The sequence below is a fragment of the Phoca vitulina genome, unplaced genomic scaffold (assembly GCF_004348235.1).
Source record: "Phoca vitulina isolate PV1807 unplaced genomic scaffold, GSC_HSeal_1.0 scaffold58, whole genome shotgun sequence".
NCBI lineage: Eukaryota > Metazoa > Chordata > Mammalia > Carnivora > Phocidae > Phoca > Phoca vitulina.
The window spans coordinates 5,380,655-5,521,741 of record NW_022589761.1 but is presented as its reverse complement, the minus strand read 5'-3'; the positions used below and the strand labels follow the sequence as shown (position 1 = coordinate 5,521,741).

At 48.7% G+C, this 141,087-nt stretch overlaps 5 protein-coding genes and 1 long non-coding RNA gene across 13 annotated transcripts in view; 1 reads left to right on the top strand and 5 right to left on the bottom strand.

The window, feature by feature from the left end:
- Window positions 1-16,960, bottom strand: part of HPN (hepsin) — a 17,065-nt gene extending 105 nt beyond the window's left edge. The window contains exons 1-13 of one of the 2 annotated variants that reach the window (XM_032390324.1): window positions 16,751-16,960; window positions 16,105-16,174; window positions 10,925-11,026; window positions 10,797-10,838; window positions 5,589-5,718; window positions 5,381-5,503; window positions 5,229-5,269; window positions 4,598-4,763; window positions 4,304-4,494; window positions 1,150-1,290; window positions 808-950; window positions 461-625; window positions 1-242 (exon numbers count right to left, since the gene is read on the bottom strand). The exon at window positions 1-242 is cut by the window's left edge and continues 105 nt beyond it. In XM_032390324.1, coding sequence (XP_032246215.1) covers window positions 204-242; window positions 461-625; window positions 808-950; window positions 1,150-1,290; window positions 4,304-4,494; window positions 4,598-4,763; window positions 5,229-5,269; window positions 5,381-5,503; window positions 5,589-5,718; window positions 10,797-10,838; window positions 10,925-11,026; window positions 16,105-16,120 — 1,299 coding nt within the window. In that variant the 5' untranslated portion in view covers window positions 16,121-16,174; window positions 16,751-16,960 and the 3' untranslated portion in view covers window positions 1-203. The remainder of the gene's footprint in view (window positions 243-460; window positions 626-807; window positions 951-1,149; window positions 1,291-4,303; window positions 4,495-4,597; window positions 4,764-5,228; window positions 5,270-5,380; window positions 5,504-5,588; window positions 5,719-10,796; window positions 10,839-10,924; window positions 11,027-16,104; window positions 16,175-16,750) is intronic. The other variant, XM_032390325.1, reaches the window with a different exon arrangement.
- A 1,351-nt stretch (window positions 16,961-18,311) lies between these two features.
- On the bottom strand, window positions 18,312-26,848 carry SCN1B (sodium voltage-gated channel beta subunit 1). Of its 2 annotated transcripts, none has more exons than XM_032390386.1 (6): window positions 26,636-26,848; window positions 24,784-24,950; window positions 23,766-24,006; window positions 19,433-19,574; window positions 19,039-19,115; window positions 18,312-18,955 (listed from the first exon to the last, which is right to left on the bottom strand). In XM_032390386.1, exons 1-5 carry the CDS (start codon window positions 26,673-26,675, stop codon window positions 19,049-19,051), a joined length of 657 nt encoding a protein of 218 aa, XP_032246277.1. In that variant the 5' UTR covers window positions 26,676-26,848; the 3' UTR covers window positions 18,312-18,955; window positions 19,039-19,048. The 2 variants fall into 2 exon arrangements, with proteins under 2 accessions (XP_032246277.1, XP_032246276.1); XM_032390385.1 differs by having other exon boundaries at window positions 19,044-19,115.
- Window positions 26,849-29,333: 2,485 nt separating this feature from the next.
- On the bottom strand, window positions 29,334-53,488 carry GRAMD1A (GRAM domain containing 1A). Of its 3 annotated transcripts, XM_032390193.1 has the most exons (20): window positions 49,573-49,720; window positions 43,414-43,624; window positions 43,308-43,328; window positions 42,804-42,888; window positions 42,562-42,665; window positions 42,385-42,480; window positions 41,510-41,590; window positions 38,374-38,486; window positions 38,055-38,205; window positions 37,267-37,465; window positions 36,181-36,324; window positions 34,433-34,548; window positions 34,205-34,347; window positions 33,672-33,775; window positions 33,415-33,588; window positions 33,224-33,311; window positions 32,403-32,414; window positions 31,984-32,091; window positions 31,783-31,903; window positions 29,336-30,188 (listed from the first exon to the last, which is right to left on the bottom strand). In XM_032390193.1, exons 1-20 carry the CDS (start codon window positions 49,578-49,580, stop codon window positions 30,096-30,098), a joined length of 2,172 nt encoding a protein of 723 aa, XP_032246084.1. In that variant the 5' UTR covers window positions 49,581-49,720; the 3' UTR covers window positions 29,336-30,095. The 3 variants fall into 3 exon arrangements, with proteins under 3 accessions (XP_032246086.1, XP_032246084.1, XP_032246085.1); XM_032390195.1 differs by lacking the exons at window positions 32,403-32,414; window positions 49,573-49,720 and adding an exon at window positions 53,127-53,488 and having other exon boundaries at window positions 29,334-30,188; XM_032390194.1 differs by lacking the exon at window positions 32,403-32,414.
- Window positions 53,489-72,478: 18,990 nt separating this feature from the next.
- Window positions 72,479-88,974, bottom strand: LOC116623333. Its single transcript, XR_004297705.1, has 3 exons — window positions 88,797-88,974; window positions 73,998-74,153; window positions 72,479-72,549 (listed from the first exon to the last, which is right to left on the bottom strand). It is a non-coding gene; the product is annotated as an uncharacterized LOC116623333 (long non-coding RNA).
- Window positions 88,975-89,899: 925 nt separating this feature from the next.
- ZNF792 (zinc finger protein 792) lies at window positions 89,900-97,569 on the top strand. 4 transcript variants are annotated; one of them, XM_032390256.1, is made up of 4 exons: window positions 89,900-90,143; window positions 92,637-92,721; window positions 93,189-93,311; window positions 93,951-97,569. In XM_032390256.1, the coding sequence occupies exons 1-4, from the start codon at window positions 90,108-90,110 to the stop codon at window positions 95,522-95,524; spliced, it is 1,818 nt and encodes a 605-aa protein (XP_032246147.1). In that variant the 5' UTR covers window positions 89,900-90,107; the 3' UTR covers window positions 95,525-97,569. The 4 variants fall into 4 exon arrangements, with proteins under 4 accessions (XP_032246147.1, XP_032246146.1, XP_032246149.1 ...); XM_032390255.1 differs by having other exon boundaries at window positions 92,595-92,721; XM_032390258.1 differs by lacking the exon at window positions 92,637-92,721 and having other exon boundaries at window positions 89,901-90,143.
- A 12,903-nt stretch (window positions 97,570-110,472) lies between these two features.
- On the bottom strand, window positions 110,473-132,377 carry ZNF30 (zinc finger protein 30). The gene is given in 7 exon segments (XM_032390259.1): window positions 110,473-111,568; window positions 111,571-112,611; window positions 123,791-123,889; window positions 124,881-124,948; window positions 124,950-125,029; window positions 126,221-126,309; window positions 132,226-132,377. Coding segments are annotated over 6 exon segments (1,788 nt in total). The 5' UTR covers window positions 126,230-126,309; window positions 132,226-132,377; the 3' UTR covers window positions 110,473-111,077.
- Between the last annotated feature and the right edge of the window lie 8,710 nt (window positions 132,378-141,087).

The window sequence follows — 141,087 nt, the reverse complement described above, 5'->3', positions numbered from 1 at the left end:
GAGGCTCGGGTGGTCCCAGGGCTGAGTGGGCCCGCCACTGTGGAAGAGAGGAGCCTGGAGGGAGGGTATCCTTGGACCTGTGGGCTCAGCCCAAGAAGAGAAACGTCCCATTCCGGGCCCAGGGTGAACCCCACCAGGTGGGGCTGGAGCCACCTAGGTGAACTTGGGCCCCGGAGGCGTGTGCGTCAAGGAGAAGCCACAGGTCAGAGCTGGGTCACCATGCCGCTGGCTTCGGAGTGAGTCTGGAGAAAGACAACTGGGGGCTTCTGAGGTCTGAGAGGCTTCCCCAGTCCCACAGCGAACCTCCCCTCCCCACAAGCCCTTGGAAATCCATCTGTCCCCTAGGGCACCGTCTTCTGGCCTGAGCACAGGTTTCCAGAAAACCCCTGCCTCCTCCCCTTTCCCCATTAGAGTCCCAAACACTCCCGCCCTCTGGCTCCCATCTGGGCCTGACGTTCACCTTTATGGCCTGGAAGATCCACTCCCGGAAGTCACTGACTTTGGTGTAGACACCCGGCTTCTGGGCCAGAGCACAGCCGGTGCCCCAGCTCACGATGCCACAGAGCCGCCAACGTGGCGTCCGAGAGATGCTGTCCTCACACACGAAGGGGCCACCGCTGTCACCCTGGTGTGGGGAGGGGAGGCCGGGCTGGAGGCCAAGAGGGCATCCGGGAGGCCCTCTTGGATGGCCAGGGGCTGTGGTCACAGAGCCCTCTGGCCCTGAGAGAGGGAGCCCGGCCACCCGCTGCCCTGTGTCTCCATCCCTGGAGTGGCAGGGGCTCGGGGCTGCCCCCCACAGTGCCTCACCTGGCAGGCGTCAATGCCACCCTCAGGGTAGCCGGCACAGAACATCTTGGGCTTGATCTGGTTCGCGTAGAAGTCGGGGCCGTTGCAGACCTCACTGCTGATTATGGGGACTCGGGCCTCCTGGAGTACCCCAGCCTGTTGGCCTGGGGGTGTGCGGGCAAGGCTGGCCGAGGCTGGGGAACAGGCGCGGCCCCCTTCCCTCCTGCTGCCCCCCCCCCCCCAGGCTCTTCAGCGTCCCTGGGCCCCAGGGCCAAGAAGCATTGCCTTTCCAGCCAGACTGCCTTTCCCCAGCCCAGTTCCGTCTCCCTCACGGCGGCTCTGCCGGCAGAAGACGGGACTCACCGTAGTACTGCGTGTTGCCCCAGCCGGTTACGGTGCAGATCTTGCCGTCCACCAGGGCCTGGCCGGCAGCCGGGAGGCACACAGGCTGGATGTATTCTGGGAGAGAGACCAGGCGGTCCAGCCCCTGCCGGCCTGCCCCGCCTGGAACAAAGCCTCTGTCCAGCAGCCTCAAGGGCCCCGGCGCACCCTCTCCTCTGTTCTTCTAAAATAACCACAGCAGGGGGCGCCTGGGTGGCTCAGTCGTTAGGTGTCTGCCTTCGGCTCGGGTCGTGATCCCAGGGTCCTGGGATCGAGCCCCGCATCGGGCTCCCTGCTCGGCGGGAAGCCTGCTTCTCCCTCTCCCACTCCCCCTGCCTGTGTTCCCTCTCTCGCTGCTCCCTCTCTCTCAAATAAAAATGTTTTAAAAAAATAAAAATAAAATAACCACAGCAGGAGCTGGATGTCTTCCTGCCTCAGTTCCTCCAAACTCCTGTCAGTCCAGAGAGCGAGGGGCTACTATTAGCTCATTTAGAGGAGGGAGATGAAGCTGAGTCACTTATCTGAGGTCTCATAACGAGGCAATGACAGAGCTAGAATTTGGACCCAGGTTGGCCAGATTCCCAAGCCTGCGTTCGTAACCGTGGCCCACAGGCCGCCCCCCGCCTAGAAGGTGCCTTTGTGAGAAACAGAAAGGCATCCCTATCTTGAGATACTTGACGTCCATCTGCCAGAAGATCATTGTACTAGGTACACAGGTCTACACCAACAACAGTGAGAAGGGTGCCCCTAAGATGTGATGTCCTTGTGCAGTGCACAACCTACACAAGAGGTCCTGGCAGTTCTGTCTACGGCCTGCCTGCTGGCGACTTCACAGGCCTGAGCATCAGAGCTCTCAGGTATAAAATGGACAGAATAATCATTTCCCTCAGAGGTTGTGGTGAGAAACTGGTGAAGCCCTGAGCAGCACACTTGGCAAACAGGAAGTGCTCCCATAACTAGTAATAGTAATAAACAACAACAGCAATGACTGCTCGCATTAACTGAGTGCTCATCTGTATGCTGGCATTGCTCTAAGCTCTTTACTCATATTACCCTTCTTTTTAAAAGATTTTATTTATTTACTCGAGAGAGAGCATGAGCCGGGCGAGGGGGGCGGGGAGGGGAGGGGCAAAGGGAGAAGCAGGCTCCCCCGTGGGACTTGATCCCAGGACCCTGGGTTCATGACCTGAGCTGAAGGCAGCTGCTTAACCAACTGAGCCACCCAGGCACCCCTCATATTACCCTTTTAATCATCTTGATAACTCTAGGAAGTCATTTAATGGATCAGGGAAACTGAGGCACAGAGAGGTGAAGCCAAGATCACATAGCTGGCAAGTACCCGAATCTGATCCCAAGCTCTATGCTTTTACCCCCTCGGCCGTGTGTCTCCCACCCCAACCCTCTGTGCTTCCATGGACACTTCTCTACGTCACTATTTGGAACCCCTCCCTAAAGACAAGGGTTTGTTTCATTTTAAATGTGTATCATCCCCTTCGATGGAAAACCGGGAACACGGATCATTCAAAAGAAAATAACCATAAAGAGAAGTAGAATGCAAGCCACAGAGCGGTCCCAGCAGCAAAGCCTGGGGGTTACACGCACAGACTCCCACACCAGGCGGCCTCGACCCAAATCTTTGCCATTTTCCAGCCGCGGGACTTCGGAGCAACATTTACCTTCTCTGCGTGGGGGTCTCCCCCTCTGTGTGGGAACACAGGACCCTAAGAGGATCCACCCTCCCAGGGCTGCTGTGGGGACTGAATGCGTGCAGGCTGGGGACATGCAGAGAATAGGGCCTGGCACACAGGAGGTGAGGAGCGAGTGTTGGTGCTAGGACATCATCGCTGGGATAGTATCGTGTCGTACTATTTCATTATCGTTATACCGATGCCCGCTGAAGGCTCATCATCATCCGCTACTATGACTTCATCAGCATCGTTTTTATTAATACTGTTGTCACACTGCAGCCTGCTGAGAGCCGGCTCTCAATCCAGGGCATGCGGCGTGCAGTGGAGAAGCGCTAAATCCTAGGCCCCAAGGGAGTCTTTCTCCCTGAGAGCGAGGACATGCTCCGGAAAACTGCGAAGGGAATATCTTCTGATTCCCTCTCGGGTTCATTCATAGATTTTAAAAGTTTTCTTCAGGGGCGCCTGGGTGGCTCAGTCGTTAAGCGTCTGCCTTCAGCTCAGGTCATGATCCCGGGGTCCTGGGATCGAGCCCTGCTTTGTGCTCCCTGTTCAGCGGGAAGCCTGCTTCTCCCTCTCCCACTCCCCCTGCTTGTGTTCCCTCTCTGGCTGTGTCTCTCTCTGTCAAATAAATAAATAAAATCTTTAAAAAAAATAAAAATAAATAAAATAAATAAAAGTTTTCTTCATTTCACTTGTGTTTTTTGGTAACAGCTTTTCCGAGACACAATTCACACACCACACAGTTCAGCCCCTTCAGCGGGCAAGTCGGTGATCTTTAGGGGGTTCACAGAGAGAGTTTAGCTGCATGCCTGGCAATAGGAAGGTGCCACTGTGGCCACCATCGTTTGAGAACGTCTTGATCACCCCCAAAAAGAAATCCTGTATTCTCTACTCGTCACCTCCCAATCTCCCTGTCCCCATCCGCACCCCCGCCCCCGCCCACCTCACACCAGCCCAACTCCCTGGCAGCCACTAGTCTACTTTCTCTCTCTCCAGCTCTGCCTATTCTGGACATTTCAGATAAATGGAATCACATACTGGCCTCTTGTGTCTGATCTTTGGTTTAGCACAATGTTTTCAAGGTTTATCGGCTGTGTATCACGTGTCAGTGCTCCACGATTCTGTCTTATGGCCAAATATTACCCTATTGTATGGATCTACCACATTTTGTCTATGCATTCGTCAAACAAACATCTGGGCTGCTTCCATCTTTTGACTGTCAAAGTGAATAGAGCTGCCGTGAACACCCATGTCTAAGATCTTGTGTGCACCCGTATTTTCATTTCCTCTGGGCACGGAGCCCCGGGTGGATCTGCTGCGGCAAATGCGAACTCTGTGTTTAACTCCCCTAGAGGTCGTTTTCCTTATCACCATGGAATCCTATGGCTCGGTCCTCTGTCCTCCCAGCCTCTGGAGTCCCCAGGCCAAGGCTCATCCCCCAGACTCACCCGTGAGGGGCAGGGGGCTGGACAGGTGGACCAGGGCGATATCATTGCTGTTTTCCTCACTGTTAGGGTCTCGAAAGGGGAGATAGCCCCCGTGGTAGACTACTGCCTGCACCCCCAGCTGCAGGCCATGGGGTGAGGCCTGGGCCACGGCGCCGGCAAACACTCGCCATCGAGACAGGACCCGGTTCCGCCTACCAGGGAATAGGAGAGGAGGGTGGCAGCTTCCCCGGGTGCAGGCTCTCCCAGCTCGCCTCTCCCCTGCCTCTCCCACTCAGGGCTGTGGGGGACACTCACTCAGGGAAGCAGTGGGCGGCTGTCAGCACCCAGTCTCCGGAGAGCAGGGACCCTCCACACAGGTGTGCTCCATCGTAACGGAGACTGACTTGCCACGGCCACCTGCCCAGGCTGGTGTCTTGGCCTCCCACGATGCGATCCACAGGCAGCTTCCTACGGCCACAGTCTGTGGGAGAGGCAGATCAGGGGTAGCGGGAGGGCCTGGAACCTTCAGGACACAGCCCCATCCCTGGGGACCTATAGGAACATGGCCCTGCTTTGGGGGCCTGAGGGGACACGGACCTGCTACCCTGGAGGAGTCAGAGGACACAGCTCCACCCTCATAGGATCTAAGAAAATATGGCCAGTGGGGGGGGTAGGGGGTGTCTGATGGGACGAGACCCTGACCTGAGGGTTCTGCGGAACATGGGCCCACCTTAAGAGAGTAAGGAGACATAGTCCCATCCCTGGGACCCTATGGGGACAAGGCCATGCCTCCCTAGGGGAGTCCGAGAGGACCCAGCTCCATCCTTGTAGGGTAAGGGGCTATGGCTGGTGTGTGTTGGGTGGGCGTGGGGGGGGGGTGTCCGATGGGACATGGCCCTGCCCTGGGGGGGTCTCAGGGAGAGGGTACCAAGTAGCAGGGACTCACCTTGGCAGACAGTAGCCAGGAAACGGCCCCTGGGACAGTCACTGTGACAGAAAGGGGCAGAGGCGGAAACAAAAGGGGAGGCCAGTTCAGGCGGGAGAAAGGGCCCCCGAGGGCGGGCAGGATGGGCGCCCGGGCCCCGCGGTCCTCCTCACCACACAGAGATGACCTCGAGCAGCCTCCGGGCCAGCGGCAGCCTCCCCTCGTCCACGCAGAAGAAGCCCGACGTGCCGTTGGCACCCGCCGTCCGCACGTCCAGCTCCGAGTGGCCCAGGGCCCTGGGCAGGCAGGGGTCAGGCCTGCTCCTCCCGCCCCGCCCCTCCCCGCGCCACCCCCCGCCCCCCCGCCCGGGCCACCCGGTACCTGAGGAAGCCCATCTCCTCGCAGCCCAGGCCCGCCACCCTGGCGTTGGAGCGCGAGGAACACAGCAGCCGCCACGTGCCCTCCGTGTCGTCAAACACCATGAGCCGGGCGTCGGCCGGGCTGACCTGCACTGCAGGGCGACAGGACGGCCGCCTGGGTCACCTCCCCGCCGCGCCCCGCCCCCCAGCCCGGCCCGCGGAGCTCCAGGCCTGAGTCTCCGCGGGGGGCCGATAGGAGCTGGGGCGCGCCCGCGGGCGGGGAACCCGGGGACCTTCCTGTCGCCTCCCTGCTCCCTAAGCTGGCCGCGCATGCGCCGCACGTCTGGCCCTTTGCTCGGACATCAGCTAGGACATTGGACATCGGGGAAGAGGGAAGCGGTTTCAACCACGCTCCCAGGAGAATGGAGTGTGAGGCTGGAGCTGCTGGGGGCCGTCTTTGCCCCCATGTGGGGGAAAAATAAGCCAACGTGGAGGAAAGCCAAGAGATGTCTGCCCCTTGATGGAGCCAGACGGGAAAGACCCCCAGAATGGTTGGATAAGTAAGTGAATTGTTCCCCTGTTGTTTAACCAGTTTTTCTCCTTTTGTCTTATGCAGCCCGAAGACCCTTGACTAACACCTCAGAGGGCCAAAATATTTAGATACCCTATAGTCTTCAAAAAAGACAGAAAAAAAGAAAGAAAAAAAAGAAAGAAAAGCTATCTTTTCTGCAGGACTTGTCCGAGCCTTGAATATATTAAAGTGCAATTCTCCAAGCTGACCATGTAGTATTCATTCATTCATTGGCTCACTCATTCATTCATTCACCCAATAATAAGCGTTAACTGGACGTATACTCCATACTCAGCCCTGTTGGGGGGTGATGCTGGAGGCATAAAGATGACCAAGACAGCCCTGGGCTGTGCCCTCACCAAACCAAAGTCTAGGATTGGGGGAGACAGACAGCAATAAAAAAGTCACTCAACCAAGCATGTCATCACAAACTGTGAGAAGAGATGGGATGAAGATACAGGAAGGCTGGAGAGAGCGCATGAGGGATTCCTCGTGTCTCGGGCTGGTTGTGTTGAGAACCGCCCATCCTCTTAGCTCCTCCCAGGCTGCTCCCCACGCATGGCCAGAGGACCGTCTTCCACACCTAAGCCAGGTCACAGCCCTCAGGCCTGTTTATTTACATTTACCACTCAGGACGTGCTAGGCTCTATTTGGGGCAATGAACAAATTGCCACGGCAATAAACAAATCAGACAAAACCCCTGTTCTGTGGAACTTCAGGACCAGTAGGTGAAATGGGCAACGAAAGGGACAAGTAAGCAAAATAGACAGTGTGTCACAAAATAAGGAGCCAAGGAGACAAATCCAGCTTGACTGAGGCAGGGGCATACTGGCATGTGGGGAGAACTTGCCATTTCCCGCAGGAGGGCAGGGAAAGCTTTTCTGAGAAGGTGGGGTGTGAACATAGATCTGAAGGAGGGGAGAGAGTCGAGAGAGTCATGAAGGTAGGTGAGGGAACAGAGAACTAGGCCACAGGAACAGCAAGGGCAGAGATCCCAAGGCTGGTGGAGGTGGGGGCGGGGGTGGGGGAGGAACCGCAAGGAGGCTGGAGCAGAGTGAGCGAGGGGCAGATGAGCTGGGAGGAAGGCCAGGTCCACGCGAGGACTTGGCTTCTCCCAGGAGAGAGGTGCAGCCAGGGGAGGCTCTGAGCCAGCAGCGCCCTGACCCGATTGGGGGGTTCACAGTCTCCCTCTGGCTGCGGGCCAGGGACAGACTGTAGGGGGCGCCACAGGAGCAGGGAGCCCAGGGAGGGGCTGCTGCGGAGTCCAGGCTGGGGAGGATGGAGACCGGGACCAGGACGGGGGCAGAGGGGGAGAAGAGTTTAGATTCTGGAGAGATTTTGTGGGTCAAGCTGACAGACTGCATGTGGCTGTGAAGGAAAGAGAGGGGTCATGGACAACTCTGGGGTGTCTGGCCTGAGCCGTAGAAGGATGCAGCTGCCGTTGACCAGGATCGGGCAGGGCGCAGGGGGAGCAGGTTTGGGGACAGGCCAGCTGTGACCCCCTTGGTCCTCCTGCATTGCTGGCGCCCCAGAGCACATTCTAGGAAACCAGATCTGGGGCAAACTCAATTTGGCCTCCCCCGAGCTGAGGGGTCTTCCCCTAGCCACCTGATCCAGACAAGGGACGCGGGAGTTCTAGACCCAGTTCTAGAGGACCCTGTCTTCTGAGAACCTGCCGTGTGCCCAGCACTATGCCTCATGTTCTCCCTGCCCACCAACAGCACGGCCTCGCCACACCACCCCAAGGCCACAAAGATCATCCCCATTCTGATCAGAGGAGGAGGCTGAAGCTTGGAGAGGTGGGGTGCCTTGCCCAACATCACCAAGTGAGTGAGAAGCAGAGACGACTTGCATTCAGGCCTGCGTGACTCCAGACCCCAAGCTCTGCATGTGGGCCCGGACAGCCTGTCCAGTGACTTCCTTACCCACAGTGATGGCTTCCTGACTGCCTTGGCCCCTGCTCTGGGGTGGGGGCAGCGATGCCTGGCACCCCTGAGGATGGCGCCCGCCACCCCGAGTTCCAAGACCAAGACTTGGGGTTTGAAACACCAGCTGGGGGTAAAAAGCTTCCAAGTATCCCAGATACGGTAAGGTTTTAGGGGGAAAAAAAGGATCACTTTATGGATATGTGTTGGGGGAGGGAGAGGGAGGGAATATCAAATGCCCCCTCCGATTATTTTTAAAGCCACATTCTGTGCCACTGTTTCTCACTTTTCGACTCTTCATTCTTGTTGGTATTATTTGCAAAAAAAAAAAAGAAAAGAAAAGAAAATGTGTTTTGGGTCATCTGGTTTTGCTTACTGAATTGTCTGATATATTTAGAGGTGTGAAAATCCCAGGAAAATGAGGTGGAGATGTAGTTTGGGGGTTGTTTTCATTTGTTTTATAATTTCCCATCATTTTTGGAAAACCCAAGTATAAGTGAAGGGCAGGAGTGCTGGCGTTGGCCAGAGCGAGGTCTGAATCACGGCCTAGGTACTTTCCGGCTGGAGGTCAAGGGCAAGTCAGTTCATCTCGGCGACTTGTCTTGTGCATTAAACAAAGACCTCCTGAGTACCCACCATGTGCAGGACACCATCTGGGACAGCAAACCCAGGGTCCCTGCCCTCCTGAAATTCCCCAGAAGTCAAGTGTGAGGAGAATTTTATCCTGGGCAATAGGCATGGCCGTGGGGTTGGGGGAGCATGGGGCCTGGGGGTGCAGGAAGGAAGGCCTTGCTCAGTAAAGTTAAAGCCTGAAGGTGAGACCCCAAAGCCACATTTACCAAGTGGACTGCATCATCTCTCCTTCTTCCCCGTGGCCCCCTAGCTTACGACTAAGGAGGTTGGGACCCAGGGCAGGACGGGTCTGAGGCCCCAGAACTCAGCAGAACCTCGAAACTGCTTCTAGGTGTGAGCGGGCAAGAGGTGGTAAGCCAAGACAGTGGGGCCAGGAGGGCCCTTCAAGGGCATGAGAATGGCCCATAGGCTGGACGCTGGAGAGCACCAGAAGCAAGCGTGAGGTGAGGGCGGAAGAGGGGTCTGCCCCCTAGGAGCCCTGGAGCCTGCAGGGGGTTGAGACTTTAGCCCAGTGGCAGTGGGGAGCTATGAAGCCACGGAGCTATGGAGCGGCTTCTGGGACATGATCCCTCTGGCCTGCCGCTTCTTCCGTGTGTGGTCTTGGGCAAGTCAGTTCACTTCACTGGGCCTCAGTGTCCCCCATCTGCAAAAGGGGGGCAATGGTAATAGGTCCAGGGTTACAGCGCGGGTGCGGCAGATGGTAGCCATCACTACTGCGAGTCGCTTGGCTGTTTCTCGAGAAACAGCAAAGGATAGTAATTCTGCATTGAGCAGATCTAGACTGCCTGGGTTCGAATCCCAGAGCTGCCACTTCCTAGCTCTGAGACCTGCGGCCAAGTCGCTGGACCTTTCTGCGCCTCAGTCTCCCCATATTAAAATGGGCTTTTGTGAGGGTTTAATGAATTGAACCCATAAAGCCCCGAGGCCTACACCTGGCACCTGTAAATGCTCACTAAGTGCTGGCATGGTGACCAACGCGGATGTAGGCTTTCCTTGTCCGGATTTTCATTTCTTCTCTTAGCATGAGCTCAGTCCTTTATGGAATTAGATGAGGCTCCTGGGAGTGAAAAATACATCCCATCACCCAACTTCCCCTTTCTTCCTGCTGTGCTGGGCCAGGGAACGGCAGCTGGGGGCTGGCACCCGGGAGAATTCATCCATTCATTCCACATTTAGTTTCCACATCTATTATTAGTGTAGCCGTTCATTCTCAGCTGCCTGCAGACCCAGCTCTGCCGGGCCGGCCTGAGAGCTATTCCTGGCCTCATCATCTCCCAGCTGTGTGTCCTCTCTGGTCTCACTTTCCACATCTGTAAATGGGGATCATAGCAGCAGTACCCCCCTCCACCCCCCCCAGAGAATGAGAAGGGGTCGCCAAATTCATATAGCACCTCACAAACGGGCTCTGACCATGCCTCGTAGTAAAGAGACACATTTTTACATTTTATGATGTAGCCCTGAACTTGTGCTTTCTGGAGCAAATCACTGCATTGCTCTGAGCCCCAGTTTCCCCATCTGTAAAGATGGAGAGAATAACAGCACGGCTCTCATGGAACCAGAACGAAAGATTAACAAAACTTTCCCGTGCTGAGAGAGATGCGCTGTGGTCTTTTCTAATCTAATCTCTTTCATGCTTTTTATTTTTTAAAAGATTTTATTTATTTATTTGAGAGAGAGAATGAGAGAAAGCACGAGCAGGGGGAGTAGCAGAAGGAAAGGGAGAAGCAGGCTCCCCGCTGAGCGGGGAGCCCCGATGCGGGGCTCGATCCCAGGACCCCGAGATCGTGACCTGAGCCCAAGGCAGACGCTTAACCGACTGAGCCACCCAGGCGCCCCTCTCTTTCGTGCTTTTTAAAATGTGGTTTCCGACTCCCTAATTTTATTTCATGAGGCACTAACAGGTAACACATTTAGAGTCTGGAAACCACAAGGCAAGGTGGAGTGCTTAGAACGGCACTCTGTCCCGAGCAGGTGCTCAATCGGAGCGCTAGCAGCATCTCTGCGCATGCTCACACAGTCACTCGGAAATTTTTCCTTGAGCTCCCACCAGGGACAGGTTTCGTCCGGGGCTCCCCAGAGGGTCCCGGCCTGCTTTACTCACCCGGATACAGCGGCTCCTGATCACTCTTGAGTAGAAAGGTCACTGCAGAGAAGGCAGAGGTGAGGGCAGGCAGGCAAGAGGCTGCGGGGCAGGGCAGGGGAGGGGAGAGGCGCAGGGACCGCTCTCACCAATGGCCCAGGACGCTGCCCCGATGCCTGTCAGGAACAGCAGGGTCCCCGCGGTGAGAGCTGCCACCTTGGGTCCGGAACAGCATGGCACAGTCCGGCCACCTGCAACAGACACCATGCTGGGGCCACTGCCAGGCCGGTCCTCCTCGCGGCAGGGTCTGGGCAGGGGGCCAGCTCTGCCCTGCCTGCGCCCCCCCCCCGGCTGCCATGCCCTGGGCCCGCGCCCTCCCCTACAGGTGTCCTGCTCCCCCCCCCCGCCAGCCTTCCAGCTGGGAAGGGGTGTGGCTGGGACCGCTGCCACCATCCCCGCCCTCCTGGCACTTGCGGGCTCTCTCCTCCCCAGTGACACTGCACTTTGCTATCTCCTTCTCTTGAACCTCTCACTTCTGCTCCCTCTCTCAGAGCTTCTTGGAGCCTCTTGGGCTCTGCGACCCCTGACCTCCGCCCTCTTGGCAGCTCACTTCCCTGCTCTTTGGCATGTCCTCACCGCTCCATCCCTCTCTGCCCTCCCAGCCCCTCTGTCCCTGGGCATCTCCCCAAACCAGACCTCTCCCGCAGGACCTTCTGGAGGTTCAGAACCTAAGTTTGAAAAGTTGCCAGCCTCACTTAATAATATTGGCCTTACCCCTCCCGGCCCTGGGACCTTGGGTAGGTGGCCTCACCTCTTTGAACCTCAGCTTTCTTGTCTATTTAATGGTCACCCACCCAGCACTCACCTCTAAAAACAATATTTTAAAGTTCTCTTACATCATAGTAGCTGAACTCTTATCACAGGCTTATTCTCCCAAGCACTGTCCTTGTTTGGGGGAGGATTCCCATTTTTCGGACAGGGAACACTAAGGCTCAGAGAAGTGGAGTGACATGTGCATGGGGACTCAACCAGCGGGAGGCAGTGCCGAGTCCTGGACCCCGGGGCACATGGGGTGCTGGGGCCCAAGCGTCTAAGTACGAAGCCGCTCCCTCTCCCCGCGCCATAATGCCTGGCAGAGAGCAAGTTCTCAATAAATGCTTTTACATCATTAGAGCTGTGTGTTCCTGGGCAATACCCTTCCCCTCTCTGGGCCTGTTTTCTCCTTGGTAAAAAGAGCTTTGTTCATTCATTGTCCTGCTGAGCATCCACTGTACTTGGCACCATTCTAGGCTCAGGAGACACATCCCAAGACAGATGAGATGCTGGCTCTCATGGGGCTCACAATCTCATATGTGTAAGGTTGAGGGGAAAACATAAACAATAAACAAACTTGATCATTCCCAGATAGTGGCAAAGTCTATGAAGAAAATAATGCAGGTCGGGGGGGCAGGTGGCTTCTGGAGTGGGGTGCTGAGGGAAGGCCACCCCAAGAAGTGACCTTTGAGCTGAGACCTGAAGGCTGAAACCATCCACGCAAAGATCTTAAGGAAGAGCCCTCTGGGCAGAGGGGACAGCACAGGCAAAGGCCTTGAGGCAAGAATAAGCGTGATCTGTTCGAGAGAGAGACCACAGATATGGCCAGGATGGCATGAGTTTGGGGAAGGCAGGGACCTAGGCTGAGAGCAGCTAGGGAGGCCGCGTGGCCTGAGGGGAAAGGGGTTTTTATTCCCAGTGCAACAGGGGCCCTGGGGATTAAAAGCCAACCCCTTCGCTAGGGATTGTGGGATGGCCTCTGCAGGACATCTCCAGGGTGGCAGGAGTCCCAGCTCCCCAACCTGTATCGCAGTCTACAGCTGGCGGGCGCAGGGCCAGACCAGCACCCAGAATGGAGCAGGGCATCGTCCGGGATCTTCCTGGGACGGCCATTGTCTGGGTGTCTTAAGAATTTGAGAGCCCAGCAGTTCCCGTCAAGGCAAGGGCAAACAAATACACCCTCCCTCCAAAGAGGCCGCAGGGGGCCAGGCCAGCCCTGGCCTCCCGCCCACCCGCCAGCTCTGTTCCCAGCCATCTTCCTGGTGCCGGTGGGAGGTCTTGGCTCCTGCAGCCATGAGGCCGAGAGGCCGGTCCTGGTCCCTTTGTTCTCAGGGGCGCCTATCAGGGCTTGGGGCCACTCCGAGCCCAGCCCAGGGGCTTTGGTGCGTCTGCTGGGGTGGCAAGCATTGAAGGACCTCCTCCCGCGCCTTCCTTCCATGCCTCAAGCAGGTGCCCTTGGTAGGAGAGGAAGTGTCCTTACTCTGGGTCCTCCCAGTGTGAGGGGCACCCTCACTGCACGTCTTTCCTGAGGCAGGAAGCGTCCTCACTCTGGGTGTGAGGCAGCAGCCTTGCTGGGATTCCTGGCTTCTCCCTGGGGCGCTGCTCTTTGCTCCTCAAGGGCGCCAAGGGCCGCCCTCACCTTGGGTCTTCGGCCCCCACCCTCTGGCAGCTAAACTCTCACAGGGGACATCTGTGGTTCCTTGTCTCTGAAACTCGGCTCAGTCAGCAGCTTGTGTCTCAGCCCTCGGCGTCCCCAACTCCAACTTCCTGAATGAAAGGCTCTCCTTTGGCCTCTGGGACACCGCATGCGTCCGATTTTCCTTCCACTTCTCCAACAGGGGCTTTCTCTATCTGCTGACCTCGTCCTGCTCCCTGAAACCTGGAGTTCACAGGGTGCGACGTGGCCTCCTCCCCCTCATGCCCCCTGCTCCCAAGTCTATCTCACACACCTCCACAGCCTCAGTTTCCCTTTTCTGTCCTACAGCCTTGTAGATGCCTCCCCCTGGGACCTCTGGGTCCTTCACACCCCCCAGGTCCCATACTGGCCTCAACGTCCCCCCCAATCCCCAGGTCCCGTCTCAGAGGCCCTCATCCTCAGGACTGTTCCTCATCTCCAGGACACCTCCCTCCCCACACAGCTTGCAGGCCTCCTGAGCACCTCCTACCCACCCTCCCCTTCCCTGCACCCAGCCCCACCCAAGCCTGGGCTCAACCTGCCCTCTGGCGCAGCCTCCACACGGAAGCTTGAGGATCATCCTAAGCACCAAATCCACCCTGTCCCTTCTTTACCTAGAATCCTTCATGACTCCCCAGTGTCCCCAAGACAGAGTCTAAGACCCTCAGCCCTGTGGTGCCAGGCTTTCTAGGATATAAGCATGGCCATTAGAGATTTGTATGTTTCCCCAAATTCCCAGACAGCCTTATGGGTCATTACCAGACCCCTGACAGAGCTTCCGGCAAGCAACCAAACCCACAGAACTTGTAAAAACACAAGTCAGAATAAGAGAAACAAAGAATGACCACCAGCGCCATCTCGTGGAGAGACCCAGCACTGCCGGGGCATCCGCCGGCCCATCACCAAAACAGTCCTGGGACGAGGCTCCGGCTCGCTCACCTCATCCCTCTCCTGACTCCACTTCCGACACGGCCTCCAGAAATACCCGAGCTCTCCATGTGCCACTGCAGGCCTGGCAGCTCGTCAGCCCCTGCCTCTGTCCTGCTCTCCCTCTGCCGGGCACCCCCTACCTATTCCGACTCACCCTGCGCGTCAGCCCAGCCCGTACGTATCACCTCCTCCAATTCTGAGTCCCCAGGGAGCACCAGGAACCTTGCCTTGGGCACACTTGGAAGGTAACACAACCGGCTCAGACTCGCGCGCCTAGCCCTGGCCTGCACTTTCCTTACAGCCTAGCCCCCGGTGTTAGTAAGGAAGGTATCATTATCATCATCCCCGGTTTGCAGATGAGGAAAGAGGGCCCAGAGAGGCACAGCCAGCTCCCCGGGGTCACCCAGCAAGTAAGCACGGCACCAGAACCGTTCAGCATCTGGGTCCAGGTCTGACCACCGCCACAGGACCAGGTCGAGCTGCCTGGGGACGCACTGGAGCCCACTCTGCCTCAGTTCTCTCTGTCCCCAGACCATCTCTGGCCATCCTTCTGGGCACGATCTGCTTTTCTCCCGGGGTCATTCACGCATGGGCCCGGGCTCTGGAGACTCCTGTCAGTCAGCTCCAGGAGGAACATCGTCCCTCAGGGTCCGGGCTCTGCCAGCCACCTGCTTAGCAAGGGGACAGTGTCCCCCGTCCTGAGCCACCGGGAGCCTGGGTTTGCTCTGGGCCCTAGCTGCACGGTTTGGGATGTGATTTGCTAACTGCTGAGAGCCCAGGAGGCCAGTGATCCACGCGGCTCATTTCAGCCAACACAACCAGCACCCCCTAATTCTCATGCCCTTTAAATCCTCACGCCACCCTGTGAGGGGTGCATTCACCCCAGCTCCATTTTCCAGATGGACACTGAGGCCCAGATAGGGTAAGCCGCTTGCCCAGGGCTTCCCAGCTCGAAAGGGCTATCACCTGGAACTGAAGCCCTGCTAGCCTGCTTCCAGGAAGAAGAGAGGGAGCCAGCCCCCGCTGGAGAGGGCAGGGAGGAAAGGCTGCCCCCTGCTCGGGCCCCTCCAGCTGGCTCCCACGTGTGGCGGAGGTTGAGAGGGAGACAGGCTGTCTGGAGCCCCAGCCAGGGCCTGCCAAGGGCCCCTCAGGGCCAGCCACTCAGGCGGGCGCTCGCTCCCATCATTCCTGGAACGGTTCCTCTGCGTTCTCTCCCCTCTCCATCCATCCCGGCCGAGTCCAAAGTCCTCCCTCTGTTCTTTTGCCCACAGTGCAAAGAGGTGGGAGGAATGCCTGGAATTGGTGGGGTTCTTGGGTCCCTGGGACACCGGGCTGGCCGGCCTCAGTCATGTCTGGTTCACGGCCTGTGTCTCACACGCTAAGCCCCACACTGATGCCTCGTGTGGGTTCCATGCTCCCGACAACCCCTGTGTGTGGCTAGGCAGGTAGCCCGAGGATCTGTGCTTGACCCGGGGCTGGGGGGGCGGGGGGAATGGATCCCAGAGAAATGACGTCACTCGTACAAGAGCACACGGCTAAAAAGTGGCGGAAGCAGATTTGAATACAGCTCCAGAGTCTGAGTCCATAACCGTGAGAGCTGGTCTTCCCACCTTAGCCCCAAGTGGGGGGCAGGCCCAGGGTTAGCTGAGAAATCACTGGGGTGTGAGGGGAAACTGAGGCAAGAGCCAGGAAGGTCATATGGGGTAGCAGGAAGGCAGGTGGTAGCACTGGCCCACAGAAAATTTGGTTAATAGTTAATCAGGTGGAGGAGACTTCAGAAGGGGGTGGGGGTGGGCCCAGGAGGGGTGCCAGAGAGAGGGGGCTCTGAGGGGGCGGAGAGTTGGGAGCAGAGCACAGAGGGAGGGGCGCCAGGCAGAGCCAAAGTCGGGACTCAAAGAAAAGGGGACTCACCCTCCTTCTCCGCCATGTCACGGCCTCTTGTTAATGATTCCCCGGCTGACCTCCTGGGCCAGGGTGGGACCTGTGGGGAGATGAACAGAGAGGCAGGGCCTGGGGGAGCCGAACCCAGCCCCTGTGCCCCCAGTCCCAGGCGCCCATCCAGGGAGGCTGGACGGACTGGGCCCTGGCCAGAGCACGACGTGATCACGGACGCAGATCAGGCTGGGTTCAAGGATGCGGTCAGTGTCTGACCAGCAGCCAGGGGATGCCTGGATTTGCACGGCTGGGGGCCCCTTTCCTGGGCCTGGGGGAGGAGGGGACCGAGGGTCTGAACACCTGGCTCTGAGGGAGTAGAGAGACCTGAGAGCCTGAACTCCTGGGTCCTGGGGACGGAGGGATTTGGGGGCTCAGAACTCCTGGGTATGTGGGAGGAGGGGCATAGGGGCCCAGAGTCTTGGGTCTGAGGGAAGAGGAGACCCAGGGCCCAATCTCTGAATCTGAGCGAGAGGCGGCTGGAGCTCTGAGTTCCTTGGAGAGACGTCTGAGAGCCCACTCTTGGGGCCCCCGGGAAGCCCGCTATTGGGAGGTGGGCATTAGGTTGATGTGGGCACGAGGGCACCCATGCCCTGGGCCCAGAACTGAGGGCCCCGGTCCTTACCCTGGGGTCCGGCAGGTGGGGGCGGAGCTGAGAGATAGTGCCCTCTTCGGGTCAGTCTCCAGGCCTGGGCAGGAGCATGGTGGCCCCGCAGCAGCGGTGGCCCGGAGGCAGAGGCAGCGGCGTGGGGCCTGCTAGGCCTGGCTGCCTCACCTGAGGAGGAGGGGGCCGGGCCAGAGGCGGGGGAAGGGGCGTGGAGGGGCAGGGCAAACGGATTGGCAGCGCGGGAGGCCACCTGGCTGGTGGGGCAGGGTTTGCAAGGGCTGGACCTGGCCGGCCCAAGCAACCTGCGGAGCCTGCCTCCGGCCTGGAGGGGGCCCAGGTGTGCCAGTCTGAGGGGAGGCGGGAGCAGGGAGAGGTTTGGCCCGAAGGCAGGGGCTTTGAGCAGACAGAGCAGGCTGGGGGCGGGGGCGGGGGGGGGGCGGGCGGGGTGCTTACAAGGACTGAAGGGTGGGCCTTTGAATTGGAGGGAACCAGATAGAGGGCTCCAGCTGCCCCAAGCCCACCCTGCTCCTGCCACTTCTTCTGCCTCCCGCCCAGCCCCTGCCTTACCTCCACCTGGCCCCAGCTCAGGCCTAACTCCCTCCCTATCCACCCCTGTGCCTTCTAGCTCACCCCCCACCCCACCCCGGCCCCCTGCCTGAACCCAGGCCTACCACTGCCCCCCGTTATTTCCCGTCCCCAAGTCCAGCTCCTGAACAAGGCAGTCCTGGTCCCTGCCCCGGCCCTGGCCCTGGCCCCAGACCCCCCCCAACTCCTGCCCCAGCCTCTGCCCCAGCCCCCTCCCCCCAGCTGCCTTCCTACAAGTCACGGGGGCTGGTTTGCTTTGGCAGCCTCTCTGCTGACTGCAGCCGTGACCTCTGGAGCCTGGAAGTCCTGCACCGGGTGGGGGGATGGGGGGCTTGGCCCGGAAAAGGCAGCACCGAGTGCTGAGGTCCAGGCCAAGTGGCCGGAAGTGTCCACAGGTAGATACACACTGTCCCGCCAGCAGCCAAGAGTGATCCACGTCAGACCCCAGGGCCAGATAAACACCCAGACACACAAGGGTCACCAGCAGCCACGTGCTAGTGGACAGCCATGCTCCCAAACCTAGACCGCGGCCGCTCATCCCACACGCTCGGCCCCATGCAGAGCCACAGTCTCCCACAAGGGGGTCATGCCTGGGGGCGGGCACTGGTGCTGCCCGCCCCTAATCTCTCTCTGCCCCTCCCTTCATTTGCATCTTCCTCTCCCTCCCTCGCCCCTCCCCAGCTCCCACCACAGCAGAGAGCCACCCTGCTAGGAACACAGCAAACCACCAAAACGCCTGCCGCCTCTCTTCCCTCCATGGCACCTTCCCTTCCCTGCTGCCCCCGTGACTCCTCTCTGGCCCCCTCCCAGCCTCCCATCCCACTCATGGTCCCCGCTGAGCTAGTGACCCTCCCGGTCCCCACTAATTAAGTGGCTGCACCTTCCCCCTCCTTTTGCCTGAATGTGCACAGAGGGCGGGTCCCTGGGAAAACAGAGGCTTTTGGATTTGGGCGGGGGTGTAGAGGGTGACGGGGCTCACGAGAGAGACTATGAATCAAGTCCAAGAATCTTTATTTCATGAACAAAACTACTCGTGTGAAGAGAGAAGAGGCTGAATGGGCCTTTCTAAGTGGCCACAGTCCAAGGCTGGTGAGAAAGGGCAGGATTGGGCTGGGGCAAGAGTGCATCACAGGGAGAGGGGACCCCAGGTCCAGCCAGAGGAAGGAGGGGAAATGTCGCTGGGGGTCGGGTCGGAGTGGGTCCAGCACCCCCTGCCCCAACCTGTGCCGGCCCATCACGAACCCCCCCACTGGGCGGAGGAGGGGGGGCAGGGAGGGGCTGGGCCCCAGTAGTGTGCATCTGAAGCGGCCAATGTGTGCAAATCAGCAAGAAGGAGGGGTGCGGAGCCGCTGCCCCCACCTCACCGCCCCCCTCCTAAACAGGCAGCAGAAGCAGGGGTGGGGGCAGCGGCAGTATTGCTTTACCCATCATGCATGGCGTGGGTGGGCGATGGGGCAGGAGGAAGTGGGCTGGATTGGGGGTGTGAGCCAAGCCCCCTGCCCCCTCCCACCCTGGCAGCTCCGTTGGCAGGACTCTGAGGCTCGTGGAGGCCCAGGAATGGCCAACCCGCCCTGGGGGCAGGCTGTGCCCAGATGTTCCCCATTAGGGCTGGCTCTTCCTTGAGGTGGAGCCCAGGGCCTAAAGGTGAGGGAGAGACAGGTATCAGGGACCTAGTGGGCTGACACCCGCCCAGGCCCTCCAGCCCCTGCCCACCCACCTACCTTACCGGGGCTATTCGGCCACCTGGACACCCGTACAGTTCTCTTTGCTTTCTGAGGTGATGGCCAGGTATTCCGAGCTGGGGGGGCAAAGGCCAGGTGTAGAGTTACCCCCATCATCAGTTTGGCCCACCCCCGGGAAACCGAGGAGGGTTGGGGTCTCTGCCCCAGGTGCACAGTGTTCCGGAGTTAGAGAGAGGCGGGGACTGCAGGCTGGACATCTAGGGATCCGCAGGAAGTCCAGGCCGGGGCCTGGAGTCCTGAGTCTGAGGGAGGAGGGGACCTCGGGGGGTCAGACTCTGGGTCCTGACCCTACCCATCCGTGACAACAGATGTACCCCTCTGGGAAGCCCGCGTGTCTGGGTCGCCTGACCCCCTCCCCACCAGCGCCACTCACGCATTCTCTTGTGCAGCGGCCTCCGTGGCCGCGGCGACCTTCTTGTAGCAGTAAACCATCTCTGCCACGAGCCATATGGTCAACACCACGATGAGCACATACATCATGATCTCCGACACGATGGACGCCATGTCTCTGTTGGCTGCAAGGGCCAGGCAGGGTCAGGTGGCAGTCAAGGCCAGGCTCGGGAGGCATGAGGTGCTCCCAGCTGGCGCTGTGAGCTTGGCCAAGTGACCTGGGTTCCCTGGGCTCCCTGGGCCTGGTCTGCAAAGGGGACTATGCTGTTTCCCTAGAGTCATCGTTGTTACTGTGATTTTTGTTTGTTTCTTTTAAAGTAGGCTCCCCACGCAGCATGGAGCCCAGCGCGGGGCTTGAACTCACGACCCTGCGATCAAGACCTGAGCTGAGATCAAGAGTGGGACGCTTGACCGACTGAGCCAGCCAGGCGCCCCGTCACTGTGATTCTTAATAACCAGCATCCAGTGGGCTTTGGGATCCCCCTCAACCTGCCCCCCTGGGTGGCCGGAGGGGGCATCTGTGTCATTCAGGAGGCTGCAGGTGCCCGAGAGTTGCAGCTCTGCAACCAGAAGGCTCGGGTTCAGATCCCGACTCTGCCACTTGCCACCTGTGTAACCTTGGGCAAGTGGCTCACCCTCTCTGGGTTTGAGCTTCTCCATCTGTGAAAAGCTGATAATCACAATATCTCCTTCTTGGGAGTGTTGTACAAATTAAATAGGCTTCAAAAATCCTTAGGATGGGGCTTGACATATAGGTAGCCCTCAACACCTGTTTACTATTATTAATTCTACTATTACTGTTATTACTGGAGCAGTAGAGCATAGTAGTTGAGAGCAGGGGCTCTGGGAACCGGATTCAAATCCTGACTCTGCCTCTTATTAGCTGTGTGACTTTAGGCAAACGACTCCACCTCTCCGAGCCTCAACTCGTCCTCTGTAAACTGGCGGCGATAATCCTCATGCCTTCTCACAGGGTTGCTGGGAAGAGAAAGCAAGTTAATACCCGTAACAGGCGTGGACGGGCTCGCAGTGAGCACCGCCTCAGTATATTGGCTCTTGAGTGACATTTTCCGGAAACCTGCTGTCCTTTCCGCGGCACTGGCCCTTGCCATTGCCAGCTTCCTTTCACTGAGCCTAAATTTAAACTGTGAAGGGGATGTGCTCAGCCAGGGAACCAGAGGCGAAGGCCGCTGTGACGTCCTTGGCCGGATTTCACAGGTGTCCGCCCCGTACTCCCGGGCCTCTCCTTCCTGGTGGCCAGGATCTCATTTCCCCCGCTGTCCTCACATGGTCTTTCCTCCCGTCAGTGGGTACTCTCTGTGCTCCGCCCTGTGCAGATGGCACCGATGCTTTCTGGGCCAGAGTGAGGGAGGGCGGCAGGGCTGGATGTTTCTCCCCTGCTTCTGGGCCAGGAGGAGCTGGGGAGAGGGCTCCACGCGTCATTCGTTCATTCGAAAGATAGGAAGGCGTCTCATACGGTGAATGCCTGCTTTCAGCCAGGCTCTGTGCCAAGTTCTTTATGTGAGCGTCTCCCTGAGTCCCTGAAACACCCCAAGGATAGAGAGAGTGCTGGCTTCCCACGTCAGCTGACCTCAGGAAGCACACTGAGGTGGATATATGTTGGAAAAAGCGCACATCTTCAGAATTCTCCTCCCTGCTCCTGGAACTCAGTGCTCAGATGGATTGAGGTAATCTGGTATCTCCTGCTCTCCCAGTCAGATGAGGACGGTGATCGACCGGCACGGCTCTGTAGCCCATTTTCCAGATAAGGACACTGAGGCTCAGAAAGGGGACAGCACTGGACAAGGATGCACAGCCAGGATTGCACTCGGAGCCAGGATTCAACCCCAAGTGTAACTGATGGCAGGCTCTGAGCTCTTCCCTGCTCTGGAAACTACCGCAGCCGAAGAAACACTTGGTAAAGGGTGCTGTATGTCAAATGCAGTCTCCACTAAGCCACACAGACATCTCAGGAGGTAGGACTGTCATTCCCCTACTTCACAGATGAGGAACTGAGGCAGAGGGGTCATGCAGAGGGTAACAGGCCCCTTCTCTGGGGAGAACTTTGATTTCTTCAAAAGCCCCCAAATCTTCTAAAAGCTGGCAGCCCCCCAGATCTGAAGCTCCAGCCTGCCCCCCTGCAGACTGGATTTCTCACTAGCCTCAGATGCTGCTTCCCTTAAGACGTTCTCCACCCATACTGGCTATAGCCGAGATAGAAGTAGCCCTCTTGTCCTCATTTGCCGGCTCCACTCATGCTGGGGGACCCCCAGGTGCTTCTACCATCTTCCACAGCTCTGCTACCTCAGGAAAAGTTCTCACCACCAACACCCACTGGCCCTCCTTTGGAAATGACTCCATTCATTCCTTGGGGTATTACCAGGAGGCATTCTAGGCTGATGGGTAATGCTGAGAATGCAGTAAGATAGTGGATTATAAAAAAAAAAAAAAAAAAAGAATACAGTATGGCCGGCAATGCTAACAGTACAGTAATAACCACAGGTAATCAGAGAAATACTGTGGTGTGATGAGTTATGTTAAAAATACTACAGTATGCTGGCTGATGATGAATACAGTTGAACAAGTAAAACTTTAAAACACTACAATATGATTAATCTAAAATACTATAGCATGGTGGGTAATGTTACAAATACTCTAGTATGATGGACTACGATAAAAATACTGTTGTATGTTTGGTAATGTTAAATAGTATAGTATATAGTAATATAAAATACCGTACTATGGTGATTAAAAAAAAAACCCACTAGAGTATGTTGGATACTCCCGTAGACTCTGGGAAGACAAAATAAAGAGCTGTGCCTTTGGTAAATGTAAAGAACACAGGCTCTGGGAGGTAGTAGAATATGGTAGATCGTGCTCGCGCCCCAGCCTCCGTCCCGCAGATGAGGACAGCATTCCGAGCAAGGGCCAAACCACAAGAGCCACGGGACGGAGGGAACCTGGGAACCTCCCAGCTCTCCTGACCCCCTCGCCTCGGCACTGAGTCGGGAGACAGGATTGACACAGATTTTGTGAAACCTCGGTATTTGGGGGCGTTTCTTGTTACAGCCACACCCAGGGGGCGGGGCTCCGTCTTCTACATCCGTGGGTGGCCGCCCACCCAGCATCGTGACCTACGCCAAAGAGGAGCTCACACATGTCTCCTGCACTGAATCCTGCTGGTTCACTTTGATAACAAACGTAAAAGTGCTAATTATCAAACGAAACCCACAGGCTCTGGCTGACGGCAGAGTGTAGTGAATCACACCAAGAACAGAAACGGCAGTCACACGTGCTTGGCTGGGTTCAAATCTAGGTCCCAGCTCTGCGATCTCGGCCACGTGATCTTACCTCCCTGAGCCTGGGTTTCCCCATCTGTAAAGTGGGGCGCGTAGCGGCCCCTAGCCAGGAGGGTGGGTGGGGAGGTTCAATGAGGGTCTGCACCCCTCTTGGGGAAAGGAAGGACAATGCACGGTGCTTGATAATGCGCGTGCGCTGTGGGCCCCACGGGCCGTATTTGCCGTGGCTCTTCGGTGGCTCAGGTTCTGGGATGGTGTCCTGACTCTAAGCCAATGGGCCCTCGGGCCCTGGAAAATTCCAATTTACACCCATCGGAAGATGGTTCAGAGAACGGATCCAAGGCAGCTGGAGCCAAAATGATGACATGTCCCCAAACGCCTTAGATGCTTGCTGTTCCGTGTGGCCCCACACCGGCAGCACGGGCTTCCCTGAGACCTTTTAGAAACGCGGCCGGGGCCCCACCCCGGGTCTGCTGAGTCAGGGTCTGCACCTTAGCAAGACTCCCAGGACGCTCACGAGCACTGCTCGTGCAATTTGAGGAGCTCTGCTCTAGGGGACGCACTCTTGTCTCTGCCGCCGGGGTGACCAAGGGAGGAGGGGCTGAGGCCACCGGACAGTCGACACCTCCACTGTCATCCCCACTACGTGGGCAGCCTACACCCAGCCCGCCGCTGGGTCCTCACACAGCCCTGAGAGGTGGATACCATTATCATCCTGTTTCCCACGGGACAGCCCTTCCTCAGAGACAGGAAGGCCCCTGCAGGACGTCCCACAGCACACGTGGCAGAATTCCGCACCCAGAACTTTCAGGGGAGAGGTCTGCTGGGGCCTCGCCGCGGGTTGAAAGGAAAGGAAACCCAGAGCTGGGGCTGGGGAAGGAGGTGCGGCTCCCCCTGCTGCCGTGGGCGTTTGCCTGGCCCAGGCGAGGAGCCAGCCTGTCCCCTACCTGCCATCTGTCCCACCATCTGGCTGCCGGTGGGCAACAGGGGTGAGCGGGCAGGCAGGGCCAGACTCACCTTTGTCCACCACCTCAAGGTGGATCTTTTTGACGACGCTGGTGTTGTGCTCATAGTTCTCAAAGAAGAGCAGGCGGTAGACGTGGCACTCGTAGTCGCCGGAGTGGTTGTAGGTGACGTTGGTGATGAAGATGGACAGGTCCTGCAGGTCCTTGGTGCCCCGGCTGCCGTTCCACACCACGCGGCCCTCGAAACGCTCATCTTCCTCCAGCTGCAGCACCTCGTTCTCATAGCGCAGGATCTGGGGGGCAGCCGGGCAGGTCACCGCCTGTGCCTGTTCCCCCCCAACCCCCACCCTCGTCCAGACTGTTCTGTCCCTTGCCCTGACACTCAGAGAGACAGCAGACACACGTGGGCAGCATGACCTCAGGCAGGGAGGGCACAGGGGGGCGAGGATCGTGCCCTGGCCTGCCCCCAGCCCTGACTACGTCCCTGGCCCACGCACACACGCACGCTCACACACATATTCCTCAGGCACCCCTCCACCCTGCACCCCCAAGCCCCCATTCAGCCTTCCTGGTTTTCATTCTCAGCGGGCACGCTCCTCAGCCAGGGACAGAGGAGTCCAGTCTCAGCCACGGCAGACCCCAATGCTCCGGGAGGCCCTACGAGTTTATGGTGCCCCCTCATGTGTAGTTCAAAATACATATAACGTACAGGAGGGCAGGAAAGCGCTGCTTTTCTTCCATGATGACGACCTCAGACATCCTTGCTGCTACTAAATCTTTGTGCCAACCGCGTGCCAGGGGCAACTGCTGGATCACCGCTCACCCAAGCCTACGAGCTAGAGACTGCCGCCACCCCATCTTTAGAGAGGAGCAAACTGAGGCTCAGAGAGGCCCAGTGCCTTGCCCAAGGTCACCAGCTGGTCAGGGGTGGAACTGGAATCTGAATCCAGGTCATCACGAATAGCACATTATCGGAAACGAAGGGACAACCCCTCCCGCGGGCTGCCTGCCACGGCGTCCCACACAGGAGCCCGCTGCCCCGCACCTGTGCCGGGCGCCCCCCCCCCCACCTTGACAAACTCCTCCGTGCCCTTCTGGCGGAAGGTCCACTCTGTGAAGGTCTCGGCGGTGGTCTCGCTGCGGCGCTTGCAGGAGATGCACAGAATTTTGAAGGTCATCCCGTATACGGCTTCGGTCTCTGAGTCCACCTCCACGCAGCCCCCCCAGGCTGAGGACACTGCAGGGACAGCAGGCTCAGGTGGAGCAGGGGCGCCCAGCACCCCGGGCAATGCCAGGCTTCCTGGCCGTTGGCTCTCGGGCCTCTCAGAAACCATCTGTTTCCCCTCGACAATGGTTACGAACGGACAGAACCAGACAGACGTTCAGCCTGCCCCTGCCACTTGCTGTGTGACCTTGGCAAGTCCCTCCTCACCTCTGGCCTCAGTTTCCCTCTGTGAGGTGAGGGAAATGGTCATCTCTGCTTCGAGGGGTTGCTGGGCAGATTCCACAAGTGAGGTAAGGCCCCAGCAGGGGGCCTGCCACGCAGGAAGCCCCTCCCCCCCAAACAACATCGGGCTGTCACTGTGGCCAGTCACTCAGAGTCTTTGCTCTGTACCCAAGTAGATACCCATGTACCCCTTCTTAAGCAGTCCCCTTGCCCATGGTATTGCAGCATTTAGGTGCTGGGACTCGAATTCCAGATGTGTTAGAACTTCAATGTGGCGGAGTCATTTCCCCCTGCGACTGCTCTGCAAAACCAGCCAGCCCCAGAGAATGGGTTGGGAGAAGGCAAGACCTCAGAGGGGTGGGTGGGCGCTGGAACCAGGGCAGTCCCACACTCCAGCCCAGCTCTCTTGTCACCCACCCTCTACCCAGCTTCTCTGGCCCCTGTCCCCTCTGTCCCCAGGCTCCTCAGCTCCAGACCCATCTCCCAGCTCTTATCAGCTTCTTGAAACTCACTGAGCTCTTTGCAGCCTCAGGGACTTTGCACCCCCGCTGGATTCCAGTCCCCTTGAGCGCCTCCTCCATATTCTTACCTGCCACCCCCTTTCCCAAGGCCCAGCGCTCACCAGCTAATGCTGTGCCTCTCCGGCTCCAGCTCTGGGACTGTTTCCTTGTCCCTGAGTCTCTCCCTCTCTGAATCTTGGGAACTCCGTGTCCTCCGCTGCTCTCTCTTTCTAACTCCTTGAGCACCTCTGTGACTGTCTCCCCTACTTTATATCTTAGGGAGTCTCTCTGAAGGGTCCACCACTTTGTGTCCTCTTTCCAGGCTCAGATGGCCTCTCTCCCCCTTTCCCTGTCCCTTTTAAACTCCACCTCTCCCAGTGTCTACCATCTCTCCTGCCTCTCTCAAGTTTGTCTCTCCAGCGCTCCGATTTCCAACTCGCTTCTCGGCCTCTCTCTGGCATCCTCTACAACCCTCTCCGTCTCCTTCCTCCCGGTTACTCCCGATCCCCAGTCTCCGCGGAGCACTCCGGAGTACTCCGAGTCGCCGCGCCTCTCGCGCCTTCCCTTGCGTCCCCATCTCTCCCTGTCTCTCGGTCTCCCCTGTCCCAGTCTCCGGGCGCCGCCTTCCCTCCACCTCCCCCCCGCCCGCGGCTGTGGGTGTCACATTGCAGCCTGCGGGGCTCCGGGAGCAGCTGACTCCGCGTTTCCTCGCCCCCGGCTGGGCGCCCGCAGCCGCCGAGCTGTGCCAGCCCGGCCCCCGCCCGCGCTCGCCCACCCGCACCTCCCACCGCCCTCCCCCGCCCGGCTCCCCGCGCTCACAACTTCGGAAGCGGACTTAGCCGGGCCGGGCAGTGGGCCGGGGGCGGCCGTCGCCCCGCCGTCCCGGGTCCCGCGCGCGCGCACCCCGCCGCCGGGCCGCTGCCCGGGCCGTGCCCCCCCCCGCCGCGCCACCCCCCCCCGCCCCCGCGCACTCACCCAGTGCCGCGCCGACCACCAAGGCCAGCAGTGTCCCCATGGCTGCGCTGCGCGCGCTGCGCCCCCCTCCCGGGCCGCCGGTATTAATAGCGGGGCAAGAGGCAGCGGGCCCGGGCGGCGGTTAGAATGTCCCCGGGAGCGCGCGGGCGCAGCAGCTGCGGCTCTGGGACCGGCGAGGAGGGGGGGCGGAGGGGGGGCGCGGCCCCCCCGCTCCGGTTACCGCCGGGGGCCCAGCCCCGGGGCCCGGCGTCCGGGCATCCCCGCCGCGCGGGCGGCGGCCGCTGCTCGGGCTGTTGCGCTGGCGCGCGCAGCCGGGCACATTCGCCAGGTGCACCGACCCCGGCCCCGCTCCGGCTCGGGCGCGCTGGGGCGCGGGCCGCGGTCTCCTGCGCACTGCAGCGGCGGCGGCGGCAGCGGCGGCGGCGGCCCGGGGAGGGAGGAGGGAGCGGGAGGGGGCGGGATGAATCACCGCGGGGGGAGGGCGCGGCCGCCCAGCCTTTGCCGCAGCGGCCCGGGAGGCGCCCGCTGCACCGGCCTCTCCGGGTGGCGCAGGGACCGCGGCTTCTGGGCATGGGCGGATGGCCTGGGTGTTCCCGACCCCTCCCGACTCTGGGGACCCCCGGCACCGGAGTCCGGGAAAGGTTACCCCCAGAGTCACGGAAGGGCTTAGAGGGCGTTTGGGGGGCAGGGTTTCCGACTGCAATTTATGGAGGTCATCCTCATGGGATGGAGGGGGACTCGGCTGGAACCTCCAAGTGACCTCCCCTTCAGATCCCTGACATCGGGGCCTGGAGGTCACTGTGCTGGAACCCAAGTGGGCATGGGGGTGGGGTCAGGCTAGGGCCACCTAGAATACTTCGGACTCCACCCAAGCAGGTGGGGGGTGCGGGATCTAAACCAGAGACGCTGCTCCGGGGGTGGGGGGGTACCATGTTTCAGGAGGAGGGTCCTTGGTCTCTGATGTTACCACCCCCCCCCAACCACCACCACTGTTCAGGCCCCTGCTGCCGTTCCCAGGGCATCAAACTTATTCCTGCCTCAGGGCCTTTGCCTTCTTTGCTCTTCCCTCTGCCTGGACCACTCTTCCCCCTGGTGACCAAAAGGCTCACTTCTTCTTCTCCTGCAGCTCTTGGCTCCAATGTCACCTTCATCAGGTCGTCTGTCCATTCCCAGGAAACTGCCTCCCCTGTCCCTTACTTGACCGACTTTACTCGCTTCGTTTTTTTTCTACCGCATTTGTCAGTACTTGACATTATACTCTTCCTTTATAGAGATCTTCCACCGCCTGGCCCTCCAACCCTGGACTAGAAGATGCCCCCAGGTGGGGACAGTGTCCTGCGCACCACTGTGTTCCCAGCACCTGGAACTGGGCCTGGCACATTATAGGTGCTCGATAAAGTGAATAAATGCCAATGCTAGAGCCCTTCTGATGCGCTGGATCCATTTCTCCCCCCCCAATATTGGCAGCAAGTTCTATTATTATCCCCATTTTACAGAAGAAGAAACTGAGGCTGAGAGCTCCTCACTCCCTTGCCTAGGGTCATGTAGCTGGCCTCAGGTAGATCCGGAATCCTGCCCCGGCAATGCCGGGTGGAGAAGTTGGGGACCAGGGTGAGAGGGAGACTTCAGGCTGGCTGCTCAGGTCCTGGCCTCCAGTTCTGGGTGTGAAGTTCCAGAATCCCCCTGACCCAGTCCCACTGACCAAGAGGAACCAGGGTGTGGGGCAGGCTCGGGGCAGAGGAACAGGAAGCCAGGGACACTGGACACTTTGTGGTCTGAGCCCCTGTGCCAACACCTCCTGGGCTGTGAAATTGCCCTGCAGAAAATAACTCTCTTGCTGTACCGAGACCTCCCCCTAGCAGTGGGTGACAGGCGGAGGCAGTGAGGACAGGCCTTAGGCACCGGGCAAAGGCACGTACTCACAGCCCGACAAGCTGGTGTTCACCGAGCACCTACTGTGGGCTTGGTGCTGTTCTAAGCACTTTACTAACATTAACTGTAATTCTTCCTACAGGGTGGGCATTACCACTATTCCCAATTAACAGGTATGGCAAATGGAGGCCCAGAGTGGGTAACTTGCCATGATCACATAGCTAGAGGAGAGGATGGCTCTGTCCTTTGCCACTTGTGGTCCCTCCCACCTCCATCCAACCCCTCCCTCCAGTCCTCTGTCCCAAACCATCAATTTAGAAGTTTCTTACAGCCTGACGGTGACATGCCAAAGGTCTCTCCTTAGCTCTCACTCACTCTGGAACCAGAACAGGGTTGAGACAGACCTGGGTTCTAGCTGGACCAGAGACTTGGCCTCTAAGCCCATTTCCTCATTGGCAAGACAGGGGTCCAGATGGCCTCAACCTGGACAGGCCATGGTAGCGTCCTGCAGGGGACAGGACCTTGCATCTAAGTGTGGAGACACCAGGGACAGGCCTGCAGTCCTTGTCTTCGTGCAGAGTGGCCTCAGACACGTACCTATCTGCCCCCCCCCCCCCAATCTCATGGAGTCACCGTGAGACTTAAACGATCACCAGATCTTGGCACAGAGCCTGGCCCACACTTGGTACTTACTATAGGAGTTTACTTTTCTCTCCCCGCAATTTTTCCGTAAGAGTAACATCAGTTGAATACGTACTCTGTGCCAGGCCCTGTTATGAGTAGCCACATTTATTCATGCATCTCTTCTAATAGTGGCTTGCGAAGTGGGGTCCTGGGAGCTGGTTGGAAGTGCAGATTCTCAGCCCACCCCAGAGCTGCTGACTCAGAAACTCGGGAGGTGGAGAACTATTCACTTCTAAGAACCCCAGGAGAAAGGTGCCACTCTTATGCCCATTGTATGGGAAACAAGCTCAGAGGGCTTGACCCGGGTTACGTGACCGCTAAGGATCAGGGGTAGGATCCGAACCCAGGCCCCCAGGCACCTGAGTCTGCCCTCACAGCCCCGGCACTAGACCCTGATGACGCAAAGCTTGTGGAAGATGCTGGAGAATCCCAGATCGTGTTAGTGACTCGGGCCCCTGAAAATGGACAGATTCCCCCTTCCAGCACAACGGGAGCCCCCCCCACCACCACTCCCAGATACCCCACAGGCACAGCCACAGCCATTTCCAACCCTTTATTGGGGCTCTCTGTTGGCCCCAAATAAATATAATACATTAAACCCAGAGCTGAGGGAATCGTGCACCCCAGAGGCGCCCCCCACAGCCCCAGCTGGGCAAAATAAGTTAGCGGGGGGCCTGCCGAAGGCCAGGCCAGCTCCCTGGCTGGGCAGGCGATGGCAGCTGGACTCGCACACGCTGGTCTAAAGTGCATCTCGGTTCTGTGGTCCCCATTTCTGCGTGGCCCCTGGCTGGGCCACTGGGAGGGGGGGCGGGGGGCTCCCGGCGCTCACACCGTGCCAGCGGTGGCCGCCGAGGCTCTGTGTCCGTCTGTCCGTTAGGGGGGTCGGCCACGGGGCTGGGGGTCCTCAGGAGAAGCTGTCGTCGGGCCGTGGCTGGGAGTCGAAGGGAGGGTCTGAGACCGTGATGCCTTGGTGCAGCTTCTCCAGCGAGAACTTCATCTGGGAGGAGAAGTGGGCAGGGGGGGAGGTGAGTGCCGGTAGGGGTTCCTGCTGTCGAGGAACTGGGGAGGGTCCAGAGAGGCCACATCCCCTGCCAAGGTCACCCCGTGACAACAGAGGAGCCAGACCGTACCCAGTTTAACTTCTAAGATGCTGCAGATGGAAGGGGCGCCCATGGCCCGGGTTCTGGCCACAGCCCCGCTACGTACCGGGTGCTCCTGGGCAAGCCCCGTAACTGTCCCAGGCCCCCCCCCCCCGGTTGAAAGATCACAGGACGAGTTCAGGGTTCTGATGGCCAAACACCTAGCACCTGGCACAGTAGCTAGTCTTACTCCCTGCTGTGTGACCTTGGGCAAGTCTGAGCTTCTCAGACCTTAGCAGCCCTATCTGTTAGATGGGGCCCAAGAGCATCCCTCTCACAGGCTTGGCCTTGAGGAGCAAATCAGCTGGTCATTTCAGCACACAGAACAGCCCAGCTCCATCTGTGTCTGCGGTAAACGAATTTGTGGAGTCAACTCTGTGCCCTTGGCAATTTAAGAGAGGAAAAGAAATCAGGATTTAACTTAGGATGGGGAGGCCGTGCCATCCCTCTCCCTGAGTGATGTGACCCCAGCCTCGCTGCCCCCCACCCCGTCCTGAGCATCTCCCTGCCAGCATGGTTGCAGGGGGGCAACAAAGCCCCTGGAGGTGGGCTCCACATCCTGGTCTCTAGCGACCACACACAATTTCACCGTCACCCACCAACTCGGGCTCTGGTACCCTTGGGCACCCAGCCAATGTCGGCCGCTCCTCCACTTCCCACCCCTCCTCCCCCAGCTCAGCACCACCCCCACACCTGACCTTCGTGCCGACCCACCACCACAGTAACTGAGCACCTGTGTGCTGGCTCTGGGCTCACGCTGGTAAGCGCAAACACACGACAAGTGTTTACTACGAGCGCGGCACCACTCCAGCGTTCACTCATTTGATGTTCGCGACAGTCTTTGCGGTAGCAGCGTGCACAGAGGAGGAAGCCCAGGCTGGCTGTGGTGCAGGCACTTGCCCAAGGTCACACAGCAGAATCTGAACGTGGCCGTCTGAAGAGACGCTGCGACTGTACTACACAGAGTGGGGCAACCCCTTCTGGAGATGAGACCCTTGCATCCTCGGGAGGAACTCTTTCCCACCCTCACGTGACCCCTTAGTGGGGGTGGGGTTCAGGGACCAAGCCTCCCCACCCCCAGCCACGGTGACTGGCTCCGTGAGCCCAGCGGCCAGCAAGAACGAGCTCTTTCCTTTGCGCATCAGCCTGGAGCTGCAGCTGCCACCTTGGTCCAGCGTGGGAGGGGAGGATGCCCCCAAACAAAGCCAACCCCGGCGGTGGGCAGAGTCGGGAGATGGCACGCGCGTGGCTGGATTCAGCCATGCCTGCAGTCCGACACCGTGGACATTCATCCTCGGCTGAGAGCCAATTCTTTCTTCCGTCTTTCTGGCAACCCTGGGAGCTGGGGACTGTGAATGGCTTCCTCGTTGCACAGGGGGAGAAACTGAGGCCCAGGGGTATCTGCCCCACGCTGGGACCTAAACACAGGGCCCCGCAGCCCCAAAGGCGCACCTCGTCTAGGAGCTCCACGGACGCCCGCAGGATCTGCCTCCACTTGTGCACCTCCGCGCTGTGGAACTGCTTCTGCAGGGCAAGGATCTCCGCCCACTCCGTGGCCGTCTGCGGGAACTTGCTGCACGGGGTGCAGGGCCTGAGTGCGGCCGCCCTCCCCAACCTGCCCAACTTCCCAACCCCCTCGGGCCGCCCACTCACCCCTTGGCCAGGGCCAGACTGTGCCAGGCCTCGAAGGTGTGGGCTGCCCTCTCCAAAGACCAGAGGCGGTAAAAGAGGAGGACATTGAGGGCGATGAGGACGATGAGGCTGAGGGCAGGGATCAGAGGTCAGTGTCCGGACACAGAGGCTCTCCTAGGTCAGCAGCACTCACGCAAGCACACCTTGAAGGGGCACCACAACTACCCCCCTTTCCAGAGGAGAAAGCTGACCCAGAGAGGGTGACAGACATGCCTAGGGTCACACAGTCCGTGAGCGAAGTCAGGGTCGCATCCTGGCCACGCCCCTAACTGCCACAGCAGGCTGCCTCGCTGGGAGAGCTGGGGGCTCAGGGCCTGGAGAAGGGGCTGCAGCTGGGGGCTGAGGTGACAGGGGAGGGGGTGCAGGATGCAGGGCCCTACCTCACACAGATCCTGGGGAGGCAGCAACAGGAAGACAAAGAGGTGAGAGCCGCCCCCGCCCCTCCCGGAGCATGCCGCGCAGCCCCTCTCCGGACTGCCGGTGCTGGGAAACTGAGGCCCAGAGAGGCTGAGTGTGTGACCGAGCTGACTCTCACCTCCAGGGCCTGCTGGAAGCTCGGACCTCACTTCCATGTCCTCAGGGTGTCCTGCCCCCTTACACCCCCGCCCAGGCCTCTGGGCACATGGGTCTCCCTGCCTCACCCTCCGGGGGTCTCAGCTCAGGAATCCTCTGCTTTTCCGGGAAGCCTTTCCCAGCCTCCCGCAGCTTCCCCGTCCCAGCCCTGTCCCCCAGCACCCTGGCCTGCTGTCTCAGACCTGTCCTCAGGTCTCTAGTCACTTCTGTGTCCCCAGCATCCCCCAGCTTAGGGCTGGGCACAGAAAACAAGACTGAGATGTGTGACCGTGCTTCTTTTCCAGATCTCTCCCGGCTCCCCTCATTCCACCACCTCTGGGTGCCTGCTCCCCCAGAAAGCCCTCCCTGCCCCCGGGGCGAGGTCAGGCCCCTCTGACCTCCCAGAGCCCCCAGGGTCTCCCTCTCCCAGCAGGACAGACTTCTCCACGACACACGGAGCAGGATGCCGTGTAAGGAGCTGTGTGGGCACGTGCCAAACATCCTCTCCCCTCATCTCTGCTATGCTAGGAGGTGAGCCCACGCCCCCACTCCGGCAGACGCCCAGAGAGGCCAGGCACCTGCCCGAGGTCACACAGCCAGAATGCAGAGCCAGGCCTGTCTGACCCCACAGCCCGGGCCCCTTACTCACACCACGCTGATGAGAACCAGGGCGCCGGGGATGCTTGCCCCGGGGCCCTGGTCGGCGGATGGTTCTGAGAAGCGCGAGCTGAGGGAACCTGAAGGGGAGCGCCACGCAGTCAGACAGGGCCATCCCGGCACACCCACCGGGCCTCCCAGCCCTGCGCTTCCGCCTGCCCCGCCCGGCCCGAGGGCACACACCTGAGGTGTGCATGCCAGCCCGGGTGCAGGGGTCCGGGTCCGGGTGCTGGGGCCCGTCGCCGTGCCCCCTCCAGCTCAGGGGCCGCTTGCGTCTCCGCAGGCCTGACAGCAGTCCGCGCGCATCCTTCCCGCCTTCCTCCAGGGACAGCTTCTCCGCTTTGGCAAGCTCCCGCTCTGTGGACACAGGAGAGGCCTCTGGGTGGCTGCACCTGGCCAGGCCACCACCCTGTCCCCGGCCTGGCCGACCTCTCCCCTACCCAGGTGGTGGAAGTAATCTTCGATGCCGCTCCAGGAGTTCTTCTCGATGAGTGACTTCACAAGGCTCCAGGGCTGTTTCCGGTAGCGGATCTCAGAAGACACCCTGGGGTCCGGGGGGGGAGGGGCGGGGAGGAGAGGCAGGGGGAGGGGGTCAGGGTCTCAATCCACCCATTCCAAGGGGGTGCTTTCCTTCCCCCAATTCAGAGAGGGCCCCTTGTCACCCACAGACCAGACACCTTGGCAAGTCTCCCAGATTAGCAACAACCCCCCCCCCACAACCAGCAGCTGAGCCCGCACCTGGCCCGGACTCTTCCACCTTGCTGCTGTGCCCCAGCTCCACACGGGGTCCCAGAGACAGCTCAACCCACCCCAAACTGAGCTCCTGATCTTCCCCCAAACCTATCCCTCGCCACCTTCCCCATCCCGGTCAATGGCAGCTCCGGCCTGTTCGCACAGGCCAGACTCCTCCGGGTGTTCTGGCACCACCCAAGAGAGGGGACTCTGTCAGGTGAGGGGCAGGGCTGCTGCTCACCGGAGACGGGCCTTGTTGCGGGCAAGACCCAGGATGCAGTAGCGGTGGGCCGTGTAGAAGTAGTCCTGGTAGGGGATGCCCTGGGTCAGCACCTCCGAGTCCACCACACAGCCGCCCGCCTGGGGGCCGCGCCGGAACAGCGTCTGCAGAGACCAGGGAGGAGGGGGGAGTCAGGGCCATCCCACCCGGCCAGGCCCCCTGCCCAGCCGGCCCCTCTGCCTGGCCCACCTGTGTCTCCACCACGGAGGCGCTCTTGGGGCCCAGCGGGTTGCTGATGGGAATCGTGTACGTCAGCACTCGGCGCTGGTGGCACTTGTCGCCACTCCAGGGACTCAAGGTCACATCTGGGGGAGGGAGGGAGGGCAGAATGAGGAGGCCATTCTCCAGTCTTCTGCCCACAGGCTGTGGGAACTAGCCTTCTGGGATAGTTCCAGTTCTCTGGGGACTCGGCCCCAAACCCACCCTGGCCCCATGCCCCATCCTGATGTCAGCCCCACCTTCCTGCTGGACCCCTAAAACTTCAGATGTTGGTAAAACTCCAAGCTGGGACCTCTCTCTTCCCTATGCTTGTCACCTATCCTGGGGCCATCTCGTCCGCTCCTGCAGCCTCAGTCTCCCTCTCTGTACCAGTCCTGGCTTCTCCCCTGAGCCTCAGACCTAGGGTCCTGTGACCTCCTGAGCACCTTCCCTCGGAAGTTCCCCAGACACCTCACACCCACCAGGTCCCACACTGGCCTCGGCATCCCCCTAAACCTACCCCCCCTCCTCTCGGGATCCCAGCGCAGGGGTAGCCCCACCATCCTCCAGACTCCCCCGGAGATACTCCCTCCCCCTTGTGTTCACTTGACCTCCTAAGCATCACTCCTGGTTCAGCTCATCCCTGCCTACCCAGGGTCCCACTCCAGCCCCCCTGAGTTTCTGGCCTCAGTCTCCACCTCTGAGGTCCAGGGGGTAGCTTCTTAAAGCCAAGTCTGTCCCTGCCCCTAACCTGCCTAGAACATTCCATGGCTCTCCAGGGCCTCCGGACAGAATCTGAGTCCCTCAGTCTGATGTGCCCATCCCTCCACGACATTAGCATAGTATCAGAGGACCGTGGGCCCCCAACTCAAGGCACGGTCTCACTCATTCTGCATGGGATTCTACGTGGCTCATTTTCATCAACACAGAAAAAAGAAACAGAGGAAGACGACCATATGACGAGCCCCTCCCCTGCTTGAATCCCTTCCACAACCTCCTGAGCCATTCAGCTGGTCCCACGGTGAACCCTTCCATGTCACCTGGCGCTGTGGCTTCATCTCGCTACGCCTGGCCACAGAGGCCCGGCCTCAAGGGATTCTCCCAGTGTCTGCCCCTGGCCTCAGGGCCTTTGCAGGTACCCCGCTGGCCTCCTGGGTTTCTCCCCCATCTCCTCCCCTTTCCCCAGAAGAGTTCCTCCTTCAGGTCTTGGTTCCAATGTCACATCCTTCCAGCAGCTTCTCCTGAGACCCCCCAGGTCACAGATACCCCTCTGACGCTCACAGTCCCGGCACATCTGTGACTTATTTGTGTGTCTATTTACTGTCGTTCTCACTAGATTCTCGACTTCATCTGTCCTGGCCTCTGCACAAATCTGACAGAGCGGCCACTAAATGTGTGATCACAAGTTTGTGTTTATTAAATGCTTACATATATATGCCACTGCTCTTGGCACGTGTCTAGTGTCAACTCATACAGCCCTCAGAAGACCTGCATACACCAGGGGCTATTATCACGCCCCCAACATACAGAGCCAGAAACTGAGGCAGAGAGGCTCACAACCCTGCCCGAGGCCACTCAGTTAGTTCAGAGGCAGAGCCGGTCCAGTCTGGTCTTGAAGAGGACGGGCTTCTTGCTCGCCCAGCGCCCAACCTGCCGCATCTGCTCCGCAGGGCCCGCCTGTCTCCTGCTTCGGCCTCCCTTCCCCCTCCCCTGCACCCACGGGAGCTCGGCCCCCTGACCTGTGAACTTGCACTGCTGCAGGAAGCCCTGCAGGAAGGGCGAGTCCGAGAAGAGCATCTGCTGCAGCCGCTCGGCACCCACGTGGAAGACGGAGTTGATGAGGAGCCGGCCGGAGAGGTCGGGAAGCAGGGCGGCCAGGTCAGCTGGGTGACAGAGAAGGACAGTGGAGGCTGCATTGCTCCCTCCTCGGAGCAGCCCCTCGCTTCCCCTCCGGTGACCGCTCCTCTCCACTCCCAGGCCTTGCACAGTGGAGGGGCAGCCCCATCCTCCCGGGCCCGGGTGGACGCTGACCAGAGCACTGCTTGGCCCCTTTCTGCCGCAGAGGTGGCTTTAGGGCGGGCATGTCTGCCGGGGCTCAGCCAGCCAGAGCCACCGTGACCAGTTCACCGAGCAGCACCCGGAGGTCCAGCCGGCTGCCCCCCACCACGACGGCAGGGGTGGGCCTGTGCTCCCAGGCTCATCTGCCTGAGCTCTCGGCTGCAGTGATTGGCTCGGGGGTGGGCCTGGGCTCCAAGGTGGACCAATGAGAGCCAACCCTAGAGCTTCTGGTGCCTCCCATGGGAAAATCATGCTTTCTCTCTGCTAGACTTGCTGGGGCAGGGCTGGGGCGCTCTGTACCACCCCACCCCCCCCAGAATGGAGGCTACCTGAGAAGGAAGCTGGCACAGAAAATGGAAAAAGCAATAACAAGAGCCAGCACGAACTGGCCCGAGCACTTTACAAATATTAACTCACTTTAATTCTCTTAACATCGACCCTATGAAGTGCGTATGACTATTGCTCACCCCATTTTTCAGATGAGGAAAATGAGGCTCGAGGAGTTAAATAACTTGCCCAAGTTACACAGCTCGGAAGCAGTGCGGCCAGCATTTGGACCCTGGCAATCTGGCTGCAGAGTCTGTGCTCTTACCATCTGCCCTGCTGCCTTCAAGGCAGAGCTAAAGACAGATTTCTAATAACACCATCTGAATGCCTGCACCCCCCAATTTCTTAGTGCCGTGAGCCAGCCAATCCCTTGCTGATGCCAGTCTCAGTAAGGGCTGTCACGTGTAACCGAAGCGGACGCCTCGGGCCACCTGCCTCACCTTCCTCCCCCGTGGATGAAGAGGAGTTACTCGTGTCTGTCAACAGTTCCTCACTGCGCAGCAGGTCCAAGGGGCCCAGGGAGGTGGGCCCCTCATGGGGGGTCGGCTCAGTGCTCGGGGGTTCAGCCACCGGGGTCACTGTCTGGCTGGAGGAGGCATCTGGCTGGCTGTCCGTCTGCTCCTCCTTGTCCTCCTCTGCCTGCAGAGAAAGGCTTAATCCAGCTTGGTCTCACCTCCATTCCAGCCTGAGGGCCCCCCGTGTGCCCACATTGGCCATAAGGATTTGAGACTGTAGGAAAACCGATGCTGGGGGGTTGTGTGTGCACATAAAGCTTCCAGCCAAGCCACAAGGGGCCCTGGGGCTGCCCAGATGAGGGCCTCTCTCAGCCCCTACCAGGCCTGTCCTGGGTGCCTGGGCCATAAGCCTTCTCATGCCTCTCCTGCCCATCTGTCTATCCTTCCATGCCTGGTCTGTCCATCTTTGTCAGTCCATCATTCCTTCCTTCCTTCCATCCAAGTCTTGCTTCTTCTGTCTCTCAGTCTCTTCCTGTCTTCTGCCCTTTTGCCTCTCTCTCATTCCCTGTTTTCTTTGCCCATCTTCTCAGCTCCATCCCATCCCTCTATTCCATCCCCTCCCTTACCCCTCCGTCCACCTCTTCTCTGGCCCTCTATCCCTTCCCCTTCCCCCCGCCCCAACCTCTCAGTCTGTCCCTCTCCCTGACACCACTCCCCACCGTCCTCTGTCTCTTTCTATCAGCATCCTCCTCCTTCCCACATCCTCTGCTCACCCCATGATCTGCATCGCTGCTGGCCCGGGAAAGGTTGGGGGTGATGCGGCCACGGCGTGAGCCCACCGGGCTCGGCTCCTGGCTGTTGTCGGCTGCCCCTGAGGGGGTGATGTCACTCAGGGCAATCACGTCTCCCACTTCCTTGGGGCTCCTGTGGGGAAAGGGAAGGTGTGGAATCGCTGTATTTTTGAACCCCACACACCCTCCTGGTCTCCCAGACTGTATGCCCACCTCAGTCCACCCAGGACTCCAGGAGCTCTGCACACAGCCCCTACTGTCTCCCCCCACCCCGGGAACCAGCCACCAACCTCTGACTCACCCCAGACCGTTGAGCTGCAAGGGGCAGACATAGTCCTCATCCTCACTGGTGAGACCCAGCTCTGAGCCGTAGCACTGATGCACCAAGTGCCAGAGCTCCCGGGGGCTCAGCGTCTGGGCAGGGAGGACATGGGGTTGGCCTCCACCTAACGGGTCCCAGAGCCCTTCCGGTCCCTGTCCCCGCTAGCCCTCAGGCTCAGCATTCCCGAGGTGTCCACAAGGGGGCAGCAGCGTCTCCGGTCTCCACCCTCCCCCCATCCAGCTCCACCCCCCCCCACCAGGCAGGTGTCAGGGTGCTTAGGACTTGCCCCTTAGGTCCTCACAAGACTCCCACATCCACAGGTTAGCGTTCCCAGATTTACAGAGGAGAAGTTGAGGCCCGGGGAGCGGAAGTCACGCGCTTGAGGTCCCACAGGTGACCCGGGGCACCGCGGGGATTCAAACCCAGCCGGACTCCAGAGCCAAGGCTCCCACCCGCCACGCTGTCCTGCCCCCGTTTTCCTGAGCGTTCCTGGCCACAGCGGCTGGAGGCCCATGTCAGCAGAGCAGTGATAACCACAGGAGCTGGGCAGCCAAGCACCGGCTTGTTACGGGGTGCCAGGCCTGGTGGGCAAACTCACTGAATCTTCTAGAACACTTCTGTAAAGCGCTAACGTCATCATTTTAAGGCAATGACGCTGAGGCACAGAGGTGCTCAAGTGGCGGTGGCGAGACGTGACCCCGGGGCCGGGGCAGGGCCAGCCTGCCTCATGAGAGCTGACCTGACTGAGCACTTACTCTGGGCCCAGCTCTGGCTGCTATGAAGTAGGGAATGTCCCTCTCTGATGGGGTCCAGTGACTTGCTCCAGGTCACTCAGCTCCTCGGGGATGGAGCCAGAACTCGAACCGCCCCCGCGGTCTGGCTCCAGGGCCTGACCTTTGAACCCTCCTCCTGCCCTCACCCTCCCTGGAGTGTCTGACGCCTCGCTGTCCCTCTCTCAGGCTCCTGCGCCCGCACCGTCACCCCTGATCACCCCTGAGGAAGGGCCCGGCTGGAGCTGCCCCCGAGGGGACAGCACAGGAGTGCAGCACAACTGGACAAGCGGGTTGGGCTGCTGAGGTGCCGCAGGCCCCCCCCCCCCCCCGGCCCCAGACACGGCCCAGGCCCCCCCCGCCCCCACCAGCAGAAACCCAATTTGTTTGGGGCGAAAAGCTTCCCCAGCCCTAGGGATAAATTATAACTGGTTTACACCAAGTTTTCCATCCGTCCTTTGCAACTGGGGGGGTCCTATTAGCCGGTTCTAGCCAAAGACATGCAAAGAGGAGTTGGCTTAAAGGGGGCTTTCCCTCTCTGATAAAGGAAAGTGCCCTTCCTACCCACCCATTTTCTCCTTCACGTTTGGGACACTTATGTGGCCGAGGGCATGATGCCTACGGCCGAAGCAGCCATCTTGCAACCACGAGGCAACAAGCATGTGGACAAAACATCAATGTGCAGAAGGCGGACAGTGTGGAAGAATAAACAAGAGCTGGGGTCCTTATGACATCGGCGGGGGACGGGAGCCCTCAAACCCACCCTGGGCTGCCTGCCTCCAGACCCCTAGTTAGAGGAGCGTCAGCATGATACAGAACCCAAGTGCCACGGGTCAGAACCCCAGCTCTGCCACATAAAATGCCTCGTGACCACGGGAAGGCTATCCCTCCACACTTCACTGGTGAAACAGCTGCCCCCCAGGGTGGTTGTGAAGTTAAAGTGAATTAATGCATGCAATGCTCAGAGCAGGGCCTGGTACCCAGGAGCACCCCAAGTATTAGCTACTATTGTTACTCAGGAAGTAATTCAGTATCTGTTTGCTTAAAGCACGTGTGGTTGAGTTTTCAGTGACTTGCAGCCGACTGTATCCTACCTAAACTCATGCAACCGCAGCGAGCGTGGCCGGGGAGCCCGGAGGCCAGCCCATCGGAATAGGCCGAGTCTAAAGGCCCTTACTCAAAACGTCTGGGGCAAGACATAAGTCAAGATTAAGAAGTTTGGGGACCTGAGAAAGATCAGGCAGTGCCTATCCTGCATGTAGTAATATGGTACCAATAATGATGATAGTATTGTATTTAGTATCCAGTGCACTATGTACCAAAGGTTCTCCAAGTGTGGCCCAAGGATTTCTGGGGGTCCCCCAACCCTTTCAGGAGGTCCATAACATCAAAACCATTTCCGTAAGTGTGATTAAGTGTTACTAGTAGTATGAGATGCTACTTTCCTTTTTCGCTTTTATTCTCACACTGGTATACTGTGGAATTTTCCAGAGGCTACGTGACACGTGATGCTGTCTTTTTCTGGGGCCTCATGCAATGTGTGCTCGTGTATTGTTGTGGTTAAGAATTCCCCAGTTTCAGCTTCTTATACAGCAGATATTGGTAGATATAACCCACTTAAACAAAAGCTCTTTGGAGTCTATAATTATTTTAAAGAGTAGAAAGGGTTCCTGAAGCTACAGAGTTTGAGAATCACTGGCATATTCAATATTGGATAGATACTATAACTTTATGTTGATTTACAATCATATCTAAGGTGTACCCCAGTCAAACACGTTAATATTTTTTGTCCTGAAACATAAGAACGGTCACACGGAGATAAACATAGGCCTGTGCTATCCAAGAAGCACGTGCCACCATTTAAGTTTAAATGAATCAAAATGAAATGAAATGAAAAATGCAGATCTTCAGCTATGCTATCCACTTTTCAAGAGTTCAACAGGCCCATGTGGCCAGTGGCTGCCATACTTTGACAGCACGCATGGAGAATCCTTTCATCGTAATGGAAAGTTCTATTAGAGAATGCTGACGTAGACTAGAAATAACCATGTCAGCTCAGGGTCGGGTTTTGCTACGGCACACACAAAGGGTACCTTCTCATTTTCAGAGCATTTTGGATTTGTGGGGGTGAAGAAAGGGCCATGGATACATGGATACGTGTCCGTGGGGGCAGGGCCAGGCACGGGAGCCCGTGGTAGCCCCTGCTGGGGTCTACACAGGAAGCTGCAGGCAGGGCAGCCCTGTGCCCATGGAGGAGAGCTAAGGGGCCCTCCAGTTCCCCAAGTTCTGGCTCTCCTGGCTCCAGGACCGCCCCCAGTCCCCCATCCATTTTCACCCAGACCTACCTTTTCAAGCAGCGCATTCTGCCAGAGGCGGAAGATGAGAAGGAAGCAGTGGTCCCGGGCCCCAAAGGAGGTGAAGAAATGCTGCAGGAGAGAGAGGAGTGTGAGGGCATGGGGGACAGACATGGCCAGAGGGAGGGGAAGCTCCGTCACCACCCACACTTTGTGCCGGGATCTCCATCCTGATGTATCCATTCACTCGTCCCGTCATTCACTCCACAGAATGTTTATCCTGTGCCCAGCCTGGCACCGGATGACGCTGGAGTCCCCGTGACGAGGAGACGGCCCCTGGCCCTGCCCCCAGAGCTCACAGTGCAGAGCAGGAGACAGGCACAGCCCGGGGTGGGTGGGCTGTGAGGGAGGAAGCCCAGGGCACTCTCCCAGTCTCCTTCGGCCAGGAGGGATGGTCATCTAATCCACATTTGGCCAATAAAACACAAAGGGAAGTCTGCTGGGAGGTCTCCCCACCATTCCCTTCTCCCTTCCTGTCTGAGTCATTGGTGCCAGGCAGCCATCTTGGGACCACGAGGCAACAATCATCAGGATAGAATGGAGCGTCAGGGAAGGCTTCCAAGGAGAGGGGACATCTGAGTTGACAGATATGTGGGAGGGAAGAATTCTACTATTACTATTACCCAGAGCAGCTGTGTGAAGGGGCAGGTCACAGAGACTGAGACGAGGGGCTGGTGGGGGGGGTGTCCAGGTCGGAGGTGACGGGAGCCTAGGGCAGGCCAGTAGGGGTGGCGGGGGAATAGGGAGAAAGCGCGGGATCTGAGAGTTCAGGGTGCAGAATAAACAGGGCTTGGGACGAGAGGAGCTGGCTGAGACCAGTGACCACAGGCCGCCCGCCCCAGCCCCCAGCAGGTCCTCCGGCTCACCTTCTCGCTCTCAGTACAGATCTGGATGGCATTGGGGATCAGCTTGGCTGTTTTTTCCTTCTTCAGACACGTCACTTCCTTCAACTGGATGGAAATCTGAAGACGAGAGGCCGGTCAGAAGAGGCCCAGGCCCGGCCCGCCCCAGCCCCTCCTCGTTTTGTTCCCGAGTCGGCTCACTGTGGTTTCCCAGCGGAAGATGTTGCTGTAGAAGCAGATCCAGTTCTCGGAGAGGTAGAGGCGGCCCTGGAGGAGGATCTCGCGCTGCAAGGCACAGGAGTAATCTGAGGCGGCCAAGGGGAGAGACGGCAGACGCCCGAGTCACACACGCTGTGCCGGCCAGCGCGGGCGGGACAGGCGGGCGGGCAGCGCGGGGGGCTCAGGGCCCGGCCCGGGGACGGGGTCTGCGCGGCAGGACTCACCCACGATGAGGCGTTCGGCCTCGGGGAGTTTGCTGAACAGTTTCCGGAAGTCCTCGTTCCGCTGTTTGTACGTGGGGCTCAGCATCTGGGTGAGTTGGGGAGGTAAGAACCCAGCTGGGGGTTCACACCCCTATACTTCTGCCCCACAAAGTGCCCAGAAGCCCCCCCACCCGCCCCGGTCTTCCCCGGCCCTTAACACAAGACTAACCATCATGAGAGCGGCCATTTACTGATTTCCACTGTGCCAGGTACCCACCGGCACCACTGACTCTTAGCGAGTGCTCCCTTCAGCCTTGTAAGGTTGGGACAGTGTCTCCAGAGACAGACCCAGAGAAGTTAAGCAACTCACTCAAGGACACATAGGAAGTAAGCCGCAGCACAGGATGTGACCCTAGGTCCACCAACCCCAGCACCCAATTCCTTGACTGCTGCAGCTTGGGGCTCCTGGCCTGGCACCTGTCCCCCTCCCTGTCTCCCCTCCAGCCGGCCCCCCCCAACACTTACACTGTACCAGCTCTGCATCTTCTGCAAGAGAAAGGAGCAGAGTCAGAATGAGCCCCTAAAGTCCCTGCCCTTCCCCGCCTCCCCACCCCACTGGGCTTGCCCCGACCTTGCTATTGCGGATGAAGTTCCGGCTGCCCAGGCTCTGGGTGCTGGGTGTCCCAGGCACCCCCCCCTTCTCCGAGGAGCTGTCTGACCCCTTCTCCACCATGGTGCCTGGTTCAGGTTCAGGGTGGGGTCGGCTCGAGGGCAAGAGCTGCAGCCGCTTCCGGAGAGATGGGGAGCTGCTTGGCGTGCTCCGGCCGGAGTGGGGGGTGGTGCTGGGGGAGGAGAAAAAGAGGGGCATTGGGGGCGGGGAACAGGTGAGGTGTGGGGGCAGGCCTATCTTAGGAGGCCCACACATCAGCCCATTGATCCCCACCCACCTATTCGACTCCACTTCCAGCAGCGTGACAGAGCGGGCCATTCCCTAACTCTCTGCACCTCAGTGACTTCGTCTATGACCCATGGGTGATAAATACATGTCCTCGTCTGCTTGTTTAGACACTTCAACGGATCAATACATCAGTAGTGCCTGGCATAGAGTGAGCTCTCAAGAACACCTGGTATTTTTAAAACTAATTTATTCAGACGAGATCGGGCGCGTTCAGGGTGGTATGGCCGTAGACTAAAACTAATTTATTCATAAATAAATATTTATTGAGTAGCCCCTCCCCACTCAATTGCTTGAGCTAAAAACCTAAGCCTGTGCTTAATTTTTTTCTTGTTCACTCTCCATTTCTAATCTGTTAGCACATCCCACCTGCTCTACCTCCAAAATCTATTTCCATTACTTCTATTATACCCATCTCCCCTGCTCCGGCGCCCTGGCCCAGACTCCATCCTTGCCCTCCTGGACATCACAGCAGGGTTCCCTGGGTTCTCCCTGGGTTCCCTGTCCCCATCCCCGCCCCTTGCTGTCAGCTCCCCACACCACAGGGAGCCTGTGAACCCGACTCGCTTCAGGGCCCTTCTGGCTGCATCGCACTCCAGGTAAAGGCCAAGTCCTCACCTTGTCACCCCAGGCCCTGGTGTGGCTCACACCCTCCACTTCAGCCACCCCCAGCCTCCTTTTGTCCCTAAGCTCGCCCGTTGCATTCCCACGTCAAGGCTTCTGCACTTCTGTTCCCTCTGCCTGGAACGGCCTTCCACAGCCCAGCCTGACAGGCTCCGTCTTATTGGGCTCGAATGCTCCTCTTCCCCTGGGGACCCAGCCCCGCGGCCTACCTCACCCCACCTCAACTCAGCCGGATGGCCTAGTCATTTTGCCTATTGTTGCCTCCGGCTGTGAATTAAGAAGGTCTTAGTCACCACTGTGTCCCTGGCACCCAAAACTGTACCCAGCACGGAGTGAACTCTCAAGAAACATCGGCGACTGCAGGAATGCTCTGCGCGCTGGCTGGAGCGGGAGCCACCAAGGGACACCTGCTGGCGCTGTACCAAGCCTCTGGCAAGCTCTCCGTAGGAGTACTTATTCCTCGGGCAACCTGCACGTGTGACGGTAGCGCCATCCCTGCTTGCCAGAGCAGGAAGCCGGGACGCGAAGCAGCCAACCACCTGTCCCAGGACGCACAGCTGCTTGAAGCCAGGGCATGATTCTACCTCGGGGGCCTCCATCGGCTGCTCAAACTTCCCTCTCTTGCCTCCAAGCTTCAGCACATGCCATTCCCTCACTGCGGACTGCCCTGGGCTCCCATCCTGTCGCTAACCACTCTGCCACCACTCTGCCTCTGCGTCCCCCATCCCAGCCCTGACTACTTCCCGGCGGCCACTTGTCCGACGACAGCCCCATTTCTCCCCCGCAGGTCTGTGAGCTCCCCAACGACGGCAAGGTCCTGGTCACTGCTCTGTCCCCAGTACAGCTCAGGACAGGACCCAGGGTACGCACTGCCATCACACCTGTGCAATGAGTTTGTGGGATAGAATAACTAAGTAAGTAAATGAAATAGGTGGTGATCTGGGCCACTGCCATGCCCCCTGGACGGCTGCAGCTGCCTTCTCCCAGGTCTCCCTGACACCCATCCCCCACTCTGCTCCCCACCTGTGGCCAGCAGGGGGGCGGCTATGAACACCTGAGTCGGGTTGGGGACCCCCTCCCCGGGCCCGCTGCACCTGACTCCAGCTAAATGAACCTCTGGACCCTCTCATCAACCCCTTACTCACCCTTCCCCAGCTCCTACCTTGCCTGTCCCCTCTGCCCAGATGCCCTTCGTCTCACATTTCGGGAGGGCTCCCTCACCTCCTTCCCGTCTCTGCTCAGGGGATGCTTCTCCAAGTCGGCTTCCTCGCACCTTTATCTAAACCACACTCCCCACCTCTCGATCCCGCTCCCTCTTCATCTTTCTCCACAGCACGTCCTGCACTTGACCTGCCTGCACTTGACCTGCTGTCGGGTCTCTCTCTGCGCTCCGCAGGCGAAGGCGCTTTGTTTCCAGCTGCATCCCCACGGTCTAGGACGAGGCTGGCGCACGGAGCATTTGCTGGTGCGGACGGAATGAAGGAGCACCCCTCTCCCGCCCCTCACAGAACCGGGATCCAAGGAGGTGTGAGACTTACCCCCCCTCAGCGACCCCCAGCCACGCGCTCCCCCAGTGCCTTGGGGCCTGACCATGACGGGAATAACTGCATCCGCCTCACAGGGTTGTTGCGGGGAGAAAGTGAGGTAATAGACAGTTGACCCTTGAACAGCACGGGTTTGAACTGTGCGGGTCCACTTATATGGGAACTTTATTCAGTAAATACAGTACAGTCTTGTAAAGCTATTTGCTTTATGATTTTCTTAATACCATCTTTTCTAGATTACTTTATTGTAAGAATACAGTATATAATACAGATAGTATACCAAAAAAAATGTGTTCATCGACTGCTTATGTTATCGATAAAGCTTCTGGTCAACAGTGAACGATTAGGAGCTAAGTTTGGAGGGAGTCAAGAAGTACACACCAATTTTCAACTGCATGGCAGGTCAGCACCCCTCACCCTGCGTTGTTCAACGTCAAGTGCACATAAAGCCCAGTACGTGGTAGGCGCTCTGGTTTGATCAATAGGTTCTGTCGGACTAAAACGGAGGCCAAGGCCCTGCCACTGCCCCAGCGCACCTGTGCTCACGAGACAAACGCTGACGCCGACGGGTACCAAACAACACCTCGGCCTGGGGCGCACAGCCCAAACTGACCCCAAGCTCCATCCTTCACTCGCTAAGTATGCATTAAGCACATGCCCTGCGCCAGGCGCTGGGGACATGGAAGTGAGCAAAACAGATACCATCCCGGCCTGCGGGGACCTGACATTCCAGTTGGGGAACCGAGATGAGCAACAAGAACACGTGTCAAACGGAGACGCTGAGCTCAGGCACCGCTCGGCTTGTGCGACCCACGGCAGACCTGAATCCGAAACTGGGGGTGGGGCCCAGGACACGGAAGCATGTTCAAGTCTGAGGACCACGGACACAAAGGAGGGCTAAGTGGGTGGGTGAGTGGGGTGCAGGGCACACTTGAGGTGAGCCCGAGGACGAAGAGCAGCTCGGCCAAAGAGCAGGGGAACGCTGTTTTTAGGGACAGGGGTGTGGAGTTCAGGGACAGGACTGAGCCTGGTGGGTCTGAGGAGTGAGGTGGCCAGTGGGGCAGGAGAAGAAGGACAGGAGGGCACAGGCCCCCCCCCCTTCAGGTCCCTCAGGCCGCTCTGGCCCAGGTCAGGAGTTTGGGCTTCCCCCTGAGGGCACTGGTGAGCTACGGAAGGGTTCTGAAGGAGGGGATGACCACGTTCCTCCCCTGCCTCATCTTCTCACCTCTCTAGCCTGAAATGCAGACCCCTCCTCTACCTGTCCTACTTTCCCACAGCCGCAGGCCTACGGGAGAACGCCCAAGGACAGGCCTGATAACAAACAGAGCGGGCAGGGCCTATGCCCCCAGATCTTGCTCTTTCTTAGGAGGAAGAGGAAGTGCTGGAGAGCAGGCAGGGCCCTGAGGCTGCCCTCCCAGGCAGGCTGCGCCAGAGGGAAGGGAGGAGTCCACTGTGGCTGGAGGACCGTTATGGGGGGGCAGGGACTCGGGAGAAAACAGGGTTTTGCCCCTGCAGACACCTCTCTTCAGACTTCCGGGGCCTACACAGGCCTGGAGCTCCCTCTGGTCAAAGAGGGGCAGATGCACACGCAGGTGTGCATAAAAGGGAAACGTGGGGTGGGTCACACACAGCTGGTATAGGCAAACGGGACTTTCCCACCGTTGCCAGAAGCCGCCCCACCGCCCCGCCCCACAGCACAACTCCCACAGGGGTGACACCCTCGCACCCAGAGCCTCAGGCTTCTAGCATAAAGATTCACACGGCAGCACTGCAAGTATGCGACAGCCACCAAGTCCCAGAAGTTACACACACACACACACACACACACACACACGCCCGTCCCCGATGCACGCAGGCGGCTGCAGAGGGTCACAGAAACCACAGAAAGTTCCCGATAAATGACATTCACACAGAACGGCCACAAGAAAGTCTCCGAGACGAGGTGAAAGCAAATGACATTCTACGGGGAGAGCCAGCCAAGTAAAGGAGCAGTCACAGAGAACGCAGGTACCGTGTAGGTGAACTTCAGCCAGAGGGTCAGCTCGGCTGTCCCGGTGTTCACTGCCCGGTGGGGAAGACACAGCGAAGGGCTGCTCTAACACGGCAGGGGACCGACGGGTCAGCGGTGGCTGCTGCCACAGAACCCAGCCACTCACACGGCCACGAAGGACCCAGGGGGTCACGGACGCAGCTTACCAACACAGCGGCCAGCTATGGAAATGACGCGTGCGACATGGTTTACAAACTCTAACAGGAGTGCAGTGTCAGTCGTGACTGCTCCCAACAGCCAAGAGTACACCCCAGGTCTCGGGAAAGAGGGTCCCGGGCCCACTAAGAGCCACAAGGGATCTCTCTTTGTGCCCTCACACGCACAACGCCCCCAGGGTCTCCGCTGCACACATGGAAGCCCAGGCACATCCCGAACTGTCACATACGGATTACGGCTACACACAGGAACTTTCACCCAAAGATGTCATCAGAAGTGACAGGCACAACCCCAGGCGGTTGCAGCCATATACCCCAGGACCCGGACACACAACGTCACATAGGGACACACACAGGTCACTCACATCTGCACCAAGAGCTAATGTGTTCAGAGGTAATTGTAGGCACAGAGACACAGGGTGATGAATGCAAACGCTGCGTACACACACCACCAAGTCACGACTGGACACGGAGGCAACTCACAGTGACACCTGGAGCCACAGATGGAATAGAGGCAAGTTCTCCAGCCACACACACAGCCAGAGGGGATCTCAGCTGTCTGCACACCAGGGGACCTAGACACACGTACGCACACTCCGAAGTCACAACCAGACACGCGTGGGTCTGACGGGATGCGATCATACATTACACACACATACAACGCAGAAGGTCACAGCCACACGCAGGCCCCCCCCGCCCCCCATACACACAACTAGAGTCACAGTCAGACCTACTCGGGGAATTTACAGTAACACATGGAGCCACAGATGGAGTTTGACATAAATTACACACACAGCCAGAGACGATGCACAGCAGGAATGCAGACCCGCATACACACACTTCCAAGACACCTACAATTCATACTCGAAAACATAGCGGGCCAGACAGGGAGAGGAAGTTCAATTCCGGGCCCAGGACGCGGAATTTCAGGCACGAGGCCGGCCGGCCACGAAGCCCCCACCGGCAGCCCCAGCGCCGGGACTCGCCATAGACAGAGGCGGTGGGAGGGGGCCCAGGCCAAGGGGGGCTGCTCCCGGGCCTGCCGCCGAGCTCCGTGGCCTGTGCGCGGGCCAGCTGGGGCTTGTGTGCGCCCCGCATCCACCCCAGGCCCAAAGCCCGGGGTCAGCCCCGTGCCCACCCCTCGCCTCCCGGACCGCGGCCAGCTAGGCCGGAGCCCTCCCCGCAGGCCCGACTCCCCGCGGACGAGCCCGGGACTCCCACCAAAGCTCCGCCACCCCGGCGCGTCTCGTCCTGGCGGTGACGAGCCTGGGTCGCCCCCCCCAACCGCGCCGTCGGCGCCCAGGCCCCAGTGCAGCGCCGGCCCCCTCCCCGCCCCCACCCGGTGCCGCCCCCGCCCCTCCGCCTCGGCTCCGGTCGCGCCACCGCCGAGCCGAGCGCGCGCAGAGCCCCGGGCCGGCCGGCCCCGTCCTCCCGCCCGCCGCGCCCCCGCCCCGGTCCTTACTCGAACATGGATGCGGCGCGGCGGGCGCTCCCGGCCGCAGGGCAGGGCCGGCCGAGCGGGGCTGGGCTGAGCTGGGCGTCCCTGCGGGGCACCTGCCTCGCCTTCCGGGGCCGCCGCCCCCACCCGACCGCGCCGCCCGCCGCCCGCCGCCCGCACAAAGGCCGGAGCCGGGGACCGCGGGAGCCGCCGCAGCGTTAGCGCACCCTTCCCGCCCCCGCCCCGTCGCGTCACGGCGCCGCCCCCGCCCGCGCGGGAAGGGGGGCGGCGCGGCGCAGCGGGAGGGCCCGCGGACCCGGGCGGGGGGGGAGGGGGAGGGGCGCCGACCGGCACCGCGGCGGTGGGGGGGACGGCCCGGCCCGCGGGAGAGCCGCCGCGAGCGAGAGTTAGAGACGCAGGCACGGGGGCGCAGGGGGAGGGCGAGCGAGCCGAGGAACCGAGAGGGGCGGCTGGGACGCCGGAGCTACCGAAACAGGAGAGAGGAAAAGAGAGACAGACACCGAGAATCGAAGGAGGCAGAGAAGTGAACAGAGAAGGAAGGGCAGAAAGACAAACAGACTCGATTCAAACGAAACACCGCCATGGCAGCTGCCTTTGGCACCGGCCACGACCCTCTCCCCTGGTACCCGGAAAGGGTCTTCAGCTCCCCTTCTGCCCCTGGCCGGGAAGGAACCTGAGAGGTGGGACGGAGCTGGAGGGGCTGGGGTGGGCGGTGGGATGGAGATTCTGGGAAGCGGAGGGGTGGGGGCTGCGAGCACAGGGGAACCGCAGCTGGCGGGAAGGGGTGCGGCCCGGAGGCCGCCTCCGTCTTCCCGTGCGTTTCCACACCTCCCAGTGTTGGCCCAGGAGGTCCTCGGGGTCTGGGGACCCCTCTCCGCCCCAGTCCCCGTTAGCCAGACCAAGTTAGAATCCAGCCTCCCTGGCTCTTAGCTGTGCTGTGACCTTGGGCAAGTCACCCCAGTCCTGGAGATGTCACCAACTCTGTGGTAAGGGGCTTTCCCACGGGACAGCGCGGGGGCGGGGGGGCTGCGGCGGGCGGGGGGACAGCAGCCCTTTTACAGGTGGGGAAGCCCGGCCTCAAAGACGGGCAGTGACTTGGCCCAGGTCACGCCGGGGGTAGGCTGCAGCGCTGGACACAGCCCTGCTCTGACACGGTAACCTGCGCGCCGCCCTGCAGGGGCTGCCTGCATGAAAACACGGAAATGTGAGTCCCGCCTCACAGCTATTGGCCAGAGGCACCCCAGCACAGGGCCTTGCTCCCCACCCGCTCTACTTCTCCATTTTGGTGGCTGGCAGGCCCTAAACTTCATCTTTCCTGGCCCCTCTCTTTCCCTCACAGCCACGTCCAATTTCTCAGCCATCCCTGTCCACTCCACCCCATAAAATCTCTCCAGAAGTTAAACTCTTGGCTCCCACTGCCCCTGTCCTGGACACCACAGCAACCACTTGGCTGCTCCTATCCGGCCTCCTATAGTCTGCTCCCCACCTGTAGCCAGAGAGAACCTATGAACCCCTGAGTTAGGTCAGGGCCCTCCTGGCTCAGAGCCCTCCTTTGGCTCCACCTCATTCCAGATAAAAGCAAAGTCCTCACCTACTTGGTGCCCAAGGCCCGAGTGTGGCCCTTGTCACCATTCTGACTTTGCCTCCTCCTTCTTCCCCTTTTTTCATTCCCTTGGACCACCCAGCTTCCCTGCTGTTCCTCTAACTCACCAGACACATTCCTGCCCCAGGGCCTTTGCACTTGCGGTTCCCTCTGCATAGAAGTTCTCTCAGGTCTTAAAGAGGCCCTCCTTCCACCATCTCCCTCTGTCTCACTGTTCTCTTTCTCTGTACAGATGACCCTTGAACATGGGTTTGAACTGTGTGGGTCCATTTAGACATGGATTTTTTACAGTACAGTATTGTACATGTATTTTGCCTTCCTTATGATTTTCTTAGAAACATTTTCTTTTCTCTAGCTTATTTTATTGTAAGAACACAGTATATAATACAGATAACATACAAAATATGTGTTACTGATTGTTTCTATTCTAGGTAAGCTTTCTGGCCAACAGTAGGCTATTAGTAGCTAAGTTTTGGGGGAGTCAAAAGTTACACTTGGATTTTTCACTGCACGGTGGGTCAGTGCCTCCTGACCCCCACACCGCTCAAGGGTCAACTGTATTTCTCTTTGCCTGTTTCTTCTTTTGAAGTACTTCTAAAATTTTATTTAGGGAATATTTATTTCAAAGAGGAAAAAATAAAAAATAAAATGGCCATCCCCACCGTCCATATCCAATAGATGTGGACATTTTGCCATTTTTGTTTCAGATCTTTTCTTTCTTTTTAAAAAGATATAAACTTTTACAGGCACAGCCAAAGGCCCAACTCCCCATCCCTCCTTTCTCTGCTCCGGCACCCAAGGGACCCACCGCCCTGAAGCTGGTGTGTGCTCCTTCTGTGCACCTTCCCATCCTTTTTTTTATATCAGGATGGATCTCCCAACAATATACCCTATTGTTCAATGCCTTTTAAAAGATACACAACTAGGGCACCTGGGTGGCTCAGTTGGTTAAGTGACTGCCTTCGGCTCAGGTCATGATCCTGGAGTCCCGGGATCGAGTCCCGCATCGGGCTCCCTGCTTGGCGGGGAGTCTGCTTCTCCCTCTGACCCTCCCCCATCTCATGCTCTTTCTCTCATTCTCTCTCTCTCAAATAAATAAAATCTTTAAAAAAAAAAAAAAAGATACACAACTAGGTTCCCACTGTATCATTTTGCAACTTGCTTTCTCCATCATCACTGTTTCTGAGACTTCTCCACGCTGATACACAGAGCTCTATTTCATAAACCTTAACTCTTATCTAGCATCCGTTATTAGAAGAAACCACAGTGGCTATTTCTATTCAGTGCTGGTATAGTTCTTTCTTCTTTCCCCAGGCAGCCTTGAACCTTCAGTTCCCGTCTCCTTGTGCCAGAGGTGGAGTTTCTTTGCAGAAGTTTTGTTTACATTTCTTTGTTCTTTTCTTTTCTTTCTTTCTTTCTCCCCCCCCCCCCCGCCCCCCCCCACGAGTTGTAGCAAGACATACCTTTTACACTGGCTTCCAGTGCAAGAAATATACATAATATATAGAAATATATGTAATGTCACAAAATTTGCAGGAAACCACACTTACTACCTCATACACTGTATTTTCAATTCTATCCTATTTCTGTTTGGAAAAAGCGCTGATCGCAACACACTACCTTGGTGTCATGGCCCTTAAATGGTCACGATCCACAGTTTGAAAAACACTGGGTGTGCCAAAGGGGGTATCCCCCTCCCCCCTTAGCAGGCAGTGCTCAGTGGAGAGCAGAGAGCTCAGAGGCACTTGTCCCAGCACATGCACCCAGTTGCCTCTTTCTGTTTATGTGCCTCTTTCACAACCTCCAGTCAGGTCCCATGTGGGGCTAAGGTCACACTCCAGCTGACCCTCAGCTCCCGCACCGGGACAGTGTCAGCCCCCCTCGAGCATGAATCCCTAGAGAGAGAGAGAGAGAGAGAGCGAGCACCTCTTTTGTGTCCCAACACCCGGCTGACCTGTCCTGGGATATACTCTCCAGGTCTGGGGTCCTCGGCAGCTGCAGGCGTAGGGGGGTCGGGGTGCAAGGGGGTGATTCTCCATCACTGGATGGTGTGATGTAAATGGAGGGCACCTCCAGGGGCCTCCAGGGCTCAGGGGCTGGGCCCTCTGCCCCGCCACCTGGTGGCTGCTGGCTCCGCCACTCGGCTCGGGGCATTGATGCATCCTGGGCACCGCCTTCGGCCAGTGGGGGCCAAGGCAGCTGGGGCAGGAGCTCGGCCATGGGAGGGGGGGCTCCGACTGCCCGGTTGGGGGCCTTGGATAATGGCGCAGTCTCTGGGGGAGAAAAAAGAGAGGTGAAGGGGGGAGCCCCTGTTCAAGCCTGCCTCTCACCACTCCCCCACTGTTCGCCTAAGAAGACAGCCGAGCTGAGGGTCAGAGAGGTCTGGGTGGGATTCCCACCTCTGTCAGGGTCCTCTCTTCATGACCCTGAGCCTCAGTTTCCTCTTCTGGAAACTGGAAATCCTGACGCCCACATCCTCTGGTGGCTGGGCGGCGTCAGAGAGCTCTGATATGTGGGGCTCATGCCCCTGGGTTGGGGTTTATTTTGTCTGAGCATTCGCCGAGGCCAAGGCCTGGGTTTTCTATACACCGGCGACCCTAGCTCCCTTCCACACACACGCGAGGCCAGGAGGGAGCCAGAGGCCTCGGGGCCTAGGAAACGGTGAGGAGACGGAATCTGGGATTTCCCTTCCCTGTTTGCTCGGCAATTGCCCTTCCCAGAGCAAACAAAGGGAGGGTGGCCGGCTGGGAGGAAGCCAGGCCAGTTCTTGCACTGTGGCTGTGATATGACGAGCCACCTGGGTCTGGGGACATCAAACCGGTGTCTGTCTGTCCACACAGCAGAACACAGAAAGGGCTGCTTGATGCCCGCCTGCCCAGGGAATAGGGAAGGAGGACCTGTGGGACCCAGAGAGGGTTTGTCCTGGCTTGTGGAAGAGACCCGGACCCTTACAGGCCAGGCCCAGACCCCAGGGCCCTTCCCAGGCACCCCAACATCCATACCTTCTGGTTTTCTCCTCCTTCTGTCCCCACAGGGTCCGGACTTCCAGGGTAAGGACAAGAGACCAGGCCCTCCCCTCCCCCTGGGAGTTCTGGCTGTATCAGAGTCACAGCCTTGTGGCCAGAATTGCATGTCTGGCCGGAGTCGTGTTCCCCTCTGACCAGCTGTTCCTGAGAGAAGAGATGGAGTGGGGGTGGGGCGCCCACACCACAGCGGAGGCTGAAGTCAGCCGTCCTGCCTTTCCCTCTCGACCACCTGGTGGTCTCCGCTGGTCCATCTCTCCTGTTGGTCAGCAGCCAGCCACAATGTAGCTTCTGTCCGTCCCCACTATTCCCCCAGAACCGCTCCTCCAAGCCCAGGGGTCTCCCCCAAGGGACCAAATCTGGGATGTTTTCCAGTCCTCTTCTTCCCGCCCTGCTCTTAGAAGCTACAACCCAGGAGACCCCTCGTCCTTCTGGGAGGTTCTCTCTGCCTCTGGGATGCCCCAGTTTCTGGCTCTCCTCCTACCTCATTGGCAGCACCAGCTCATCTTTTTTTGCACAACCCTCTCCGTTCCCTGGTCTGTAGAAACTGGTATTCTCCATGGCTTAGGACTGGGCACCGTTCTCTTCCTTTCCCATTTTTATTACATGATAATTGATACATACTAAAAAGTGTCTGCATCATAGACTTGAGTTATAAAGCATAACAATAAAGTGAGCCCCATAGCCCCCCCACCCAGTTTGAGAACCAGCACATCCCTCGTGAGTACCCCTGTGACTACCTTGGGCCCCTCCCCCACCCCACCCCACTTCCCTTCCAGAATTCTCCATCACCCCTCACTTGACAGTTCTCATTCCCTCACATTTTTAACCGTTTTTTCAAATCACATTGGTATGCATCCCTAAACAATACATTTTTTAGTTTTACTTGCTCTCGAGCTTTATGCAGCGGAACCATGCCGTGTGTCATCTGTGACTTGCTCTCCTCGCTCAACACGATTTCTCAGGTTCAGCCACAGGGGTAGTGATGCTTCATCCAATTTTGCTATGACGCTACCTTCCTTTGTGGGAATACACCACAATTGCTGTATCCGTCTTCCCTGCCCATGGACAGCAGGCTGTTTCTGGCTTTCGGTTTTGATGACTAAAGCTGCCGGGTGCGTTCTTTCGGGGGACCTCTCCAGTTAGCCAGCGTCCCACTGATGGCCCGGCCCCCCCATGCCTCCCCTGGGCGTGTGTGTCTCTGGGCGCTCAGGTCGGTTCTGTGGATCTTCCGTCCAGCCCTGGGTCTGAGATGTTGCCTTCAGGACTTGAGCGTTAAAGGAAGTCTTGATGTGTGGTGAGCAAGGCTCCCTGTCTCGTTCCTCTTGGACCAGAGTCAGCTTGTCAAGTTCCAAGGGGGAAAAAAATCAACAATGGGAAGTTGATTGTTACACTATAACCAACAATTGGGGGGTATCTTTGCAATACTGAGTTTTCTGACATGTCCACATGGGGTCACTCTCCAAGTATTTAGGGAGGTTTTAACGTCACTCTCTGGGTGTTGAGGAATTTTTCTTAATTGGGGCAAAATACACATAAAAGTTACCATCGGAACCATTTCTAGGTGTGAAGTTCAGTGGTGTCAAGTAAACTCAGAGTTGTGTGTAGGCGTCACCACCATGTGTTACGTACTTTCGAGAAAGAATTTTTCTTGGAAAGTTCTTTCTTATCTTTTTTACCACTGTTACTGAGAAGTAATTGACGTACATCACTGTGTAATTTAAGATGTACAGCATGATGGTCTGACATATCTATTGTGAAATGATCACCACACTAGGTTCGGCTAATGTTCTTCTTCTCATGGAGAAACAGTAAAAAGAAAAGAGGGGCGCCTGGGTGGCTCAGTCGGTTGAGCGTCTGACTTTGGCTCAGGTCATGATCTCAGGGTCCTGGGATCGGGTCCCACATCGAGCCCCTCATTCAGCCCTGCATTGGGCTCCATGCTTCACGCTCAGTGGGGAGTCTGCTTCCCCCTCCTCCTCTCCATCCCCCTGTTCACACTCTCTCTCTTGCTGTCTCTCAAATAAATAAATCTTTAAAAAGAAAAAAAAGAAAGAAAGAAGAAAAGAAAGAAAAATAATTTTCTCCTTGTGGAGAGAACTCTTAGGATCTACTCTCAACAACTTTCCTATCACACAGCGTATTTACTATGGTTGTCACGTTGTACCTTGCATCTCTAGCGCAGAGTTATCTGATAACTGGAATTTTGTAACTTTGGACCCCCTCCTTCAATTCTCCCTCCCCCCACTTTCATATCTTCTGCTAGATTTTTTTCCCTTGGTATTTCATGTTTACAAAAGATCTTTTTGTGACAGAGAATACACACAGGAAAGAGCATAAAATATAAATGTATGGCTTAAGGGGCGCCTGGGTGGCTCAGTCAGGTAAGCGTCCGACTGTTGATTTCGGCTCAGGTCATGATCTCAGGGTCGTGGGATGGAGCCCCGCATTGGGCTCTGCACTGAGCAGGGAGTCTGCTTGAGATTCTCTCTCTCCCCCTTCCCTCCGCCCCTCCCAGCTTTCGTGCACACGTGCACGTGCTGTCTCTCTAAAACATAAAATTAAAAATAAAATATAAGTGCATGGCTTAATATATAATTATAAAGGAAGAACCCACAGACCCACCATCCAGGCCAAGAAAAAGCATATTGCCAGCACCCCCAGAAACCACAAATGCCTTCTCACTCAAACCCCTTCTCCCCACAAAGAAAAGTATACCCTGACCTCTCTGAAAATCCCTTCCTTGGCTTTTCTTTAGTTTTACCACTTAGGCGCATATTCCCCGAAGCCCTAGTTTAGTTTTGACTATTTCTGAGCTTCATACAAGTAGAATAACACTTGAATTCTTTTGTATTTGGCTTTTTTTCATTTAACATTACGTTTGTGAGTCATTCACCTTATCGAGTACAGCTGAAATTGGTTCATTTTTAGTATCATATAGTATTGATATGGTGCTGATAAAATAAATTGTGGTTAAATACCACTACTTATCAATTATGTTGATGGACATTTGAGGGCTTCTCAGTTTGGGCTATTAAAAATAGTGCTGCTATGAACATTGGTTCACGTGTCTCCTTGTACTCCTCTCTGTTGGACATCAAGCATCCATCCATCCATCCATCCATCCATCCATCCCTGGGTGTTTCGGAGCTTCCTTGGTCTACTGGTCTATCCCTCTGCAAAATCCACACTACCTTAATTATATATACTTAATTATCCTAATTATATTTATGGCTTTACAATTAGTCTTGATGTATCTGGGATGGAAAGTCCTCCCACCTTGCTCTTCTAGGAGTCTCTTGGCTTTTGGGGCGCCTGGGTGGCTCAGTTGGTTGAGTCTCTGCCTTCGGCTCAGGTCATGATCCCAGGGTCCTGGGATCGAGCCCCGCATCGGGCTCCCTGCTCAGCGGGAAGCTGCTTCTCCCTCTCCCACTCCCCTTGCTTGTGTTCTCTCTCTCGCTGTGTCTCTCTCTGTCAAAGAAATAAATAAAATCTTAAAAAAGAGTCTCTTGGCTTTTGTGTTAGATGCTTTCCTCAACTGTGCATGATCCTTGCTTGTCAGTTCATATTTAGGAGTGGGGCCCAGCGTGAGGCTCAGCCTGTGGTTTGACACTGAAGGGGGAGTGGAAGATTGAAATAAAATGTTTTGCTGAAACACATTAAGAGTTTCTATTTAGGAAAACAGGTTGGAGATGTGCCTACAGAACCTCCAGATGGACAGGTCCAGTAGGCAGCTGGACAAACAGAGGTCAGGGCTGGCCTGGGCGTCCCCGGGTGTGTTGGTGGAGGTCACCCACCCCAAATCATCTAGCTGTCAAGATGTCCCTCACCTCACCTGGAACATCTGTTCCCAGAACCCACAGGATTATTGTCCCTGCACAGGATTATTGTCCTCAAGAAACATCAAGGTTGGCTTAAGATTCTTTTTTTTTTTTTTTTAAGATTTTATTTATCTGACAGGGAGAGACACAGCGAGAGAGAGAACACAAGCAGGGGGAGTGGGAGAGGGAGAAGCAGGCTTCCCGCTGAGCAGGGAGCCCGACGCGGGGCTTGATCCCAGGACCCTGGGATCATGACCTGAGCTGAAGGCAGACGTTTAACCGAATGAGCCACCCAGGTGCCCCGGTTGGCTTAAGATTCTTTCTTAGGGGTTGAGCTACGTGGGGAATTGGGCTTGCAGTCAGCGTTGTTTATACCTTTCCTGATCTCTGCCTTTGCAGACAGATTTCTGACTAAGATTCATGGTTGGTGTCGGGGCTGTGGAGAGAAGGAAACTCATTAGAACCTAATGTCCTTGGAGACATGGGAGGGGCTGGTGTGTGGAAATGAAATCTCGGGGCAAGGCCACCTAAGAACACCCCATGTGAGGCCCCCTCCGTGTTTCTCCATCCTAAAAGATCTATGGTTGGGGCGCCTGGGTGGCTCAGTCGTTAAACGTCTGCCTTCGGCTCAGGTCATGATCCCAGGGTCCTGGGATCGAGCCCCGCATCGGGCTCCCTGCTCCGCGGGAAGCCTGCTTCTCCCTCTCCCACTCCCCCTGCTTGTGTTCCCTCTCTCGCTGTGTCTCTCTCTGTCAAATAAATAAATAAAATCTTAAAAAAAAAAAAAAAAAAAAAGATCTATGGTTGAAAACCACCTGCCTCTTGTCCATTATTTCTGCCTTCCCTTCAGTCAGGGGAGCAGCAGGGTCCTGAGACTGCCCACTGGCGTCTCCTTCCAGCTGGGATGTGATGGTGGGTTGAGGAGTCCAGATTTTGTGTCCTTTCTGTAGTATTTTTCCACTCGAAGATTTGGCATACAGATAGAATCTATGCTGACTGTTCCACTTTCTACTCCTACGTTGGTGCTCAAGAGAGTGTGGGCTTATGTATTTCTGACAAATAATAAGCAATAGTGTGATATTTGCATTCCCCAGATACTTCAAGATTTCCTGACGGTATCTATCTGTTTCCAATGAACTGTGACTTCTGATTTCTTCTCGGAGCGTGCCCACGTGGGGTTGGGAAATCTTGACTCCTTACCAAATCTCTCCCACACTCTCTGTGCGTAAGGTTTCTTCCCCAGCGTGTCTGATTTTAGCAAATTCCTTCCCACACTCTCCACCCTGGAAAGTCCCAAATTCTCTGATGTCCCCCCCGCCTTCCATTCCTTGCCTACATCCTGAGAGTCCTCCCTTTGGGCAAGACCGAGTTCCGTTTCTACAAACCAGATGTGCGCCAGGTGGAAACCAGCTGCCGTGAGGCAAGCTGGACAGTTCCCCGCCGGCCGCCCTCCACCTTGACCTCCCAGTCAGAGCTGCGGGAGCCTCCGTTTCTCATGAACTTCTCTGCTTTGTCTGTTCAGCATCTTGGATGGAAGTATCATTGCTGTTCCTGTCACAGCAAAGACACCCAGCCCAAGACTATGACCTGCCCCTAAACTTGGGCTCTCTGGGGAGGAAGCCTGGCGTACCTTGAGCTGCCCGCGGATCGGCGCCTTCACAAAAACAGGGCAGGAGGGAGGAAGAGGGTTGTTTGTTTTGTTTTGTTTCGTTTTGCATGTTGTCAACCAGAAACTCCCAAAGATTTCTTCCTTCTCCCCAGCGCATAGTTTTCTGTTTTGCCTTCTAATTTTATATATTTTATTCCCACTCTAGAAACGAAAAGGAGGGGCCCAAAACCCAGTCTAAGAAAAAGTGGTCTGCGCTGCTTCTCAAAACCTGAAAAATCGCATTTTTTTCTGACCATTTGGGTTCATTGCTGCAAGGAGTTGCTGGGACCAAGTATAACATTTTCTGTAGGACTCATAGCTGCTTTGGGAGCAACCAGCAATGCCCCGTGGAAGGTCCATCTGTGTTTCCCCAGGACTGGGAACTCTTCAAGGAAACTTCCAGATTGGAGGCTTCCTTTCAGCAGCGATGATGGGGAGTCTTCTGATAAATTGCAGTGATGTTCTAGGCTGTCCCCCCTACCCACTGACACCCACGTTGTCAGCTGCTCTTCTGGAAAACGGGGATCAAGAGGCCGACAGAGACACAATCCCTGTAGTCCGTGAGTTTACAGCCTTCCCCTATGACGTGTGGCAAACGTGATCGCCCACCTCAAGGGGTTTTGAGAGACTCTGATAAGATATCTGATAAGTGAAATGCTTAGCCTGGGCTCGAGCACACAGTGAATGCCCAATCGATGTTTTAGTTTTTATTATATGTTCCAGGGCAGGGTGGTGGTGGTGGTGGTGGTGGTGGTGGTGTTTGAATGAGCGTCTATGGATCATGATTTCAACAACCACACTCCCAAGATGCTGGAGAACAGGTGCTAGGGAAATAGGGCGAGGAGCAATGTAAGAATTGTAGAATGCTGGTCATGTCCCCATGGCGGTTGGGTTTAGTTTGGAGTGTTTTTCCACATCACTTATTAGGCAAATTCTTAAAATAAGAAGGCGATGCAAGCTTGCAGAGGCCAAGGGAGGAACTGGAAGGATTTCATTTTGCTCTACCTCCATTTTGGAGGGCCCTCCAAACAAGGCAGCTTTGGTAGGGTTGTTTTGTTTTGTTTTGCTTTGTTTCTGTTTTATGTATTGGGATTACGCACCCTTTTTGGGGGGGGTTATTTAAAAATATATATTTTTTAACATTAAGTATGGCTAATTTAATAGGAAACAACTGTCCTCACCCCTGCAAGCCTGAGGAGGGGAGGGACAGGAGGTGGGAAGCTGGCTGCAGAAGCAGACGCTCAGGCCGCTAGAGGAACAGAGAGCTCTGGGTGGGACACGGCTCTCCGAGGGGCCCACTGCCACTGATGAGGTTCGCAGATCCACATGACAAGCCCCCTGGGGCCACTCTCAGCTCTTTTGTTCACTGAGCAAAACACTACCTATTCTGGGGCACCAGAATTCCATCTGCCTTCAGCTCTGGTCATGATCCCAGGGTCCTGGGATCGAGCCCCGCATCGGGCTCCCTGCTCCGCGGGACGCCTGCTTCTCCCTCTCCCACTCCCCCTGCTTGTGTTCCCTCTCTCGCTGTCTCTCTCTCTCTGTCAAATAAATAAATGAAATCTTTAAGAAAAAATAATTCACTAGTCAAAGAAGAAACCATAAGAGAAATTAGAAAATATACAGAACTAACAATAATGAAAATGCCACATATAAAAACCTGAAAGAAAATTATAGCCTTAAATGCTATTTAATGAAGTAAGCAACCAAATTAAAAGACGGAAAAGAGATAGAAAAATAAATCCTGGGACTATATGAGGAAGGAGATAATAAAGGTAAGAGCAGAAAATTAAAATAGAAAACCAGGATACAATAGAGAAGAGTAAAAGTCATAAGTTGGTTCTTGAAAAAGATAAAATGACAAAACTTTGGAAAGATTGATTAGGGGAAAAAACAAAGAGAGAAGGCACAAACATTCCAAATTAAAAATTAGTACAAGGAACAAAGATACCGATGCTACAGTTATTAAAATGACAGGGTGTATTATGGTCAACTTTTTGTCAACATATTTCATAACTTAGATGCAATGGACTAATTTCCAGGAAAAAACTAAAATTCACCAAAATGGATTCAATAACAAATACAAAATATAGGGGTGCCTGGGTAGCTCAGTCAGTTAAGCATCCAACTCTTGGTTTCAGCTCAGGTTGTGATCTCAGGGTTGTGTGATCGGGCCCCAGGTTGGGCTCCATGCTTAGCATGGAATCTGCTTGAGATTCTCTTTCCCTCTCCCTCTGCCCCTACCCCCCCTAATAAATGAATAAATCTTTAAAAAAAAGAAATACAAAATATAAATGGTCATATAACAAGTAAATGAAATAAGTTTAATTACTGGTGAAAATTTTTAACTTAAAAATAAGTTTAGGGGGGCGCCTGGGTGGCTCAGTCGGTTAAGCATCTGCCTTCAGCTCAGGTCATGATCCCAGGGTCCCGGGATCGAGCCCCGCATTGGGCTCCCTCTCCCTCTGCCTGCCTCTCTGCCTACTTGTGCTCTCTCTCTATCTCTCTGTCAAATAAATAAATAAAATCTTTGAAAACAAAATAAGTTTAGGGGCACCTGGATGGCTCAGTCGGTTGTGTCTGCCTTCGGTTCAGGTCAAGATCCCGGGGTCCTGGGATCCAGTCCCGCATCTGGCTCCTGCTCAGCATGGAGTCTGTTTCTCCCTCTCCTCTACCCCTCCCCACTGCTTGTGCTCTCTCTCTCTCACTCTCTCAAATAAATAAAATCTTAAAAGAAAAAAAAAAGAACTTACTAAAAAAAAAAAAAAAGTTTAATTACTGGCACTGCTCCCTGAACTCTCCCATCAGACCACACACACAAAAACACAGACCAAATGGTTTTTAACAGCGAGTTCTGCCAAACATACTAGGAAAAAGTAATTCCAATTTTATACAAACTATTTTCCAGAAAGAAAAGCGAAGAGAGCTCTCCCAACTCACTTTATTTATTTTTTATTTTTTTAGAGGAGATTTTTTTTTTAAAGATTTTATTTATTTATTTATTTGACAGAGAGAGAGACAGCGAGAGAGGGAACACAAGCAGGGGGAGTGGGAGAGGGAGAAGCAGGCCTCCTGCTGAGCAGGGAGCCCGATGCGGGGCTCGATCCTAGGACCCTGGGATCATGACCTGAGCCGAAGGCAGATGCTTAAGGACTGAGCCACCCAGGCACCCCTCTCCCAACTCATTTTATAAGGCTAGCATTACCTTGATACTAAAATATGCAATTTCATTATGAGAAAGGAAAATTATACTCATAAGCATAGATGCAAAAAATCCCAAACAAAATATTAGCAGACTGAATCCTGCAGTTAGGTTTATGCTATGAATGCAAGGATGGTTTAACAAAGAAAATCGATAAATGTAATTCAATATATTAAGAGATCAAAAGATGCAAAAAAAAGCATTCCAAAAAATTCTACATTGATTCATGATCAAAAACTCACAGTAATATGGAAATAGAAAAGCACCTCCTTTAACTGATGGATGGTATATACACTGTAAGTGTTAAACCAAAGGAAAACTCCTAGAAAGTAGAATACAAGGCATAATGGATAGTAAGAGAAAAGATAAGAAAATTAGAGGATAATTCCAGAAATTCCAGAAGAAGAGAAAACAGAAAACACAGTAGTGAAGAAATTATTAAAGAAATATTACAAGGAAAATCCCACAACTGAAAATTGGAAGGACCTACAGAGTGTGGAGCACAACTGTTAAGATACAATAATGATACTTCAGAACATCAGTTCTAAAAGTTTCCAGAAAGAAAAAAAAAATTACAGTTGAAGGATTATAGTTGGAAGAACACCAAACTATCAATCAGTAGGAAATGGGATTAGACATTTTCAGACATATGATGTCTCAAAAAATTGCCTCCCAAGACTCTTTCTCAAGAAGCTTCTAGAAGATATTTCCACCAAAAAACAAGGGAATAAACCAGGAGGGAGAAAATGGGGGAATCAACCTAGCAAGATGGTGAAGGGAAGTCCCAGTGAGAGAATTCTGCAGCCTGTGAAAGAGCAGCCAGTCCAGATTGGAGCAGAAGAACAGAGATGTTGGAGGTTAAATGATTCAAAGGGGGGGAAAAAAAGGCAAATGTTAACTCCAGTTGTAAAGAAAAACAAAAAGCTTGCATGGGGACAAGATGTAAATCACAGCACACTACATAGCTCAGCTCTGACTAACATTTTTCTAATCATAATCATAGAATCACTGAATGTTGATTTCATAAAGATCATGAAATAACAACCTTGGGAGGTTGGATGGAAGGGAAGGATATTGGTGTGTGGGAAAGGATGTGTGTAGTATGTAATTATATGTGTAAGAGCTAATTTATCATCATCCAGTAAAAAGTCAATGGGTAATATATACAGCTAAAAAAATCAAGACTGTGTATAAACGTTCTATTTGTAAACATGAAGATTAAAACAGAAGTGTCCACTAAAAGAGAGTGGTTGATTCTGGAGAGTAGAATCAAGGATGAGAAGGCATGAGGTGGAGAAGACAACTGCATGCCGAATTATTTTATCTTTTCTACTACGTGTATGTATAACTTTGATCAACATAAAAATTTAAAAGGTCTGCATTTGTTCAGCCCAATAATTTTAATTCTAGGAATCCATGTGATGGAACTATTAATAATGTACATAAATATTATTATGCATTTTTAAACTTCTCTAGTCATAATACTCTGTCTTTTCATACATGCACTCATGGAAGCTTCCTCCTGTGATCCGTGAATAGAGAAACGAAGCTTTTCTTTCCTTTCACTGGGATGTGGGAGATGGTGCGAGGGAAGCAATAGGGGAAGGGCAAGTGTAGTGGGTCGAGGGAGAGGGACCTGGGGTGGAGCCTCAGAGCAGAAACATGGGATGAAGGCAGAGCACATCGTTCCATCCCTCCTCAAACATCTGGGTGGCGGGGGGTTGTTTGGGGACCCAGGAAGGAGAAGGATTTCTACCCAAGAGGAGTAAGGCACTTGACAGAAGAAAGAGCTGGAAGGCCCTACTGACAGAGTCAACATCTGGAGGTTCCCTGAACTCTTCTAAGAACTTCACAGCACTGATGCCTGGGTGGTTCAGTGGGTTGAGCGTCATCAGATTCTTGGTTTCAGCTCAGGTCATGATCTCAGGGTCATGAGATCGAGCCCCACATGGGGCTCCATGCTCAGTGAGGAGTCTGCTTGAAATTCTCGCTTTCCCTCTCCCTTCCCCTCTGCTTGGGCTCACCCTCTCTCTTTCTCTCTCTCTCTCTCTCAAATAAATAAATAAAATCTTAAAAAAAAAAAAAAAGAACTTTACAGCATTTCCTGTGAGCAGGAAATACATCCAGACTTTAACTTCCTTTTTCTGCACCATAGAGAGGAACAGGAAAAGGGAGTAGGAAGCAGAGCATTGGCCATTATTTGAGAAGATGAACCCAGCTCTCTTCCATGGTGCTGACAGTGTGTCTACACATGCCATCTCTCAGGGCTCTGGGTCAGAGCTTGGCCCGCGCCCACCATGGCACTTACACGCCCAAGGCTGGATTGCTTTTCTCTCTCTGCTTCCCACCCCCCGCCCTTAACTTGGCAAATCCCTCCACTTGATTCGTGATTCATTCATCCCACAAATATTTTGTTAAAATCCTGGAGATACAACAGGAAATCAGTTCCTTGCATTCAAGAAAGCTACAATGAAATCGTTACTATTATTGCTAGCATATATTGAGAATTTACCGAATCCTTGGTGAACCTTCTATTGAACATGAGAAATCATAGAAGTCAGTGGACATTTAATAGGAGATTAACTGAGAATTCTAGAATGAAAAAACAAACCCTTAATTTGGGGAAGGAGAATGGAGAAGGAAGGACAACGCTAAAGTCCCCAGAAATGCTCTGGAACAGTGAGGAAAGAACAGTCAGAAGTCGGATATTGCCACATCCTGGAAATAGCACTTAGCAAATGAGGACATTTCATAAAATGATTTCTTGTCCTAATTCTGCCTGACTCATCCTGGCAAACTTTAGCTTACCCACTCACCTCTGTCACTCTGTTTCCCACATTTGTGTCCTTAACCTAGTCTCAGCTCAGGCGGCTGGGTCTAGGTACAGTGAAAATAAAGTAGTGTACCTAAAAGGGCATTGGGATTGCAAAACGCCTCTTAAATGGGGAAGGAGAAGGTTTTTAAAAGTCCCTCCTAGGGGTGCCTGGGTGGCTCAGTCGGTTGGGCAACTGATCCTTGATTTCAGCTTGGGTCATGATCTCAGGGTCCTGAGACCGAGCCCCACCTCCAACTCTAAGCTGGGCGTGGAGCCTGCTGAAGATTCTCCTCTCTCTCCCCTCCTCCGCGCCCCCCCAAAGAAAAAGATTAAAAAAAAAAAAAAAGTCCCTCCTAACACGGCTGAGCTCCTCTATCCTCCAGGTACCTTCTTTCTTGAACTCCTCCTCACAGGTTCCACCATCAGCGGGGAGGGGGGCGGCAGGTCCACCACCAGCAGGGGGGCTGTCCGGGTCACTAGCCTTGTGGATGGTGCTTCCTTGAGCAGACACTCTGCAGGGGAGAATCAACACGTTTCCTGCTTTCAAGGTGGCAACCAGGCGGCAGCATCATGATCAGGGAGCCCCGACCAAGAAGTACTATCACCAAGCACGAGGCAGGGGAACTAGAATTTCTGTCTGAGGAGTTGCTGTTTGAATCGGGTCTTAGAAGCACTTCGGGAGGTTCCTCAAAAAGTTGAAAATAGAGCTACCATATGATCCAGCAATTGCACTACTGGGTATTTACCCCAAAGATACAAAAGTAGGGACCCGAAAGGCTACGTGCACCCCGATGTTTATAGCAGCAATGTCCACAATAGCCAAACTGTGGAAAGAGCCAAGATGTCCATCGACAGATGAATGGATAAAGAAGATGTGGTATATATATACAATGGAATATTATGCAGCCATCAAAAGGAATAAGATCTTGCCATTTGCAACGACGTGGATGGAACTGGAGGGTATTATGCTGAGTGAAATAAGTCAAACAGAGAAAGACATGTATCATATGACCTCACTGATACGAGGAATTCTTAATCTCAGGAAACAAACTGAGGGTTGCTGGAGTGGGGGGTGGGGTGGGAGGGATGGGGTGACTGGGTGATGGACACTGGGGAGAGTATGTGTTCTGGTAAGTGCTGTGAATTGTGCAAGACTGTTGAATCTCAGATCTGTACCTCTGAAACAAATAATGCAATATATGTTAAGAAAGAAAAAAAGAAGAAGAAGAATGTAGCAGGAGGGGAAGAATGAAGGGGGGGAAATCGGAGGGGGAGAAGAACCATGAGAGACGATGGACTCTGAAAAACAAACTGAGGGTTCTAGAGGGGAGGGGGTTGGGAGGATGGGTTAGCCTGGTGATGGGTATTGAGGAGGGCACATTCTGCATGGAGCACTGGGTGTTATGCACAAACAATGAATCATGGAACACTATATCTAAGACTAATGATGTAATGTATGGGGATTAACATAACAATAAAAAAATTAAAAAAAAAAAAAGAAGCACTTCGAATATGAGAACACTTCCTCAGTGTTTCACATTGGCCCCGACTTCACTATAACCCGGGGGGTCCCAGAGGTCTGGTCTTGCATCCCAGGAGAGCCCTGAGGCTGGGGCTTTGCGTCCTTGCCTGTGGCTACACCCGGGCGGTGTGCCCCCACTTCCGGCACAGCTCTGGTCCTACGCAAGGGTCTCTACAGGCGGGAATGAGCTAGACTTGCAGAGAATCTCATGCTTGGATGCACGTGAAAATCCTCAGGGGAGTCTTTAACACTCTGGCCTCAGGGTGGTTAAAATCAGACTCTGGGAGGAGGGGAGCTCTTGCATCAGGAGGTTTCACCCCCCCCACCCCCATCACCCCCAGTGATTCTAACATGCAGCCAAGAGTGAGAACCACCGAGAGGTAGCGCCCATCGAACTTGCATGTGCACACGCATTGCCTGGGGGTCTTGACAAAACGCAGATTTCGATTTCAGCAGGTCTGGTTTGGGAGCCTGAGATTCCACTTTCCTAACGAGCTCCCAAGCGACGCTGATGCTGCTGATACCTGGACCGCGGTGGCCGAGGGGAGCTGGAACTCAAGCGACAGGGCTCGTGGTTCTTGCGCCCTCTGGTGGTCAAAACCTCCCTAGCAGCCCCAGCGGAGAAGAACGGATGTTGGAAGCCTCCTCCAATAGATTGAATGTCTAGAGTATTTCTAGATTCTTCCCCAGAGCCTGGCCACTGACGTCTTCATTTCAGCGTTGCAATAACTTGCGTGCAAACCTGTCTGGACTCCTGACCTACAAAACTGCGAAGTAATAAATGGGTGTTGTTTAAGCTGGTAAATTTGTGGTAATTTGTTATGCAGCAATAGAAAAGTAATACAGGAAGTTTTATAGGCTTTACGATAATTGGCCAAGTGAGACTCTCAAGCCCACAGGCTTGGCACAGTGGCCCTGCACAATGTCTTTGATGGATCTATTCCCAGTCTCCCACTCAATGGGAGAAGAGGGAGAAAGGATTGTATTTTTTTTTTAAGATTTTATTTACTTATTTGAGAGAGAGAGAGAGGAGAGGAGGGGCAGAGGGAAAGGGAGAGGGAGAGAGAAACCCAAGCAGACTCCACACTCAGCATGGAGCCCAACGAGGGGCCCGGCATGGGGGGGCTCCATCCCATGACCCTAAGATCAGACCAGAGCCAAAACCAAGAGCCGGACACTCAACTGACTGCACCACCCAGGTGCCTGATTGTATTTCTTATTTATCAGCATTACACCTCCTGTCTTATTTCTCACGACTACACACTTCTGTTCACCTTATGAGCTCTGTTGTCACTGACATGAAAGCTCAAGGATGGCGTGGGGGCTAGTTTGCTCTCTGTGGCAGATCGTATTTTCCAAAGATGGACCTCATCCTACGTGCCCTTCTTACAAAATGATCTTCTTATGATGGAGACACTCCTCAATCAAGATGTGGGATCTACATTCCCTCCCCGAGTCCAGCAGGCCCAAGACTATGGTGGGGATGACACTAGGAGTCTTTTGAGGCTAAGTCATAAAAGGCAGTACACCCTGCCTCAGTTTCTCTCAGGATGCTCATCCCTGGAGCCCAGGCACCACGCTGTGAGGAAGCTCTAGCAGCCACATAGAAGGGCCGCCTGTAAGTGTCCTGGCCACAGCGCCCCCGCTGGGAGGAAGCATCAATTGCAGACATGTGAGTGAGCGAACCTGGAGAAGGTTCCAGCTCCGTGTCTTTAGGCCGCCCCAGCTGATGCTGAGCGCAGCCGACATGAGCCAACCCCCCTGTCCAAACTGCAGATCTGTAAGCAATACAAAGGTTGTTTTAAGCCACTAAACTTTGGCTTATTGTTATGGGGCCATAGGTAACTGGAACACTCTCAGGCTCTCCCCTGGGGACAATACTCTGAATTTGACCAGGTGTGGGGTGGTGGTGAGGAACCTCTGGTTTCAATTAATTACAGGCAAGTTACCTATTTTTCATTATTTACTATTTTTACAGGGCCATCTCATTAGAAATTAAGTTCAGTGCTTATAAACTATCAGGAAATCGGCCCTAATGTGTTTTAGAAAGACTGGCATTTTTATAACTTTTCTTCTTTGCCATTTAATTCATTGAAAAGTTTGTCTCCTTAAATAGTTCTCAAGAATAGGTATTTTCCTGCAGATTCATCCTCTCCTGCGGAAGGCCAACTTCTAAGAGGGCCTGCAATGCCCACCCCCACCTGTCGTTGGTGTAATTTCCTTCCTTGAGGGTGGACCTGACCTTGTGACTGGCTTCTAATGAACAGAACATGGCAAAGGTGATGTGATGTCGCTCCCGTGATTAGATTACAGAGACTGCGACTTCTGTCTCGCTAGCGGACTCTCTCAAGTGCCTTCTGGGCTTAAACACCTTGATGATACAGCTACCACACTGGAGAGAAGGACCCGAAGGCAGCCTCTGGCCGACAGCCAGTGAAGAACTGAAGCTCTCAGTCCGACAGCCCAGGAGAAAGGAATGAACCAGAAAGTGGCTCCTTCCTGGTTGAGCCAAGAGAGGAGACATCAGCCCTGGCTGGCATCTCCATTGCAGCCGCAGGAGGGACCCAGGGCAGGGCACCCAGCTAAGCCATGCCGGGACTCCTGACCCACAGAACCTGGGGGATAATACACATGTGTTGTTCTAGCCACTAAGTCTTGGGGTAATTTGTTACGCAGCAGTAGACAACTAACACACCACCCCTCCTCTCATTGCCTGCCTGTCATCTCTTTATCAGAATCCCCAGTCACTCTCAGCCTAAACATGTGCCCACACTGACCACACATACCAGGGCTCTTGCTCAAGCACGCGGGCCTGCGTCTAAGTGAAGGGTGTATTCAGTTCCACACTGGCCACGTGGCTTCTTTCCTGTGTGTCTCTATCTGTGGACAGGAACACCGACTCTCTTCATCACCCCTATAAATCTTCTCCCCTGGAGCCTGGTTTGGATTCAGGTAAAAGCCTCAGACACACGCTGCATCCCTGAATATTGCAAATTCATGCTCTTCCCCGCTGGGCCAGGCTGAGCTCAGACTCTGCAAAACATGTGGCTTCCTCAGGATGTACTGGCTCTTCCCGTGGCAGGAAGAAGCATTTCCTCCGAGCCAAGGGCTTACTTTCATTTGAGCTCCGGCCTCTCCTTCTCTGGCAGTGCTGGACCTCAGATCAGAAGCCACTTAATGCTCCTCAGCGTTGGCATCTGAGAAGTCTTGCCCAGTACAGTTGATTGATTGGAGCATCCAGGGGGCAGCAGGAGCAGAAGAGGATTTCTGGGCTGAGTTTCGTCGGAAGAAGAACATTTTAAGGCAGATGAATGGCAGCTGGGGCCACTTGGGTATCTCTGCCTGGCCTCTCCACACCCACATCCACCCAATATATCATGGGACAACAGAAGTTGTTTTCCCCACAAAGGTTGCCTTCAAACCCCTGACCTTTCCTTTTGTCTTCACACATTACGTTTTAAATTTGCATTCTGTAAACCAGAACCAAACACCACACACCCAGAAAAACAGACCTGTTTCCCAGGACTTTTGGGTTCACATCTTCCATGGTTTTCAGAGCCAAAGAAGATGTTTTCTAGATTCTGGGGCCAGGCATACTGAGTTACCACCCCACATTACGAAGAAAGATTTAGCAAGGCTAGTTAGGTAACCACCCTGGAGACGGCAGACAGTGCGATCAGAGCCGAGTGGCCTCTCACCCTGGGGAGAGACTGCAGACAGTCTCCTTCTTGGAGAAACATCCATGCACCTTGCTCTATGGGGACATGCTCTGAGTGAGTTTTCCTGTGAGAAATAAGAAAAATGGGAGGCACGCCCTTGTGTAAGTTCCTTCTTTTGAGTGGGGGCCTGACTTCATGTCTTGCTTCTAACCAATGGAATGTGGCAAATGTGAAGGGATGTCACTTCCATGATTAGGTTACAAAAGACTGTGACTTCTGTCTTAATAGCAGTCTCTTTCAATTCCTGGCTTGCACGCTTGGATGATGCAAGCCGCCATGTTAGAATATGTAGTACGGAGGCCCCTGAAATGCAGTAAAGCAGCATGGGCAACAGAAAATAACGGTTTCGGGAGAGGATGTACTGGCAGAACTGTGTGTTAATCTATGCATCCATTCCACAAATATTCACTGAGTACCTACTAGGTGTCAGGCCCATCTTAGAAAGTGGCGCTGCAGAGGAGGGTAGGACATAGAGAGCCATCCTCTCAAATCAGGACCCATTCCGAATGATGCAGAGGCCTCAACATAAGGCACGGGAATCCATGCAATACGTAAGTCAGCATGGAAAAGTATTTTTTAAAGATTAATCTCAGCTTTGGGGTGGTCTTTCTATGTATGATGTCAGGAACATAAGGCCATAAAAAAAACACAAATAGAATGCTAAAAATAATCGCTCTTCATATAACAAAGGGTTAATTTTCCACATATATAAAGAACTCCTCAAAATCAATAAGAAAAACAACAATCTAGTTTAAAAATGGGCAAAGACGATGATGAGATCGTTCATAGATAAGGTAAAACTAAGGTCTCTTAGACATAAAAAACCCACTCAAGCGCCCTCATCTTGAGAGAAAATGCCAATGGTCTCCTACATACGTGCACTGTTTTCCACGACAACTTATAGTTCGGAGAAGGCAGGACACCACAACCTCACCAACTGCACACCCAAGGCCAGATGACATTTTCGCTTTTGGCTCCCCCTGCTATCACTTTTAGGCTCATGACCTCTTTATTTACTGTATCATCCATTTATTTATTCATTTGGAAGATTTTTCTTGTGGCCATAGTGTGTCTTGGCATTGAGCAAGATCTGGGGTTGCGTCAACGAGTAAGCTATGTTCCTTGTGCCGAGGGAACGAATATTATGAAATATTTCTTCCTGCAAGCAGAATTCATTGAGCACCCATCATGAGCAAAACCTTTTATATCTAAGTATAGGTTTTCACAAATGCTGTAAATTACCTTCCACCTTCCCGTCACCCCTATGTTGTAGCTAGCAATCTGAAGGACGGAGAAATTGGGTGACCTGGCCATTTCACAGTTTACATGGATTCAAATCAGACCTAGGAGACTCAAAACCCCTTATTCTTCAGCATTTGCCAATACCGGATTAAACCTTGGCCTTGATTCACTCTGGACGATCCATACACGCCAGGGCTAGACCCAGGCCTGGATAGAAGCCATCCCACACAGGGAACCCAAACCAGGGCAGCCAGGGAGAATTATTCCCTAGTGTTTTCCTTTTACCCACTTTCCACCCAGCCGGCTGTCAGTACCTGCCCCTCTGGTATGCACAACTTCCTCGGGGTCCACTCCAGGCTGATTCGGGTCAAGGACTCTGCTGCTCCTGTCAATAAATTCGAGCAATATTTTTTATTCGGTGGATCCTTCAGCATCAACTTTTTCATTTGAGAATCCCACAAGAAAGGATAACAACTAATGGCATTTCTCTAGTGCTTTAGAGTTTACAAAGTGGTCTCACACACAGGATCCTAGTCAACCCACATCTGAGAAACGAGGAACCTAAAGCTTAGAGGGAAAAGTTGTGGCCTGGGGGAAAGTTAAATCCAGAATTAGAACCCAAATCTTTAGACTTTCCTGTAACAAAAAGTTACAGGTTCCCATGGAAGAAGATCTGTAAGAGAGAGAAGTTTTGGGAACGATGTCAGGAGATTGGCAAGGTGTGTGACAAGAGGGCGTGAGGGGTTCTGTAGAAAAGGGGGAATTTTTTCTACAGAAATAAGTTGGACATTTTGCGGGAGAATGAATGAAAAACTAAGTACAGAGGGAGGAAATATCAAGACACATGTGTAAAATGACGGGAGGGAGAGATGAGTTTGTAAAAGAGAGAACGAGGACACGGTTCTCAGAGATTCATCTACACTGATCAAGAAGGGGGGCCAGGAGCTCTCTATTGCCATGTCCAGAACAGAGCATAAACGTTTGGAAGTGGGTAAGATAGACCTCGGACCAATTCTGCCTTATTAACCACGTGCCATCAGGCCACTCTCTTAATCTATCACTTAAGTGTCTTTGACTATGAAACGGACGTCATTCCGAAGGTCAGCGCCGAAGATCAAGTTCTAGAACGTCCATTAAAATACTTTGTGGGCAATCAAACATGTGTGTCAGGATTCTAATCATAATTTCCCTGAAAAATCCTCCTAATTCCTTTCCAACTCATTCATGTAAACATCTCATTTAAAATCCACTGCATGGGGCGCCTGGGTGGCTCAGATGGTTAAGCGTCTGCCTTCGGCTCAGGTCATGATCCCAGGTCCTGGGATCAAACCCTGCATCGGGCTCCCTGCTCAGTGGGGAGCCTGCTTCTCCCTCTGCCTCTCTCTCTCTTTCTGTCTCTTATGAATAAATAAATAAAATCTTTAAAAAAAAAAATCCGCTGCATGGATCTTGTGGCGGTTTATTCCACTACACTAGAGTTAGCTTCCTCAGAAGCCCTTGCCCTGCATGCTTTGGGGTTAGAGTTGGCCAGGAAAGCACTTGGCATGAGATTTGGTTGGTGGAAGTGAAGCAGTTGTAGAAGGTCCGGTTCTTTTTTTTTTTTTTTAAGATTTATTTATTTATTTGGGAAAGATAGCATGTGAGTGGGGGGAGGGGCAGAGGGAGAGAGAGAGAATCCTCAAGCAGAGTCCCCACTGAGCGCGGAGCCTGATGTGGGGCTCGATCCCAGGACCCTGAGATCATGACCTAGGCCGAAATCAACAGCCTGACCCTTAACCGACTGAGCCCCGCCCCAGGCGCCCCAAGGTCTGATTCTTATAAGCAATCCCTTACCCCAGCATCCTCAGAGCGGTTCTGCTTCCCTGGCTGAATTCAGATGGATAGACAGCGCTGGTATGGTGAGTGGTTCCAGGGAACAGAATCTGAAGGATAGGAATCCGGACTGGTTCTCTGATGTGACCAGGTTCAACTGCATTCACGCCCCTGTTTCTGATGGTGGAGGAGACAATGGTTGTCTGTGGCGGGCCATGGCACACCGGTGACTAAAGTTATTATTGCCTGTTGTAGGGTAATGTCTGACGTTAAGCACTGATTGCCAAGGCCTCCATTTCAACAGACATCCACTCCAGATAAACATATTGAAATCTGCATGACATAGCTACTAGTAAAATAAGCAGGTAAGGAACTAGGCACCCCCACACCCATGAAGTTCTCCTTTCCGCAGACACTAGGTGGCCATGAAAACTGGCATTCCTTGGGGCGCCTGGGTGGCTCAGTCGGTTGAGCATCCGACTCTTGGTTCTGGCTCAAGTCATGATCTCAGGGTCGCAAGATCGAGCCCCATGTTGGGCTCCCTGCTCAGCGCAGAGTCAGCTTGAAGATTCTCTCCCTCTGTCCCTCCCCCCGTGCGCGCGCTCTCTCTCTCCCTCTAAAATAAATACATCTTTAAAAAAAAAGAACAACTGACGCTTCTTGAGTGACCCTGCCTCCAGTCTCCCATGCCCTGATTCCCACACTCATGCTTCAAATTAGCCAATATAGAGTGACCTTGTGAAACCCCAGATACCCCATCCTCAGACCCTAATAAAGGCAGAGCCCCAGGTCTGTGTTCTCTCTGTCTGTCTGTGACCTTGCTCTGTGGCCCCAGCATGCTGAGACTTGTGAGTAATTATTCTTGTTTTTCAAAATGCTCCGATGGTTTTCCCCAAAGTGCATCCTGAAATCAAAGTAAGAACAAGATCCAGGCCAGCCACAACATTGGCCCTGCTGGGGGAAATGTCTGGGGCTCCCTACAAGTAATATGGGCCTGGTGAGGGCCTCAGGTGTTCCTAGCTGAGAACATTACCTTCGACAGGCTGGGACCAACACGACACCTGCAATCAAGATACCTGTACTGAAGCGTCTCTGACGTAAGGTTCTAGATGACCAACCACATAGTTGCTGCCATAGATCATTTTAGTGAAAATTTAAAAGGTTGGTTGGTTGGTTGGTTGCTTTGAAGTACAGAAAGAAGATGAGCTCAGAGCTTCCAATTCTCAGCTCAAAGTCAAGGTAAGGGACAGAAAGCTTTTACAACTGTCCTAAAAGGATCCCTTATCTCCCTCCGTCACTGAGTTGAGATTTCTGAAAACTAAACCCAAAGTCTAATCCTGTGGATGGCTGGATTATAATACAGATCAAATCCCCAACTTTGCATGGTCTCATGTTAAGGCAAAGGCATCTCAGAGATTCAAAAATCCAGGGGTTATAAGAAAACAGCTGGTTGACTCGGGGATATGTAGGGGCTGTAGTTGAGTTGTATGAGAGGGAAGAGTAAGATACAGAATGTTGATGAATAGCGTGGTGATTCTATTTAATCCTCAGGGCCTAGAACCCTGAAGAGTGGTCCCGATGAGCAGGGGGTGGCTTGGCCAAGCTTTTGGAGAGGACAGTGAGAAGCCACGCGATGCTGGCATGTAGTTTGGGGTTCAAGTCTCGGGTACCTGTCATATGTGTGGAGCAAGAACTGATACCACCATCATTTGAGGCAGTTGTTGGTAAGAACTTGTGTATTTTGAAAGCAACAACATCAGAAACACTCCTAGCATAAAACGGACAACTTGATTACTAGTAACTTGATGGCTTTACAAACATTTTCTTCTTAAAGTTCACAGCAGCTGAGCCAGGAATCAAACCTGTGCCTAAGCCCAGACACACAGATGTGAATATCACTGCCCTTCATCTCCTGAGATGGCATTAAAACAAATTTACTTAAAGACGTACAAAAATACACTAATTAATTAAAAATTTAAATGACAAACATTAATCTTGGAACTATAATTTGCAAAGACAGGCTGAAAAAAGAGGAAACCTAAAAAGAGATATAAACCCCCAAAGAAATCTTAAAAGTAATCTCAGAGGTACTATTTCCACACCACAGACAATAAGGCATCAGGCCCAACCACCTTGACCATCAAGTTGCATGAAATGTGCTGGGGAGGGGCGCCTGGGTGGCTCAGTCGTTAAGCGTCTGCCTTCGGCTCAGGTCATGATCCCGGGGTCCTGGGATCGAGCCCCGCATCGCGCTCCCTGCTCGGCGGGAAGCCTACTTCTCCCTCTCTCACTCCCCCTGCTTGTGTTCCCTCTCCCGCTGTGTCTCTCTCTGTCAAATAAATAAAATCTTAAAAAAAAAAAAAAAAAAAGAAATGTGCTAGGGAATTATTTTTTGATTACTTGAAAGGGGATTTCTAAATTTTAATGGAAAGAATAACTGAGAAGGAAATAGTAATACTTTGAAAACAATCAATAATGAAGAGGCACTAGAAGACATGAACAGACATTTGTCCAAAGAAGCCATACAGATGGCCAACAGAGACGTGAAAAGATGCTCAACATCACTCATCATCTGGGAAATGCAAATCAAAACCACAGTGAGATGCCACCTCACACCTGTCAGAATGGCTAATATCAAAAACACAAGAAAAAACAGGTGTTGGCGAGGATGTGGAGAAAAAGGAACCCTCATGCACTGCTGGTGGGAATGCAAACGGGTGCAGTCACTCTGGAAAAAAATACGGAGGTTCCTCAAAAAGTTAAAAATAGAATTAACCATACGATCCAGGAATCCCACTACTGGGTATTTACCCATAGAATACAAAAACACTAATTTGAAAGGCTACAGGCACCCCTTTGTTTATAGCAACACTATTTACAATAGCCAGTTATGGAAGCAACCCAAGTGCCCATCACTCGATGGATGGATAAAGAAGATGTGCTATATATACCCAATGGAAGAGTATTCAGCCATAAAAAGAATGAAATCTTGGGGCCCCTGGGTGGCTCAGTCGGTTAAGCATCTGCCTTCGGCTCAGGTCATGATCCCAGGGTCCTGGGATCGAGCCCCATGTCGGCCTCCCTGCTCATCAGGGAATCTGCTTCTTCCTCTCCCTTGCACCCTCCCCTGCTCATACTCGCTCTCCCCCCACTCAAATGAATAAAACCTTAAAAAAAAAAAAAAAAAGAACCTTCTTTGTCTCTTAGACCCCATGATGCCCAACACAGCTTTTTTGGTTAAGCTCCACAACCTCTTTTAAGCTATTAGGCAGAGATTTGATTTCTAATTGTAATGTTAATATTTAACGTGACCCAAGAGACTAACCTGTGAAGTTCTAGACTCTTCCCCCATTCATTGTGTCCTCTGACAGTTTTGATAGATGACCCAGGTTTTCTTGACCTCTCAGAGCTTCCGAAGCCCTTGATAAGCCCCACATCTGGGACATGCTCATTCACATTCCTGACTCACTGTAGGCTAAAGGAATGACAGATGTAGGAAACCTCTGAGAGGCAGAGCCTTTAAAGATGCATATAGACCTATGTCTCTCCCTAAATTAACTCAATACAGTACCCTAAAAATGAGGTGATTTGTGGTCTCAGACCTATCACTCATACATTATTTGACAAAGGGCTTCTTATCTCCACATCTAGCCCCTGCTGCACATCTATTCTACCCGTAAAGAAACCTAATAGAAAGGGTTACCAATTTATCCAAGAATTGTGAGCCATAAATGAAATTGTAAAATGCATATTGTTTTTCCCAAACCCCAACACTATCTCTGCTTCTATACCCTCTGACGTGACTTCTTTCATCGTGGTTGATTTATGCTCTGCTTTCTTCAGCAGACCCCCTTTATCTAACCCCCAATTCCTATTCATCCTCACACGCGAAAGTCAACAGTGTACCTAGATCATCGTGCTCCAGGGTTTTTCCAAAGTCCCCACTTGTTTTGTGTGAATGTTAAGTGTAAATCTGAAGATTCTGGGCTTCTCTTATAATTCAGTGCTCAGTCAATATGTGGAGGACCTTCTTTGTTCTACTGGGTTCAGTAACTCACGGTTAGACAGTTACTAGAAGCTCTGGCTTGTGTTAACCTTAAAAATAAAACTGTCAATGATTTTACCAGCAAAATGGGTTTATTCAGGAATAGCAGAGAATTACAATTCGGGACAGGCAAGCTACAGCAAAACAATGTGGGAATCCAGAGTACAAAGGAGAGGAAGCTCTTTTACAGAGAAAAGGGGGAAGTTGGAAGGGGCTGTTATCAACAAAAAGTCCATTGGAATAAACTAGGAGTCCAAGACTGGCTGAGTTGTGACTCTCTCATTGGCTGGGCTGTTGCTGGGCAAGGAGAAAATCTTCCTTCCCCCTCCTGGGGTAGTAAAGGAGGCTTCTTCCTGTTGGAAAATGCGAAGTATGTCTCTGCAAAGGGCTGTGAGGAGTGGTACAGCATGAGAGCTCCCCCTTCTGGCCTCCCGACTCCGTCTTAAATGACATTCCCTTTTATTCGGTTCCACTGTTCTAGCTCAAAAGCTATCTACTATCTATGCAGATATTAATTCTCCTAGTCTTAACTAAAGTGCAGGCCCTTGTGAGAATCATAAGTTCTGCTATCTGGGATGAATTCTGTTACCTGGGATGATTTTGTGTCAGGCTGAGACTCATATTCATGGGGTTCTGGACATCTGTAGTGGCATATGCTGCCTGGAATGTTCCGTCTGAGGTGAGGAGATAAGATCCATCAACAAAGAGGGTGAGGTCTGGGTCTGTAAGGGGAACCTCTAAAAGGTCAGGATGAGGAAGGGTTAAGTTTTGGTGGCAGCAATGCAATCACACGGTTATCCTCCAGTTAGGAGAAGAAGAAGAGCACAAGGTTAAGATTTCGAACAACAGGGGATGGTAATGTGAGAGGAGAGAGCAAACAAATCTCAAGAGAGGCAAGCTGAGAGGTACACACACACACACACACACACACACACACACACACAGTGTTTCAGTTAGGAGAAGGATCTGGGCATCACAGCATACATAAAATTCAGGCTATGACCCAACACAAGGTCCATTGTAACTTGAACCAATTTTGCTGTTGCCACAACTGCTCTAAAACAAGAAAAGGCTTCAGCCACACAGTCTGGAGTGAGGCTGAAATACTCAATGGGCCTTTAGCTTCCATTAAGCTTCTGAGATAAGGCACCTAAAGCGTGTCCTTCTCTCTCATGAGTGACTGGGGGAAAAGGCAAAGGATAATTTGCTTGTCTCAAGGTGGAAGCAGAGGAAAGGAAGGTCCTTAAGGATTTGAATGCCATCATGGAAAGTGAGTCCCATTGTAGGAGGTCAAGTAGTTTCCTAAATTATACCATATAAAGGGGATGCTACATTAGAAAAATTAGGAATCCACTTCCTACAATATCCAATTAATCCTAGAAAGCCCCAGAGTTGTCTTTTTGTTTCAGGCGGAGGGTAGTTAAAGATGGTCTTGATAGTCCCGAGGAAAAGGGTTTTCCCTCAGAGGAGATATCATGTTCTAAATATTGCACCTGGACAGCAAAGTTATATTTTGTCCCTTGAAACCTTACATTCCTTGTAAATGTGAAACTGAATAAAGAAAATCTCATTTAAAATGGAGTCAGGGGGTGCCTGGGTGGCTCAGTGGGTTAAGCGTCCAACTCTTGATCTCAGCTCAGGTCTTGATCTCAGGGTCGTGAGTTCAAGCCCCACACTGGGCTCCATACTAGGCATGGAGCCAATTAAAAATAATAATAAAAGTCTTTTAAAAAATAAAAAAATAAAATGGAGTCACAGGCCAGAAGGGGGAGCTCTCACGCCATACCACTCCTCACAGTCCTTTGCAGAGCCAACAGGAAGAGACGTACTTTGCATTTTCCAACAGGAAGAAGTCTCCTTTACCAGCCCAGGAGCTGGGAAGGAAGATTTTCTCCTTGCCCAGCAACAGCCCAGCCAATGAGAGACTGTTATAACTTAGCCAATGAAAAGCCACTACACTTTGGACTCTCAGTTTACTCCGATGGACTTTTTGTTGCTAACAGCCCCTCCCAAATTCCCCTTTTTCTCTATAAAAGAGCGTTCCTCTCCTTTGTTCTTTGGCCTTGCCTATGGTTTTGCTGTAGCTTGCGTGTCTTGAATTGTAATTCTCTCTTACTCTGAATAAACCCATTTTGCTGGTAAGACAATTGACATTTTTATTTTTAAGGTTAACAGTACACGACTGGTATTTATGACTGCAACTGGAACACCAATTAAATATGGGAAATGTGTGGCTGATCACTTAGAGGATTTATTATTACCAAAAGAAGTGGGCATATTTGAAATAAGTCAATCAGAGAAAGACATGTATCATATGACCTCACTGATATGAGGAATTCTTAATCTCAGGAAACAAACTGAGTGTTGCTGGAGTGGTGGGGGATGGGAGGGATGGGGTGGCTGGGTGATAGACATTGGGGAGGGTATGTGCTATGGTGAGCACTGTGAATTGTGCAAGACTGTTGAATCACAGATCTGTACCTCTGAAACAAATAATACATTATATGTTAAGAAAAAAAAAAACAGAGGAAGATAGCAGGAGGGGAAAAATGAAGGGGGGGGGAATCAGAGGGGGAGACGAACCATGAGAGAGGATGGACTCTGAAAAACAAACTGAGGGTTCTAGAGGGGAGGGGGGTGGGAGGATGGGTTAGCCTGGTGATGGGTATTAAAGAGGGCACATTCTGCATGGAGCACTGGGTGTTGTGTACAAACAATGAATCATGGAACACTACATCAAAAACTAGTGATGTAATGTATGGTGATTAACATAACAATAAAAAAATTTTTAAAAAAAGAAGTGGGCATATTTAAAATAGAAACTCATACGGGCAATAAGATCCCAAAGCAAAGGGGGAACTTGCTAAAGCTAGCAGCTCACAAACATGCCAATCCAGCAACTCATAAATCTGTCCCAATTCCACAACAACCAGACAGAATATTAAATCTACTCTGCCTTCCATTTGACCCTCAAATAGAAGAAATGAAAAGCTCTCAGCTCAAAGCCCCTAAGATTAAAAGGCCAATTGGAAACAAGCTGGATGTCTTTTGCATCCAGATAAACTTTGGAGACACCCAGATGGCCGTTTGGGCTCTCCTCAATCCCTTGCCTGAAATGTAGTCTAAGACTTTCACAAAATGGGAGAGAAAAACTAGATCAGCTAACTCCATTGGTACTCGTGGGAAAATTTTACTCTTTACCCGGAACAACGGGTATTCTTTTGCCCCATCTGCTGAAAACATAATCCTGGTAAAATTGTAATGGTGGGGCAAGGAAGAAAGCCACCTCCAGGAGAACCCTTTTCCTACTGGAAATTTTATTCAATTTCCTATATATTATGGTTATGAACATGTCCTTACCATTATGCAGGTGTTCCCTCACTGAATCAAAGCTTTCCCATATAAGAGGACCACCGCTTGCTGTTGTTAAATTTCTGTTAGAACAACTTTTCTCTATCTGGGTTGTTCCTTTTGCCCTGTCTTGATGGAGTGGACAAATGGATCATTAGATCTAAAATTGCAAAACTCTCAGAGAAACTTGGGCTTCGCTGGTCCAAGGTTTTATCTGTGGCTTTGAGGACTTTCTGCTCTCTATCTACGAGGCCACATCAATTCTTCTTCTATGGGATAATTACTGGAACATCTATGAGAATTCCACACATAGACATGGGCTATAGAAGATTCCAATTTGGTCAATTCTGACATTTTCAAATATTGTAATGGACTTACTAACTATACCCATACTTATCAACAGGTTAACACTATTTTTCCTCCTGTCTTCCCATCTACACTAGTCCACATATAGAAGTTGGAGATTTGGTTCTCTGGAGACAACACTATCAAAAGATTAACCTTGAACTTCATTGGAAGTGTTCATATATGCAAGTCCCAATTTCCATACCTGCAAACAACAGCACTGTAGATCTGATCCTTTGTCCTCACACTTTTCTTGCCATATCCTCTGTTCATATCACACTTGTGAACTCTAAGAGTGCCCAGAATTTTAAAATTAATAAAATACTTTAAGACTTTTAGATTTACAGAAAAAAAATGAACAGAGAGTACAGAGGGTTCCTATATTCCTCTCCCACCCTCATACTAATGAGGTATATAGGAATGTAAGGAATAACATCTTACATTATGTGATACATTTGCTACAATGAATGAATCAATTGCTGATACATTATTATTAAGTGAGGCCCATAGTTTATTCAAATTTCCTGAGTTCTTAACCTAATGCCCTTTCTATGCATCAGACTCCCACCCAGGATGCCGCATTGCATTCCGTTGTCATGTTTTTGTAGGCCTCTCTTGCCCATGACAGTTTCTATGATTTTCCTTGTTTCTGATGACCTTGAGAGTTTTGAGTAGTACTGGTCAGGTAGACTGTAGGATGTGCCTCTATGGGAATTTATTTCATGATTTTCTCATAATTAGACTGGGGTTATGGAACTTGGGCAAGAAGATCATAGAGCTAAAGTGTCATTCCCCCCACATCATATCAAAGGTACTGTGCTATAATAAGAAATATATTTGGTTTTTGTCTCTGGTCCCTGAACAAAACTCCTAAAACCCATGGAATTTCCTGAGTGATAGGAGTGTCTGTTATTCATAAGGAACCCCTTTTGAGTACACCTGAGTTATGCCAATGAGCTCAGGATGGGGCCACTAGATAGCCTTAGGATGGGGCTGATCACCAGAGAGATCAAGTGATTTGAGGCTGAAACTTTCAGCTCCAGCCATTGACCTCTGGGAAGGGAGTTGGGGGGCATTACAGATTAAATTCTTTTTTTTTTTTTTTAAAGATTTATTTATTTATTTATTTGAGAGAGAGAATGAGAGACAGAGAGCACGAGAGGGAAGAGGGTCAGAGGGAGAAGCAGACCCCCCACTGAGCAGGGAGCCCGATGCGGGACTCGATCCCAGGACTCCAGGATCATGACCTGAGCCAAAGGCAGTCGCTTAACCAACTGAGCCACCCAGGCGCCCTACAGATTAAATTCTATAAAAACTCTTGACGAACAAAATTTGATGAGCTTCCACTTTGGTGAATTCATCCACATGCCTGGAGGGTGGTGCACCCCAGTTTCATGGGGACAGAAGCTCCTGCATTTGGCACTCTTCCAGACCTGGCCCTATGTACCTCTCCATCTGGCTGTTCATCAGTATTCTTTATAATAGCTTTTCTAATAAACTGGTAAGGGTAGGTAAATGTTTCCCTGAGCTTTGTGAGCCATTCTAACAAGTGATCAAATCCACGGAGAAGGTTGTGGGAACCTCTGATTTAGAGTCAGTCAGCCAGCCAGTAACAGGTAACAATCTGGACTTGGAACTGGCATCCGAAGTAGGGGACAGTCTTGTGAGACTGAGCCTTTAATCTGCAGGATATGATGCTAACTTCAGGTAGAGAGAGTCAGAATTGAGTCAGATTTGTAGGACACCCAGTCAGTGTCTGCTGAGAATAGGAGAACTGCATGGTGGTCTTGAAGAGTTCAGAAATGGACCCAAATCTAGTCAACTTATCTTTGACAAATAAGCAAAAACAGTTCAATGGTGAGAGGGTAATCTTTTCAACAAGTGGTACTGGAACAACTAGACACCTACATACCAAAATAATAATAATAATAATAATAATAGTAATAATCTAGACACAGACCTTTCATCTCCACAAAAATTAACTCGAAATTGTTCACAGACCTAAATTTAAAGGACAAAACAGCAAAACTCTTAGAAGATAACATAGGTGGGGCGCCTGGGTGGCTCAGCCTTTTAAGCGTCTGCCTTCAGCTCAGGTGGTGATCCCAGGGTCCTGGGATCAAGCCCCACATCGGGCTCCCTGCTCAGCGGGAAGCCTGCTTCTCCCTCTCCCACTCCCCCTGCTTGTGTTCCCCCTCTCGCTGTGTCTCTCTAATAAATAGATAAAATCTTTAAAAAAAAAAAAGAAGAAGAAGAAGATAACATAGGAGAAAATCTGAATGACCTTGTGTTTGGCTGTGACTTTTTATATACAGCACCAAAGGACAATCCATAAAACAAAAAAATTGATTAACTGGACTTCATTAAAATTAAAAACTTCTGCTCCACGAAAGGCACTATCAATAGAGTAAAAAGACCAATCTTCAGATTGGGAGGAAATTTTTTGCAAAATGTGTATGTGATAAAGGACTGTGAGCTAAAACAAACAAAGGGCTTCTAACACGACAGAGAAAGTAAACAACCCAACAAAAACTGGGCAAAATATTGAAGAGATAACTCACCAAAGATACACAGAGGGCAAATAAGCATATGAAAAGATGCTCAGCACCAGATATCATTAGGGAAATGCAAATTAACACAACAACGTCATACCACTACAAACCTATTAGAATGCCAAAATCTGAAACATTGACAACACTAAGTGCTGCTGAGGACGCAGAGAAACAAGAACTCTCATTCACTGCTGGTAGGAATGCAAAACGGTACATTTGCTTTGGAGACAGTTTGGCAATTTCTTGCAAAACTCACCAGACTCCACACAATTCAGCAATTGCACTCCGTGGTATTTACTTAAAAGAAGAGAAAACTTATGTCCACACAAAAACTTGCATATGGATGTTTATAGCAGCTTTATTCATAATTGCCAGAAATTGGAAGTAACCAAGATGCCCTTCAGTAAGTGAATGGATATATGAAGCATTGTACATCCAGACAATGGAATATTAGGCAGTGCTAAAAAAAAATGAGCTATCAGACTATGAAAAGACTTAGAGGAAACTTAAATGTATACTACTAAGTGAAAGAAGCCAATCTGAAAAGGCTAAATGTTGTATGATTCCAACTATATGGCATTCTGGAAAAGGCAAAATTATGGAGGCAGTAAAAAGGTCGGTAGTTATGAGGAGTTTGCAGGGGCGGGAGGGATGGATAGATGAATAGATGGAACACAGGGGATTTTTTAGGGCAGTGGAAGTATTTTGTATGAAAGTATAATGATGGCTACAAGACGTAGAGGTCGCTTTTAGGCAAACAGGCTTGAGTGATGGAATGTAGAAAGGGCCCACAGAGACCCCCTGTCTGAATCCAGACAGGCCCATCAGGAGACCCATCTCAAAATATTCATAGGCCCTAACTGACCAATGGGCTACTTACAACCAAGCACAGTTACCAAAAATGGAGAATTCCATATGTTGTCATACCTCCTCATCTTCCCCCTTTAAAAACAGTCCCCACCCACTGCCTCCTGGCAGATGGCCTCTCCTCTGCTGTCCTGCCCCGGGCTCCTTGCGGTATATTCAGTAAACGTCTATCTCCTTTGTTCTGCCTCAGGTGGATTCTTTCACTGCCCATGCCACCAGCTTCCACCCAATTGTCGCTCCACATTTGGGGGCCCTCATCTCATCAGGAGAGATCCCATTTAGACACCACACAGGATATTATACATTTGTCAGAACCCACAGAAAGTTATGCAAGGAGGCCAGGTCCAAGGACCCAGAGGGGGTCCCACAGTACCAGCCAAGAGCATCCTTGGCTTCGGGCAGGATGGAAATCAAACACGAGCCCTCAGGAAGTAAGAGCAGAGTTTACTGAAGATGTAGAGAGAGCAGATAGAGCTGGAACATCTGGAAGACTCAAAAGGAAAGGAGAGAGAGTCTCATCTTTGGGGTCTGGAGTTTTGAGGATGCTGATCTGGTATATGTGTCCTCTTAGGCATCCAGGAACTGGTCTAACAAGGATGAGTGCTCAGATGTCCTCCATAAGTCACTTATACCCTGGAGCCAGGGGTCTTGGCCTCAAGGTGTCTGGAGTCAGTGACCTTGGAAAATGTACATGACAACCTCACCTGATCACCCCTTTAGATGTTAGCTATTGTGCTAGAAGACTCCAAAGAAATCACGAACTCCCTGACCCTCACAAGGACGACATATATTAAGGCATGTGTAAGGTTGGGGGTGCAGGTCCTAGCAAGAATTGAATCAGGAAAAGACAAAAAAAGCAGTTTTTTAAAAATAGGATTCCTTCAGTTTCCCTTTCTCAAAAGTACAACACAGTGAACTCTAAACTATGGATTCATTTTGTTTAATGCTGATGTGTCAATGTTAGTTTATGGATTATAACAAATGCACAGCCCTACACAGATGTTGAAGGAAGGAGGACCTGAATGCATGTGTGGGGGAAGAGGTTCATGGGGACACTGTACTTTCTGCTCAATTTTGCTGTACCTAAAGCTGCTCTAAATGTAATGTCTATTAATTCGAAAAATTTAATCCTTGACCTTACACCTGCCAGATTGCCTAAAATAAAAAAAGACAGGAAATAACAAGTGTTGACAAGGATGTGGAGAAAAAGGAACCCTTGTACACTGCTGGTAGGGATGTAAATTGGTAGAGCCACCATGGAAAACAGTATGGAGGTTCCTCAAAAAATTAATAATAGAAATACCGTATGATACAATAATTCCACTCCTGGGTATTTACCCAAAGAAAAAACAAAAACACTAATTCAAAAAGATATATGCACCCCTATGTTTATTGCAGCATTATTTACAATAGGTAACATATGGGAGCAACCTAGGAGTTCATCTATAGATGAATGGATAAGGAAGATGTGGATGGAATATTATGCAGCCATAAAAAGGATGAGCTCATGCTGTTTTTGACAACATGCACAGACCCAGACGGCATTATGCCAAGTGAAATAAGTCAGATTGAGAAAGACAAATACCATTTGATTTCACTCATATGTGGAATCTAAAAAAAAAAAAAATCCCAAATGAATAAACAAACAAAAAGCAGAATCAGACTTATAAATATAAAAATTAATTATAATTAATCCTTCAGGGGCATTTTGAGACATTAAAAATCCCTGAATGCTCATTTGAATGTTTATTTGATAGTAATTTAATGTAAAGGTTGATGTGTTTGGGTTTTGGGTTTTCTTTGCCTCACTGGTTCTTTACCCAGTCCTTTAAAAATACTTTCTACTAATATATAATCCCCAATTTTTTTTCTAGTTTGGAAAGTACATTCTTTGATTTTACTTCTTTTATTTAAGCTAAAATTTACAAGTACTTATTTTAACACATTAGTGCACAGAGTTATAAATACGTTTACCTTTCTCCTAGACAATATAGGGAACTTAGAATATTCATCACTTTGTCCCATTTTGAATACTATGATTTTATGGTATGCATGGTAATGCCATCGTTCTAACTCCACAGGAGATAATATTCACATCTTATACAGAGAATGCACAGTTACAGGAATCCACAGATACACTCCTCTCTCAGATCCTCATCCCTATCACCCCGAAGATTTCACCTGGAATCACTTTTCATTGTTCTTAAGTTATAATCATTAGAATTGCATTTTATATGGGTTAACTTTCCATTAAAATTTTCATTTGGGGCTTGAAATAATCTTATTTCAGATATCTTTTTTCTTGAGAGACACTTTTGCTATGTATAGAAATCTAGGTTGGTAGGTCCCTGAACCACAACTTATAGTGGGAGTGAGAGGTGACAAGTAATCTATTTTGTGTTCCCTGGTGGGCTGCAAGTTCAGGTGGCAGGCTGATCGAGCCTTGTCAAGGACAAGGCCTGGTAACCTCCAGCCGATGGACATCAAGCTGGGATATCTCGTGATCGGATATTTGTACCTGGATTCGGCTGCTCTGAATGCCACAGGGTAGTCAGGAGAGGGGCAAGTGTTGCTTCCTGTGACAAAGATATTCTCCTTGACCAACCTCTACTTAGGCTCTTCTGAATTCTCTTCTCAACGAGGCCCTGACTTCCAGACTTCCATGTTCCTCTCTGCATTGCAGCAAGAATCCCAAAGTCAGTTTGACCAGAACTACCCTCTGTATCTGATCACTGGTGATATCTGATCAGGTCCCTCATTCCCCAACACCCCGGGGGGGGGGGGGGGGAGCGCATCATCCTAACCTGCCTTCAGCAAGAATCCTGTTAGGTCAGTTTAGCCAGAACCCCTCCCCTAGCCCCCACCTGTTGCTTGGCTGTAAGAGTTGATCTCAATCCCTCTCTCTCACTACAACCTCCTATTGCGGTGGTCCCTATACCTAGCACAATAGGGCCTGGTATCATTCCTCAGCAAGTGTCTTGAATAATGCCTGAGAATTAGACATGAGTAATGACATAGCGTCTTATGTAATGAACTTGAAACCACGTCCGTTCCATTGTGTCCACTCAAGGACATTTAACCCTGATGTTCTCAAATGTTGAATCATGTGGCCTGTAAGAATCTGGCCCTTGCACAATAGGCCTACCTGTTGTTTATGAAACTCTCCTGCATGATGTATTTTTTCTACGTATTTTCAATAATAAAATAAAATAGCCAAATGGTAAAAAAGTGTGCTTTCACGTGAACATTATCACCATCACCTATACTGTTACTTGCTGAATTAGAGAGTCATTATTTTGACAAATATTCCACGTTACCCTGTAGAGAGGTGTCTCTGATTTGCCCTCCCACAGTGGGACTCGTGATGATGAGGAGGTTGATGTTGCTGCGGCTGGCTCTTGAGTATCCAGCAGTAAATACGTGTGGACCCTGTTACCTACCAAGAGTCCCTTTTCTCAAATTGGTATCCCTTGGAGAGCTTCTTCACACACAGAAGGCTGGGCCCCACCCGCAGAATTTCTGAGTCCCTAGGTTTGGGTTGCTGCCCAAGACCTTGCATTTTTAACAAATTTCCAGATGATGCTGATGCTGGTTTGAGAAGCACTGAATTAGAGCTACATTCAGTGTTAGTACAACAGGCCCCGCAGATTAGGTGTTTACCTTCATTTGTCAGTGTGAACCTGGGCCCTGCCGAAAGTCTGAGAGGTGCAGGACGCGCCTCCAACCACGCACGCAAAAATAGGTCTCCCGTGAGAGACCCCTCACGGCGACTGGGACTTGCCCGGTTCAGATGAAAAGCTCCCGAGCCCCCGACACCAAGAACCAACGGGAACCTCCGAGAAGCAGGAAAACGGCGCGCGCACCGCTCCTCTGCACCGCCCCTTCACACTGACTCCTCCCCCGTCACCCCGCCCCCTCGCACCGCCTCACCCCGCCCCCTGCGCGACTTCCCAAGCACCGCCCCCAGCACCGCCCACCAGCGCCGTCCCCACACGGCCGCGACCAGCACTTCCCCAGCGCCGCCCCCTCGTACCGTCCCCAGCACCGCCACCTCTACACCACCACCCGGCACCGCACCCCCGGCACCACCTCCCAGCATCGCCCCTCGCACCGTCCCCCCCGCCGCACAACAATCCAGCACCGCCCCCTCGCACCGCCCTCCCAGAACCACCTCCCAGCACCGCCCCCCGCACCACCACCCAGCACTCCCTCCCAGCACCTCCCCAGTCGCACCACAGCCCAACACCACCCCCTGCACCACCACCCAGAACTGTCCGAACGACCACCACCCAGCACCGCCCTCCCAGCATGGCCCCCCCCCACCCTCCCACTCAGCACCGACACCCCCCGGAACCACCCACCCAGCACCTCGCCCCCTTCACCCCACCACCCAGCACCGCCCTCCCAGCACCACCTCCGCCCCCCCGCATCACCACCCAGCACCGCCTTCCCAGCACCGCCCTCCCAGCACCACCTCCGCCCACCCCCCCGCATCACCACCCAGCACCGCCCTCCCAGCACCACCTCCGCCCCCCCTCCGCATCACCACCCAGCACCGCCCTCCCAGCACCGCCCCCCGGCACCGCCCCCGGCACCGCCCCCAGCACAGCCCTCCAGCGCGGCCGTGGGCGGGACGGGAAACGCCGGCCGGGGAGACTGAACCTGGAGTCCGTGCCTGGCGCGGGGCCAATGACAGCCCGGGAGCGCGGCGCCGCTTCGGGCCGGAACTTCCTGCGTCCCAGGCCTGCCAGTCCCGGCCCGGGCCGGGTGTGCGCGCCCGCGTCACCCGGCCTTTCCGGAGCTAGGGGGCCGAGACCGGGGGGCTGGGACCCTGCTCCGGCCCGCGGCCCGCGCGCCTGCACCAGCCGGGAGCCCGAGGCCCGAGGGCCCGCCGCGCCCGGGGCCAGGCGAAGCCGGGGGTTACCGGGGGCTGACCCGTCTCCGGCGGCCCCGCTGCGAGCCCGGGCACCGATGGCGGCGGCGGCGGCACTCAGAGACCCGGCACAGGTGAGTGCACAAGTAGCCACCGCGACCCCCACGCTGTCGTGCCTGGCGCCCGGACCGCGGAGGTGGGCCTTGTCTGTCTTCTCTCCTCTCCCACCTCTCCTCGGCTTTTGAGTCTGGGGGCGCTGGGGGAGAGCTACGCCCAGCCTGGGGTGCTGGATCCAGGCCGGAGATGAGACAGAGCGCTTCCCATTTCCGAAATCTAGGGGCAGGAGGCGAGGAAGGGTTTCCTAGGCACAGGGACCGGCGTGTGCAAGGCTTGGCGGTGAGATTGAGCTGAGGGCTCGGAGAGCAGGTGGGAGACAGTGAGCCCCGGAATGGCGGGCTGAGGAGCTGGGCCTCTATTCTGAGGGTGTTGGGAGCCATAGATGGTTTCGAGTAGAAGAGGAAGATTATCTGACTCGGGTCTTGACAGGCTCCCCGTGGACGCAGAGTGGAAAACGGACTTGGGGTAAGGGTGGAGGCAGGGAGGGCAGGGAGTCCGCTATTGCGGTAGTTCAGGTGAGCACTGCGGGTGGCTGGAGGTAGAAGTGATTGGATTCTGGATCCGGCTTTTAAGTCAGGCTGACCAGATTTTCTGATGTCGAAGGTGAGAAAGAGAAGGGATGGTTTTTGGCTTCAGCAGCTGGAAGGATGGATGCGGGACGGAGCTGGGGAAGTTGGTTGTAGAAGGAATTTTCAATATAAAAGCAGAAGTGAGGTTTTGGCGCTGCTAAGCTCTGATGTTCCAGAGACCCCTGAATGGAGTTGAGTGGGCAGCTTGCCACTGGTCACGGTGTTTGGGGCGGTATAGTTAAGGTTATGAGAGACCAAATACACAAAGGGACAAAGGCCAGACCGTATATAAAAATAGAATTCTTACCCGCAACCTGCAGGGACCTGCCCAGGAAACCAACCTCTTTATCTACAATAAACAACCCAGGAAGCTAGCCTGCTTAAATTAGACTCACAGGAAGCCAGATTGCTATCTCTAGTGACAATCCGGGAACAGTAACTTCTGTAACAACCGGCCCCAGATGACCAGGCTGGATTAATAACTGACAGCTTCTCTAATATTTGTTCCTACTTCCAACTTGGGGCCAGGCAGAGAAAACCAAATATGCACCCCTAACCGATCACATAGGATGCCCCGCTTCTAGTTAGCCTGCCTGCAGCTTCCCTGGGCCAGCAGCCCCCAGTCAGGGCACATCTGAAGCCTTCCCTTTTCCCACTCCTCTGCCAAAGCATAAGCAACAGCGGCTCCCTCCCTCGCTGCTGCAAGCTCAGTATAAATAGCCTTTGTTTTTCTTACTTGGTTAGTCTTTCCACAGTTAAAACATCTAAATGTGGCATCTGGTGTGTGGACAAGGGTGTGGTTGCGTGTCCAGTTCAAGAAGGTGAACCTTCAGGTCAAGGCGGCAATGGTGTTAGAGAGAAGAGGAAGGCGGGGCCTGAGAACTGAGAACGGGGTCTCTTGGTGGGACACCGTGGTTGGCTTGTTTGGCATCATCAAGACAGACATGGAGGAGTAGTGGTCGTGGTGGTGGTGATGGTGTTGCTGTGTGGGGAAAGGGGGTCTAGCAGGTGGTGTAGATATGGGAGGGATGGGGAGGCTCCGTAGTAATGGAGGCAGTATTACAGCGAGCCCTGGGCTGGTGCTCATTCACCCCTCTGCAACCTCGGCAGGGGTCTGTGGTGCCCCTTGCTGGGGCCGGGGGTTTTCAGTTGGGCTGGGGAATTAGGTCAGGGGTAAATGGGGTCAGCTGGGAATGGGTGACCCTGAGTGGGTGGGGATAGGAGAACCCATGTGCAACATAGAAGAGAAAGAGGCCCAAGGGTATCTGGTATCTGTGTGGCTCTGCGTGGCTTAGATTGAAGCCAGGAAAGAGCTGGGCGGGGAGACCTTCAGATCACTGGCGGCTGTTGCCCTTGGCAGTGGGAGCCATCCAAGGATCTGGATGGGATCATGGTTGGATTTGCTAAGAACTTTCTGCATGTCGTGTGCAGAGTGACATGTGAGGGTCCATGGCAATGGCTATGATGTGGGCTGGGATGGAGAGAGAGTACAGTGACAATGGGGATGCAGTGGTGAGGTCCAGAGTCTGAGGAAGGTGCAGTCCAAGAAGTGATATGTATATAGGAGTGAGTGTGAGCTGTTGGCCCCAGGGCCTTGGTACTGGCAATTAAGGGAGAAGATTGAGTCCGTGTTTGTATGTGGGAAGCATGATGTTGGTGACATGGGAGGGGGCCCACAGAGGAGGGGGTTGGGCCGTGGTGTCCCTCTGCCCACCTGCCCGTTGATGCTGTGGACTGACACAGAGGTCAGGTGAGGCATACGAAGGAGCAAACACCAGTGAAGCCAGGGCCTGGGATCTCCTCTGAGTTGGGAAGCTGGGGAGGAGAGGGAGCAGGGGACAGACGGGGAGGCCTGAGGAGAGAAGCTGATCCTGGAATGAACTGTCCCCATCACGGCAGGGCTGTGTGACCTTTGAGGACGTGACCATTTACTTCTCCCAGGAGGAGTGGGGGCTCCTTGATGAGGCTCAGAGGCTCCTGTACTGCGACGTGATGCTGGAGAACTTTGCACTTATAGCCTCGCTGGGTAAGGCCTTCACACCCACTGGGGGTCCTGAGCTCGTTTCTGCCTGTCCCCTTTTCCTTCCCACGGCCAGACCTATGGGCCCTGCTTCCTGCCCGCCTCTCCCAGGATATGTGCTGCATATTCCAGGCCCACGCCGAGTGCAGTGTCCCATCCTCTTCTGAGCAGCCCCAAAGCATTGTGGGGAAAGGGCCGGCAGCGAGGAGTCTTGCAGGTAGCCCAGTGGATCCCGGCTGGCTTGGCCACTCTCTGCCTGGGTGGTCCTGTCCTTTAGCTAACGTTTCCTAGGGCCTGACTGCTGGGAATTCTGGCCCTGACGTGGTTACCGCTTGCTGTCACCGCTGGGATGTTCCTGCCATACCTCCCTTGTGTGTTCCTGTTGTAATATTTCGCTTTCTTTCCTCTGGTCTGTCATCAGGTGGCTCACCTGGCCAGGTGCTGGCCACTTACCTGCCCTGTCTCTCCCTCAGGACTTACCTCCTTCAGGTCTCACATAGTCGCCCAGCTGCAGATTGGGGCAGAGCCATGGGTGCCTGACAGGGTGGACATGACGTCAGCCATGGCAAGAGGGGCGTACAGCGGACCTGTCTCTGGTGAGTAGGGGATGCGGGGACAGGTGACGTCACTGCTGTCTTCAAATCACACCTGCAGTTTTTCTCATGTTCGTCATTGTTTTGGTGCCCAAGCCAATGGCCACATCTCTCTTCTACCTTTCCTTTCCCATTCTTGACACATCGCCCACTTGTCATTTCTGCTCTGACTTGTGGCCCCTGGCTCACTCTTTCCACAGCTCCCTCTGTGACTGTCTCCAACGTGGACCTACACTTAATATGGCATGATAGGTGCATATTCCCTTTCATAGTCCTTAAACAGCGGCCGCTCAGTTGCAATCAGATTTTCCTGGGCCTGGACGCACCGTTCTGCACAGGGTTCCGTGTGTTAGCAGCGGCCAAGGCCCTGCTGGGAAGCCTTTAGAAAGAAGTGAGTTGGAAACCCCGCCTTCCGGCCTAAGACTGTGCCCCATCCTTGTGTCCTTGGTCCTGGCAAGGCCTCTCTGGTTTGTGACCTTGCCGGGCACAGTACTGCAGAGCAGACATCCTTACCCTGACCTCAGGCTCCTCTTCTTGCCAGCAGTCCCGAGGACTCATGCCAGGGTCAGGCATGATTTGTCACGGGGCTGCTTCCTTCCGTCTGAGTTCCTAGGAACTTCACCAGCACTTCTCTGCTTTCAGGGTTTTGCTGTGGAACGGAGGGTGAGCGTAGAGTGTCTGCAGAAGGAGTGTCACAGGACAGGAAGCTCAAGGCGGCTCTGTCCAGCCAGAAGGACTACTCCTGTGACGCGTGTGGCCTGTACTTGAAAGACATTTTGCACCTGACTGAACACCAGGCAACACATGCCGGGCAGAAACCAGACGTGTGTGAGGCGGCTGGGAGAGGGATCGAGTCCATGGTGAATATAGACAAGCCTGTCAGAAGGGATGAGGACCGGGCCTCCCCTGTGAAGAGCTGCAGAGATGACACATCAAAGGAACCTTTCACAGTCAGGGAGGATGGGAAGGACTTTGTGGGTGGGACGGCCACATCCGGCTTTCTGCGGCATCAGGTCGCTCACAGAGCGGAGGAGCCCCCCCAGAGCACTGGCGTGCAGAGCCATAGCAAGTGCGGTGAATTTGGGAACGCTTTCAGTGACAAGCCCATGCCTGTTCAGCACCAGAGAACCCACACTGGAGAAAGGCCTTATGAGTGCAACAAATGTGGGATATTCTTTAGCCACGCTTCCGGCCTCTTTCAGCACCAGAGAGATCACAACAGAGGAAAGCCTTATGAGTGCTGCGAATGTGGGAAGTTCTTTAGCCAACACTCTAGTCTCGTTAAACATCAGAGAGTTCACACTGGGGAAAGCCCTCACGTGTGCAGTGAATGTGGGAAATTCTTTAGCCGAAGCTCCAACCTCATTCAGCATAAGAGGGTGCACACAGGAGAGAAGCCTTACGAGTGCAGCGAGTGTGGGAAGTTCTTCAGCCAGCGCTCCAACCTCATTCATCATAAGAGGGTTCATACGGGCAAAAGTGCTCACGAGTGCAGTGAGTGTGGGAAGTCTTTCAACTGCAACTCCAGCCTCATTAAGCACTGGAGGGTTCACACTGGAGAAAGACCTTATAAGTGCAACGAATGTGGGAAATTCTTCAGCCACATCGCCAGTCTCATCCAACATCAGATAGTCCACACTGGTGAACGGCCTTATGGGTGCAGCGAATGTGGGAAAGCCTTCAGCCGGAGCTCCGACCTCATGAAGCATCAGAGAGTCCACACTGGGGAACGGCCTTATGAGTGCATCGAATGTGGGAAATTGTTTAGCCAGAGCTCCAGCCTCAACAGCCATCGGAGACTTCACACTGGCGAACGGCCTTATCAGTGCCCCGAATGTGGGAAATTCTTTAACCAAAGCTCCAGCCTCCATAACCATCGGAGACTTCACACCGGTGAGCGGCCTTATGAGTGCCTCGAATGTGGGAAAACCTTCAGGCAAAGGTCTAATCTGAGGCAACACCAGAAGGTTCACAAACCAGACAGGCCATATAAGTGTGGCGAATGTGGAAAAGCCTTCAGCCAGAGGCCTACCCTCGTCCGGCACCAGAAAATTCACACTAGGGAAAGGAGTGCAGAGAATGTGCACCCTCCTCCAGCACAACGATGTGCAGTGGAGATAAGCTCTGAGAACAGTCTTTACGAGGGGGCCATCAGCCAGAGGTTGAACCTCGTTCATCCCAGTGTCCACACTGGGCAGATTCCCTATGAATGCTAGTTATGTTGGAAGGTCTCGGGAACAAAGTAGCATTTTCTCACCGTGGACTCTACCAGACCTTTGTCACTGCAGGTGTTTGTGGTAGAAGCCATTGAGCTCTGGCAGGTCTCCAAGAGCATGTGTCGGCCAGTCCCTGTGTTCAGACCTCTTCCCTTTTGCCAGGAGGGAATCCCGAGTAGCCTGAGGCCACAGGAAGATGTCATTCCCCCCTTCTGTGACCAGTGTAGCTGTGGACATGACCCATCTTTGACCACAAAGACCTGAGCTGGGTTCTCCTGGCGGCTTTCGGAGAAGGTTTCCCTTCTTCCAAGGGAAGATCTCATATGATGCTCATGATGAATTTATCCAGACTCCACATTACCCATCCCAACAACTACCTACTTTACATTGCCTTAGTGATAAAGCCCCCTTTAATCCCATGTGTTCTGATCACTGTGAAGTGGGTTGAGAACACAATTAAGGTCTACCAAACTAAAAGGGTCTCCAAATGTATTGCCTCAGAGAAAGAGCAGGATAGTGGAGAATAGCTGTCAGATTTGGCCTCCTTTGTGTTGCTACTCAGGGCTTCCTGGGGAAGATGGTAGGACTTTGTGGGCCTAATGTGATCTGAATGGCATGAATTTTTGTGAGCCAGAGATTATCCTGAGGACGGGGTAGTTGTGACAACCTTCTCTGTATCTGGGAGCAGCATGAATAGGGCCCCATTTCCACGGGATGCCTCATGTTCCCTAGCACTGTTAAGCAGACACTGTTTACCTGGCACCTGCCAAGGGGCCATATGCCTTGAAGTTTAGCATCTGGTATACAGGTGTCCTAACTGTAAGACTTACTGGGCCCAATTGAGACCATAATTTGTATGGAAACACTGGAGGTGATGATGAAGTAGACGAGCCTGCAGCAAACTAGAGGGAATGTACCTGTTCTAAAAGTGCATCCACAAATGTTCCTTTGAATGTGACTGCAGAATTCAGGCTTTGCAGAAATTCTCAGGACCTCCAGACCTCTGTCCTATGACTCAGGTCACTGACAGAGCAAAAACCTAAAGGTTTTGTGGGTACTAAGTGTCTCTGCATTATTCGTGCCACAGCCATTGCTGCATTGGCAGGAGAATGGGGGCTGAGAGAAGGTAGACCCTGTACTCCAGGGATGTAGCATTTGTCACATAGCCAGCCATTTTTGCTGCCAAGACAGAGAAGGGAGTCAATGTAGGGTTGCCAAATCTAATTTTCTAAAATGAATGGGAGATCAGATTTTTATGTGCAACAATTTATTTAAATGCTTTGTTGAGATATAATTGTCATGCAACAGTTGTACATATTTGATGTGTACAATTTGAGAAGTTTTTCAGTATGTATACACTCAGGGAACCAACACCAGAACCATGACAATGACAGTGGACCTATCCATCACCCACAAAGCTACCTCGTGCCCTTTACTATCCCTCATGCCTTCCCAGAAAACCATGATTTACTCTTTTTTCTTTTCTTTTTTTTTTTTTTTTTACTACAGATTTGTTTGCCTTTCTTAGAATTTTATACAACTGGAATCATAAAGTATTTATACCCTATTTTTGGTCTTTTTTCTTTTACAGCGTAATTATCTTGAGAATTATCCATGCTGTATGTATGAACAGTTCATTCCTTTTGCTGTTGAGTAGTGCTCTCTTGAGTGAATCCATCACAATTTTTTATGCTTTATTTTTTAAATTAAAAAGTCTCCGGTAAAATACACATAACATAAAATTTACCATCTTTACCATCTTTAAGTGCATAGTTCAGGGGTATTAAGTACATTCATATTGTACAGCCATCACCACCATTCACATCCCGAGCTCTTTTCATCTTGTAAAACCAAAAGTCTGTACCCATTAAACACTAACTTCAAAGCCGCCCCCCGCAAGCCCCTGGAAAGCACCCGTCTACTTTCTGTCTCTCTGAATTTGACTACTTCAGCTACCTCATATGCATTGAGTCATCTAGTATTTGTCTTTTTGTGAGTGGTTTATTTCACTTGGCATAATGTCCTCAAGGTTCATCCATGTTTTATGCCATGTGTCAGAATTTCTTTTTATGGCTGAATAATATGCCATTGTATTTTTGTGCCATATTTTGCTTATTCATTCATCTGTCAATGGATATTTGGTTTACTTCCACCTTTTAGCTATCGTGAACCATGCAGCTATGACCATGTGTACAAATATCTCCTTGAGACCTTGCTTTCTATTCTTGTTTTATTTATTTTTTTTTTAAGATTTTATTTGAGAGCGAGCAAGCAAGAGAGAGCATAACTAGGCTGAGGGGCAGAGGGAGAAGCAGACTCCCTGCTGAGCAGGGAGCCCGATGTGGGGCTCAATCCTGGGACTCTGGGATCATGACCTGAGCTGAAGGCAGACAGCTAACCAACTGAGCCACCCAGGCGCCCCCTTGCTTTCTTTATAGATATATCTGGAAGTGGAATTACTGGCTCATATGGTAATTATATTTTTAATTTTTTGAGGAACTGCCATACTGTTTTCCACAGTTGCTCTATCATTTTATATTCCTACCAACAGTATACATGCGTTCTGATTTTTCCACATCCTCACCAACACTTGTTTTATCTTTAAAAAAAATCTAAAAAATGTTTGAATAGTATCCATCCTGATATATATGAAGTGGTTTCCTTCTATCCTACCTTGTTGAGTGTTTTTATCATGAAAGGGTGTTGGATTTTGTCGAATGCTTTTTTTTCCATAAATTGATAGGGTCCTATGTTTTTTCCTTCTGTTAATGTGGTGTATTATACTGATTGATTTTCGTATGTTGAAACTTCCTTGCATTCCAAGAATAAATCCCACTTAAACATGGTGTATAATCCTTTCAGTATGCTGCTAAATTCTGTTTGCTAATATTTAAAGATATTTGCACCCATGTTCATAAGTGATATTGGTCTGCACTTTTCTTATACTATCATTTTCTGGCTTTGGTATCAGGGCAAATGAATTAGGAATTGTTCTCTCCTCTTCAAGTTTTTGGAAAATCTTAACAAAGATTAGTGCTATTTCTTTAATGTGTAGAATTCACCAATAAAGTCACTGGGTCCAGAGCTTTGTTGTGAGGAGGTTTTTGGTTGTTTATTCATTATACTTAGTAATTATAAGTTTATTCAGATATTCTCTTCATGATTCAGTCTTGATAGGATTTGTATTTCTAAGGATTAGTCTATTTCATCTAGGTTCCATTTTTTGGGTGTACAGTTGTTCATAGTACTCTTGTAATCCTTTTTATTTCTGTAGAATTGGTAGTAATGCCCCCACTTATATTTCTGATTCCAGTAATTTGAGTCTTCTCTCTTCTTTTAGTCACTCTAGCTAAAGGTTGGTCAATTTTGTTCAACTTTTTGAAGAGCCATCTTCTGGATTTGTTGATTTTTCTCTATTGTTTTTCTATTCTCTATTTTTTAAATCTCTAATCTTTAGTATTTTTTTTTTAAGATTTTATTTATTTGACAGAAAGAGACACAGTGAGAGAGGGAACACAAGCAGAAGGAGTGGGAGAGGGAGAAGCAGGCTTCCCGTGGAGCAGGGAGCCCAATGTGGGGCTCGATCCCAGGACCCTGAGATCATGACCTGAGCCGAAGGCAGACGCTTAACAACTGAGCCACCCAGGCGCCCCATCTTTAGTATTTCTTAACTTTGTCTAGCTCTTGGTTTAGTTCTTCTTCTAGTTCTTTAAGTTGCAAAGTAAGGTTGTTGATTTGAGATCTCTCTTTTTTAATATAAGCTTCCTCCATACAGCTTTTGCTACATGTCATAAATTTTGGTATGTTGTTTTTGTTTTCTTCCTTCCTTCCTTTCTTTTCTATCTTTCCTTCCTTTCTTCCTTCCTTCCTTCCTTCCTCCCTCCATACTTCCTTCCTTTCTTCTTCCCCCCCCCTTTTTTTTTTGAGAGATAGAGAGCATGCACGCGCCCATGTGAGCAGGAGGGGGAGGCCCAGAGGGAGAGGAAGAGAATCTTAAGCATACTCTGCATTGAGCGTAAAGCTTGACCTGGGGCTTGATCTCATGATTCTGAGATCATGACGAGCCAAAATCAAGAGTCAGACACTTAACCGACTGAGCCCCCCAGGTGCCCTGTGTTTTTGTTTTCTTTCGTCTTGGGTATTTTCTAATATTCCTGGTGATTTCTCCTTTGTTTCAGTGATTGTTTAAGCATGTGTTATTTAATTTCCACAAATTTGTGAATTTTCCAATTTGCCTTTCATCAATTTCTAACTTCATCCTGCTGAGATTAGAGAAAATAGTTTGCATAATATCTTTTAAAACCTATTAAGCCTTAATCTGTGACCTAATGTGGTCTATCATAGAAATGTCCTATGTGCACCTGAGAACAATGTTTTCTGTTGGTGGTGGTTAGAGTATTGTGTACATTTCTGTTAGTTCTGATTGGTTTATTGTATTGTTCAAGACCTTTATTTCCTTAATGACTTTTTTCCATTATTGAGAGCAGGGTGTTGAAGTCTCCAACTATTGTAAAACTATTTCTTCCTGTCAGTTTTTGAGTCATATATTTTCTTGGTCTGTTATTAGTTTCACAAATGTTTGTAATTGTTATACCTTCTTGCTGTATAAAACCTTTTATTATGATATAAAAATGTCCAAATTTGTGTTGTAAACTTTTTTTGTATGAAAACTTATTTGCATGGAATGTTTTTCCATCCTTTCACTTTCAACCTACTTGTGTCTCTGGCTGTAAAGTTAGTCTCTGTGGACAGCATATAGTTGGATAATATTTTAAACATCCATTCTGTCAGTCTCTGTCTTTTGATTGGAGAGTTTAATCCATTTACATTTAAAGTAATTACTGATGAAGGATTTACTTCTGTGATTTTGCTATTTGTTTTCTATATGGCTTTTCTGTCATCCATTTCCTATATTACTGTCTTTTTTTTTTTTTTTTATGTGAAATGCTTTAATTCCCTACTCATTTCCTTTTGTGTATATTCTATAGCTATTTTCTTTGTGGTTACCATGGAGATTATGTTGAACATTCAAAAATTATTAACACTCTAATTTGAATTTATATTAACTTAACTTCAATACCATACAAAAACTCTACTCCTATGTAATTCCATCCCCAACTCTTTCAGTTATTGATATCACAGAATTACATTTTTATACATTTTATGTCCAAAACATAGGCTAATAACTGTTCTTAAAGATGTACAAGCTTTTTAAGAAAACGCATGAGCTTTTTAAATCGTGTAGAAATTTTAAAATGGAGTTATAAACCAAAGTTACAATAATAGTAGTTTTTAAAATTGTCCATGTATTGGGCGCCTGGGTGGCTCAGTTGGTTAAGCGACTGCCTTCAGCTCAGGTCATGATCCTGGAGTCCCGGGATCGAGTCCCGCATCGGGCTCCCTGCTCGGCAGGGAGTCTGCTTCTCCCTCTGACCCTCCTCCCTCTCATGCTCTCTGTCTCTCATTCTCTCTCTCAAATAAATAAATAAAATCTTAAAAAAAATTAAAAAATAAAAAATAAAATAAAATTGTCCATGTATTTATCTTTACAAGTGATCTTTATTCCTTCATATGGCTTAGAATTAGTCCAATGCCCTTTGATTTCAAGTGGAAGGACTCCCTTTAGCATTTCTTGCTGGGCAGGTCTAGTGGTAACAAACTTCCTTGGATTTTGTTTATCTGGGAATTAATTTCTCCCTTACTTTTGAAAGACAGATTTGCCAGATAGATGATGCTTGGTTACCATTTTCTTTTCTTTCAGTACTTTGAACGTACCAGCCCATTGCCTTCTGGCTTCTAAGGATTCTGATGAAGAATCTGTGGATAATCTTATTGAGTATCCTTTGTATGCGACAAATCACCTCTCTTGTTCCTTTCAAATTTCTCTTTGTCTTTTGACAGATTGTAATTTGTCTGGATTTGGGCCTCTTTGAATTTATCCTTCTTGGAGTTCATTGAGCTTCTTGGATGCTTATATTCATGTATTTCATCAAATTGGGGGAGTTGATTCTTCAAGTTATCTCTCTTCTCCTTTCTCTCATCTCCTGGGATTCACACAACATGTATATTGTTCCTCTTGAAGGTGTTCCAGAGGTGCTTTATATTCTGTTGACTTCTTCAGTCTTTTTTCTTTTGATTTTCCTATCTTGAAGTTCACTGATTCTCCCGTATCCTCACATCTGCTTTTGAATCCCTCTAGCAAATTTTTCATTTCAGTTATGGTAATTTTAGCAACAGAATTTTTTTTTTCTTTTTATGTTTTCTATGTCTTGTGTGACATTTCCATTTTGTTCATACATTATTTTCTTGCCTTTCTCCATATCTTACTTTAGTTATTTGATCATCTGTAAGATAGTTGTTTTAAAGTCTTTGTCTAGTAGAGCTGCCATCGGGTCTTTTTAAGAGATAGTTTCTGATGATTTTTTTTTTTTCTCTGAATGGGCCATACTTTCCCATTTCCTTATATGCCTTGTGATTTTTTTTTTTTTGAACACTGGACAATTTAAATTTAATAATGTGTTAACTCTGGGAAAATCAGATTCCTCATCTTTCCCCAGGGTTTGCCATTTTTATTTAATTTTTAAAATTTAATTGTCATAGGTTGTCTCTGCTGGGGAACAGCCTGTGGTGTATCTCAGGTCTTTTCTGAGCCTGTGCCTTGAACTTTAAAATTCTCCTGTATATGTGATTGCTTTGGAATGTCTTAATCCTAAATATTTAGCTCCCAAAAGGAGAGAAAGAAAAATGAAGGGGAAAAAAATGTGCTGGTACCTAAATTCCCTGAAAGTCACTCTGCCAGAGAGGGAGGGGCTTGCAACAATTGGATAAGGGTTGCACAAATGGCTGCCCACTACTGTGATTTCACCTCTGCAATCAGGTTAGAGCACAGATCCTCAATATTTGGAGAGTGGGGTCCTACCCAGGCTCCCAAAAATTGCATGCATGCTGCTCCAGGGACACACACATAGCTGCCTACCACAGGGCAAGGGGATAAGGGATGGGAGTGGCTACAGTGCTAAGGACTGACACTAACCCAAATTAACTGTAATTTACTACTGCTTAAGCCTTCCTCTGGAAGTTGTAAGCCTTTGAATGGACCCCAGAGTTCCAAAATAATTACAGTAGACACATTCTGCCAGTACAATTGTTGTCAGGGTAGGGAGATTACTTTCTAGTGCTTCCTATCTACTACCTTTCCAGAATCCTTATTCAAATGCACTATAATTTTTTAACCTTTTAATATGTTAAATGACATGGGTTTTTAGCTATTACAAATTAAGCTATGACCATGAATGTACAGGTCTTCATATGGGTCTATGCTTTCATTTCCCTTGTGATAATATCTAGGAGTACAGTACCTTTGTCACAGGGCAGAGAAATATTTAAATTTTTGGAAACTGACAAACTGTGTTCTAAAGTGCTTATACCATGTTACTTTCCCCCAGCAGTGAATGAGTTCCAGTTCTTCCATATATTAGCCAACAATTGCTATGATCAATGTTTTTAATGTTTGTCATTTTAACAGGTAGGTAGTAGTAGATCCTCACTGTGAATTTACCTTGCATTTATCTAATGACTCATGACCTTGAGCATTTTTAAAATGTTATTTACCACCCACCTATCTTTGGTAAAATGTCCTTTCATATCTTTTGCCTTCTTTTGAAATAAATGTTGGTTAATATTTCTATTTTCATGAACAAGAATACAATGAAACAGCAAAGAACTTTGTTGGAACTTCAGTCATTTATCAATGATGTTGTAACTTATTTACTTAATGGGGTAATAAGTTTGAATACTGAAAATATTTCCTTAAAATTTTATGTTGTTCCCAATGGAAAACTATAGACACAATACACTTTTAATTATTAACATAATGTCTACTTTCTTAAATCTTCACAGCTAATAAAACAATAAGTCCAGCTTTGAGCTATAGTGTTTACCATGCAGCCATTTTCAAGCTATGAATGCTGTCCATGAATGGGAAGTTGGGGAACTGTGTGTAGTAGTACACCACTGTATTTTATATCCATCATAGAGATGCAACAGATGTAAATAACTTTATGCACAGGTTTCTAATTCCAAATTTAACTTAATAGATATAGGGCTACACAGGTTACCTATTTTTTATTATGTAAACTTCAGTCATTTATGCCTTTAAAGGAATTTGTCCATTTCATTTAAGTTGTCCATTTATTGGTATAGATAGGTTCATGATTTTCCCTTATTCCCTTTCAATATTTGTATAATCTGTAGTGATGTCTCCTTTCTAATTCCTGATATTTATAATTGGTGTGTTTTCTTTTTTAATGTGATAAATCTTAGCTAGAGGCTTATCTATTTTATTATTCATAAGGCTTTTGGTTTTACCGACTTTATAGTTTAGTCTGTTTACTTCACTGATTTCCATTTAGATTTTTATTATTTTGGTTTTTTTTGCTTTTCTTTCTTTTTTTTTTTTAAGATTTTATTATTTATTTGACAGAGAGAGACACAGCGAGAGAAGGAACACAAGCAGGGGGAGTGGGAGAGGGAGAAGCAGGCTTCCCGCTGAGCAGGAAGCCCAATGCGGGGCTCCATCCCAGGACCCTGGGATCATGACCTGAGCCGAAGGCAGATGCCCAACGACTGAGCCACCCAGGCACCCTGGGGTTTTTTTGCTTTTCCTAGTTTTCATTTTACTTTATTTTTAAGATTTATTTAAAGTAAACCCTACATGCAGCATGGGGCTTGAACTTACAACTGAGTCGAGTCACATGCTCTACTGACTGAACCAGCCAGATGCTCCTTCTTTTCTTGTTTTTTAAATGTGGAAACAGATCCTTTTCTCAGTACTTTTGTTTAATGTTTCCTTATAGTTCACTTAGCCTTCAATCCTGACAATTTCCTCTTATATTTCCTTCTAAATATTTTGTACTTTCACATTTTATTTCAGTCTGTGATCCATTTTAAGTTCATTTTTGTTTAAGGTAAAAGGCTTTTCTTCCTCTTGTGTCTCACATCTGGGCAAGCTGATAAGAAAGCCCTAGTGGTCTCTTCTTTTGCAAGATTCAAACCATGTCAGCCCCTGCCCAAGCAAGGAAATGGTATTTATCTCAGCCCCACCTTCGGGTATTCTGGGTATGCTAGTCTGTTTCTATTAATAATTTAAAAAACTGTACTTGGAAATTTTAATAATAAAAAGTTATAAAATTAATATAGTCCTGTCTGGAGATGACATAAGTGAGCTACATCTCTGGCCTGTTAAAATTTGAGCAATAAAAGAGAATCCAGACCATTATGGATTAAAATACACTGAACACATAAAAATGAGCCCATAAGGAGACTTCTTTAAAAAGATAAGCATAAAGATCTTACATGCCATTACATCTATATGACATGGCAGAAAAATTAAGTATGAAGCTTTATATGAGTTTAAACTTACATGAAAGGATTGAGCAAAGATAAATAAAAATATAAGTGAAATTTCTATAAAGTGGATACATACTGAATTCACACTGGCTGATACTTCTGGGGAGGTAGAATATGTGACTAGGTATTCAGACAAAGAAAAATTTCTCAAACTCTTCCAAAAAAAAACCGAAGAGGAGGAAATCCTTCCAAACTTATTTAAGGCCAGCATTACCCTAATGACAAAACCAGACAAGAACACCACAGAAAAAGAAAATTGCAGGCCAATATCCCTGATGGACATAGATATAAAAATCCTCAACAAAATATTAGCAATCCAAATAAAATAATCTATTAAAAAGAACATACACTGTGATTAAGTGGGATTTATTCCAGGCATGAAAGTATGGTTCAACATCCACAAATCAATCAATGTGACAAACTACATTAACAAAGTGAAGAATCAAAATCATCTGATCATCTCAAAAGTTATAGGAAAAGCATGTGACAAAATTCAACATCAATTTATGATAAAAACTTTCAACAAAGCGGGTACAGTGTGAATATTTCTCAACACAATAAAGGCCATTTATGACAAGCCCACAGCAAACATACTCAACAGTGAAAAGCTGAAAGCTTTTCCTCCATGATCAGGAACAAGACAAAGATGCTCACTCTCTCCACTTTTATTCAACATAGTATTGCAAGTCTTAGCCAGAGCAATTAGGCAAGTAACAGAAACAGAAGGCGCCCAAATTGGAAAGAAAGAAATAAAACTATCACTATCTGTGGACAGTAAGATTTTATATACAGAAAACCCTAAACATTCCACCAAAAAACTATTAGAAACTATAAGCAAATTCAGTAAAGTTGCAGGATACAAAATCAATATACAAAACCAGTTGTGTTTCTATATACCAACAAACTATCAGAAAGAAAAAATTAAGAAAACAATCCCAGGGGCGCCTGGGTGGCTCAGTCGTTAAGCATCTCCCTTCAGCTCGGGTCATGATCCCAGGGTCCTGGAATCGGGCCCCGTGTTGGGCTACCTGATCAGCAGGAAGCCTGCTTCTCCCTCTCCCACTCCCCCTGCTTGTGTTCCCTCTCTCGCTGGTCTCTCTCTGTCAAATAAATAAATAGAATCTTAAAAAAAGAAAGAAAGAAAACAATCCCATTTACAATTACATCAAAAAGAATAAAACAACTAGGAATAAATTTAATCAAGGTGAAAGACCCTTACACTGAAAATTTAAAGACATTGATAAAAGAAATCAAAGAAGACACAAATAAATCTAAAGATATTTCATGCTCATGGATTGGAAGAAATAATATTGTTAAAATGTCCATATTGGGGCACCTGGGTGGCTCAGCTGGTTAAGCGTCTGCCTTTGGCTCAGGTCATGATCCCGGAATCCTGGGATCGAGTCCCGCGTAGGGCTCCCAGCTCAGCAGGGAGCCTGCTTCTCCCTCTGCCTCTCTCTCTTTAAAAAATAAATAAATAAATAAAATGTCCATATTACCCCAAGCAATCTATGGGTTCAGTGCAATCCCTATCAAAATCCCAATGGCATTTTTCACAGAAATAGAACAATCCTAAAATTTGTATGGAACGACTAAATTTGTACTACATAACCAAAGCAATTTTGAGAAAGAAGAACAAAGCTGGAGGCATCATACGTCTTGATTTCAAACTATATTATAAGGCTACAGTAATCAAAACAGTATGGTATTGGCATAAAGCAGACACACAGACCTACACAATGGAATAGAGAGCCCATAAATAAATCCATGCATATGTAGCCAGTTAAATTTATGAGAAAGGAGCCAAGAATATACAATTGGGAAAGGACAGTCTCTTCAATAAATGGTGCTGGGAAAACCAGATAGCCACATGCAGAAGAATGAAACTATACCACTATCTTACACCATTCACAAACTTTAACTCAAAATGGATTAAAGACTTGAATAAAAGATGAGAAACCATAAAACTCCTAGAAGAAAACAGGCAGTAAGCTCCTTGATGTTGCTCTTGGAGATATTTTTTGGATTTGACTCCAGAGACAATGGCAGCAAAAGTAAACAAATGGGACTAGATCAAACTAAAATGCTTCTGCACAATGAAAGAAATCAACAATATAAAAAGGCAACCTACTGAATGGGAGATGATGTTTGCAAATGATACATTTGATAAGGGGTTAATATCCAAAATATATAAAGGAATTATACAACTTGGTAGCAAAAAACAATCCAATTAAAAAATGGGCAGAAGATCTGAACAGAGATTTTTCCAAAGAAGACATATAGATGGTCAACAGGCATATGAAAAGATGCTTATTACCAATCATCAGGAAAATGCAAATCAAAACCACAATGAGATATCACCTCACACCTGTCAGAATGGCTATTAGCAAAAAGACAAGAATTAACAAATGTCAATGAGAATGTGGAGAAAAGGGAATCCTCATGCATTGTTGATGAAAAATGAAAAATATAACTACCATACAATCCAGCATTTCCATTTCTAGGTATTTATCCAAAGAAAATGAAATCACTAATTGAAAAAGATATATGCACCCCTATGTTCATTGCAGTATTATGGAAACAATCAATGGATGAATGGATAAAGAAAATGTGGTATTTATATACAATGGAATACTATTCAGCCATAAAAAAGAATAAAATCTTGCCATTTACAACAACATGGATAGATCTTGAGGGTATTATGTTAAGTGATATAAGTCAGGAAAAAACAAATACCGTATGATTTCACTTATATGTGGAATATAGAAAAACAAACAAAACTCATAGATGCAGAGAACAAATTTGTGGTTGCCAGAACGGGGGTGGGTGAAATGGGCGAAGGAAGTCAAGATATAACTTCTAATCATTAAATAAATAAGTCATGGGGATATAATGTACAGTATGGTGGCTATAGTCAACAATATTTATGATATATGTAACTTTATATAATGATAGGAGGAAACCTGACATTATAGTGATCATTTTACAGTGTATATACAAATGTTGAATCATTATGTTGTATACCTGAAAATGTTATGTCAATTATGCCTCAATTAAAAAAAAAAAAACCATGGAAAAATATCACTAAAACAGCTGACTTAAAACTGTATGTGCTTCAGATTATGGTAGAGTTGTGTTTTGTACCATCATTTCTTTGGATAATACCAAATATCAGTATCTATAAGCATATTTTTGGAGGTTGCATAGTTTACACAGAAAGGAAACAATTGAAATCCATCAAAATGAGTACTATATAGTAGCAAAATGGAAAAGATAAATGGAGACAGTAAGTACTCAGATGATGGTGTGAGTGGTCATCATGGTAGGGGAGCGTCTGGGTGGAGGCTGGGGCTGTGAGTATGTTGGATTTACTCCTACTGCCTGTACAACATAAACACTATGGAGCCCATGGAGTCCAAAATATGTAATCAAGAAGGAAACAGGAATTGATAGAGTTTGGTTATAAACGAATCAGAACTTGTTGAATGGTCTCAATCATTATTCATAATTTTTTTCTGATACATCCAATCTTCCTTAGACCAGTAATAGGTATAATGATGTTTATCAGGAGGTGGAAGATTCATTTTTGACAAAAGTTCAAAGGCAATTCAATAAAGAAAGGATAACCTTTGCAACAGGTGGTGTTGGAACAACTGGACATCCAAATGCAAAAAATGAACCTCGACCTATAACCTCACATATTACACAAAAATTATTTCAAAATGAATCATAGACACAAAATGTTAAAGTATAAAACTCCGAGAAGGGAATACAGGAAAAAAAATCTTCATGACCTTGGGTTAGGCGAAGAGTTCTAAGTTAAAACACCAAATGCACTATCCATAAGGTAAACTGATAAAATGGGAGTATATGAAAATTAAATACCTTTGCTCTATAAAAGATAGTTAAGATAATGAAAAAGACAAACTGGATTGGACAAAATATATTTATAAATCACACATCTAACAGAGCTTATATCTAGAATATATAAAGAACTCTTCAAAACTCAACAGTATGAGAACAAACAGCCCAATAAATAAATGCTTCACAAGATATGTGGATGTCAAATAATCACTTGAAAAAGTGGCGAACATATTAGCCACTAGGAAAATGCAAATTAAAAACACAGTGAGGTACCATCAGACACCTATTAGAGTAACTGAAAACAAAAACAAACTGACAATACCAAGTGCTGGCAACAGTGTAATAACTGGAACTTTCATACATTGATGTTGGGAATGTAAAATAATACAGTCACTTGGGAAAATAGTTTGGTAATTTCTTGTAAAGTTAAAAACATGTAGTTACCATATGACAGCATCTCTACTCCTAGGTATTTACCTAAAGAAATGAAAATGTCCACACAAAAGTACAAACAGTGCCTTTATTCATGATTGCCAAAACCTGGAAACAACCCAAACTGCTATCATCTGGTGAATGGATAAACAGATTGTGGTTCACCCATAAGGACTACTACTCAACAATAAAAACAAATGAACAACATATATATATGTGTGTGTGTGTGTGTGTGTGTGTGTGTATGTATATATATATTCATTTGTTATATATTGTTATATATAATCATTTGTTATATATTGTTATATATATATTTATGTATATTATATATATTTAACAACAGAATTTATCATAACATCAAGAATTATGACATACTTAAGGATAAGTTTAACAAAATATGAGGAAGACTGAATATTACCCAGCATTGCTAAGAGAAATTAAAGACCTAAATAAAAAGAAACAGATGTTCATGAATTGGTGGACTCAATAGTGTTCAGATGTGAATTATCTCCATATTGATCAATAGATTCAATACAATCCATATTATAATCCCCCAAAACATTTTCCCCCATAGCAATTGACCAGCTGATTTTAAAATATGTAACTGAAAAAGACTTTCAACAAAGCAGTAGCAGTTTTGAAATGTGCAGTAATCAATACTCTTTGGTATTGTTAGAATAATAGACACATGGTACAATAGTATATAAGAGTATTTGGAAATAAATGTTATGCAGTCTACTGATTTTCAAAAAGCAACTCAATGGAGGGAGAGAATTCGTTTCAAGAAATGGTCCTAGAACAAATGTGTGTGATTGTCCCTTCTTTTAACACCTTTATTAATTGCATACACTGTGACAGTAAGTTTCTAATTAATTTTATTTTTAAAATATTTTATTTATTTATTTGAGAGACAGTGAGAGAGAGCACAAGTGGAAAGGAGGGGGAGAAGCAGACTCCCGCTGAACAGGGAGCCCGATGCAGGGCTCAATCCCAGGACCCTGGGATCATGATCTGAGCCGAAGGCAGATGCTGGAACATTAATTTTAAAATAACATTAATTTTAAAATTTTAAAATTAGGGGCACCTGGGTGGCGCAGTTAGTTAAGCATCTGCCTTCGGCTCAGATCATGATCCCAGGGTCCTGGGATTGAGCCCCGCATCGGGCTCCCTGCTCTGTGGGAGGCCTGCTTCTCCCTCTCCCACTCCCCCTGCTTATGTTCCCTCTCTCACTGTGTCTCTCTCTGTCAAATAAATAAATAAAATCTTAAAAAAAATTAAAATTAAAAAATGCTAATAATAAAATTAATAAATATTGAGCATAGGTTTTTACAAGTATGTAGGTTCTATCACCACCATTTTAAAGCAATGCCCTGAAATAAAAAGTAAGGTGCCTAATGTCAAACAGCTTGACAGTGGTGGCATGACAATGACAAGAATTGACATCTGTGCTATGGCAGGCTTTCCAATATAAACTGTTTTTTAGAAATCAGGATGGATTATCTGAAGTTTAGCAATGATTTAAGAGTACTGGAAGGTTTTTTTATTCACTAGTTCATTCAACCATATTAGAATATGTCATATAAACTTTCATGCTATCAATGCTGTATTAATGTCTCCCACCTTTTCTGAATTGGCCACCAATCCAGAATATTCGGATTCAAATATTATAAACACAAGAATGACAAATAAAGGCTTTATGTTTTCTGAATTCCATTATGAATTCTCTAATAGGAGAATATTTTCTAAAGGCCTACCAAGATTTTTAACATCCATGTTTCTCATTAGCATAAATTCTCTGATGCTGAACAATAATGCCATACATAATGGACTTCCCAAATTCCTTAAATTTTTAGGGTTTTACACACATATGGTTTCTCTGATGTACTTTAAGGGCTGAACTATATCTAAAGGCCTTCCCACATTTTCTACATTTAAAGGGTTTCTCACCGGTGTGTATTCTCTGATGTTCACTAAGGAATGAATTAAGTCTAAAGGTCTTGCCACATTCCTTACATTCAAAGGGTTTCTCACCAGTATGAACACTCTGATGTCCAATAAGTTGTCCATACACAGTAAAGGCCTTTCCACATTCCTTACATTCATAAGGTTTCTCACCAGTATGAATCCTCTGATGTTGAACTAGGTAAGAGCCAGAACTAAAGGCCTTCCCACACTCCTTATACTCATAGGGTTTCTCACTGGTATGAATCCTCTGGTGTTGAACAAGGTATGAGCCAGTACTAAAGGCCTTGCCACACTCTTTACACTCATATGGTTTCTCATCTGTATGAAGTCTTTCATGTTGAACAAGGTATGAGGCATGACTAAAGGCCTTCCCCATTCCTTGCATTCGTAGGGCTTTACCCCTGCATGAGTTCTCTGATGTGCATTAAGAAATGAACTAAGTCTAAAGGCCTTCCCACATTCCTTACATTCAAAAGGTTTCTCACCAGTATGAATACTCTGATGTCGAGTAAGTTGTCCATACACAATAAAGGCCTTCCCACATTCCTTACACTCACAGGGTTTCTCACCAGTGTGAATTCTCTGATGTTTAACCAGGGGTGAGCTACCACTGAAGGCCTTTCCACATTCTTTACATTCATAGGGTTTCTCACCAGTGTGAATTCGCTGATGTTGAACAAGGTATGAGAAGGTACTGAAGGCCTTCCCACATTCTTTACATACAAAAGGTTTTTCACCAGTATGAATATTCTGATGCTGAAGAAGTTTTCCATACACTATAAAAGCTTTCCCGCATTCCTTACATTCATAGGGTTTCTCACCTTTATGGATTTTTTGATGTTGAACAAGGTATGAGCTACTATAAAAAGCTTTTCCACATTCCCCACATTCATACGGTTTCTTAACAGTACGAATACTCTGATGTATAGTAAATTGATGGCTATTACTAAAGGTCTTCCCACATTCCTTACATTCATATGGTTTCTCACCAGTATGAATTCTCCCATGTTTAACAAAGCCTGAGCCTCTAATAAAAGCCTTCCCACATTCTTTACATTCATAGAGTTTCTCAACAGTGTGAATTCTCTGATGTCGAACAAGGTACGAAAAGGTGGTAAAGGCCTTCCCACATTCCTTACATTTATAAGGTTTCTCACCAATATGAAATCTCTGATGTATGGTGAGTTGATGTCCATTACTAAAGTTCTTCCCACATTCTTTACGTTTGCAGGTTTTTTCACTAGAATGTGTTCTCTCATGTTGAACAAAGTTTGAGCCTTGACAAAACGTCTTCCCACATTCCTGACATTCACATGATTGCTCTCTGCTAAGAAGTCTCTGATGTAGAGCAAAAGATGTACATTTCTCAATAGTGGGCATTTCTTTAGAGCTGACTGTCTCATCCTTCAATTGAAAATCTGAAAGAAAACAAACAAAAAAAACCCCCCAAATATTGTTTTCCTATATGAGAAAATACAGGAATAGAGATTTCTATGGAAGAGACACATTGAAAATATCTACTAGAAATAAATAGCCTAGGCAATACTAAAATACTGTTATAAAAATCAAAAACAGGTCAAAGAGAAATACAGAGATTAATGAGAGTTTATTTAAAATACCAATGTTGGTGATAAAATAGGTTTCACTTCTGATATTAGGTGTGGATCAGAATCTTTGAAGAGCTTGTTGAGAAACTGATATTCCAGCATCATCCCAGACCTCCTGAATCAGAATACACAAGGCAAGTTCCTGGGCACTGATATGTTTAACATTTCTTATAAATGTTTCTGATACAGATGAAATTTCATTTCCCCCCACTGTGGCTTCTCTTTACACTTAGAGTAAAATCCATGTATCTTTCATTAATATGATCCCCGCTTACCTATCAGGCCTCATATCAAGTCATAATTTTCTTTGTTCCCTATTTACCTCACTCTCCCCTTTCAGCACTTGGAATGTGTCACAAATTTTCTCATCTTTTGGCTCCATCTGCAGGTGAAGTCATCTCCCAAAAATTCTTTGGCATGTGTTGTTTGCAGACTGGATCCTTCTCATCCTATATATGTTTAAGGTAAAATGTCACTTTATCAGGATACTGTAAATTGCTGACCTTGTCTAAGGATGTCCATGTCTTTATCTTCTAACACTTAATTCTTGTAATTCCTACCTTTTTTCAATTATATAATCATTTCTCTTTGTCAAAAATTTTAACTTACTTCTCCCAAACCTACCTGTGATAGATATTTTGGCCTTCATGACCTTTGCCCACATCATGCCTGTGAATATGTTGCATCACATGGCAAAAGATATGCAATTAAGGTTACTAATTAGTTGCTTTAAGATGGAGACATTAACCTGGCTTATCTGGGTAGGCCCTAAAAAGCAGAGCTTTCTCCTGGCTGAGGGCAGAAGAGAAGTCAGAGACCTTCAAAGTGTGAGATGGACAAGACTTGCTGGTTGCTGGCTGGAAGACAGAGGGGGCCACATGGAAAGTGTGAGAAGGAAATAAATTCTGCCAGTAACCCATGAGCTTGGAAGAAGACCCCATGCCCCAAAGAACTGCAGTCACAGCTGATACTTGGATTTATTAGCCATCCTGTGCTGAACTGATCTATACAATTATTTCATTACATAGGACTATAGTCTTAAGCTACTAAATTTGTGGTAATTTGTTACAAAGCAACAGAAAACTAACTCCAAAAGCAGGCCCAACCCCTATTTCATTCAGCACTGAACTATAACTCTCTAGCACACAGCAGAAATTGATTGCAAAAAAAAAAAAGAAAAAAGACAAATCTCTAGACAAAAGAAAGAATTAGGATATAATTAAAAGACAATATCATACAAATAACTCACTGATAACCCATTAATATAATATAGATAATCCTTGAAGAAATAAACAATTTCTGGAATGAGGCAGGGAAGGTACAAGATGAACCTCAGATATCTTTGCCTTTAAAAAGTCAGGTAAATTTTGAAGACCCATAGGTTTCTCAAGAAACAGAAGAGACTTACTATGGAGCTCTGTATGGCAAATACAATGACAAAAGGAACGCATGAATGATTATTTTCAATTATACATTCTGAATCAATGATAATGGGTGGATAAAAGATGAATCCATAGTAATTCTTGCAAGTGAACAGAAAAAAAATTTTTTTAATTTTTGTTGTTGAATAATCTCATACTTAGAAAAAGTATTTTTTTTTTTTAAAGATCTTATTTATTCATTTGACAGAGACAGACACAGCGAGAGAGGGAACACAAGCAGGGGGAGTGGGAGAGGGAGAAGCAGGCTTCCCGCGGAGCAGGGAGCCCGATATGGGGCTCAATCCCAGGACCCTGGGATCACGACCTGAGCCAAAGGCAGACGCCCAACGACTGAGCCACCCAGGTGCCCCTAGAAAAAGTATTTAACTACTAGTAAAGAGTCAAATAATTTGTCTTTCTCTTTTCATTGGAACTATGTTTCAAGATAACCAAAAAGTACTAGTTTAGAACACTAAGAAATAGTTACACAAGAAACTATAGTAAGAAAGTACCTTCCTACAAATAATGATATTTTTTATTCTGATGAGGATTAACAACATGCCAAGTTGCGAAAGAAATGAATATTCCTGGATAATAAAGTAAAAGGAAAACCACACAGATTACTGTTTAGTTACAAGGGGAAAAATTAAATAATGTGGGTTTGGACTGTTATCACTCTAATCCAGTGGTCGATTTTTTAAGATTTATTTATTTTACAGAGAGAGCATGCATCTGTACAACTGGGGGGCAGAACAGGAGAGGGAGAGAGAAAATCCTCAAGCAGACTCCCCACTGAGTGTGGAGCCCAACCTCGGGGCTTGATCCCAGGACCCTGAGATCATGACCTGAGCCAAAATCAAGAGTTGGCTGCTTAACCCACTGAGACAAAAATGTTTACCTTTTAAAAATATTTCCATGTTATGTGATAAGCTGTACAGGCATTTCGACCAGAACTAGACCACTGGGATGGCCCCTACAGATAAGTATTGAATTTGCACACAAGAGTCAACTGGAAAATTGGATCAGATATGTTATCTCATTAAACTGACTGTCTGCCTTTAGGATGATTTCTGTTATCTCTTAAGATCAATTTGGCCCATCAATTCTCCAACTTCTCAGAAAAAAAAAAAAAAGGCTATTTAGATCATTTCATTCAAAGAGGAGAAAATCTGGGCATTGACTATTGTCAAAAAACTTCAACCACCATTAAAGGAGAATTTTGAACTGCTTTCTTCTGCTCTCAGGGCTTTCCATGTCATACTATACCAGATGACCTCAAAATGGGGAGAATTATACAGCACTGTGGTTCAGGACCACTAGATTTGGATCATGTCACAAAAGTATAGCACTCGTATCCAAGAAATTGGATAGGCAGTGGTTCTAGACAGATTCTGTTTAGAAAATATACTGGCCCAACAAGGCAGAGATATGACTCTTAGGAGAATGTTGTACTCACATCTTTAAAGACCTCTCTGAGATCTGTAAGATTACTAAAATGACCCAGGAAACAAGTAAGAAATCACCAAGTTAGGTAATAAGGATAATTCCCTCCATATTGGGTTCTGTGGGCTCTTTGGATCAGGGATGGAATCTGTTGTTTTGGTTGAATTTGAGTACTAGTCTTTGATCCTGGTTTAGAAGCAGGCTAGAAATCCTGATCATAATATTTCTCATAGTATTGTCTATACTACAGCATTCAAATGTATAATCTACAGTCCTAAATGCTGTTGTGCCACCATTTTCTTATCAACAGATCCAAATAATCTTCCAAATAAAAAAATAAGAAAATACACTTTCAAAGGTTGAAATGACTTTCATATACACACAACCATGACACATCCAACAATTGTGTACATTTGGAGAATTTTGCTCCCAAGAAGATAATGTTCTATCCTCCAGATAAGGCTGAAAAATGACCAAAAAGGTGGCAGGGGAAACCAAGAAGTGAAACCAACATAATTCCTTGTCTCTGGGTTAAACAAAATTGAGAAAAACATACTTCCTGGGATGTGTCTTAACCTTCCATAAATTATCAGGGCCCATGGGATTAAGTTTTAGTTTTTGAGTTGTTTTTTTTTAAGCAGTTCTAACTCTTTGTAAGAATTAATATTTTCTGACTTTTATTCTTTCTTAAAGACCTTCCAAAGACAAAAATTCACTTATTTTCAAAAAAGAATAAATTTCATTCTACCTTACAGTTACATAGGGTTCTAATGGATCTTTTCATGGAACTAAGATATACAATGGGATACCAATCATCTATTTTTCCTTTAAGAATAAAAGAATAATGTTCCCTTGGGACATTTTTCTGTTTCATCATCTGAAAAGCTATTTCATCATTACCAATTATATCCCAGTGTGCAAAAAAGAAAAATTAAAATAAGGAAGTGGAAGAATTCTGGCATTGCCCAGAAAGATGATACAGTAGTGAAATAAATCATTACTACATTGTCCTTCAGTTTTCTCAATGTGTTGCTCAAAGGATTGCATCCATTATCTTTTAAGGTTTCAAAGAAGACTTCAGACATCAATTTTGTGCCTTAAAAAATATTTAGCATTTGGGATACCTGGGTGGCTCAGTCGGTTAAGCATCTGCCTTCGGCTCAGGTCATGATCCCAGAGTCCTGGGATCAAGCCCCACATCGGGCTCCCTGCTCAGTGGGGAGCCTCCTTCTCCCTCTGCCTGCCGCTCCCCCTGCTTGTGCTCTCTCTCTGTCAAATAAATAAATAAAATCTTTTAAAAAATATTTAGCGTTTATTGAACACAGTTGAGAATTCAAAATTTTTCATTTTCTACCCATTATGGCAAAGATAAGCAAAGTGACAAAGAAAGACACTTCATAAACATCACGTAAATCAGAAGATGAGTGCAAAGATAAAGGGAGCAGTGCTCTAGAGCAGCCTGTCCAATATGGTAGCCACCAGCTATGTGACTAGACTAAATTGAGAGGTGCTGTGAGTGTAACATACACACCAGATTTTGAAGACTTAGAGCAAAGAGAAATGTAAATTATCTCATTAGCAATTTTATAGTAATTGTACATAAAAACTGATCATATTTGGGATATATTGAAATAAACAAAATGCATTATTAATTTTACCATTTTCTTTTTAAATTCACCACTAGGAGACTTTATATTACATATGTGGCTTGCATTACATTCTAGATGACAAAATGGTATGTGGTGAACTATCTTACTAATATTGTTTATGGTAAAAAAAGACCACTGAGAGACAAGTTGCATATGGACTCAGAAAATGGGAAAGGTCATCAGGAGGCCAATTCTGTAGTGCGAACTGGGGGTGATGGTGGTCTGGATTAGAAAGTTAGTGATGGACAATGGTGAGAAGGTATGGCACTCATAATATATTTTGAACATAGAACGAACAACATGCTGGTGTGCCTGCTGTGGGATATTCCGAATAGTTAAAGCCAAGGTCACCAAAGGCAGTCTTAGTCTGAATGTTCACTTGAGCCTAAGATGACCCTCTCATAGGTGCTGCAGGTAAAAAAAAAAAAATGATTTTCTTGTTGTGGTTATAGAGAATAATGTCCTTTTCTTAGTATATTCTTGAGTATTTAGGGATGAAATGTTATAATTTGTGCAACTTACTTAAATGGTACAGCAAAACTTTTTTTTTATATAGATACAGAACAAAGCAAAATATTAAAAACTGGTGAATCTACGTGATGGTTTTAAGGATTGCTGTATTACTTTTTCAACTTTTATGTGGATTTTAATTCAGTTGGCAACATACAAAACCAAAACACAACAAAACAGACTTTTAAGAACGGCATATTTCCATACATTAAGAAACATTAAAAACAATACAATTTATTTAAAAAAAAAAAACAAAACAAAAAGCCCTCAAAGTGATATATGTAGACTGATTAGATACAAAGTGTATAGGGTTGAATAGTGGTTCCCCCTCCCTCAGAATGTGAGGAAATAGATGTAATTCATTAATATGAGGTCATTTTGGATTAGTGTGAGCACTAAATCTAAAGTGACTGGTGTCCTTACGAGAAAAGGAGAGGACACACAGAGACAGACACAAAGGAGGACATGCTGTGACAAGAGAGGCAGAGATGGGAGTGATGTAGCTATAAACCAAAGAATGCCAAGACTACCAGCAACCACCAGAAGCTACAAAAAAGCAAAAAAGGATCCTCCCCCAGAACCTTCAGAGACAGAATGCCCTTGACTTCTTGATTTCAAACTTCTGGCTTTGAGAATTGTGAGGCAGTAGATTTCTGTTGTCTTAAGCCACCAAGTTTGTAGTATTTTGTTACAGCAGAACCAATTTACAGGTTTGTGACTTATTATGGCAAAAACTAATACACAAAGATAAATATATAATACAGAAAAGAGCTATGAAATAGGTGTTAAAAAAAAAAAAACTTTTCGGGGCGCCTAGGTGGCTCAGATGGTTAAGCGTCTGCCTTCGGCTCAGGTCATGATCCCAGGGTCCTGGGATCGAGTCCCACATCGGGCTCCCTGCTCCTTGGGAGCCTGCTTCTCCCTCTGCCTCTCTCTCTCTGTCTCTCATGAATAAATAAATAAAATCTTAAAAAAAAAACAAAAAACTTTTCTTCAGGTAATTTCCATTTCTGAAAATCAATTCTAATCAAATCCTGAATAATTATAGGAATAAATAGAGAGTTAGTGTCAATTAAAAAAAAAATAGGTGGGAGCCCATCAAAATGTGTGACACAGAACTGAAACTAAATAAAAATTTTAAATGCAAATAATAGTCTCTGAAAAAAATTATAAATTTCAAACATGAACATTTTCTGTTCTTTTCTTTATTTTATTTTATTTTTTAAAGATTTTATTTATTTGACAGAGAGAGACACAGCGAGAGAGGGAACACAAGCAGGGGGAGTGGGAGAGGGAGAAGCAGGCTTCCCGCCGAGCAGGGAGTCCGATGCGGGCTCGATCCCAGGACCCTAGGATCATGACCTGAGCCGAAGGCAGACGCTTAACTACTGAGCCACCCAGGCGCCCCCTTTTCTTTTTTAATTTAAATTTTACTTAGTTAACGCAACAGTGTAATATTGTTTCTGGAGTAGAATTCAATGATTTGTCACTTAAATACAACACCCAGTGCTCATCACAACAAGTGCCCTCCTTAATACCCGGCACCTGTCTAGCCCATCCCCCACCCACCTCCCTCCATCAATCCTCAGTTTGTTCTCTATCTTTAAGAATCTTTTATGGTTTGTTTCCCTCTCTCCTTTTTCTTTCCCCTTCCCGTCAAACGTGAACATTTTCTATTAGAACTTATATCAGCTTTTTAAAAAAGAAGCTAAATTTCTTCTGTTTGTTTTTTAAATGAAAAATAATTAGTGCATGTTCCTAACTATATGACTTTCAACCACAGAACTGTATTTGAAATGTTGCAAAAGACCTTTATTTTATCATAAAGAATGCTATGTCTTTCTTCCTGCCTTCTCGTCACTGCTAGGATGCTGCATCTTCTTCTAGGACATTCCTCCTTCCCAGCCACTCTTGGGCCATCTCTCCTCAGCAGACTCCAGCGTCTACATCTCTTGCCCTCCCTTACATCTCCATATCCTACTAGAGCTGCTCTTTACTAAGTTGTGAATGCCATTTAATTACATATTCTAGCTCACATATTAAGACTAAATTTCATTATAAGGGTTTTTTTTTTTTTTTTTTTTTAAAGATTTTATTTATTTATTCATGAGAGAGAGAGAGAGAGGCAGAGGGAGAAGCAGGCTCCCAAAGAGCAGGGAGCCCGATGCGGGACTCGATCCCAGGACCCTGAGATCATGACCTGAGCCGAAGGCAGACGCTTAACCATCTGAGCCACCCAGGCGGCCTGTTAAGGGTTTTTTTTTTTTAAGTAAAAAAGGACACAGAGGCTACCATGAAGAGGCTCCCGTTTGCCAAATATGAGACAATTTGAATATCAAAATGATAGTAGAAGATTACAACTGACTGAATACAGTAAGAATGCCTGGGTTCACACCGAATAAATAACTGAAACATTGTTCAAATTGAGAAACAATCTGCAAAAGAGATGTACTCATCAAAAGTGCCAAGATCATAAAAGGCAAAGAGAGACCAAGGAGTTCTTTCAAATTAAAGGAGGGTGCCTGGGTGGCTCAGTTGGTTAAGCGACTGCCTTCGGCTCAGGTCATGATCCTGGAGTCCCGGGATCGAGTCCCGCATCGGGCTCCCTGCTCGGCAGGGGGTCTGCTTCTCCCTCTGCCCCTCCCCCCTCTCATGTGCTCTCTCTCTCTCATTCTCTCTGTCTCAAATAAATAAATAAAATCTTTAAAAAAAAAAAAAAAAAATTAAAGGAGATTAAAGTAAGAAGACTACTAAATGAAATTCATGATTTTTGTCTTGGATACTGGGTTGAATTTTATTTTTTTTTCTATAAAGGATACCAGTGAGGAGGCACCTGCGTGGCTCAGTTGGTTAAGCTTCTGGCTCTTGTTTTTGGCTCAGGTCATGATCTCAGGGTTGTGAGATCGAGGCCGGAGTTGGGCTCTGCACTCAGCAGGGAGTCTGCTTGGGATTCTCTCTCTCTCTCTCTCCCGTTGCCCCTCCCCCTGCTCATGTGCACTCTCTCTCTCTCTAAATAAAAGAATATAAATAAAAGAAAATAAAGAAAAAAGAAATATACACTGAAACATTTAGGGTAAAGGTGAAGTCATTTCAAGGGAAAGGGACAGAATGAGAATGATAAAAAGCAAATATATAAAATATTAACAGTCTCCAGGTAAAGGTTACATGTATGTTCTGTGTTATTCTCACAAATTTTCTGGTTAGGAATTATTTCAAAATAAAGAGTTACATAAAATCCATCAATTAAGAACCCTGTACATATTTGTTTAAATCAATACATTTCAGTTAAAAGAAGAATATACAAATGCAGAATGGCACAGTGATTATTAAAGATAAGCCAACTCTGTCTAAATTCTAGTTCTAAGAACTAGCTCTATAATTAGGAAAATTTCTTAATCATCCCAAGTCTTAGTTCCCTCAGATAATAAAATACTGATAGCAATCTGAAAAACGTCTCACAATGTTGCCATGAGAATCAATAAGGCAATAACGTGTAAAATGCTTAGAACAGTGTCAGGCACACAGTAGAGAATCAATAAAGTAACTGCTATTATCACCACCCCTGTCTGCATAAGAGACAATGATCAAAAAGGGAGTAAGTCAGTATAGCATGAGTAAACTCAACAACAAAGATTTCATACCTCCCCTCATTAATCTTCAGTTAATCATTTTTCTTCTTATAGCTCTGAGAAAACACAAGATAAAAGATATATATTCATTCCTCTACTATATCAATTGTTATCGACATCCACATCCACTGTCACCGTTTTCTCTTATGCACAAAATTCCACCATCTTACCCGCCCAGCTGAAGGCCATTGCTTCCACAATAATTTCCTCCTAATTCATCCATTTTTACCACTCTGTGGAAGCGTTCCCGACATCAATCATGCAGGTGTAACCCCATGTCCCAACCAACCCCATCTCTTCACAGGCAATGGCTCTACAGAACTGTGCTACTCACTCCCATTCTGCTTAAACCACTCCTGTCAGGCTTTCATTCCTTGATGCCACTGAGGATTTCCCCTTCTGGGAAGGTCAAATATTGAGGCCATTGCTCATTTCTTGTTTTAATTCCTGTTTCAGTGATCATTCGTCCACCCTGAAACATATTCTTCATTTGTCTTTGGTGGTACCACTTTCCTGTTTTAATTCTACCTTAAAATGTGCTTCTCAACAGTCTCTTGTGCAGCCCCGCCGACAGACACAACTGTGAGACTCCTCTATCTGCACTGGCTCTTTGGGAGACCTCATGCACTCCCCTGGCTTTAAACACCAGCCATATGCCAATAAAACCCAACTGCCAAGTGTGAGCCTATACTCTCCCTGAGCTCAGGCTTGCATATTCAACAGCCTCGTCAGCATTTCTAATAGCCATCTCAAGCTTCACATATTCAAAGTACGTGTGTGTAGATTTGCTCTCCATCCTGCCTTTTCTCTCTCTTTCCCATCTCAGGCAGTTGTGTCACCATTCACCTGCTCAACTCAAAACCTGCTCATCCTTCTTCATGTCCTTCTGCCGCCACCCCCATTTATAATTCACCAGCATGTTGTTAGTTCTATGTTCAAAATCCATTACGAGTGCCATACCTTCTCACCACTTTCCACCACTAACATTCTAATCCAAACCACCATCACCCCCAGTTCGCACTACAGAATTGGCCTCCCGGCAGCTTTTCCTATTCTTACCCTCGTCCCCATTCAGTCCATCCTCTATGCATCTGTGCAGGAAAAAGCGGAGGGGAGTGATGGAGGGTATCTGCAGACCTGAGAACCTCAAAATAACCAGTAGATATTCATCTAAAAGGTTAGCAGGCTAATTGGAGGAGAGGTAGTGAAACCGATAGCGAGGTTTGGGGTGCATCGTAAGGTTGGATGTGGTTGGAAGTGATCTATCAGGGAGAGAGAGAAAAAAGGGTTGTCATTAGGTAGAGGCTGGTAAAGGGCTTGAGGGGAGTTGGAGAAGTTTTATCTCCTCATTTGGAGAATCTGGGTGAAGAGAATAGGAAAATTCTTTGTAGAATTCTGCAACTTCTCTGTAAGCCTGAAATTATTTTTATTTAATTAGTTTATTATTATTGTTTATTTTTTTAAAGATTTTATTTTTAAGTAATCTCTACACCCAACATGGGGCTTGAACTCAACCCCGAGATCAAGAGTCGCTCACTCTTTGACGGAGCCAGCCAGGTGCCCCTGAAATTATTATTTTTTAAATGTTTTATTTCTGCTCAGGGTGATGTTTTAAGGATATCTGTTTTATAATAACTCATTAAGCTGTGTAATTTAATATGGCTTTCTAGTCTTTATCTCATTTTTAAAAATTAAAAAAAATTTTTAAATCAGAAAAATGTAAATTAGATCATGGCTTCTAGTCACTTTTAGAAAATAAGCCAGGTTCCTGATAATTAACAAAAAAATATACATGACTTGGTCCCTTCTGATATTCTCCCTTTTTTCTTGTTACTCTCCCCTCATTAATTCTGTTCCACTCTGCTCATTGCTCCTGAATCACACAAAGCTCATTCCCACCTCAAGTAATGCAAATTTGTTATTCACTCTGCCTGGAATGTTCTATATAATTATACAGCCTAATCCCTTCTTGTTCTTATCTCTGCTCAGTTATCACCACCTCAGAATATACAAATAAATCTAAATGCAGAAGAGGAGCTGAAAGCAGTCAAATTCAAAATATAGCTGAAATATTGCACTGGGAAAGAGAGCAGGCCTAATAAGATGACCAGGGAAATATGAGAAGGTGAGGGAATGATAAAATTGGTAAAGGTGAAGTTTCTTTGGAAATTTTGGTGAGATATTCATCTTTCTCCCAAGTTTCAGGCTTTCTATGCAGGCCTTGCTGGGACCTTTGAAGGGAAAGTTACAAACAACAGCTCAGAGATGTGCCTACTCCCTGACCACATGGGTTACTTCCAGCAATGAGAGCTTCTCTACCTGACCTGCTCTTACTCACCTGTGTATTGTCTTCTTTGATCTTTCCTCACTGTCATCCACGGCTCTTTCCATTGTTCCAATAAAGTAATCACATGTGGTTTAGAAATGGAATGTCCAGCTTACAAGGTAAGAATGCCATACAATGTAGAAAAGAAATAAAATAGGAATTAAAAAATACTTTGAGCTTAGGTTAAACTTGGAATAGACTAAAATGACATTGAGAAGTACTTTGGGGAAAGGCAAGGTGATTCAAGAATCCAAATAGATGGGCAAAAGGTTTTATTTTAAGTGAAATCTATTCTCTTTCTTTCTCTCTCTCCTGTGTCTTGACAGAAAGCATGACCTTGTAATTGAGAACACAGACTCTGGTACCAGACTGCATGGGTTCAAATTCCTGCTTCTGCCTCCTACCAGATGTGTGACCTAGGGAAACACACCTAAACTGTCTTCAACATTCTCATCTGAAATGGTTATCAATAATCCCTATCTCATAGGGTGATTGTGAGGAGAAAAATCAGTTAATACAAATCAGATACAAACATGTAAAGAGCTTAGGATAGTGACTGGTACACAGTAAGCACAATGTGAGTTACTAACATTATTACTGTTATTTTTCTAAGAGAAAAACCAAAAAGTTTCTTGAGACATATGTATCTATAGGATACTCATTTAATCTTAAATGCAAAGTTCATGAATTATACATTTTAACCACAAAATCAGGGTAATTGTTTTGTAAGAAAGAAAGTGAGGTACCTTCAGGTTTAAATGATTTGTTTATCCAGCCCCCACTGTGTACGTTGCACAGGCTCTTCAGACAGAACAAATCAGGACCCTGCGTCTAGCTGTTCTGCCTGCAGGTGGGTCAGATAGTAATAGTGCATTTATAGCAATTTTGAGCATAAACATAATGGGAAATCTGGCCTTTGTCAATGTTTATGCAATAAACACCCCAGAGTTCTAATCCTACCATTTCATCCCTTCCAGCCTAACAAAGCTCAAACCATTTCTTTGGGGACAGAGGGAAGAAATTACGTTCACTTCTTAAGATAGCCCTAAAATGTACGATGTTGGGGAGAAGATTCTAATTTATTTGACAGAGGTAAACTTACCCAGTGAGACCAAGTTACTATAGTTCTCCAACATCACATCCCTGTGCAAGTGCCTCTGAGCAGGATTCACTCTCCCACTCCTGCTGAGAGAAGGCTACGGCCACATCCCTGAATGTCACTGATCCCTGAAACTGCAAACCCACATATGTCTGGTGAAATTAAAAAAAAAAAAATGTTTTAAGATGAAAGAAGAGGAGATAATAAGTTTCAACGTAGCATATAAGAAGCAAATGAATCAGAATATCTGCATGTTCTGGAAGAACCCTGTTGCTACGGTCAAAATTTTCTGTATGCTGTGGGATACCACAGTACTCCAGATCTGTTGAGAAATTGATAAAATAATCCAAGTTTCTCTGTTAAATAAAACATATACACAAAGACACTGCCTGCTCAGTACCTAACCTAATAAATTCTCAAGAAATAGTAATCTTTACATTATTTTCCCTTTAAGAGAAATAGGCATTTTTTAAGCATAAAATCCTTAGTTTAGAAAATAGATATTACACAAATTTGTTAATTTCTCAAGCTTCAAGGTTATTATGTCAGATCATATCGTAAACATTTTTCCTTATATTAATAAAAAAATTTTCATGATGGCATAAAAGTACCTCTCGTGAATATGTATCAGAATTAGTCATTATTTTAGATTTATATGAGATTTGACCAAATGTCTCTGATTTCCCCAATTCAGGTAATCTACGTTAATCTGCGACTTACGATAATAAGCTCATATTGTCATGCAGCATTCCTCACTCAACATTTCTGCTGTTTTTCAGTTAGCGGATTATGATTCAGAATCAAACGAATGTCACCCAAGTCTGGCAGGTCCCGTTCCACCACAAAATTGACCTACTGTCACTCTCAGGCATCACCTGGCAAGAATGATGGTATCAATGTTTCCATGTCACAGTCATGGCCCTAATGTGTTCCTAAAAGCCTCACAGAGCACGTGATCTCATCATATTAAGACTGAGACCAATCAGTACAAAATCCCATCTTAGTAGGTCTGTGGAAAATGTTAAATCTTCTGATGTACAGTCAGATGAGGCCAATATCTCAAACTCACCAAACCAATGACTGACACAGGGAGCTCAAATAATTCATGAGACTTCACACCTTCACTGTTCCATCACAGTCCTTCAGCAAAGATTTATCACATGTGATCTTTTCCGTAATTTGCTCAATGAATTAATGAACACCAATTAGAAAAGGGGACCTCATAAGGAAGAAGCAATTGTTTGGCACTGTTTCAAACAGGAGGAATCAAGCAGGTAATGAGATGGTGCTTAATGAAAATATGTAGTCTAAAAATACCAATATTTCACAGAGAAGCAACTTACATGGGCCATGCTTTTAGAAATGTAAGAACCGATCAGTCTTCCTGGGGGGTTCCTCTACCAGAGAAGTTCAAACTCTAGAAAATTCAGAGCTGAGAGAAGAAAAGGAGGCTTTAGTGTTCCCAGTAACTTCAGCCAATAAACCTTCTTGTCCCCGCATTTTGGTTCCAAATGATGTTACAACCACCCTCACATGAAATTTTGGAGAACAGAGGGATTCTGGATAAATCCAAACCCCAGTGAACCAAGATGCACACAGCTGGATGCAGAACAACAGCGCTTCTTCACGGAAGCCAGAATTAGACACGTCAGCAGGTTTTCTGGACAGGCCTTCATTCTGGGGAGGCTGATCTAGATCGAATGGTGGCCTGCACAGTTCTGCTTGGAACAGATCCTCCTCCTTACATTCCTACATTCTCTTTTTTTTTGGGTTGGAATTTTTTTTTATTGAAGTATAGTTGACATATAATATTAGTTTCAGTTTCAGGTATACAACAGAGTGACTTGACATTTATACACATTATGAAATTATCACCCCAATAAGTCTATCACCTGCCACCATACAAAGTTATTATTATTGACTATATTCTCTATTCTACATATCTCTGTGACTGACTTATTTTACTGGAGGTTTGTATCTTTTAATCCTTGTCACTTATTTCACCCATCTCCCTCCCTCCTCCCCTCTGGCAACCACCCATTTGTTCTCTGTATTTTTGAGTCTGTTTCTGTTTTGTTTTGTTTGCTCGATTGTTTTGTTTTTTATATTCAACATATATAAGTGAAAGCAAATGGTATTTGTCTTTCTCTGACTTATTTTACTTAGCATAATACCCTCTAGGTCTCTCCATGTTGTCACAAATGGCAAGATTTTATTCTTTTTTATGGATGAATAATATTCCATTGTGTGTATACATGTACCACATCTTCTTTATCCATTCATCTACTGATGGATGCTTCCATATCTTAGCTATTGTAAATAATGCTGCAATGAACATAGGGGTGCTGATATCTTTTTGATTTCATGTTTTTGTTTTCTTTGGGTAAATACCCAAAGTGGAATTGCTAGATTGTAGGATAGTTCTATTTTTACCTTTTTGAGGAACCTCCACACCATTTTCCACAGTGGCTGCACCAGTTTGCATTCCCACCAACAGTGCACGAGGGTTCCCTTTTCCCCACATCCTCACCAACACTTGTTATTTCTTGTCTTTTTTATAATAGCCATTCTAACAGCGTGAGGTGGTGTCTCATTGTGGTTTTGACTTACATTTCCCTGATGATGAGCGATACTGAGCATCTTTTTATGTGTCTGTCAGCTATCTTATGTCTTCTTTGGAAAAGTGTTTATTCAGGGCTTCTGCCCATTCCTAAATAAAATCATTCCTACATTCTAACTGAAAAAGAAGCCATACCACCCAAACCAGAACTTCTTTTGTGGGCTCAGGATAACGTCAAGACAGGAGAGAGAAAATAGAGAAGACATTGATCAGGCATATACTAACACCTCAGTAGCTCAGTTTTCTCATCATTAAAATGGGGATAAGAATATCAACTACTACATATGGTTATCTTGAAGAATAAGTAAGAAAATCCATTTAAAACACTTACTAGAAAATTGGCTTAACATAAGTTAGCTATTATTATTATTGAAGAACATGACATGCCCCTCATTTCATTTTTATAAAGGACATAATTTGTTTCCATTTTTTACTTCTCTCTGGCATGTTTTCTTATAATTTTAACGAAAACACTTAGAGCCTGACCTTAAGAATGCAACTTTTCTTTTAAAAAATAGCAGGAAAGATTTCTCTGATGTTTAAATTTCCTCTTTCTCTATAGAAATTACAGAGAGGCACCATTCTGTTATAAGATGCAAAACTGAAATAACTAACAAAGGTTGAATCCTGTTCTTCCTGTGCAACTTGGAGATTGGTGTACATGTTCATAACTGCTATCATCTTACTCTCTTTTCTTATATAAATTTGTCACTGGAAGAGTAATTTGTACAACAGATCCTTGGAAGTCCTTTCACCTGCACCTATATTTTTTATATGACATTGCTATAATCCCAAAACGTGTAAATACCGATAAGGTTTTTCAAACAAGAGGATCACGGGTGCTTCCCTCTTCTTCCTGCTGCATGCAAAGAACATTGAGTCCTATAGTTTCCCTGTTTTAGTCTAAGAGTTGAAGAGTCTTTCCTACTTTGCATAATCAATTAGCATGATTCTATTCTGCAGATACAATAAAACCCTATATATCTGCTAACAAAACACTGGGGCGGGGGGAGGAGAATGCACACCAAAATATTAATATTATGTCTGTGTTTAGGACACATGCATTGGTTTCCTCTACTCTCACACTCACAGTGCTTCTGACACCAACTATGTATTTTTTTTAAACACATCAACAATTCTCTGACACCAGCTGGATGCCCTACAATTCAATTCAGCTCCGAGCTCTGACACTATCTACCTGGAGTTAGCATCAAATCCCACAAGTTAAGGGCTCAGTCCGACTGCCCCCACTTCAGAAACCAATCACAAGTCCCAGGTTGTCACCTGTACTTCTAACCAACTGGCTATAAATTGGGGTTTCCACACCTCCCTCCTCAGGTTCAAAAATTTGCTAGAACAGCTCAGAGAACTCAGGGAAAACACTAAGTTTATCGGTTTATTATACATTAAGGGATATGATAAAGTATACAGATGAATAGCCAGATGAAGAAATACATAGGGTGAGGTCTGGAAGGTTCCAAGTGTAGGAGCTTCTGTCTCTGAGGAGATGGGGTGTGCCATGCTCCTGGGACATGGATGTGCTAACCAACCTGCAAGTTCTCCACACCCTGTACTTTAGGGATTTTTACGGAGGTTTCATCATATAGGCATGATCAATTATTAACTCATTTTCCAGTCCCTTCCCCCTATCCCTGCCCTGAGAATGGGAGCTAGAGCTGAAGGCTCAAGTTTCTTTTTTTTTTTTTTTTTTTTATTTGACAGAGAGAGAGAGCAGGAGAGCACAAGCAGTGGGAGCAGCAGAGTGAGAGGGAGAAGCAGGCTTCCTGCAGAGCAGGGAGCCTAATGCAGGGCTGGATCCCAGGAAGCTAGGATCATGAACTGAGCCAAAGGCAGTCGCTTAACCAACTGAGCCACCCAGGCACCCCTGAGGGTTCAAGCTTCTAAACATGGCTTGGTCTTTCTAGTGACCAGGCCCCATTCAAGAACCCAATAGTCACTTCTTTAGAACAAAAGATACTCCTATTACCCAGGAAATTCTAAGAGATTTAGGAGCTCTGTGTCAGACACTCCTATTACTCAGGAAATCACAAGGATTTTAGGAGCTCCGTGTCAGGAACCCTGGTCAAAGACCAAATATTAGCAGGCACCAGGGGTAGAAACCAATATAAATACATTTTTTATTATTTCACAGTCTAATAGGTAGAGTTATGGGTAACTTTTTTTTTTTTAATGTTAACTTTTTTCATAAATTCTTTGGATTACTGATTTTTTTTGGGGAGGGAGGACAAGTCTGCCCTAATTCTACCTTCAGAATTTAATATGAAGACTTTTACAATAATTTTACAGTTATAATTAAACAGTTATTCACAGTGGATACATTCTAGACTTTAATAAAACCAAGATCAAATAGGATCATCAGGGAAAAGCAGTACTTGGACATCTTTTAGTTGTATCTCATCAACATAATTATATCTATTCTTCTCTGAAAGACATAATTCAGGTTAAGTGGCCACTGCAGACTGAATGAGAGTATGAACGCAAAGTAGAGAGAACACTCTTGGGTACACAAGGAATGATCCATAAATGTGGCCAAATCCCTCTTCTCCACTAATTAAAATATATACCGTCCTTGAAAAATATCTCACAAAACCATTATGATAGTAAATGAGATTCATATATAATTTAAGATTTCCTTGAATACTACTGTCCATAACTGTGCATGTAGTTTAAAACTACTTCACATTTTTCTTCTTGTGACTGATCCTTTATAAACATATTTTTGTTAGTTGCATAATATTCCATCACATAAATATGGACTGAGGTACTTAACTATTTATACAATATTGAACTCTAATTTTGTACAAGATCATTCCCAGCTATTAAAATCTTTGCTTGCACACCAACGGTTTTAAATATTTTTATTGCATATACCACCTTTATTAATTGAATAAATCACAATGTTTCTCTCCAGAAAAATACACATATATAAACTACAACTCTGTATGCAATTATAAGTGGTTTGTGGTCACCTGGAAGCCCTAATCAGTCTTCAGTTTAAGAATTTGTTTAAGGGGCTCTTGGGTGGCTCAGTCGGTTGGGCGTCTGCCTTCAGCTCAGGTCATGGTCCCAGGGTCCTGGGATCGAGCCCCATGTAGGGCTCCCTGCTCAGCAGGAGGCCTGCTTCTCCCTCTCCCACTCCCCCTGCTTGTGTTCCCTCTCTCGCTGTGTCTCTGTCAAATAATTAAATAAAATATTAAAAAAAAAAAAAAGAATTTGTTTTTAACGAGTTAAGCTTATTCTATTGCTACTGAATTCTGAAAGGAATGACCCAGAATCACCAATGATGAAGAGTTAATACTTCCTGAGTGTTCATTATGTTCCAGACATTGTTTTAAGGAACTTTATACATATTAATACATCTTATCCTTATTATGTCCCTATGAAGCAGGAACTATTGTTATACCCCCTTTGAAGATTTAGAAAACAGAGTGTGCAGAGTGTGTAGATTGTAAATATCTAGTAGTGGCAAAGCCAAGATTCAAAGCCAGATATTTCAGACTCAGAACTCATACTCTTCAACAGCATACCACGCTGCCTCTCACTGTCCAATGACGTGTAAACAAATTCTGCTGTCAAATCAAGGCCTAACAAATAAAACAAAATTTAAAAAGTAAAATTAGGGGCCCCTGGGTGGCTCAGTCGGTTAAGTGTCTGCCTCTGCTCAGGTCATGATCCCAGGGTCCTGGGATCAAGCCCTGCATCAGGCTTGAGTCTGCTTCTCCCTCTCCCTCTGTGTGCGTGCGTGCTCGCTCTCTCTCTCTCTCAAATAAATAAACAAATCTTTTTAAAAAATTAAAATTAAAAAAATAAAACAAATGACTAAGGACACAGACCTACCAATACACTCAAACCTACAATCACATTCCCACTTCTAAAAGCTTCTCATGGAAGACGACTGTTATATGCTACTGAAATTATTAAACCAATGCCTATCTTGCTGAACTTGACAATGAAGCCTTGGGAGAAGGGGAGTTGTCTTGTATAATAGTATCTAGTATGCCAACCAAATACTAATACTCATCTTTTTACTCTATCGAAGTCTAAAATAAAGCCCTGAGAGCAAACTTCAGGAATTGCATTCCTATAACCTACTATCACGATGCTTAGAAAAGGGATCACAGAATAAGATTTAAATGATTTGTAATCAGTAGTGAGAAATAACAACTAAAATGCTAATGAGAATATTGGGTAAAAAGAGAGGATGAGGGGCCACAGGGAGGGGGAATCCATCTCTAAGGACCCCATCATTCACTGGAAAGAAGACACAGAGTAGGTCACAATTATGTGGAGTACTTCGGGAAAAGGAAAACAAATGTGCTCGTAAAACAAATTAGTGAACAAAAAGGGGGTAATTTCCCATCCAGTCTCCTCGGGAGCTTTGCTTGGAGAAACTGAAGGCTCTAAAATTCCCGTCTCCGATCAGTTCCCCGCCTTCCCGCTGGGAAGCTTTCATTCAAAGGCTCCATGACCGACCTCCCTCCGGGGACCGTCTGTCTAGGGCAGACCACTTGGCTGTGAGGGGAAAGGGGCAGGAGGCAGCAGGAACCCAGAACACGGCTCACGGTGGCACCGCTCCCGCCCAGCCTTCGCGGGCGCACAGCCCCCGCCCGAGCCCTCACCGTCCGGCACCCCGCTACTCACGCACACACGCGCGCCGGGGACGCGGGCAGCGCCGGCCAGCCCCCTCCCCGCACGCCCTGCACTCACTATTTTCCTTCACAGAAGTCCACGCAGCCCTGTGGGCGGGTTGGAGTCTGCAGTGCCCTCCCGGTGAGGCTGGGTGTCGACTCCTCCCTCACAGACCTCAAAGCCCGCAGCCGCGCCAACAATCACAAAAGAGCGGGAGGAAAAGGCAGAGGGCCAGGTTGCCCCGGTGGCCTTTGGGAAATGTAGTCCCAGGCTGATTCCGCCTCATCGCAGTAGCCTGTGGGAAATGTAGTCTCAGGCGGTAAAACCGTAGAAAGCATGCGGCCCACCTCCCATAAGGACCGCCCACTCCGCGCCCGGGAGACTTCTGGGAGTTCCCGTGGGTGTTGAGATTACGCAGGCGCAGACTCTCGCTGAGCTGACAGCCTAACCTGTTTCTGCCAACTCTAGGACTGGGCGAGTTTAATGGGCTGGTCGTCGGGGCTCAAGGGAGGCGAGTAAGTACCTGACCCGCCCAGGGAAGGCAGAGATGAGGATTCAGGAGTTCACGATTGCCCGACGCTTGACGCCCAAAGTAGAGCGCCAGCCCAGGACACTGCCGTACCAGACCTCCCAAAACCATAATAATAATATATTCTAAGTTGTGTTATTATTTTAACATAAAAATATGAAAAATAGGTGTTTGAAATTATTTCTTTCTGGATTGTTTACTTTTTTATTACAGAAATGCTATTAAATAGAACATCAATAGAACTAATAGTGGCAATTAATAATAAGACAAACAGGTGTGAGAAAAATGTTTCCATCCTCTGACACGGCAAGTTCTTACTAAATATTTAAATTTTGTACCCTATATTATTGTGTATTCTTAAGATACATAAACGTAAGACCTTTAAAAAGGAGAATGTAAATACAGTAGGACTAATTAAACATATATATATTTAAAAGAAATGTTTCTTCCTGTCTCATCATACATTAGGATATTTTTACTCTTTCCTTTTTCAATAATACTTGTCTGAACTGTCCGTGGGTTTTATAGCACTTTTTTTTTTTTTAAAGTAGTGGTAAGACTGAATACAGTCAAATAATCACTTTGACTTGCAGATCTCGTCTTTTTTTTTTTTTTAAGATTTATTTATTTTGAGAGAGAGAGCACTAGCAGGGAAGGGGCAGAGGGAGAGGAAGAGAATCTCAAGCAGACTCCCCTTTGAGCCTGTCGCTGGGGCTCCATCTCATCAGCCTGAGATCGGTACCTGAGGTGAAACCAAGAGTCTGTAGCTTAACTGACTGAGCCACCCAAACACCCCTGAAGATCTGGTCTTATTAAGCCTACATTACACTATTTTTAGTGTTAGCCCAGTGTTACGATATCAAGCTAAATATACTTTCAGCAAAGTGTTTGCATATGGAATACTTAGGATTTTACTTACTAGCAGCAGTATGTTTTCAACCTTGTAGGAGTTAGTTTCCAGCTCTCCAAAAATGTCCCTCCACTTTGTTAGCTACAGGTTTTTTTGGTGGAGCAGCTGTTTGTTGGCCACACCCTTTGCCTTGTAAGTTCACCATATAGGTTGTTCGTGTCCAAAATGTCTGTCATTTGGGGGGGCGGGCAGAAGGAGAGAGAGAATCCTAAGCAGGGTCCACAGCCAGGGTGGAGCCCAACTCAGGGCTTGATCTCATGACCCTAATATCATGACCTGAGCCGAAATCAAGTGTTGGACACTAAACCGACTAAGCCACCCAGGTGCCCCTATGTCTGTCATTTTTAAACACTCTGAAACACATTGGATGTCATCAGAAGTTATACCTTTTTCTCAGGGAAAATGGCATTAAATCACAGAGGCAATATCAACTTGTGAAACTGACTGGCTTCCACATAAGCAGCTCAGGGTCCAGGGCTAAAGACAGATCCACAAAAAGGAACTCAATAATTGAGCAAAATATCAGTTCTGAAGACAACCAAATAGAAGTGAAGAGATTAAAGAGATCGGGTGACTTTACATGGGGTAACTGGGCAAGGTGTCATTAGGATGGAATGCTAGCCCAAGGCAGGGATGAAGTGAGGGAGCAAATGGAAATACATGAATAGAAAGGAAAAGTCCTGACAATGATCATGGCTATAATGAATGTCAACAGGGCTACATGTTAGAGAATAACCCAGGTCCTATTATATGTTTACACCTTAAGGGACACAACACTCCTGCACACTATCATTATTGAGTATTTTAAAAGGCTCACTTTTCAAATATAAATAAATGTCTTATAATAAACGTATAGACTATAGCGTTCTGCTTCTTTCACAAACTTTATTTTAGTTTGAGCCACATGAAATTACCATTCCTCTAAGTCAAAAGAGGTCAAATGTTTGCAGTTTAATTTTGTTCAGTCTAATAAAGTAAACACTCCTCAATTTAATTCAGTCACCATAATTATGAAATTTTGATGGTTATGAATTATTCTATTTTATTAATAAAATAATATTTTACTTATTTTCCTCTTTAGAGTTATTTATGTTACAAAGCGGCAAATGGATCCCCCACAGTGGGGTTGTTATTCCCACTGACACCAATTCATCTGAATTCACACTCCCCTTGGGACCTGGGCTCCCTACACCAATGCCACACAGGTCCCCCCATTGCCTTGTTCTTGTTCTCCCTCCTGGTCCAAAGCCTACTTTGCTTCTTAGCCCAGTGCTTCTACTCCCTAAAAGACCTGTCATCAAGGTCTAATTCAAGGTCAAAATATCAAGGGGCCAATTGTATTGTAAGGCCTGAATTTTCTTTTTCTAAATTCATCTAGTTAAAAAAATGAGATATAATTGTGTAAGGTTAAGGTGTACAATGTGTTGATCTGATACACTTACGTGGTGTACAATGTGTTGATCTGATACACTTACGTATTGCAAGAGGATCTCAACCATAGCATCAGCTAACACCTCCACCACATCCCATAACTATCATCTTTTGTGTGTGTGTGTGTGGTGAGAACATTTAAGATCTAGTCTCTTAGCAACTTTCAAGTACATAGTACAGTATTGTTATCTATAATCGCAATGTCGTGCCTGAGATCCGCACAACTTACTCATCTTCTACTTGTAGGTTTGTGCACTTTAACAACATCCCTCCAGTTACCGCATGCCCCCAGCCCCTGGCCACCACAGTTCTACTCTGTTTCCACAAATTTGGTTTTTTCAGATTCCACATGGGATATCATACAGATTTCCTTTCTCTGACTTATCTTATTTAGCATACTGCCTTCAAGGTCCATCCACATTGTTACAAATAAAAGGATTTCATATTTCTCATGGCTGGATAATAGTCCAGTGTGTGTGTGTGTGTGTGTGTGTGTGTGTGTGTGTGTGTGTGTGTGTACCACCTCTTCTTTATCCATTCATCTGTTGACAGACACTTAGCTTGTTTCCATATCTTGGCTATTGTGGATAATGCGGCAATGAACATGGGAGTGCAGATGTCTTTTTGAGCTCTTGTTTTCTTTTTTTCTTTTTAAGATTTTATTTATTTATTTGTCAGTGAGAGAGAAAGAGCACAAGCAGGGGGAGTGGCAGGCAGAGGGAGAAGCAGGCTCCCTGTTGAGCCATCGTGACCTGAGCCAAAGGCAGAGCTTAACTGACTTGAACCACTCAGGTGTCCTTGAGCTCCCGTTTTTCATTTCCGGTGGATATATACCCAGAAGTGGGGGATTGATTGCTCGATCATAATGGTAATTCTATTTTTAATTTTTTGAAAAATCACCATACTGTTTTCCATAGTGGTTGAACCAAGTTACGTTCCCATCGACAGTACGAAGATTTCCTTATCTCTACATCCTCGCCAGCACTTGTTATCTTTTTTGTTGACAGCCATTTTAACAGGGATGACATAATATCTCACTATGGTTTTGATTTGCATTTCCCTGATCATCAGTGATGTTGAGCAGCTTTTCCCAGGCACCTCTTCAGTTAGGACTGAGATTGCAAGTGGTACCTTGACATCTCTGAGTCTCACAGGGGCCCAAGGACCACACTGGGAGGTCCCCGGCTCGGGCCACGTAGGCTCCCCACCCCAGGGAGAAAGGCTGCTTACCTGGCTAGCTCCCCCTATCAGCCAGAACAGTGCACTGCACCTGGTCCTTAATCGGCGGGTCTCAGTTCCCCGCCAGCTGGTGAAATTACTCATACAAGCCAGGCCAATACTTCCATGGCAACCAGGGGCACCTCACACTCTCATTGCTATAAACCGCCCCTCCCGCAGAGCCCCTTCTCATGAGTGCAACACCTGCGTGACCCTGTGTGGCATGTGATGTCTTGGCCTAGGCTGTGTGTATATGTGACTAATAAACTGTTGCCACTTTCATTTGTCCAGTGTTAGGTGTTTTGTGTTCGACCATCCTGTGTTATTTGGGTTGGGGAAATCTCTCCTTCACCAGCTGTGTAGTGATTAGAACACAAGGCTATCATGAATTCTTAAAATTCTCTGTCAACTTCATTAAAGAATGCAAAGAAGGATATGCTCATGTTAGGATGGGGTGGGGAAGCTCTTTGTAAAAATTGTGAAAAAACTGGCATAACATAAAATTTACATTATAACCATTTCTAAGTGTACAATTCAATGGCATTAAGAACATTTACATTGCCATGCAACCAACACCAGTATCCATCTCCAGGACCTTTTCATTGTCTCAGACTGAAATTCTGAAACTCTGTACCCATTAAGCAAGAACTGCCCATCGGGCGCCTGGATGGCTCAGTCAGTTAAGTGTGATCCCAGGGTCCTGGGATTGAGCCCCACATCAGGCTTCCTGCTCTGCAGGATCCTGCTTCTCCCTCTGTCTCTGCCTCTCTCTGTTTCTCATGAATAAATAAACAAAATCTTAAAAAAAAAAAAAAAAAAAGGATTGCCCATCACCCCCTACCTCTAACTCTTGGCAATCACTGTTCTGCTTTCTGTCTCTATGGATTTGAGTAGTCTAGGTATCTCATGTAAGTGGAATTGTACACTATTTGTCCTCTTACTTCACTTAGCATGATGATTTCAAGGTTATCCATCCATGTTATGGCATGTATCAGAACTTCATTCCTTTAGTCCATTGTATATGTGTACATCACATTTTATCCATTTATCTGTTGGTAAACACTGGAGCTGTTTCCACTTTTGGGTTCTTGTAAATAATGCCACTATGAACATTGGTGTACATCTGTTCATGTCCCTGCTTTCATTCTTTTTGGATATATACCCAGAAGTGAAATTGCTGCATCATATGGTATTTGTTTTTAATTTTTTTGAGGAACCTCTCTACTTTTTCCCACAACTGCTGATTTTTCCACCAACAATGCACCAGGGTTCCCATTTCTCCACATCCTTGCCAACGCTTAATTTCCATTTTTTAAAAGATTTTTATTTATTTGAGAGAGAGAACACACGGTGGGGAGGGGCAGAGGGAGAGAAAGAAAGAAAGAAGCAGACTCCCTGCTGGGCCGTGACGTGGGGCTCTATCCCAGGACTCTGAGATCATGACCTGAGTCGAAGGCAGATGTTTAACTGACTGAGTCACGCAGGCACCCCTTAATTTCCATTTTTACACTCATAACTATCTTAATGGGTATCTAATTGTGGCTTTGATTTACATTTCCCTAATTATTAGTGATCTTGAGCATCATTTATGTGCCATTTGTATATCTTTGGAAAAATATCTATTTAAGTCTTTGCCCATTTAAAAATCATTTCTTAAATTGTAAGAGTTCTCTATATATTTTGGATATTAATCCCCCTTATCAGATATATGAAAACTTGCTATCTCCACCACATACATGTTTTATTAGTTTTATTCTGAGGATCAGAATACCTCTTTTTGCTATAAAGCAAAAACCTTTCAAAAATTACCTAGTCCCCTCATCTAGTTCTCATTTGTAGAAGTGGACTTTATTTTGTTTTTAGAAACTGATCACAGATATGGCAAAGTTGATAAAGTGTCATGAGTATTCCAGTTTTCATTACATATTATTTTTTCTGTGTACATGATCAGATACTCTCAGAAAAATTATTGTTATGTTAATACTATTACAACCCTTTTAAATCTTTGTCTCATGACACCAGCTAGATTATCTGGTATAATAGTATATTGAAAAAGTAATAATGATAGCCTTGTCTGGTTGCTAATTTGAAAGCAAAATTTTCTGATGTTTTATCACTAAAATCAGTTTATTGTAGTGTTTTTGTTGATAATATTCTACTAAATAAGGGCACATATTTCTATGCATAGTGTGACATATTTTTTAAAAATATGAGTGGATTTGAATTTTATTTACATTTTTCCATATTTATTAAGATGATGTTATGATTATGTACTATCCACTAATATGGTGAATGACATTTATCTGTTTCCTAGTAATAAATCATTCCTAATAGGAACTCAAGGTATTGCAATTTGTATACATATGAATTCAATTAGCATTTTTTTTAAGTTTATTTATTATTTTTAGTAATCTCTACACCCAACATGGAGCTTGAACTCATGATCCTGAGATCAAGAGTCACATGCTCTTCTGACTGAGCCATCCAGGTGCCCCTAATTAGCAATTTTTTATGACAATCTCATTCTAACCCCATTAAATGAGTTAGTAATTGCTTATTTCTGAAAGATTTTGAGTATATTTGGATTTATCATCATTGAATATTTCCTAAAACTCTCCTCCTATAAATCTGTCAGGATCTGGGATTTTCTTTTGGAAATTGTTTTAAGATAGGAAATATATCTTTTTTATTGAAGTGTAATTAACATGCAACATTATATTAGTTTCAAGCATATAACATGTGATTCAACAATTTTACACAGTACTCAATGCTCACCATAAGTGTAGTCATCATCTGTCACCACACGACATTATTAGAATGTTAATTGACCATATTCCCTATGCTGTACCTTTCATCTCTATGACTTACTTATTTTAAAACTGGAAGTTTGTAGCTCTAAATCCCCTTTATCTATTTCACCCACCCCCCATCCACCTCCCCTCTGGCAACCACTGGTTTGCTCTCTGTATTTAAGAGTCTGGTTTTGTTTGTTCATCTGTTTTGTTTTGTTTTAGATTCCACTTATAGGGGCGCCTGGGTGGCTCAGATCTCATTCTTATTGATAGCTTAGTGATATTCCATTGTATATGTATACCACATCTTCTTTATCCATTCACCTGTCAATGGACACTTGGGCTGCTTCCAGATCTTGGCTATTGTAAATAATGCTACAAAAAACATAGGGGTGCATATACCTTTCAAAGTAGTATTTTCATTTTCTTTGGGTAAATACCCTGTAGTGAAATTACTGGAAAAGGGGACCCTCGTGTACTGTTGGTGGGAACGTAAAACGGTGTAACCACAGTGGAAAACAGTATGGAGATTCCTTTAAAAATTAAAAATAGAAAGGAAATACCATTTCGATGTTTGTAAGGTTGTTCAGTGAAGATATCTCTGACAATTGGACTTTTGAGTATTGACACGGAGGAGATGAGAGAACAGGCTATGTGGACATCTGGGATAAAATCATTCCAGGAGATGGGGATATCAGTGCAGGGTCTCTTGGACAGAAGGGTTTTGTGTATTTGAGAAGTGGGTGGTAACAACAAGGGATGAGGTCAGAGGTCAGCTTGGGGCAGATCCCACAAGGCCATTATAAGGATACAGATGTACTAAGCAGTCTGAATACACAAATATATTGATTTGTGATGTTACATACATCATATAAAAGTTCCCATAGAGGCCTGAGGATGTCCCCGAGCTTTCTATCCTATCCCATGGATCTATTTGGTTTTGTGCCAGGACCACAGCTATAGGAACAACTCCGCCACGGTACCCTGGTGACCTCGCACGTCACAAAGGTCACGTGGGCAAGGCTCTCCTGCAGTCTGACCCCAGGGCTGGCGGAACGTCCTGTAATGACTGTGCCAGGAACACGACCAAACACATAATCTCGTGAAGAGCTCTCACAAAGCATTTCTCACCTGCTTCCCTGTCTCGCAGGAGGCTGCCATGAGGAAGTTTCTCATCTGCGTCCCTGAGTCAGGTGAGGCCTGGGCCCCTTGACCTCATGCCTCCCCACCCCTGCATTTCCGTTACAGCTGCAGGCTCTCAAACCGCTTAGCTGCCAACTGGAATTGACCCTCACTACCGCCTAAATCGGTCACTGCTACCTTCTAGTGTGTTTTATTTAACATCTGGTCAACAAGATAGCCACTTCTTGCCCTTCTCTTTCAGAGTTATCTCTAAGTGCAAGCAGTAGATGATACTGGAAAAAGCTTTTTTAACAGAGTAAAATAGTACTAAATAAGATATAATGATTATATCCAAAACAAGGTGATTGTTCATTCATAGTACATGATAAGAAAAAGAATTACAGGGGCGCCTGGGTGGCTCAGTCGGTTAAGCGTCTGCCTTCGGCTCAGGTCACGATCTTGGGGTCCTGGGATGGAGCCCCGCATCGGGCTCCCTGCTTGGCGGGGAGTCTACTCCCTCTGTCTGCCGCTCCCCCTGCTTATGCTCTCTGTCTCTCAAATAAATGAATGAAATCTTAAAAAAAAATTATAAATGTGGAAATATTGGGAATAAGATACAATCTTACAGAAATATAATGGATGGGATAATAAGGTTGATATAGCTAAAATATGAAACTGTAAGATGAAATATCAGATAAAGGAACTGTAGATGCAGGTGGAAAGTGGCAAAGCCACAGAAAATATGAAAGAAAAACTTAAAAAAGCTAATAAGTAACAATGATCCAAGCAGACATATCATATCTAGATGATAAAATTTAAAGAAAGCAAGGAAATATAGAAAGGAAAGTTTTATAAAACAGAAACCTACATCTCGATACATTGTAATACAATCAAGGGCAAAGAAGACTTCTGTAGTTATGCAAAGGACCCATTAGCTG

Bases quoted from the DNA above. Each gene is read 5' to 3' on its own strand.
- ZNF792 (XM_032390255.1), top strand. From the start codon at position 90,108: ATGGCGGCGGCGGCGGCACTCAGAGACCCGGCACAG. The intron at 90,144-92,594 runs GTGAGTGCACAA...CCATCACGGCAG, and splicing joins CACTCAGAGACCCGGCACAG to GGCTGTGTGACCTTTGAGGA. The intron at 92,722-93,188 runs GTAAGGCCTTCA...TCTCTCCCTCAG, and splicing joins TGCACTTATAGCCTCGCTGG to GACTTACCTCCTTCAGGTCT.
- SCN1B (XM_032390386.1), bottom strand. From the start codon at position 26,675: ATGGGGACACTGCTGGCCTTGGTGGTCGGCGCGGCACTGG. The intron at 24,951-26,635 runs GTGAGTGCGCGG...CTGTCCCTGCAG, and splicing joins GGTGGTCGGCGCGGCACTGG to TGTCCTCAGCCTGGGGGGGC. The intron at 24,007-24,783 runs GTGGGGGGGGGG...GCTGCCCCCCAG, and splicing joins GCACGGAGGAGTTTGTCAAG to ATCCTGCGCTATGAGAACGA.
- GRAMD1A (XM_032390195.1), bottom strand. From the start codon at position 53,392: ATGGCCGAGCTCCTGCCCCAGCTGCCTTGGCCCCCACTGGCCGAAGGC. The intron at 42,889-43,307 runs GTAAGTGTTGGG...CAACTCACCCAG, and splicing joins AGATGCAGAGCTGGTACAGT to ATGCTGAGCCCCACGTACAA. The intron at 37,466-38,054 runs GTGAGCAGAGGA...CTTTCTCTGCAG, and splicing joins GCAGCGATGCAGATCATGGG to GCAGAGGAGGACAAGGAGGA.